The sequence below is a fragment of the Lepisosteus platostomus genome, chromosome 7, assembly GCF_059453375.1.
Source record: "Lepisosteus platostomus isolate fLepPlt1 chromosome 7, fLepPlt1.hap1, whole genome shotgun sequence".
Taxonomy (NCBI): Eukaryota; Metazoa; Chordata; class Actinopteri; order Semionotiformes; family Lepisosteidae; genus Lepisosteus; species Lepisosteus platostomus.
In genome coordinates this window covers 53,089,282-53,233,460 of record NC_142617.1, presented here as the reverse complement: position 1 = coordinate 53,233,460, position 144,179 = coordinate 53,089,282, and the positions used below count along the sequence as shown (strand labels likewise).

Genomic DNA, 144,179 nt, shown 5'->3' with positions numbered 1-144,179 from the left:
CCATTGTCTTGATTGTTTCCCACTCATTCCTTTTGGTTTGGGTAACATGTCAAAATCCCATGCCCAGAGAACTTCAACTAGAGTTCGCGGAAATGCTCAGTGGACACCCCAGGTAGGGTAAGGATCAGCATTTACACACCACTCAGAGAATTTTTATTTTCAGGGATGGATTTTTAGCCCAATTCAAGTTGAAGAAAAGTGGTTTCGTGAAAATCGCTGAATTTTTTTTTTCAGAAACTCCGGGGTGCCTGGATGTCGCGGTGCACCACGCGACAGTTGTATTCCAAAACTTAGTCACTCAGATCACACGAGTACCCAAGCATGCTTGAAACTCATTCAAATGCAAGTGCTTCTATCCGTTGTCTTGATTGTTTCCCACTCATTCCTTTTGGTTTGGGTAACATGTCAAAATCCCATGCCCAGAGAACTTCAACTAGAGTTCGCGGAAATGCTCAGTGGACACCCCAGGTAGGGTAAGGATCAGCATTTACACACCACTCAGAGAATTTTTATTTTCAGGGATGGATTTTTAGCCCAATTCAAGTTGAAGAAAAGTGGTTTCGTGAAAATCGCTGAAAATTTTTTTTCAGAAACTCCGGGGTGCCTGGATGTCGCGGTGCACCACGCGACAGTTGTATTCCAAAACTAAGTCACTCAGATCACACGAGTACCCAAGCATGCTTGAAACTCATTCAAATGCAAGTGCTTATATCCATTGTCTTGATTGTTTCCCACTCATTCCTTTTGGTTTGGATAACATGTCAAAATCCCATGCCCAGAGAACTTCAACTAGAGTTAGCGGAAATGCTCAGTGGACACCCCAGGTAGGGTAAGGATCAGCATTTACACACCACTCAGAGAATTTTTATTTTCAGGGATGGATTTTTAGCCCAATTCAAGTTGAAGAAAAGTGGTTTCGTGAAAATCGCTGAAATTTTTTTTTTCAGAAACTCCGGGGTGCCTGGATGTCGCGGTGCACCACGCGACAGTTGTATTCCAAAACTGAGTCACTCAGATCACACGAGTACCCAAGCATGATTGAAACTCATTCAAAAGCAAGTGCTTCTATCCATTGTCTTGATTGTTTCCCACTCATTCCTTTTGGTTTGGATAACATGTCAAAATCCCATGCCCAGAGAACTTCAACTAGAGTTAGCGGAAATGGTCAGTGGACACCCCAGGTAGGGTAAGGATCAGCATTTACACACCACTCAGAGAATTTTTATTTTCAGGGATGGATTTTTAGCCCAATTCAAGTTGAAGAAAAGTGGTTTCGTGAAAATCGCTGAAAATTTTTTTTCAGAAACTCCGGGGTGCCTGGATGTCGCGGTGCACCACGCGACAGTTGTATTCCAAAACTGAGTCACTCAGATCACACGAGTACCCAAGCATGCTTGAAACTCCTTCAAATGCAAGTGCTTCTATCCGTTGTCTTGATTGTTTCCCACTCATTCCTTTTGGTTTGGGTAACATGTCAAAATCCCATGCCCAGAGAACTTCAACTAGAGTTCGCGGAAATGCTCAGTGGACACCCCAGGTAGGGTAAGGATCAGCCTTTACACACCACTCAGAGAATTTTTATTTTCAGGGATGGATTTTTAGCCCAATTCAAGTTGAAGAAAAGTGGTTTCGTGAAAATCGCTGAAAATTTTTTTTCAGAAACTCCGGGGTGCCTGGATGTCGCGGTGCACCACGCGACAGTTGTATTCCAAAACTGAGTCACTCAGATCACACGAGTACCCAAGCATGCTTGAAAGTCCTTCAAATGCAAGTGCTTCTATCCGTTGTCTTGATTGTTTCCCACTCATTCCTTTTGGTTTGGGTAACATGTCAAAATCCCATGCCAAGAGAACTTCAACTAGATTTCGCGGAAATGCTCAGTGGACACCCCAGGTAGGGTAAGGATCAGCCTTTACACACCACTCAGAGAATTTTTATTTTCAGGGATGGATTTTTAGCCCAATTCAAGTTGAAGAAAAGTGGTTTCGTGAAAATCGCTGAAAATTTTTTTTCAGAAACTCCGGGGTGCCTGGATGTCGCGGTGCACCACGCGACAGTTGTATTCCAAAACTGAGTCACTCAGATCACACGAGTACCCAAGCATGCTTGAAACTCATTCAAATGCAAGTGCTTCTATCCATTGTCTTGATTGTTTCCCACTCATTCCTTTTGGTTTGGATAACATGTCAAAATCCCATGCCCAGAGAACTTCAACTAGAGTTAGCGGAAATGGTCAGTGGACACCCCAGGTAGGGTAAGGATCAGCATTTACACACCACTCAGAGAATTTTTATTTTCAGGGATGGATTTTTAGCCCAATTCAAGTTGAAGAAAAGTGGTTTCGTGAAAATCGCTGAAAATTTTTTTTCAGAAACTCCGGGGTGCCTGGATGTCGCGGTGCACCATGCGACAGTTGTATTCCAAAACTGAGTCACTCAGATCACACGAGTACCCAAGCATGCTTGAAACTCATTCAAAAGCAAGTGCTTCTATCCATTGTCTTGATTGTTTCCCACTCATTCCTTTTGGTTTGGATAACATGTCAAAATCCCATGCCCAGAGAACTTCAACTAGAGTTCGCGGAAATGCTCAGTGGACACCCCAGGTAGGGTAAGGATCAGCATTTACACACCACTCAGAGAATTTTTATTTTCAGGGATGGATTTTTAGCCCAATTCAAGTTGAAGAAAAGTGGTTTCGTGAAAATCGCTGAAAATTTTTTTTCAGAAACTCCGGGGTGCCTGGATGTCGCGGTGCACCACGCGACAGTTGTATTCCAAACCTGAGTCACTCAGATCACACGAGTACCCAAGCATGCTTGAAACTCCTTCAAATGCAAGTGCTTCTATCCGTTGTCTTGATTGTTTCCCACTCATTCCTTTTGGTTTGGGTAACATGTCAAAATCCCATGCCAAGAGAACTTCAACTAGAGTTAGCGGAAATGCTCAGTGGACACCCCAGGTAGGGTAAGGATCAGCATTTACACACCACTCAGAGAATTTTTATTTTCCGGGATGGATTTTTAGCCCAATTCAAGTTGAAGAAAAGTGGTTTCGTGAAAATCGCTGAAAATTTTTTTTCAGAATCTCCGGGGTGCCTGGATGTCGCGGTGCACCACGCGACAGTTGTATTCCAAAACTGAGTCACTCAGATCACACGAGTACCCAGGCATGCTTGAAAGTCCTTCAAATGCAAGTGCTTCTATCCGTTGTCTTGATTGTTTCCCACTCATTCCTTTTGGTTTGGGTAACATGTCAAAATCCCATGCCCAGAGAACTTCAACTAGATTTCGCGGAAATGCTCAGTGGACACCCCAGGTAGGGTAAGGATCAGCATTTACACACCACTCAGAGAATTTTTATTTTCAGGGATGGATTTTTAGCCCAATTCAAGTTGAAGAAAAGTGGTTTCGTGAAAATCGCTGAAAATTTTTTTTCAGAAACTCCGGGGTGCCTGGATGTCGCGGTGCACCACGCGACAGTTGTATTCCAAAACTGAGTCACTCAGATCACACGAGTACCCAAGCATGCTTGAAACTCATTCAAATGCAAGTGCTTCTATCCATTGTCTTGACTGTTTCCCACTCATTCCTTTTGGTTTGGATAACATGTCAAAATCCCATGCCCAGAGAACTTCAACTAGAGTTCGCGGAAATGCTCAGTGGACACCCCAGGTAGGGTAAGGATCAGCATTTACACACCACTCAGAGAATTTTTATTTTCAGGGATGGATTTTTAGCCCAATTCAAGTTGAAGAAATGTGGTTTCGTGAAAATCGCTGAAAATTTTTTTTCAGAAACTCCGGGGTGCCTGGATGTCGCGGTGCACCACGCGACAGTTGTATTCCAAAACTGAGTCACTCAGATCACACGAGTACCCAAGCATGCTTGAAAGTCCTTCAAATGCAAGTGCTTCTATCCGTTGTCTTGATTGTTTCCCACTCATTCCTTTTGGTTTGGGTAACATGTCAAAATCCCATGCCCAGAGAACTTCAACTAGAGTTCGCGGAAATGCTCAGTGGACACCCCAGGTAGGGTAAGGATCAGCATTTACACACCACTCAGAGAATTTTTATTTTCAGGGATGGATTTTTAGCCCAATTCAAGTTGAAGAAAAGTGGTTTCGTGAAAATCGCTGAAAATTTTTTTTCAGAAACTCCGGGGTGCCGGGATGTCGTGGTGCACCACGTGACAGTTGTATTCCAAAACTGAGTCACTCAGATCACACGAGTACCCAAGCATGCTTGAAACTCATTCAAATGCAAGTGCTTCTATCCGTTGTCTTGATTGTTTCCCACTCATTCCTTTTGATTTGGGTAACATGTCAAAATCCCATGCCCAGAGAACATCAACTAGAGTTCGCGGAAATGCTCAGTGGACACCCCAGTAGGGTAAGGATCAGCATTTAAACACCACTCAGAGAATTTTTATTTTCAGGGATGGATTTTTAGACCAATTCAAGTTGAAGAAAAGTGGTTTCGTGAAAATCGCTGAAAATTTTTTTTCAGAAACTCCGGGGTGCCTGGATGCCGCGGTGCACCACGCGACAGTTGTATTCCGAAACTGAGTCACTCAGATCACACGAGTACCCAAGCATGCTTGAAACTCATTCAAATGCAAGTGCTTCTATCCATTGTCTTGATTGTTTCCCACTCATTCCTTTTGGTTTGGATAACATGTCAAAATCCCATGCCCAGAGAACTTCAACTAGAGTTAGCGGAAATGCTCAGTGGACACCCCAGGTAGGGTAAGGATCAGCATTTACACACCACTCAGAGAATTTTTATTTTCAGGGATGGATTTTTAGCCCAATTCAAGTTGAAGAAAAGTGGTTTCATGAAAATCGCTGAAAATTTTTTTTCAGAAACTCCGGGGTGCCTGGATGTCGCGGTGCACCACGCGACAGTTGTATTCCAAAACTGAATCACTCAGATCACACGAGTACCCAAGCATGCTTGAAACTCATTCAAATGCAAGTGCTTCTATCCGTTGTCTTGATTGTTTCCCACTCATTCCTTTTGGTTTGGGTAACATGTCAAAATCCCATGCCCAGAGAACTTCAACTAGAGTTTGCGGAAATGCTCAGTGGACACCCCAGGTAGGGTAAGGATCAGCATTTACACACCACTCAGAGAATTTTTATTTTCAGGGATGGATTTTTAGCCCAATTCAAGTTGAAGAAAAGTGGTTTCGTGAAAATCGCTGAAAATTTTTTTTCAGAAACTCCGGGGTGCCTGGATGTCGCGGTGCACCACGCGACAGTTGTATTCCAAAACTGAGTCACTCAGATCACACGAGTACCCAAGCATGCTTGAAACTCATTCAAATGCAAGTGCTTCTATCCATTGTCTTGATTGTTTCCCACTCATTCCTTTTGGTTTGGGTAACATGTCAAAATCCCATGCCCAGAGAACTTCAACTAGAGTTCGCGGAAATGCTCAGTGGACACCCCAGGTAGGGTAAGGATCAGCATTTACACACCACTCAGAGAATTTTTATTTTCAGGGATGGATTTTTAGCCCAATTCAAGTTGAAGAAAAGTGGTTTCATGAAAATCGCTGAAAATTTTTTTTCAGAAACTCCGGGGTGCCTGGATGTCGCGGTGCACCACGCGACAGTTGTATTCCAAAACTGAATCACTCAGATCACACGAGTACCCAAGCATGCTTGAAACTCATTCAAATGCAAGTGCTTCTATCCGTTGTCTTGATTGTTTCCCACTCATTCCTTTTGGTTTGGGTAACATGTCAAAATCCCATGCCCAGAGAACTTCAACTAGAGTTTGCGGAAATGCTCAGTGGACACCCCAGGTAGGGTAAGGATCAGCATTTACACACCACTCAGAGAATTTTTATTTTCAGGGATGGATTTTTAGCCCAATTCAAGTTGAAGAAAAGTGGTTTCGTGAAAATCGCTGAAAATTTTTTTTCAGAAACTCCGGGGTGCCTGGATGTCGCGGTGCACCACGCGACAGTTGTATTCCAAAACTGAGTCACTCAGATCACACGAGTACCCAAGCATGCTTGAAACTCATTCAAATGCAAGTGCTTCTATCCATTGTCTTGATTGTTTCCCACTCATTCCTTTTGGTTTGGGTAACATGTCAAAATCCCATGCCCAGAGAACTTCAACTAGAGTTCGCGGAAATGCTCAGTGGACACCCCAGGTAGGGTAAGGATCAGCATTTACACACCACTCAGAGAATTTTTATTTTCAGGGATGAATTTTTAGCCCAATTCAAGTTGAAGAAAAGTGGTTTCGTGAAAATCGCTGAAAATTTTTTTTCAGAAACTCCGGGGTGCCTGGATGTCGCGGTGCACCACGCGACAGTTGTATTCCAAAACTAAGTCACTCAGATCACACGAGTACCCAAGCATGCTTGAAACTCATTCAAATGCAAGTGCTTATATCCATTGTCTTGATTGTTTCCCACTCATTCCTTTTGGTTTGGATAACATGTCAAAATCCCATGCCCAGAGAACTTCAACTAGAGTTAGCGGAAATGCTCAGTGGACACCCCAGGTAGGGTAAGGATCAGCATTTACACACCACTCAGAGAATTTTTATTTTCAGGGATGGATTTTTAGCCCAATTCAAGTTGAAGAAAAGTGGTTTCGTGAGAATCGCTGAAATTTTTTTTTTCAGAAACTCCGGGGTGCCTGGATGTCGCGGTGCACCACGCGACAGTTGTATTCCAAAACTGAGTCACTCAGATCACACGAGTACCCAAGCATGATTGAAACTCATTCAAAAGCAAGTGCTTCTATCCATTGTCTTGATTGTTTCCCACTCATTCCTTTTGGTTTGGATAACATGTCAAAATCCCATGCCCAGAGAACTTCAACTAGAGTTAGCGGAAATGGTCAGTGGACACCCCAGGTAGGGTAAGGATCAGCATTTACACACCACTCAGAGAATTTTTATTTTCAGGGATGGATTTTTAGCCCAATTCAAGTTGAAGAAAAGTGGTTTCGTGAAAATCGCTGAAAATTTTTTTTCAGAAACTCCGGGGTGCCTGGATGTCGCGGTGCACCACGCGACAGTTGTATTCCAAAACTGAGTCACTCAGATCACACGAGTACCCAAGCATGCTTGAAACTCCTTCAAATGCAAGTGCTTCTATCCGTTGTCTTGATTGTTTCCCACTCATTCCTTTTGGTTTGGGTAACATGTCAAAATCCCATGCCCAGAGAACTTCAACTAGAGTTCGCGGAAATGCTCAGTGGACACCCCAGGTAGGGTAAGGATCAGCATTTACACACCACTCAGAGAATTTTTATTTTCAGGGATGGATTTTTAGCCCAATTCAAGTTGAAGAAAAGTGGTTTCGTGAAAATCGCTGAAAATTTTTTTTCAGAAACTCCGGGGTGCCTGGATGTCGCGGTGCACCACGCGACAGTTGTATTCCAAAACTGAGTCACTCAGATCACACGAGTACCCAAGCATGCTTGAAAGTCCTTCAAATGCAAGTGCTTCTATCCGTTGTCTTGATTGTTTCCCACTCATTCCTTTTGGTTTGGGTAACATGTCAAAATCCCATGCCAAGAGAACTTCAACTAGATTTCGCGGAAATGCTCAGTGGACACCCCAGGTAGGGTAAGGATCAGCATTTACACACCACTCAGAGAATTTTTATTTTCAGGGATGGATTTTTAGCCCAATTCAAGTTGAAGAAAAGTGGTTTCGTGAAAATCGCTGAAAATTTTTTTTCAGAAACTCCGGGGTGCCTGGATGTCGCGGTGCACCACGCGACAGTTGTATTCCAAAACTGAGTCACTCAGATCACACGAGTACCCAAGCATGCTTGAAACTCATTCAAATGCAAGTGCTTCTATCCATTGTCTTGATTGTTTCCCACTCATTCCTTTTGGTTTGGATAACATGTCAAAATCCCATGCCCAGAGAACTTCAACTAGAGTTAGCGGAAATGGTCAGTGGACACCCCAGGTAGGGTAAGGATCAGCATTTACACACCACTCAGAGAATTTTTATTTTCAGGGATGGATTTTTAGCCCAATTCAAGTTGAAGAAAAGTGGTTTCGTGAAAATCGCTGAAAATTTTTTTTCAGAAACTCCGGGGTGCCTGGATGTCGCGGTGCACCATGCGACAGTTGTATTCCAAAACTGAGTCACTCAGATCACACGAGTACCCAAGCATGCTTGAAACTCATTCAAAAGCAAGTGCTTCTATCCATTGTCTTGATTGTTTCCCACTCATTCCTTTTGGTTTGGATAACATGTCAAAATCCCATGCCCAGAGAACTTCAACTAGAGTTCGCGGAAATGCTCAGTGGACACCCCAGGTAGGGTAAGGATCAGCATTTACACACCACTCAGAGAATTTTTATTTTCCGGGATGGATTTTTAGCCCAATTCAAGTTGAAGAAAAGTGGTTTCGTGAAAATCGCTGAAAATTTTTTTTCAGAATCTCCGGGGTGCCTGGATGTTGCGGTGCACCACGCGACAGTTGTATTCCAAAACTGAGTCACTCAGATCACACGAGTACCCAGGCATGCTTGAAAGTCCTTCAAATGCAAGTGCTTCTATCCGTTGTCTTGATTGTTTCCCACTCATTCCTTTTGGTTTGGGTAACATGTCAAAATCCCATGCCCAGAGAACTTCAACTAGATTTCGCGGAAATGCTCAGTGGACACCCCAGGTAGGGTAAGGATCAGTATTTACACACCACTCAGAGAATTTTTATTTTCAGGGATGGATTTTTAGCCCAATTCAAGTTGAAGAAAAGTGGTTTCGTGAAAATCGCTGAAAATTTTTTTTCAGAAACTCCGGGGTGCCTGGATGTCGCGGTGCACCACGCGACAGTTGTATTCCAAAACTGAGTCACTCAGATCACACGAGTACCCAAGCATGCTTGAAACTCATTCAAATGCAAGTGCTTCTATCCATTGTCTTGACTGTTTCCCACTCATTCCTTTTGGTTTGGATAACATGTCAAAATCCCATGCCCAGAGAACTTCAACTAGAGTTCGCGGAAATGCTCAGTGGACACCCCAGGTAGGGTAAGGATCAGCATTTACACACCACTCAGAGAATTTTTATTTTCAGGGATGGATTTTTAGCCCAATTCAAGTTGAAGAAAAGTGGTTTCGTGAAAATCGCTGAAAATTTTTTTTCAGAAACTCCGGGGTGCCTGGATGTCGCGGTGCACCACGTGACAGTTGTATTCCAAAACTGAGTCACTCAGATCACACGAGTACCCAAGCATGCTTGAAACTCCTTCAAATGCAAGTGCTTCTATCCGTTGTCTTGATTGTTTCCCACTCATTCCTTTTGGTTTGGGTAACATGTCAAAATCCAATGCCCAGAGAACTTCAACTAGAGTTCGCGGAAATGCTCAGTGGACACCCCAGTAGGGTAAGGATCAGCATTTACACACCACTCAGAGAATTTTTATTTTCAGGGATGGATTTTTAGCCCAATTCAAGTTGAAGAAAAGTGGTTTCGTGAAAATCGCTGAAAATTTTTTTTCAGAAACTCCGGGGTGCCTGGATGTCGCGGTGCACCACGCAACAGTTGTATTCCAAAACTGAGTCACTCAGATCACACGAGTACCCAAGCATGCTTGAAACTCCTTCAAATGCAAGTGCTTCTATCCGTTGTCTTGATTGTTTCCCACTCATTCCTTTTGGTTTGGGTAACATGTCAAAATCCCATGCCCAGAGAACTTCAACTAGAGTTCGCGGAAATGCTCAGTGGACACCCCAGGTAGGGTAAGGATCAGCATTTACACACCACTCAAAGAATTTTTATTTTCAGGGATGGATTTTTAGCCCAATTCAAGTTGAAGAAAAGTGGTTTCGTGAAAATCGCTGAAAATTTTTTTTCAGAAACTCCGGGGTGCCTGGATGTCGCGGTGCACCACGCGACAGTTGTATTCCACAACTGAGTCACTCAGATCACACGAGTACCCAAGCATGCTTGAAACCCATTCAAATGCAAGTGCTTCTATCCATTGTCTTGATTGTTTCCCACTCATTCCTTTTGGTTTGGGTAACATGTCAAAATCCCATGCCCAGAGAACTTCAACTAGAGTTCGCGGAAATGCTCAGTGGACACCCCAGGTAGGGTAAGGATCAGCATTTACACACCACTCAGAGAATTTTTATTTTCAGGGATGGATTTTTAGCCCAATTCAAGTTGAAGAAAAGTGGTTTCGTGAAAATCGCTGAAAATTTTTTTTCAGAAATCCGGGGTGCCTGGATGTCGCGGTGCACCACGCGACAGTTGTATTCCAAACCTGAGTCACTCAGATCACACGAGTACCCAAGCATGCTTGAAACTCCTTCAAATGCAAGTGCTTCTATCCGTTGTCTTGATTGTTTCCCACTCATTCCTTTTGGTTTGGGTAACATGTCAAAATCCCATGCCCAGAGAACTTCAACTAGAGTTCGCGGAAATGCTCAGTGGACACCCCAGGTAGGGTAAGGATCAGCATTTACACACCACTCAGAGAATTTTTATTTTCCGGGATGGATTTTTAGCCCAATTCAAGTTGAAGAAAAGTGGTTTCGTGAAAATCGCTGAAAATTTTTTTTCAGAATCTCCGGGGTGCCTGGATGTCGCGGTGCACCACGCGACAGTTGTATTCCAAAACTGAGTCACTCAGATCACACGAGTACCCAGGCATGCTTGAAAGTCCTTCAAATGCAAGTGCTTCTATCCGTTGTCTTGATTGTTTCCCACTCATTCCTTTTGGTTTGGGTAACATGTCAAAATCCCATGCCCAGAGAACTTCAACTAGATTTCGCGGAAATGCTCAGTGGACACCCCAGGTAGGGTAAGGATCAGCATTTACACACCACTCAGAGAATTTTTATTTTCAGGGATGGATTTTTAGCCCAATTCAAGTTGAAGAAAAGTGGTTTCGTGAAAATCGCTGAAAATTTTTTTTCAGAATCTCCGGGGTGCCTGGATGTCGTGGTGCACCACGTGACAGTTGTATTCCAAAACTGAGTCACTCAGATCACACGAGTACCCAAGCATGCTTGAAACTCATTCAAATGCAAGTGCTTCTATCCGTTGTCTTGATTGTTTCCCACTCATTCCTTTTGGTTTGGGTAACATGTCAAAATCCCATGCCCAGAGAACTTCAACTAGAGTTCGCGGAAATGCTCAGTGGACACCCCAGGTAGGGTAAGGATCAGCATTTACACACCATTCAGAGAATTTTTATTTTCCGGGATGGATTTTTAGCCCAATTCAAGTTGAAGAAAAGTGGTTTCGTGAAAATCGCTGAAAATTTTTTTTCAGAAACTCCGGGGTGCCTGGATGTCGCGGTGCACCACGTGACAGATGTATTCCAAAACTGAGTCACTCAGATCACACGAGTACCCAAGCATGCTTGAAACTCCTTCAAATGCAAGTGCTTCTATCCGTTGTCTTGACTGTTTCCCACTCATTCCTTTTGGTTTGGGTAACATGTCAAAATCCAATGCCCAGAGAACTTCAACTAGAGTTCGCGGAAATGCTCAGTGGACACCCCAGTAGGGTAAGGATCAGCATTTACACACCACTCAGAGAATTTTTATTTTCAGGGATGGATTTTTAGCCCAATTCAAGTTGAAGAAAAGTGGTTTCGTGAAAATCGCTGAAAATTTTTTTTCAGAAACTCCGGGGTGCCTGGATGTCGCGGTGCACCACGCAACAGTTGTATTCCAAAACTGAGTCACTCAGATCACACGAGTACCCAAGCATGCTTGAAACTCCTTCAAATGCAAGTGCTTCTATCCGTTGTCTTGATTGTTTCCCACTCATTCCTTTTGGTTTGGGTAACATGTCAAAATCCCATGCCCAGAGAACTTCAACTAGAGTTCGCGGAAATGCTCAGTGGACACCCCAGGTAGGGTAAGGATCAGCATTTACACACCACTCAGAGAATTTTTAATTTTCAGGGATGGATTTTTAGCCCAATTCAAGTTGAAGAAAAGTGGTTTCGTGAAAATCGCTGAAAATTTTTTTTCAGAAACTCCGGGGTGCCTGGATGTCGCGGTGCACCACGCGACAGTTGTATTCCACAACTGAGTCACTCAGATCACACGAGTACCCAAGCATGCTTGAAACCCATTCAAATGCAAGTGCTTCTATCCATTGTCTTGATTGTTTACAACTCATTCCTTTTGGTTTGGGTAACATGTCAAAATCCCATGCCCAGAGAACTTCAACTAGAGTTCGCGGAAATGCTCAGTGGACACCCCAGGTAGGGTAAGGATCAGCATTTACACACCACTCAGAGAATTTTTATTTTCAGGGATGGATTTTTAGCCCAATTCAAGTTGAAGAAAAGTGGTTTCGTGAAAATCGCTGAAATTTTTTTTTCAGAAACTCCGGGGTGCCTGGATGTCGCGGTGCACCACGCGACAGTTGTATTCCAAAACTTAGTCACTCAGATCACACGAGTACCCAAGCATGCTTGAAACTCATTCAAATGCAAGTGCTTCTATCCATTGTCTTGATTGTATCCCACTCATTCCTTTTGGTTTGGGTAACATGTCAAAATCCCATGCCCAGAGAACTTCAACTAGAGTTAGCGGAAATGCTCAGTGGACACCCCAGGTAGGGTAAGTATCAGCATTTACACACCACTCAGAGAATTTTTATTTTCAGGGATGGATTTTTAGCCCAATTCAAGTTGAAGAAAAGTGGTTTCGTGAAAATCGCTGAAAATTTTTTTTCAGAAACTCAGGGGTGCCTGGATGTCGCGGTGCACCACGCGACAGTTGTATTCCAAAACTGAGTCACTCAGATCACACGAGTACCCAAGCATGCTTGAAAGTCCTTCAAATGCAAGTGCTTCTATCCGTTGTCTTGATTGTTTCCCACTCATTCCTTTTGGTTTGGGTAACATGTCAAAATCCCAAGCCCAGAGAACTTCAACTAGAGTTCGCGGAAATGCTCAGTGGACACCCCAGGTAGGGTAAGGATCAGCATTTACACACCACTCAGAGAATTTTTATTTTCAGGGATGGATTTTTAGCCCAATTCAAGTTGAAGAAAAGTGGTTTCGTGAAAATCGCTGAAAATTTTTTTTCAGAATCTCCGGGGTGCCTGGATGTCGTGGTGCACCACGTGACAGTTGTATTCCAAAACTGAGTCACTCAGATCACACGAGTACCCAAGCATGCTTGAAACTCATTCAAATGCAAGTGCTTCTATCCGTTGTCTTGATTGTTTCCCACTCATTCCTTTTGGTTTGGGTAACATGTCAAAATCCCATGCCCAGAGAACTTCAACTAGAGTTCGCGGAAATGCTCAGTGGACACCCCAGGTAGGGTAAGGATCAGCATTTACACACCACTCAGAGAATTTTTATTTTCAGGGATGGATTTTTAGCCCAATTCAAGTTGAAGAAAAGTGGTTTCGTGAAAATCGCTGAAAATTTTTTTTCAGAATCTCCGGGGTGCCTGGATGTCGTGGTGCACCACGTGACAGTTGTATTCCAAAACTGAGTCACTCAGATCACACGAGTACCCAAGCATGCTTGAAACTCATTCAAATGCAAGTGCTTCTATCCGTTGTCTTGATTGTTTCCCACTCATTCCTTTTGGTTTGGGTAACATGTCAAAATCCCATGCCCAGAGAACTTCAACTAGAGTTCGCGGAAATGCTCAGTGGACACCCCAGGTAGGGTAAGGATCAGCATTTACACACCACTCAGAGAATTTTTATTTTCAGGGATGGATTTTTAGCCCAATTCAAGTTGAAGAAAAGTGGTTTCGTGAAAATCGCTGAAAACTTTTTTTCAGAAACTCAGGGGTGCCTGGATGTCGCGGTGCACCACGCGACAGTTGTATTCCAAAACCGAATCACTCAGATCACACGAGTACCCAAGCATGCTTGAAACTCATTTAAATGCAAGTGCTTCTATCCGTTGTCTTAATTGTTTCCCACTCATTCCTTTTGGTTTGGGTAACATGTCAAAATCCCATGCCCAGAGAACTTCAACTAGAGTTCGCGGAAATGCTCAGTGGACACCCCAGGTAAGGTAAGGATCAGCATTTACACACCACTCAGAGAATTTTTATTTTCAGGGATGGATTTTTAGCCCAATTCAAGTTGAAGAAAAGTGGTTTCGTGAAAATCGCTAAACATTTTTTTTCAGAAACTCCGGGGTGCCTGGATGTCGCGGTGCACCACGCGACAGTTGTATTCCAAAACTAAGTCACTCAGATCACACGAGTACCCAAGCATGCTTAAAACTCCTTCAACTGCAAGTGCTTCTATCCGTTGTCTTGATTGTTTCCCACTCATTCCTTTTGGTTTGGGTAACATGTCAAAATCCCATGCCCAGAGAACTTCAACTAGAGTTCGCGGAAATGCTCAGTGGACACCCCAGGTAGGGTAAGGATCAGCATTTACACACCACTCAGAGAATTTTTATTTTCAGGGATGGATTTTTAGCCCAATTCAAGTTGAAGAAAAGTGGTTTCGTGAAAATCGCTGAAAATTTTTTTTCAGAAACTCAGGGGTGGCTGGATGTCGCGGTGCACCACGCGACAGTTGTATTCCAAAACTAAGTCACTCAGATCACACGAGTACCCAAGCATGCTTAAAACTCATTCAAATGCAAGTGCTTCTATCCGTTGTCTTGATTGTTTCCCACTCATTCCTTTTGGTTTGGGTAACATGTCAAAATCCCATGCCCAGAGAACTTCAACTAGAGTTCGCGGAAATGCTCAGTGGACACCCCAGGTAGGGTAAGGATCAGCATTTACACACCACTCAGAGAATTTTTATTTTCAGGGATGGATTTTTAGCCCAATTCAAGTTGAAGAAAAGTGGTTTCGTGAAAATCGCTGAAAATTTTTTTTCAGAAACTCCGGGGTGCCTGGATGTCGCGGTGCACCACGCGACAGTTGTATTCCAAAACTGAGTCACTCAGATCACACGAGTACCCAAGCATGCTTGAAAGTCCTTCAAATGCAAGTGCTTCTATCCGTTGTCTTGATTGTTTCCCACTCATTCCTTTTGGTTTGGGTAACATGTCAAAATCCCATGCCCAGAGAACTTCAACTAGAGTTCGCGGAAATGCTCAGTGGACACCCCAGGTAGGGTAAGGATCAGCATTTACACACCACTCAGAGAATTTTTATTTTCCGGGATGGATTTTTAGCCCAATTCAAGTTGAAGAAAAGTGGTTTCGTGAAAATCGCTGAAAATTTTTTTTCAGAATCTCCGGGGTGCCTGGATGTCGCGGTGCACCACGCGACAGTTGTATTCCAAAACTGAGTCACTCAGATCACACGAGTACCCAGGCATGCTTGAAAGTCCTTCAAATGCAAGTGCTTCTATCCGTTGTCTTGATTGTTTCCCACTCATTCCTTTTGGTTTGGGTAACATGTCAAAATCCCATGCCCAGAGAACTTCAACTAGATTTCGCGGAAATGCTCAGTGGACACCCCAGGTAGGGTAAGGATCAGCATTTACACACCACTCAGAGAATTTTTATTTTCAGGGATGGATTTTTAGCCCAATTCAAGTTGAAGAAAAGTGGTTTCGTGAAAATCGCTGAAAATTTTTTTTCAGAAACTCCGGGGTGCCTGGATGTCGCGGTGCACCACGCGACAGTTGTATTCCAAAACTGAGTCACTCAGATCACACGAGTACCCAAGCATGCTTGAAACTCATTCAAATGCAAGTGCTTCTATCCATTGTCTTGATTGTTTCCCACTCATTCCTTTTGGTTTGGATAACATGTCAAAATCCCATGCCCAGAGAACTTCAACTAGAGTTCGCGGAAATGCTCAGTGGACACCCCAGGTAGGGTAAGGATCAGCATTTACACACCACTCAGAGAATTTTTATTTTCAGGGATGGATTTTTAGCCCAATTCAAGTTGAAGAAAAGTGGTTTCGTGAAAATCGCTGAAAATTTTTTTTCAGAAACTCCGGGGTGCCTGGATGTCGCGGTGCACCACGCGACAGTTGTATTCCAAAACTGAATCACTCAGATCACACGAGTACCCAAGCATGCTTGAAACTCATTCAAATGCAAGTGCTTCTATCCGTTGTCTTGATTGTTTCCCACTCATTCCTTTTGGTTTGGATAACATGTCAAAATCCCATGCCCAGAGAACTTCAACTAGAGTTCGCGGAAATGCTCAGTGGACACCCCAGGTAGGGTAAGGATCAGCATTTACACACCACTCAGAGAATTTTTATTTTCAGGGATGGATTTTTAGCCCAATTCAAGTTGAAGAAAAGTGGTTTCGTGAAAATCGCTGAAAATTTTTTTTCAGAAACTCCGGGGTGCCTGGATGTCGCGGTGCACCACAAGACAGTTGTATTCCAAAACTGAATCACTCAGATCACACGAGTACCCAAGCATGCTTGAAACTCATTCAAATGCAAGTGCTTCTATCCGTTGTCTTGATTGTTTCCCACTCATTCCTTTTGGTTTGGGTAACGTCAAAATCCCATGCCCAGAGAACTTCAACTAGAGTTCGCGGAAATGCTCAGTGGACACCCCAGGTAGGGTAAGGATCAGCATTTACACACCATTCAGAGAATTTTTATTTTCAGGGATGGATTTTTAGCCCAATTCAAGTTGAAGAAAAGTGGTTTCGTGAAAATCGCTGAAAATTTTTTTTCAGAAACTCCGGGGTGCCTGGATGTCGCGGTGCACCACGTGACAGTTGTATTCCAAAACTGAGTCACTCAGATCACACGAGTACCCAAGCATGCTTGAAACTCCTTCAAATGCAAGTGCTTCTATCCGTTGTCTTGATTGTTTCCCACTCATTCCTTTTGGTTTGGGTAACATGTCAAAATCCAATGCCCAGAGAACTTCAACTAGAGTTCGCGGAAATGCTCAGTGGACACCCCAGTAGGGTAAGGATCAGCATTTACACACCACTCAGAGAATTTTTATTTTCAGGGATGGATTTTTAGCCCAATTCAAGTTGAAGAAAAGTGGTTTCGTGAAAATCGCTGAAAATTTTTTTTCAGAAACTCCGGGGTGCCTGGATGTCGCGGTGCACCACGCAACAGTTGTATTCCAAAACTGAGTCACTCAGATCACACGAGTACCCAAGCATGCTTGAAACCCATTCAAATGCAAGTGCTTCTATCCATTGTCTTGATTGTTTCCCACTCATTCCTTTTGGTTTGGGTAACATGTCAAAATCCCATGCCCAGAGAACTTCAACTAGAGTTCGTGGAAATGCTCAGTGGACACCCCAGGTAGGGTAAGGATCAGCATTTACACACCACTCAGAGAATTTTTATTTTCAGGGATGGATTTTTAGCCCAATTCAAGTTGAAGAAAAGTGGTTTCGTGAAAATCGCTGAAATTTTTTTTTCAGAAACTCCGGGGTGCCTGGATGTCGCGGTGCACCACGCGACAGTTGTATTCCAAAACTTAGTCACTCAGATCACACGAGTACCCAAGCATGCTTGAAACTCATTCAAATGCAAGTGCTTCTATCCATTGTCTTGATTGTATCCCACTCATTCCTTTTGGTTTGGGTAACATGTCAAAATCCCATGCCCAGAGAACTTCAACTAGAGTTAGCGGAAATGCTCAGTGGACACCCCAGGTAGGGTAAGGATCAGCATTTACACACCACTCAGAGAATTTTTATTTTCAGGGATGGATTTTTAGCCCAATTCAAGTTGAAGAAAAGTGGTTTCGTGAAAATCGCTGAAAATTTTTTTTCAGAAACTCCGGGGTGCCTGGATGTCGTGGTGCACCACGTGACAGTTGTATTCCAAAACTGAGTCACTCAGATCACACGAGTACCCAAGCATGCTTGAAACTCATTCAAATGCAAGTGCTTCTATCCGTTGTCTTGATTGTTTCCCACTCATTCCTTTTGGTTTGGGTAACATGTCAAAATCCCATGCCCAGAGAACTTCAACTAGAGTTCGCGGAAATGCTCAGTGGACACCCCAGGTAGGGTAAGGATCAGCATTTAAACACCACTCAGAGAATTTTTATTTTCAGGGATGGATTTTTAGCCCAATTCAAGTTGAAGAAAAGTGGTTTCGTGAAAATCGCTGAAAATTTTTTTTCAGAAACTCAGGGGTGCCTGGATGTCGCGGTGCACCACGCGACAGTTGTATTCCAAAACTGAATCGCTCAGATCACACGAGTACCCAAGCATGCTTGAAACTCATTCAAATGCAAGTGCTTCTATCCGTTGTCTTGATTGTTTCCCACTCATTCCTTTTGGTTTGGGTAACATGTCAAAATCCCATGCCCAGAGAACTTCAACTAGAGTTCGCGGAAATGCTCAGTGGACACCCCAGGTAGGGTAAGGATCAGCATTTACAAACCACTCAGAGAATATTTATTTCAGGGATGGATTTTTAGCCCAATTCAAGTTGAAGAAAAGTGGTTTCGTGAAAATCGCTGAAAACTTTTTTTCAGAAACTCCGGGGTGCCTGGATGTCGCGGTGCACCACGCGACAGTTGTATTCCAAAACCGAATCACTCAGATCACACGAGTACCCAAGCATGCTTGAAACTCATTCAAATGCAAGTGCTTCTATCCGTTGTCTTAATTGTTTCCCACTCATTCCTTTTGGTTTGGGTAACATGTCAAAATCCCATGCCCAGAGAACTTCAACTAGAGTTCGCGGAAATGCTCAGTGGACACCCCAGGTAAGGTAAGGATCAGCATTTACACACCACTCAGAGAATTTTTATTTTCAGGGATGGATTTTTAGCCCAATTCAAGTTGAAGAAAAGTGGTTTCGTGAAAATCGCTAAACATTTTTTTTCAGAAACTCCGGGGTGCCTGGATGTCGCGGTGCACCACGCGACAGTTGTATTCCAAAACTAAGTCACTCAGATCACACGAGTACCCAAGCATGCTTAAAACTCCTTCAAATGCAAGTGCTTCTATCCGTTGTCTTGATTGTTTCCCACTCATTCCTTTTGGTTTGGGTAACATGTCAAAATCCCATGCCCAGAGAACTTCAACTAGAGTTCGCGGAAATGCTCAGTGGACACCCAGGTAGGGTAAGGATCAGCATTTACACACCACTCAGAGAATTTTTATTTTCAGGGATGGATTTTTAGCCCAATTCAAGTTGAAGAAAAGTGGTTTCGTGAAAATCGCTGAAAATTTTTTTTCAGAAACTCAGGGGTGGCTGGATGTCGCGGTGCACCACGCGACAGTTGTATTCCAAAACTAAGTCACTCAGATCACACGAGTACCCAAGCATGCTTAAAACTCATTCAAATGCAAGTGCTTCTATCCGTTGTCTTGATTGTTTCCCACTCATTCCTTTTGGTTTGGGTAACATGTCAAAATCCCATGCCCAGAGAACTTCAACTAGAGTTCGCGGAAATGCTCAGTGGACACCCCAGGTAGGGTAAGGATCAGCATTTACACACCACTCAGAGAATTTTTATTTTCAGGGATGGATTTTTAGCCCAATTCAAGTTGAAGAAAAGTGGTTTCGTGAAAATCGCTGAAAATTTTTTTTCAGAAACTCCGGGGTGCCTGGATGTCGCGGTGCACCACGCGACAGTTGTATTCCAAAACTGAGTCACTCAGATCACACGAGTACCCAAGCATGCTTGAAAGTCCTTCAAATGCAAGTGCTTCTATCCGTTGTCTTGATTGTTTCCCACTCATTCCTTTTGGTTTGGGTAACATGTCAAAATCCCATGCCCAGAGAACTTCAACTAGAGTTCGCGGAAATGCTCAGTGGACACCCCAGGTAGGGTAAGGATCAGCATTTACACACCACTCAGAGAATTTTTATTTTCAGGGATGGATTTTTAGCCCAATTCAAGTTGAAGAAAAGTGGTTTCGTGAAAATCGCTGAAAATTTTTTTTCAGAAACTCCGGGGTGCCTGGATGTCGTGGTGCACCACGTGACAGTTGTATTCCAAAACTGAGTCACTCAGATCACACGAGTACCCAAGCATGCTTGAAACTCATTCAAATGCAAGTGCTTCTATCCGTTGTCTTGATTGTTTCCCACTCATTCCTTTTGGTTTGGGTAACATGTCAAAATCCCATGCCCAGAGAACATCAACTAGAGTTCGCGGAATTGCTCAGTGGACACCCCAGTAGGGTAAGGATCAGCATTTAAACACCACTCAGAGAATTTTTATTTTCAGGGATGGATTTTTAGACCAATTCAAGTTGAAGAAAAGTGGTTTCGTGAAAATCGCTGAAAATTTTTTTTCAGAAACTCCGGGTTGCCTGGATGTCGCGGTGCACCACGCGACAGTTGTATTCTAAAACTGAGTCACTCAGATCACACGAGTACCCAAGCATGCTTGAAACTCCTTCAAATGCAAGTGCTTCTATCCGTTGTCTTGATTGTTTCCCACTCATTCCTTTTGGTTTGGGTAACATGTCAAAATCCCATGCCCAGAGAACTTCAACTAGAGTTCGCGGAAATGCTCAGTGGACACCCCAGTTAGGTTAAGGATCAGCATTTACACACCACTCAGAGAATTTTTATTTTCAGGGATGGATTTTTAGCCCAATTCAAGTTGAAGAAAAGTGGTTTCGTGAAAATCGCTGAAAATTTTTTTTCAGAAACTCCGGGGTGCCTGGATGTCGCGGTGCACCACGCGACAGTTGTATTCCAAAACTGAGTCACTCAGATCACACGAGTACCCAAGCATGCTTGAAACTCATTCAAATGCAAGTGCTTCTATCCGTTGTCTTGATTGTTTCCCACTCATTCCTTTTGGTTTGGGTAACATGTCAAAATCCCATGCCCAGAGAACTTCAACTAGAGTTCGCGGAAATGCTCAGTGGACACCCCAGGTAGGGTAAGGATCAGCATTTACACACCATTCAGAGAATTTTTATTTTCAGGGATGGATTTTTAGCCCAATTCAAGTTGAAGAAAAGTGGTTTCGTGGAAATCGCTGAAAAAATTTTTTCAGAAACTCAGGGGTGGCTGGATGTCGCGGTGCACCACGCGACAGTTGTATTCCAAAACTAAGTCACTCAGATCACACGAGTACCCAAGCATGCTTAAAACTCATTCAAATGCAAGTGCTTCTATCCGTTGTCTTGATTGTTTCCCACTCATTCCTTTTGGTTTGGGTAACATGTCAAAATCCCATGCCCAGAGAACTTCAACTAGAGTTCGCGGAAATGCTCAGTGGACACCCCAGGTAGGGTAAGGATCAGCATTTACACACCACTCAGAGAATTTTTATTTTCAGGGATGGATTTTTAGCCCAATTCAAGTTGAAGAAAAGTGGTTTCGTGAAAATCGCTGAAAATTTTTTTTCAGAAACTCAGGGGTGGCTGGATGTCGCGGTGCACCACGCAACAGTTGTATTCCAAAACTGAATCGCTCAGATCACACGAGTACCCAAGCATGCTTGAAACTCCTTCAAATGCAAGTGCTTCTATCCGTTGTCTTGATTGTTTCCCACTCATTCCTTTTGGTTTGGGTAACATGTCAAAATCCAATGCCCAGAGAACTTCAACTAGAGTTCGCGGAAATGCTCAGTGGACACCCCAGTTAGGGTAAGGATCAGCATTTACACACCACTCAGAGAATATTTATTTTCAGGGATGGATTTTTAGCCCAATTCAAGTTGAAGAAAAGTGGTTTCGTGAAAATCGCTGAAAATTTTTTTTCAGAAACTCCGGGGTGCCTGGATATCGCGGTGCACCACGCGACAGTTGTATTCCAAAACTGAGTCACTCAGATCACACGAGTACCCAAGCATGCTTGAAACTCATTCAAATGCAAGTGCTTCTGTCCGTTGTCTGGATTGTTTCCCACTCATTCCTTTTGGTTTGGGTAACATGTCAAAATCCCATGCCCAGAGAACTTCAACTAGAGTTCGCGGAAATGCTCAGTGGACACCCCAGGTAGGGTAAGGATCAGCATTTACAAACCACTCAGAGAATATTTATTTTCAGGGATGGATTTTTAGCCCAATTCAAGTTGAAGAAAAGTGGTTTCGTGAAAATCGCTGAAAATTTTTTTTCAGAAACTCCGGGGTGCCTGGATGTTGCGGTGCACCACGCGACAGTTGTATTCCAAAACTGAGTCACTCAGATCACACGAGTACCCAAGCATGCTTGAAACTCATTCAAATGCAAGTGCTTCTATCCATTGTCTTGAATGTTTCCCACTCATTCCTTTTGGTTTGGGTAACATGTCAAAATCCCATGCCCAGAGAACTTCAACTAGAGTTCGCGGAAATGCTCAGTGGACACCCCAGGTAGGGTAAGGATCAGCATTTACACACCACTCAGAGAATTTTTATTTTCAGGGATGGATTTTTAGCCCAATTCAAGTTGAAGAAAAGTGGTTTCGTGAAAATCGCTGAAAATTTTTTTTCAGAAACTCAGGGGTGGCTGGATGTCGCGGTGCACCACGCGACAGTTGTATTCCAAAACTGAATCGCTCAGATCACACGAGTACCCAAGCATGCTTGAAACTCATTCAAATGCAAGTGCTTCTATCCGTTGTCTTGATTGTTTCCCACTCATTCCTTTTGGTTTGGGTAACATGTCAAAATCCCATGCCCAGAGAACTTCAACTAGAGTTCGCGGAAATGCTCAGTAGACACCCCAGGTAGGGTAAGGATCAGCATTTACAAACCACTCAGAGAATATTTATTTCAGGGATGGATTTTTAGCCCAATTCAAGTTGAAGAAAAGTGGTTTCGTGAAAATCGCTGAAAACTTTTTTTCAGAAACTCCGGGGTGCCTGGATGTCGCGGTGCACCACGCGACAGTTGTATTCCAAAACCGAATCACTCAGATCACACGAGTACCCAAGCATGCTTGAAACTCATTCAAATGGAAGTGCTTCTATCCGTTGTCTTAATTGTTTCCCACTCATTCCTTTTGGTTTGGGTAACATGTCAAAATCCCATGCCCAGAGAACTTCAACTAGAGTTCGCGGAAATGCTCAGTGGACACCCCAGGTAGGGTAAGGATCAGCATTTACACACCACTCAGAGAATATTTATTTTCAGGGATGGATTTTTAGCCCAATTCAAGTTGAAGAAAAGTGGTTTCGTGAAAATCGCTGAAAATTTTTTTTCAGAAACTCCGGGGTGCCTGGATATCGCGGTGCACCACGCGACAGTTGTATTCCAAAACTGAGTCACTCAGATCACACGAGTACCCAAGCATGCTTGAAACTCATTCAAATGCAAGTGCTTCTATCCGTTGTCTTGATTGTTTCCCACTCATTCCTTTTGGTTTGGGTAACATGTCAAAATCCCATGCCCAGAGAACTTCAACTAGAGTTCGCGGAAATGCTCAGTGGACACCCCAGGTAGGGTATGGATCAGCATTTACAAACCACTCAGAGAATATTTATTTTCAGGGATGGATTTTTAGCCCAATTCAACTTGAAGAAAAGTGGTTTCGTGAAAATCGCTGAAAATTTTTTTTCAGAAACTCCGGGGTGCCTGGATGTCGCGGTGCACCACGCGACAGTTGTATTCCAAAACCGAATCACTCAGATCACACGAGTACCCAAGCATGCTTGAAACTCCTTCAAATGCAAGTGCTTCTATCCGTTGTCTTAATTGTTTCCCACTCATTCCTTTTGGTTTGGGTAACATGTCAAAATCCCATGCCCAGAGAACTTCAACTAGAGTTCGCGGAAATGCTCAGTGGACACCCCAGGTAAGGTAAGGATCAGCATTTACACACCACTCAGAGAATTTTTATTTTCAGGGATGGATTTTTAGCCCAATTCAAGTTGAAGAAAAGTGGTTTCGTGAAAATCGCTAAACATTTTTTTTCAGAAACTCCGGGGTGCCTGGATGTCGCGGTGCACCACGCGACAGTTGTATTCCAAAACTAAGTCACTCAGATCACACGAGTACCCAAGCATGCTTAAAACTCATTCAAATGCAAGTGCTTCTATCCGTTGTCTTGATTGTTTCCCACTCATTCCTTTTGGTTTGGGTAACATGTCAAAATCCCATGCCCAGAGAACTTCAACTAGAGTTCGCGGAAATGCTCAGTGGACACCCCAGGTAGGGTAAGGATCAGCATTTACACACCACTCAGAGAATTTTTATTTTCAGGGATGGATTTTTAGCCCAATTCAAGTTGAAGAAAAGTGGTTTCGTGAAAATCGCTGAAAATTTTTTTCAGAAACTCCGGGGTGCCTGGATGTCGCGGTGCACCACGCGACAGTTGTATTCCAAAACTGAATCACTCAGATCACACGAGTACCCAAGCATGCTTGAAACTCCTTCAAATGCAAGTGCTTCTATCCGTTGTCTTAATTGTTTCCCACTCATTCCTTTTGGTTTGGGTAACATGTCAAAATCCCATGCCCAGAGAACTTCAACTAGAGTTCACGGAAATGCTCAGTGGACACCCCAGGTAGGGTAAGGATCAGCATTTACACACCACTCAGAGAATTTTTATTTTCAGGGATGGATTTTTAGCCCAATTCAAGTTGAAGAAAAGTGGTTTCGTGAAAATCGCTGAAAATTTTTTTTCAGAAACTCCGGGGTGCCTGGATGTCGCGGTGCACCACGCGACAGTTGTATTCCAAAACTGAGTCACTCAGATCACACGAGTACCCAAGCATGCTTGAAACTCCTTCAAATGCAAGTGCTTCTATCCGTTGTCTTGATTGTTTCCCACTCATTCCTTTTGGTTTGGGTAACATGTCAAAATCCCATGCCCAGAGAACTTCAACTAGAGTTCGCGGAAATGCTCAGTGGAAACCCCATGAAGGGTAAGGATCAGCATTTACACACCACTCAGAGAATTTTTATTTTCAGGGATGGATTTTTAGCCCAATTCAAGTTGAAGAAAAGTGGTTTCGTGAAAATCGCTAAACATTTTTTTTCAGAAACTCCGGGGTGCCTGGATGTCGCGGTGCACCACGCGACAGTTGTATTCCAAAACTGAGTCACTCAGATCACACGAGTACCCAAGCATGCTTAAAACTCATTCAAATGCAAGTGCTTCTATCCGTTGTCTTGATTGTTTCCCACTCATTCCTTTTGGTTTGGGTAACATGTCAAAATCCCATGCCCAGAGAACTTCAACTAGAGTTTGCGGAAATGCTCAGTGGACACCCCAGGTAGGGTAAGGATCAGCATTTATACACCACTCAGAGAGTTTTTATTTTCAGGGATGGATTTTTTGGCCAAGTAAAGTTGAGGAATATTGGGTTCGTGATCCTAGCTGAAATTTTTTTTTTCCGATACTCCAGCGGGCATGGATGCATCGCGTGGCAGTAGTATTCAAAACTTACTACACTGTATATTTGAAGAATGGTATTTGAAAATTGAGTGAAATTGAAAATGTCAAGAAAGCCCATTGTGTAAACTCTCTCAATTTTGTCTTTTCAAATGGAACCAGAAGTTTAAATGGAGTCACAATAGGATGGTTTTTGTAACCATAACCCTAGCCTAGCCAGAAATGCATGCTCTTGAAAATACTGTACCATTTTAAGAGCATTTTTCAACTATATGAAAAATAGCCCTAAGAAGGTTCAATATTGAAGAGGATACATTTTTAAAACAGTTCTTGCATAGATTTGAATGTTTTAAACCCCATATATTGTGACTTGAGGGACATTCTCAAATCAAGTAATAGAGAGGCTCCCAGAGACAGATTTCAGAATTGCTCAGTTTAAACCTCCGCTAGGGTTAGGGTCAGGATTCCCTCAGTACTTAGACACTTTTTAGCTTCGTTGGTGTATTTTGGTTCCCAAGTGAATGCTAGGAATAAATTTCTCTTACCTGCAACTTTTATTTTTTGGATAGTCTGTCTGCTTGTTTAACACTGCACATTTGAAGAAGGGTATGCCAAAATGTAAAGAAAAACCCATTCCATTGTTCAAGCTCTCAATTTTGTCATTTTTAATGGAACCAGAAGTATAAATGGAGTCACAGTTGGTTGGTTCTTGTAACCCTAACCCAAGCCGAAAAATAAAAGTTAAAGATAGGAGAAAAGTATGACTCTTCTCAGCGTTCTTTTGGACCCCAAAATCCAGCAATGGAACTAAAAAGTGTCTAATTACTGTGGAATTCCTCACCCTAACCCTAGCTGGGGTTTAAACTGGGCAATTCTATAATCTGTCTCTAAAAGCCCCCATGTATGAGATTTGAAATTATTCATTCATTTGAAAAATGCTGTTGAAATGGTATTTACATGAGCATGCCAGAAAATATAACAATGAAGCTAAATAGTATCCACTGTTGGAAATCTAACCCTAACCCTAGCTGGGGCTGAATACTGAGCAATTCTGTAATCTGTCTCCGCAAGCCCTTTATTTATGAGATTTGTATTATTTTATTTTTTACAGATCCCGCAAGATCTCCTGAGCAATGATGTGAGGGGTGAATTAGAATATGGTCATCATAGCTTCAGTATATATCATAGCTATCACAGAATCAGCTGCTTGATTCTGTGAAGGCGCAGAAGAGCTGTACATTTCCCATGCTGTGACAGCTCAATGGTCCCGTGCTCTTCTGCTATCTCCAGGCAGATTGGGTAGGGGTAGAGCTGTGAGGCTTACTATTACTAGCACAATTCAGGACTTGCGTGCTCGATATTTTAAGAACTGTGTGGCTGCTGTTTGGAACGATGAGACATTCTGAACAGATCAGTTGATTTATTACAATTCTTGGATGTGCATTCTTGATGTGTGAAAGATAAGATCTCTCTAGAGTCTGGATTTGAAAACCAGTGCGGTGTCCCAGTTCCATTCCACTAATGTTTCTGTAAAATACATAATGCCACAGGTAAATATCTGTGTAATTTGAAATTGTGGAAAAGAAACAATAAACATACATAATACAGTACACCGTTTGGCACTAATTGGCACAAATGTAAAGGTTTACCAGGTTCAAGTCGAGGTGTCAAAAATAAGTAACAACTGGAAATTGTGAAGACAGCACCATGCATTTAAATATAAAAACCCTTCCGTCAAGAGGTACATGTCCTGCCTTCCTTCTTTCCTGTGGGAGCGAAATGTTAAACATGCTAACTAGAAGTGTAGGAGAAGAGCAATCATCCTACAGATTGGACCTATTCTCATCCATACTACACCAGCCAATAGGAAAATGAGACAGAACCTGAGCTTTCACAGCAACAAGAGCTGTTGTCTGACAAGGAAGAGCTCTAACAACATCTGCTGGATTAAAATGTGAAATAAAAAAGAGTAACAATTCAATGTATATCTTCTATTTCTCTTTATATTAGTGAGATACTTTTTACTACAAGAAGTGTTTAATATCTGACACACTCTCCATCTAGAATCTCAGGCTGTTAATTTAGCATAGCAAAAATACTCAAGGCATTTCTATTCTGAAAATTACTTCAGTAAACAAGATTAATAGACAATGTGTAGAACTATAACAGTACCAAAAGCCAATCCATCGTTTAATCTCTCTGGAGCAGTGTAACAGAAATTGTGATTCCATCCTACATGTCCTTCATAGCATTTTATGTTTAAATATGTGACTTTACACAACAGTATTAACCACTTTAATCTCAGACATGTGAAAGACAATATTTCTTTTTCCTCTTGAAGTCAATTACATTGCTACTCTAATTAGGGAATAAACAAAAAAACTCAGTGATACAGTGGGGAGAATAATTACTGTTCAAGTTACCTAGGATACATGAACATACTGTTTACATTTCTATAATGAAGTAGTACTGAAGCAATTCAAATATTTTTCTTTGGTAAACAGTTTATATGGGACAAAAATAGTTCCATTACCAGGATAAAAACTGCTTTAACCTGGGTGGTGCAGATTCCAAATTTCCTTGTTTTGTCTATGGTAAGTTTGAAAAAAATGGGTCAAAGAATTCTTTAAGTTTTTCCATCAGCTGATCAAACATATTACTACATGGGGCCACTAGGTTGTGCTGTATGCACACTTTTGGAAAGCAGAGCATTATGCTATATACTGTACATAAAGGAGCAGTGTCTACGCCCCCATCAAAAAGGCATTTCATGAATTTCCAAGAGTAACTGTTAGTATGGTTAAGAGTTCCAGGAGATTTCTGAATTTCTGATCTCCAATTGGACAAATCATGAACTGTAAACTCTGTGTAGCCAACACTTTTTAGACGCTTCTCCTCAAATCAGACATTTCCATTGCATTACATTTAGCACACTTTAAAATATTTGTACCATACTAAGAGAGCTCTTGTCAGGTGTATATCATGATGCTGTACTAGTGTTTTCAAGTTCCTCCTAAACCACACTTTTACCGCATCTCTGCTCCTGGGAACTACTGTATGCTACTGGTAGAGTTAGGATTACTGCCAACCCTCCACATTTGGCCAGGAGTCTGATTAAATTCTGGACCACTCTCACACATCCTGCTACTGCCCAGAAGGCACTTTTGTCTTTGATCCGTTCTTTTCTAAGCACAACAAGCTTTTACAAGGATGGAGGACTAAAATGCATTAGCATTTCTTCTATAATTTTCAACTCTAGATTAACAACCAAAGAAAATGAGATCAACCATGAAAAAAAAGATCAAACAAAATCAAGCATATGGAATGTTTTTTAACAAAACTTGAGAATTTCATGTGAAAAAAATACTTGTTTAATACAATACAACCAGGCTTTTCATCACTAGAAGAAAACTTGGCAGCTCTTTGCAATGATAGGTACCTAGCGCTCATCTGAGACTTCAAAAACACCACCCACTGGGTTTCTAAAATAAATCCTTGCCTGCTCATCAGTACCACATTTGCCGACATAAGGCAGCCGGAGGTCTCCATGTGGTCCCTGTTAAAAGTTTAACTCTTTGGTTTATTTTGCTTTAAAGGTTACGTGACATCCTAATTTTTAGGTGTGGGGGTTGAGAGAAGAGAGATTCAGATGCTCCGAGAATTTGAGAACACTCCTGCCTCCAGAAAGATAAACATTCCAGTGGTGAACTAGAAGCCTGACAGTCAATGGGAGGTGAGGGGTCTGACAGGGCTGATGACACAGCCTGTGTGCCTGAGAGGCTAGGCGTTGCCCAGGGTTGAGACATGGAAAATCGAAAAGGAGGAGTATAGTACTTGAATAGGCATCCCAAGAGAGCAGTTTTAGAACAGCACTAACACAACCAGAACCAAGGAATTGCATTTCCCTTATTTTCAATCAGACAGTACTCTCAGTCATTGGCTATTGAATAATATTTTTCCCCATGTCTAGTGAAGGAAATGTATTCCCTATGTTAAAAGAATGGTTTACAAATATTTTTTAGAATTTAGATATTTAAGCATTACTAGCTGGCGATTGCTTATATTGGGCTAAGGGGGACAGGTTCCTCTGGTCCTGTTTTCTGGTAACCTCCTATATTTTAATATTCTGTATTATTTGGCTTGGTACCCTTTCATTAAATCCATCTGTACTAAACAATATAGCCCAATAAGTACTTGTGTTTAGGCAGTACTGCAGTAGGGTGCTATCATACTGTTCAGTGCATTAAATGAGAAACTCAGCCCTGGAGCAACAGCAATATTTCATAATTGCAAAGATAAAACATGTATTTCAAAGCAAAAATACTCAGTTCATGGACAAATAATGCAGTGATCTTATCCAGAATAACTCTAGATTAAGCAACCTGCTTTACAAGTACACCGAGAATCTTGAGAAAGATTAAGCAGGTACAGGACTGTAAGTGAAGTCATAAATTAGGTACAATTTAGGCAGATTTTGACCTTTTGGGCGATTCAGCTGTTTGATTACTGACATCTTCAGATGTCTTTAAAACTATGTAAGGATCTGAGGTGACAACACAAACGAAGTCCATCTAGAGCCATCACTAGAAATAAAGAATGACGCATGAGAGGCAGTATATTTACAAGAAAATAATTTAATTCAAACACAACTGTAATTTTTCTTGAAATATTACATCACACACCCTTGGTTTCTGAACGAAAACACACAAGTGACCTGTAATCCATTCTGAAATGTGGCAATAACCAGAATTGTCAAATAAAATTTGAATGTCCAAAAAAATAAAAGTATACATAGATGTGTAAAGCCTTAAATGAGTAGTTATTTAGATACATTAACAAACATTGATAAAATGGAAACATCAACCCTTTTACATTCAGCCGAGAGTTACAATATGCTTTAACCCTCACAACTCATATCTGCTTCATGCAGGCCTGTCATTTCTAAGGATCACACAGAGAACTTGCTTTCTCGTCAGCAGCACTGCCTTTACATTACACATTCCCCCCCACCACTCTAGATTGGTTTCCATTAAAAAGCTGGTGTCAACAGGGCACAGGTGTCTTCTGAGTGCCTGAGCCTTTTTAAAAGATCTCAGCAAGACTCCAATATGCCTCTTTGCTCAGAGGGGAAAAAGACTGAGGAACTAATAGCTGATGTTACAATTTCCTTCCTATGACTACAGTTTCCCCTCTTCCTTTTTAAAGATAAACATATAAAGATCTGGTTCCAAAATGACAAATGCAGTTTATGCTCCTAAGCAGTCCTTTAACCTTAACTATTTGGAGAGAAATGGATATAAAGCATCTGCTTTGTGATCCCTTGCGTACATGTATAAGACCCTCCACACTCAGAATAATGTGGAGATTTTGCTCGCTGAAGTAGCAAAGGAAAACCTCTTTACCATTATATACTGATTGTAAAAAGAAAAGACTACAAGACAATGACACAACTGCTACCAATGAAGAACAACATTTTTTTAGTAATTGAAATATCTCACTAACCATGTATTGCAATAAGAAAACAAACACACCATGGGGTATACATATAGAAAAAAAAAAGACTCATTTTCCATGTACTTCAAGTTAAATGTGTCCGTTACGGGTAACATGAGAAGTACCACCAAACAAACTTGGTCCCCAGTATAAATTATACATGGTAAATATGCAAGGTTTCACTAATGTAACGATTTTGCAGTTATAAATGTGTCGTTTCTCTCCCTTTATTATATACCCAGGAGTGGTGATTACACATACAGTACACATATAAGCAAGCACACACACATCCAATCGAACATCATAATCAACCATAATTATAAAAGAAAAATTATCAAAACAGGAAAAACAGTGAAGAAAATAAATGCAGTTAAGCATCTGAAATTTTTCATGAAATAGACAAAAAAAAGGCATAACACAATAATGGAAGGAAGCTGCAGCAGAACCTTCAGCTTTTAGCTGGTGTCTTGATTGTATTCATTTTTCATCACAACCGTCCACACTCAGATTAACCCTCCGAGGTCCAGTCTTTCACACCTCATCTGAGCATTTTTAATCTCCTATTTGCTTTCTGCTTTGGATTAAAATAATGCACATTTCCGAAGTAGTTTAAATTACTTATAGAGTCCAGAAAAACCTTAAAGCTAGTTACTGTATATATTTTATATCTATCCTGTTACCTGGAGCCGACGCTTATCTGCCTTATACTCTGGTCCTAGAAATGTCAACTCTACACACAGTATGACAAGGTTTACACTCCAAATCTATAGAAGGAGCCCTTGCAATATTATGAGTGTGCAAATCTAGTTCAGCAAGGCTCAATGTGCACCTAGGCACACTATTGTAACTTAAATGTAAAGATTAAGTGGAAACTTGGCAAAGAGGAGATTTTAAGTAAAATCATATGAAACAAAGACACTTTTCTGATGGATGAGTACGTGGCTGGTACTCAAAGAGTAAGCAGATCAAGTTAGAGACAGCTTGTTATTCTCCACTACATATTAATTAACATGGTCCTTAGAACAACAGGTGTACACCAATGTTAGATTGGAGAAGGTTCCTGACTAGTTCTAGAAACAGTACTGTTTCTGTTTTCAAGATACAGTAAACTGTCTTGATAGATCCTACTTGCCAACACCTTGAGACTGTGTGGTGAGCATTAAACAAAACTAAATTTGCAAAATAAAAGTAAAAAATCCTAATTCTCTCTGTGCTGCACAGTATGCCACCACCCAGTTGAAAGACAATGCTGTTCAAATCCCTGGGGCTCTTTCTGAGATTAGATGAGCTCAGGGTATTTAGAACATTTCACTTTTATTAATCCTTACGGATTATTTTTGGTTTAACACTAAGGATTGTCAGAGTTGCTCTTCCTATACCCCAAAATAAAATTGTACATTCTATGCACCCCCTTCCCCAAACAAAATAGTAAATTCTATGCAGTATGGGTGTAAGGGTCAATGTGTCCAAAAAAAGAATCTAACCTTTTAAAGATAAAGCAAAACCTAATACCTAACCTAAGGACTTGAATGTCATCTACAGAAAGTCCACAAACCCAGATTCCGGGAATGTTATGTATAAAGTAGTAAGGGAAATAAACCAGACGGAATATCACTCTCTAGAGTGATTGGTATAAGTGATTAATTGCAGTTTCATAACATGTTCATTTCTTATACAGTAAATGCTACTTATCAGATGGAAGTATTTTTTCATATTTTATCAAGTCTGTTCTGAGTTAACATTATTGTGTGGATTGGAAGAGAAAATAATGAGAAAAGGTGACAGTACATGAAGATACCAGAGATGATCAGAACTGAAAGCAACAACAGCTGTAACAAAGTGAAAACAAATACAGAAAAAGAGCCAAAACCATGTATAGTATCTTTCACTCATCATTCGCTCAAAAAAAAACTCTCCCAAAACAGATCAGATCTCCAAGTAGTTACTCTACAGTAATTAAGTAGGAGCAGTTTTGGATTAGACTAATTCTGGGTGGGGGTTTGCCGTTAGTCCACTCACACACATTAATGCAGTATGCACACATGTCAACATTCAGGTTTCACTTTACCAACTCCCTTTTATCAACGGAGCACAACTGGAACCATGTTACCAGAAGCTACAACTAATTCCTAGACTTTCCCCACAACAAATCAGCGAAATCATTTTCAGTGTCGACACCCCATTGACTACACGAAGACAACCGCAAGCTATATGATTTGACCTTCTGTGGGCCAAAATAGACCACAGAGAAATGCCATTCGGCATCCCTTCAGGGCACTGAAGAGAGATTTCTTTTTCCCTCCAGCAGCAATTTAATTTTATTGCTATACACATGGTCCAAGCGTACTTCTTCAATAAACGTAAATTTTTAAACTTCGATTCCTTGGTGTTACGAGCCATTTTTTAAAACCGAGGATTAGACAGTATGTCGGCCTGTAGAAACAATTAACAGTGCGAGGTATCATTGTTAAACCAGCACATTACCCAATGGATATGGTTCTTAATTAATGCCCTTCAAAAACCAAATGATGATGGTTATTAACAGCCTTATTACTGATGAGTTGGTTTAACAGTACAATTGTTGGAAAAAACACAAGTTCTAACAGACCGTTAAGTGAAGTAAAATGACAAACTGTTTTTTCTAAGGTTTCATTTTAAATGTTGTTGTAATCCACTGCAATGAAACTTGGCTAAACTGGTTACCTAACAATATTGAAGCACAGAGTAAAACTGAAATACACAGCAACCATCTACTCTTACAAATCATATATACCTTTCCTGGATGTTGAGGCAGTTAGAGAGAACATTTCTTTCCCAGTGTTTGTAATTTAGCGAAGTAACAGATGGAAATTAGCAACATCTGATGTTTCTCACTTTCTCATGAGAGACTCAAGCATACTAAGTGAAAGGTAGAAGACCGAGTATAAACTTGCTCCTGATATTATTCTGTTCTAGTGTGGAGAAGAAAATTGTTCTTAAAAGTTCTTAGGACTTCTCTCCCTTGTTAAACTTCCACTACATAGAACTTGTGTTCATTTTTAGGATTTCATTAAATAAAAATTTCGGGAACCAAAACTACCAATTACAAAAAAGTAAAAGGAAAATTGTGATATAAAAATACAGGATGACTTTGCACAGAACCTCATGATGATTATCTCTATCCGATACTTAATTTGTAAAAGCGCAGACTTCCCAAGAAAATACTCAGATCAGATTTAAGGAAGTAACTCCATGGCTCTACATTACAGTGATCAACTCCAAGGTTGAAGTTGGCAAAAGTTAATGTCCGGGAAATTAAAATGAAAAGGGAGACTAAAATGTTAATGCACTAAAAAAGAAAACAATTCAACATATCCTTTGAACAAAAAAAAAAACAGCTTTCAAAACTTAATCTCAGATATTTATAAAATTTAGCTTCTCAGTGCTTTGAGTTTAATGGGGTGCAAAGTGCAAACAGGATCTACACAGTGTAAACTCAGATTATTCCTCAGCAAAACAGTCGTGGCCATCCCTTAAGTGCCTAACAATAAACAGAGATAGCTGACTGTTATGTGGAAGCTTTTGTTGTGCAAGTAATATTCCACTATGTTTTCTTACATTGGTAATATACACAAGTGCTGTGCATCAATAGTGCCTAACTAATCCCCTTATAAATGCTGACTTTTAACCATTTTAAAGAATCCTTCTAATTTTCGTTCCAGCATGTTCAAATATAGAGCTCCCTTTTCTGTGCCAAACCGTGGAGGTGTTTTTTCCAAGAAACCAAGAAAACACAATAGCAGATTTTTTACAGAAAAAATAAAAATTAACATCTGTAAGAAAGTGGGCGTGAATGTAGGAGGAGTCGGTGACGAGGGTGTGACGAGAGGGGCGAGGCTGGGATGTATCTTAAGGTTTGTCCTCTGAGCAGTCCTTCTCACTCCTTGTCCCACTTTGGCACGGTGGTTTCTGTTTCTCCCACTGGCAGATGGCATTAGCATACCCGACTATCACCTTGTCCATCCATGTGAGAGGCTGAGGGAAGAGCACGGCACCCTCAAAGAAGCCCAGGTGTCCACCATGTAGCGTGAGAGCAAATATCACGTTTTCCTTTTTTTCTGCGAGAGAGCATAATAATGATTACAAATGAGATGAGCACATTGGGCCCATCTAACCTGTTTGTTAGTAGCTAAATGATCCAAGGATCTCATGTAGCTGTTTCTTAAAGGAGGCCTGAGTATCAGCTTCAACAGCACAACTGGATAGCTTGTTCCATAAGCACACATCCCTTTGGGTAACGTTTGGTAAAGAAGCGCCCCCTGTCTTCCATTTTAAATGCAATTCTTTTAGTTTATGTTTGACTGACTGAAGGACATAGAGAGAAGAGGAGACACTTTTTGCAGTTTAGAGTCTGCACAGGGGTTTCTCTATTACCCAGGTGTGTCCCTATGTATTGGTTCGTGCTTAGCTGGAAAAACTCTAGTTTTTTTAATGGCATTGTGGTAAGCAATATAGCAGGGGAAAGAAAGAAAGATGGAGGGATAATGACTTAACAGATGCCAACAACAAAGAATAGGGGAAGAGAATAATGCCAGAAGAGTGGAATTTGTAATCGCACTATAATGGCAGTTCTAAAACATTTATAGATGGCAATAAAATATTAAATTCACTGTACAGTAATTTCCAGAGAGGCACTATTACTTGCATATTTTTTTCTACATTTGAAGCTTTGTTGTACAATACAATGATCTATAATAACGTAATGCTGTACAATAATGATCTTGAAGTCTGCAGGTTTTCAAATACTGGTTTGAACCACACAGAATTCTGTATATACAGTATACTGTAATATATTTACTGCAAGTTCTGTAGAAGCAGACACTTTCCATTTCATCATGGACACAACTCCAGAAATTACTTCATCTGTCATATTAAAAGGCCATTTCACTTTTAGCCCTCCAACAGGAATGGTCATTAGCAACAGCATGATGGAAAGTAAATGACATACTGTAGAAACCAACCAGCATCATATTTTACTGTGCTGCAATACATATAAAAGAAGATGCCCTAGATATCGGAATATTTCATCCAATAAGTGGTGAAATCAAAACCGCTGGCCCATAATTAGCTCCCCAGATGGACTTTATTTGCACTACACTGTGCTTGCTTTAAGGTGCACGAAGACAGCTGGTACATAGAAACCCATATGTATTCAGAGTCCCTGAGACCTTAGGCAACAGATGTAGCTAATGCTTTCCAGTGTGCAGTGCCAAAGAGTCAAAGGGTTTATAAAGAGAAGAATGGAATGGAAGTGTGATGTTCACCTTACAGCTGAGAGTTGAGCAGACAGGAAAGATGACGTTTTACCGCAACAGTAAATATAAAGAAGTCAGTTTATAGAAACATCAAATCTGAGTAAAAAGTACACATTTGAGGGTAATACAGTTGTCTTCATTTAACAGTGAGTGAAAGTAAAAGAAAGCAGGTCTGTATGTTGTCCACTGCTGATTTTTGCAAGATTACAGGCTTTGCTAAATACACAAGTAATGAGGGAGGTACTGTAGATTCTTTTCCTGTTCTGGGCTGCACAGTATTACCCAAACAGCCTGAATTACACAAGCTGTTTTCTCTAAAAGAGTTTTGGCCTATGGCAATATTTGACCTCAAGTTTTATGCAAGTAAGACATTTGGGAAGAGAAAGCAGGGCTAACACTTCTCTCAAGTACTAAAGAAATGAATTCCAGTGCCTAACAGGGCACAGGACGTATTGCATTGCCTTGAAAAATTTAACCTAGTTAAAAAATAGTTGAAAAATTTAACCTAGTGCCTGAGCAAACGCAAAGCCCATTCTAATTAGAAACAGGCGGTGAGAACAAGAGGCCCCTTTTCCCCTAGGAAGTGCAGAAGAGAAAGTGAAAGACTAAACCAGGAAAGTAGTAGGATAGAAAGCTGAGTACTGAAAGCAAGAGTGGAGGTATCTGGGAGGGCAGGAATTGGACATTTTCCAGACACTTCTTCATCTCTAAATGTACTGCTGCAACGTCACTCTTTCCTGTTTGTCTTACACATGCCTCCTACCAGCTATTCCAAAATGAAGCTGACATTTTATAAACAGAAACTGGAAAGAGATTTAACTTGGGGAAATATGGAAAACAGTCAGTTTATCTACAGTATGTGATGGTGGAAACTTCAGCGTGTGGGTGCAGAAAGCCAATATGCACTGGGATATTTCCAGTGTTCTGCTTCCTTGGGAAAATTATACACCCGGCATCCTGTCCATGGGTGGGCAGAGATCTTATTCATTTGTTGAAATGATAGGATGCATATAATATAATGCTATATAATTAAAGAATGTCCTATGCTTGGGCTCTGCTTTTAATTTTTCACTGTCCTGGTCTTTAAGCAACAATTTTTTAAACCCTAAAACCTTCTGCATTTCTAGTCTCAATTTTTGTAATTTCAATAACCTCAGCAAAAATCCATCTTGACCTTTACACACATCTTCCTAATACTCATCTTACCTGCGAGTGTGCGGGGGATAGTCAGCAGAGACTGGTGCACCAGTGGGTCATCTGCAGAGTTCACCAGCAGCAGTGGCACATTGACCTGGGATGATCACGAACAAGTTAACACTAGTGAGTATCAAACTGGAGAGGATAAAAAAAGCAGCTTTTAAAGAAAAGTGCTAGTTTCTTATGTTTTCTCAGGCATTTACATTCTTTACCGTTGATTCCCTCGCAGAATACTGATACTGCATTTGCTTCTTTCAGAAATCACTGACAGATCTTAAAAAGTGAAGAAGAAATGAAGAACATTTGTGAATCCAAAAACAAATTGGCAAGATGTGTATGTGAATAGCAGATAAAAAATTAAAAGCTCAAAACTGCTGGGAAATAATTACAAAAACCTCCTCTTCTATCAGATGAAAGTTTTCTTTAGCTTTCTCAAACTGTTCTATTTGTTCTTGAAAATGTGTGATCAGTGCCTCCATCTTATGTTACTTATACTGCAACGCTGCTCCAGCAGAGGTTTCAATATTTTATTTGTGTCAGTTCCTTTACTTTAGAATTTCTGCCTTCAGTTCATATATACTCGACCATGTGTGCAATCTGTAATCTCTGATTGACAAATCCCATCAAACTGCATAAACACTTTTCTAAAATTAAGCATTGAGGATGATATAACAATGGAGCAGTGTTGCTGTTTTTTTATACGTGGTAAACGGATTTGCATGCCGCCTTAGGGGTTGTGATGTTCTAGCTGTTCAACAGAATTATGCTATGGGTGGAACGCAACACGATTATCAGCAAGTGGGTTTTAGCACGGAAATGAAAAATACCTCACACAGGTTTGATAGCTAGTACCAATGTAATAGTATTGCTGCATTAATTGACACAATTTCAGTGGCAGCTGGGAAATACTGTATATACAGTACTCTAGCCAACCTGCTTATTTCCCTAATGACTGCAGTGAGAAGAAGAGGAGAATAAAGCTTATACTAATGTGCCACAAGAAAAGAAGTTAAAAGTCTACTGTTTCACTGTTGTCTTACCCCTGGATTCCTCGCTTGGTCATGAATGTGATGACTTCACAATAATGGAAAAGAATGCTCCAATTTGACTTGCAAGAATCAATCAAAAGTCAGTAACAACAGAACATTGGCCGTTGGAGCTTACTCTTCAATTGTTGGATTAAACACCCATGCTTCAACGTTGGTGGTGTTTGTGCCTGAATTTGTTCACATTCTTGTTTCAGACCATTCTGTTCCCAATCAATGAAGCACAGAACCAATTCTGAATGGTAACAACTCAAGTCGGGTTTCCGTGACCCCTTCTCCGCATAAAAGATCCATGAAACAACAATGAATTCAGAAAGCCCCAACACAACAGGCACTGTATTAACACACAAGAAAGTGGCTCCTTCTTGCAGAAGAAAAAAAGGAAATGTGAAGGGAAAACAAGTCATGTCATACTCACATTGTGGATATAATGCACGCAGCTCTCCTTCTCATAGTATTCCTTCAAGGAGTTATATCCATGGAATTTTCTACAAGACAAAATGTTGAATGCACAAAATCAATCAAATCCACTTTCCAAAATGCACGTGTAATGAATTTGCACAGCAGGCTTTTGTTTCCAATAAGGAACCCACCCAGGACTAAAGGAAACAAAACGATAAAAAAAACAACAAAGACTTCCACAGCTGTTGTTACACTCTATCATAAAAAATACAAAATAATTAAAAAAACAAAACAGCTTTAGAACTGGGTAAATTGGTGCCACTGCCACTTATGCTCTGCCAAAACCAGTACACTGCACTGGCTCTCACCTCATGATGTTGTCATCGATCTGCATGAGAGAGGTGGCAGTGTAGAGCCGGCTTAGATCAGCATCCTCCATCATTAGTGGTCTCTTGCTTGAAGTTTCCCCAAACAGCATGCTCCTGCCACACACAACAGAAAGACTTAGCAACTCAAAGTTCCCACTAAAGAGCACTGTGCTTCTTTATGAAAACACACTTCGTCACGAACATTTATATTTTTATAAACATATGTCCTAGAGTTGCACAATTAGTGCAACATTACACAGGCACTGTCTGTTTTGTCTAATTTCTAAAAGTGAATTGCGTGGTCTTATTAATTGCACAGTTAAAAACGCTTGGGTTCAATCTTTATTTAGAATAGTATTTGCATTTCCACAGATGACGATGTAGATGTATTACATACAGTGCCTTGCGAAAGTATTCGGCCCCCTTGAACTTTTCAACCTTTTGCCACATTTCAGGCTTCAAACATAAAGATATAAATTTTTTATTTTATGTGAAGAATCACCAACAAGTGGGACACAATTGTGAAGTGGAACGAAATCTATTGGATTTTTGAAACTTTTTTAACTAATAAAAAAATGAAAAGTGGGGCGTGCAAAATTATTCGGCCCCCTTGCGTTAATACTTTGTAGAGCCACCTTTTGCTGCGATTACAGCTGCAAGTCGCTTGGGGTATGTCTCTATCAGTTTTGCACATCGAGAGACTGAAATTCTTGCCCATTCTTCCTTGCAAAACAGCTCGAGCTCAGTGAGGTTGGATGGAGAGCGTTTGTGAACAGCAGTTTTCAGCTCTTTCCACAGATTCTCGATTGGATTCAGGTCTGGACTTTGACTTGGCCATTCAAACACCTGGATACGTTTATTTGTGAACCATTCCTTTGTAGATTTTGCTGTATGTTTGGGATCATTGTCTTGTTGGAAGATAAATCTCCGTCCCAGTTTCAGGTCTTTTGCAGACTCCAACAGGTTTTCATCCAGAATGGTCCTGTATTTGGCTGCATCCATCTTCCCCTCAATTTTAACCATCTTCCCTGTCCCTGCTGAAGAAAAGCAGGCCCAAACCATGATGCTGCCACCACCATGTTTGACAGTGGGGATGGTGTGTTGAGGGTGATGAGCTGTGTTGCTTTTACGCCAAACATATCGTTTTGCATTGTGGCCAAAAAGTTCGATTTTGGTTTCATCTGACCAGAGCACCTTCTTCCACATGTTTGGGGTGTCTCCCAGGTGGCTTGTGGCAAACTTTAGACGAGACTTTTTATGGATATCTTTGAGAAATGGCTTTCTTCTTGCCACTCTTCCATAAAGGCCAGATTTGTGCAGTGTAAGACTGATTGTTGTCCTATGGACAGACTCTCCCACCTCAGCTGTAGTTCTCTGCAGTTCATCCAGAGTGATCATGGGCCTCTTGGCTGCATCTCTGATCAGTCTTCTCCTTGTCTGAGCTGAAAGTTTAGAGGGACGGCCAGGTCTTGGTAGATTTGCAGTGGTCTGATACTCCTTCCATTTCAAGATGATCGCTTGCACAGTGCTCCTTGGGATGTTTGAAGCTTGGGAAATCTTTTTGTATCCAAATCCGGCTTTAAACTTCTCCACAACAGTATTACGGACCTGCCTGGTGTGTTCCTTGGTCTTCATGATGCTCTCTGCGCTTTCAACAGAACCTTGAGACTATCACAGAGCAGGTGCATTTATACAGAGACTTGATTACACACAGGTGGATTCTATTTATCACCATCAGTCATTTAGGACAACATTGGATCATTCAGAGATCCTCGCTGAACTTCTGGAGTGAGTTTGCTGCACTGAAAGTAAAGGGGCCGAATAATTTTGCACGCCCCACTTTTCATTTTTTTATTAGTTAAAAAAGTTTCAAAAATCCAATAGATTTCGTTCCACTTCACAATTGTGTCCCACTTGTTGGTGATTCTTCACATAAAATAAAAAATTTATATCTTTATGTTTGAAGCCTGAAATGTGGCAAAAGGTTGAAAAGTTCAAGGGGGCCGAATACTTTCGCAAGGCACTGTATTTCCATATAATGATGTATTTCCACAGTGATGATGTTTGAACAGCTTGTATATGATAACGGACACCAGGAGAAAAATGAACCTAGGGTCTGTCAAAATAAAAACTAAATGTATGGTGTATGCTGTTTTTTTATTGGGATTAAGTATGACAGAAATGTAAGAACTTGAGTGTTTGTGGCTTTTTTTTGGACTCATAAGTTGCTAATTGAGAAAGTACAAAGACCTGCAGTCATAGCTTTTCTTTCTTGCAGTGTTTTATATCACTGAGTGTTAAGCAAACCTGTTCTATCTCTAAAGCTTTATGCACCTGTGGGAGAGAATGATCTTCTTCATGTTATCTGCCATGAGGAAGTTGTAGAATCTTCTACACTGATCCCATTGCAGGAATGTCTCCTGGGCCCTGATTCAAAACACAAACAGGTATGAGAGGCTGTCTCCTTCAAACACTGTTAAATGGAACACAACAAGCAAAGACAAACAAGATCATGGATCGGACTCTTAGCATCTAAAATTTAACAGTGTACAAAAGGATCCACATGGTAAGCAGCGCATCTGTGGTTCTAAGCTGCATGAAGCTACACATGAAGGGGATCTGTAAATGTATGATGTAGAATTGTTAATGTCCTCTTCAAGGCAATGTAGGGAAACAAAACAATAAACTGAATGCTTGGGTACATAGAAAAAGTAAGAGATTTCAATCAAGAAAAGTTATGCTCCTGCTTTTAAATGCACTAGTAAGACTTATTTTTCTGTTCAGGTCACCATACTACAAAAAGGACATTATAGCCTTAGAAAGAGGTCAAAGATTAATTCAAAAACATGTGAACACCTTCTAAGACCCAGAATCATATGAACAGGTCACAGGCTCTAGATCCATCTAGAGCCAATAAGATTTGACCAAGCCAGGAGACTGTTTCATACTCACTTGTGAGAATATCTCACAACTCGATAACAACGGAGCTGAGAACAGGAAACATTTTCACAAAGAGTAGTGGTTGTCTGAAACAGGTTTTCCAACCAGGTGGCTGAGGTTCAAACATCCTTACAAGAAGTGGTTAGATGATATTGTAAATCCACCTAGTTACTAAACTATCCAACAGTCAAGGTGAGCCTACTGGCTTCCTGTCGTTTACAGTCTCTCGTGTTCATAAATAAGAAGACAAACAATACTCTGTGCTGTCATGCAATTTCAGATGAATCTGAAAACAAATTAATAACTACAGTTAAAATATTAGCACTTCACATGGAACTGGTTTTCTTCTACATTGGAGAAAATCCTCCCAAAATCACAATAGATGAGCTTTAAAAGTGAAAAAAAATCCCTATAAACCAACTAGAGAGCCCTCCATGCAACAACATTAAAATGATAAATCCAGACTTCTGATTATTTGCACATTATACTGTATGTCATCTCGGCTGTCCTGCCCAGGATATTACAGATGGTTTAAACAATAACAAGAACATGATCGTCTTAACTGTGCTCTATTTCCTCCTCGTAAACAGGAAATCAAAGAACCAGGAAGCTACCAGAAAAGGAGCGGTTAGGTTTCAACCCTCAGGCAGCCCAGCCCTTGTGTGCTTCAACTCTGGGAAGAGTTCCCTGAAGTCATGCCAAATGCGATTCTGGCTACTTCCACATTTACAGAAGAGCACAGAAGAGAATACCCTAACAGGCTGATTCTAGACTGTTGCTTCTCGCATAACTCTCCAAAACATTTTACTCAAGTGCATAAGTTGACCTCATATTGCTCTTCTGAGGTCTGAATATCTATAATTGTAGTACGTTTTAATAGGACTTCAATTACATTTGCATAACAATATTAAGTAAGGCATTTTTATGGTATAACTTGAAAAGGTCTAGTACTGACTGCAGCTAGGTTTCTATATAAGCTGTTTACCATACATGATTGGGATGTGTTTATATTCTTAAATATTTTGCCATATTGATTTAAATAAAAAACATGTATTATATTGTTATGAAATGTCATCTAAGAGGTTCTACAATGCATTCCCTGTACCAAATATCACTCCCTTACAGCACCAAAATTTGAACATTTTTGTAATCTCTGGCATGGCAACAGATGCTGTCTTCATATGGGGCTGGTTTTAATTAGTTTAATGCCTTGGTCATGCTGCTGGGAGTTCAAATTGGCAGACACTCCAAAACAAAACCAGGTCAATAGGGAATAAATAAGCTCACACGAAATGAAAATGAACATTGTCCCTGAATAAACTAAGCTACCATTTTAACTTCATTTTCTCCAAAGCAGTAATGTTAAGTGCATTCTCCAAAACTCGACAAAAAATAACATTTTTTTAAAGGACAGTGTGACAATTTCAAAATTACGGATTTATGTTTGTTGCTCTGACATTTTTCATCCCATTTCATCAACTGAAGAATGTGCAGAATTCAAAATATAATGTTTCCATAAATCACATAATAGATGTGAAAGCGTTACCAGCCACAAGTCTCCCAGCATAACCGGAATTACTTCAGACCAATGGAATGAGTACAATGCTTTAAGTTTTAAAAACTATTTTCTAACTCACATTTTCACAGTGCAGCAAAGAGAAAAGGAACTTAGTAAAGAAATAGCTCATTCTCACTGATTCAAGGCCCTCACAGAGATTACTTCACAAAAAAGTGCTCTTAATGTTTTATGCCACACATAATTATATGTCCTGTAACTGGCTTTAAGAGACAGAAAACGAAATAAGAATGGTTCGCTGTGCATTCTTCCTACCATCAGTAAGGGATTAGAGAATGCATGCCTGGAAAAGTTTCAGGAATTCAGATTAGGCAGGCCAGAGGATATTTCCCCATGACATTCCCCACTCCCCTGTGCTTGGAAAATTAGTCACATCAGCCAATTACTTTACTCTCCAGCAACCAAATTGTTGGCAGTATGTGGCAAATCAGAAATTAGCTCCATGATTCAGATGTTTTTACAGCATTCGTGCAAGCAGAACGTGTTAGGCAAGAGCCTTGCTTGCTGTGAATCAACAGAACAAAAAGAGATAACTCTAGTGTGATGGTAGAAAAAGAGTGTAATATAACAATTAACTGGATAAAAAGTGTCAAAGTTCAGGTTCTTGGCCAATAGGCGGTAATGAATGTGCAAAAACGACACGGCCAATTGTAAATATGTTCTTTTCCTTCTGAGCCTTGACAGTCGGCCATAGCTTTCTTCTAACTGGCCACTCACCTGAGCGCACTGTACCCCTGACACACACTGACACAGCAGAGCACCCTCTCCTGGTTGGTGCGATTTTCTCCCAGGAACTTGCAGACAATGTTGCCTCCAAGGCTGAACCCCACCACAATCAACTGTGTCTGGGGGTATGCCTTCTTGATGTAGCTAACCATGGCACTGAATTCCCAAGTACAGCCTGAGAGGGCAAACAGGGTTAATCAATATGGCTATTGCTCCAGTCTTACAAATCACGGTGGCACAAAATGCAATATTTAGTGACATCAAAAGAAAAAACCTCAATAAGTAAGGAAGAACAGTCTGAAAAATTAAGAAAATTCAAAAATAGTCAACAGGAGTTCTTTCTCAACAGCAAAATGATGCAGTGCAATGTGCTGTGCATCCTTTCAAAATCAAGTGATCACTCTGAAGACTAGAAAAAAAAAAGAGAGGTACCGCTGATTGACTAATGCTTAATGACACTTGCAGTGGTCCCACGAACCGTGCTCGGCATCAGAAAGCAAGGGGAATGGTGGTGACTTTCTTTTTAAGACATTGCATAAACGAAATTTAATGAGGCAATCCAATATTATTAGTCACAGTAATTGTCTTGCTTTGTTCACGGATAAAATCTGTAGCTGTATTGTGACAGTATCATGTAACGATCTTCAAATCAAGCTGTTATTTAGAGACATCACTGACAATCTTACAAGCCTTACCATAGGTAAACATACGGGGAGAGGTTAGCTCAATGTTTGGCAGGGCTCCCAGGTGATTCAAAACAGCACACCTGTATCCCTGCTTCTGAGCATAATCCACAAAGGTGCGGATATAATGCTTCTCGCTGTGATTTCCAATTCCTGGACATATCACCATGGTGACTTCATCTGAAGATTAAAATGGAAGCAAGCAAATAGTATGGAATATGCAGTACAAACACGTTAAACATTTTGATACCCATGACCAGAAAACAGACAGCATGGTGGTGTGGGAGGCAGCACTTCATCTTGCAGCTCTGAGCCTGGGCTGCCTTCAATGTAGAGGTTACACTTGCCTGCATTTCTGTTTCTGCATTTCTCCAGGTTTTACGGTGTCCTCCCACAGTCCAAAGATATGCTGTCCAGGTTTACTAGTGTCTCTAAGCCAGCTAAGTCTTGTCAAAGCTAGAGCATGATACTGAGCAGCATTATGAATAAAACAAAAAAGAGCTACTTGGTCATGGTTTTCAGAAAATGAAAACCGGTTTTGACATTTCACACCGTCGCAGCCAGGACAACAGAATGCAGAAGTACAAGTAGTAATTTTATGCAAGCACCGTTTGTTTACCTTTTTACACAACAAATGTAAGACACACTTCTTGAACAGCACCTTTACAATCCCATTTGGCTTCTAGAATCACTCTAGTTTTCTCACACAACGTGAGTCAATCGTAAAAACACAAGCAGTCCAGGCACTGGCACAGTAAAAAGCAAAATCCTTCTGCCTGACAATTCAGCTGGGGCATGTGGTTGCACGTTTATTTAAAAACAGCAGAGAGATGCCAGACAGATAGTGCAACTTCATATTTACCCAGAACAGGACTTGTTCCATTCGTGCCCAACTAGCACACACATTCCTCACCAAGGAGTATTGCAGTATCAGAGGAGCCACAAGGAAACAGAAATCCAGAACAGGCACGTTCTTCCCAAAAATATCCCTCTTACCTCCTGTGCAGTGGTCCCCCAAAGGCTCAAAGAGGTCAAAGGTGGCTGTGGCACCATCCTGCATTGGTAGGAACTTCCGGAGCCCATATGGATGTGGTGAGCTAACCCTGCCCATTTTGCCATATAGGGCTGTTTGCAGGTGCCCACTTTTACCCCACAGCAGGGGAGGAATGTACCTGTGTTAGGAACACAATAGTATTGTTCACCTGTTTTCTTCATTAACAGTGAGGCCAGAGTTTTCTAATAAACCTATTACAATAAAAATTTAAACAAATCAATTTAACAATCCATGGCCCAAAAAAGCTTAGTTAAAACATTGTCAATCTGTGGGAAACATTCCATGTACTGTAGTGCATTCTTAAAGAGACCACATTTTTCTATAGCAAGTGCTACTAATAATGAGACACCGTAAAGATTATGGGTTTTATGTCATAAAATAAACATGAAGACAGCTGAAAGTTCTCCTCCCTTTTGCCACAGCCTGATATACTGCCCTTCGCCCTCCAGCTGAGACACTGCACATCATTCCAGCAATTTCTGCTCATTTAGTTTGAGAGCAAGAGGCAGGAAACTGACCAACACATGAAAATCACAGACTTCAATCTGTGCTTACTGGTTTAATGCACTGGCAGCACTAGGAACAGTTGATTCAACGAAGGAGGCAGATGGTGAAGCTGGGAAATCTAAAGGGTTTTTACAGTAAGTATACCTAAGCCACAATCCAGGCTGCAGCTGTTGAGTCAACATCAGGCTGTCTCCAACCTTACAGCCTTGGCTATTTACCAGAACAAACCTGACTAAAAAAATAAAATCAAAAGACCATATCAGAGTTTTACTGTGTTTTATATGTACACTAAAGCCTTGGCTAACACACTCTTCGTAGCCAAAGACATAGGACTAGGACTTGTTAATGGTGAATTTCCTGGTAAATAATGCATTTCCTCACACATTTTTTAACTAGAAAGCATATACAGATGTGATTTGCATAATCTGATAATTGAATTAACTTATCACTTTAGTACATTTTCAATACACTCTTCAACTCTTCTCTTTATATGCTATAGTTTAACACGACTTTTCATTTGATAGCTATGAGATAGGCTCACTATGATTATTAGGAAAAACTGGGTGGCTCACATGAATACAGGGAAAGCTTTCAGCATCCCATAATGAACCTGCTTAAGATGGGTTGGCAGTATGCTCTACAATAATATTTAAACAAAACGACAAACAACAACCAAGTAGTTGGTTAGTGGTATCCGAACTGTAACCCAACTGTTAATGTTAAGGTCATCTATCGCTTTGCAAACATTTACAGTCCTTTCACTGAAATCAGATCACCTGTGTTATTTTTCTTGAAGCTCTTACATAAGCAATCATCTCCTCTTAATCCAAATGTCTACTGCATATTATCCATTATTCCACCCTTGCAAATCTAAATTGAGATGTTTTGGGATTTAAGATAAACCGTTATGTGCACCACTTTAAAAGGGAACTACTGTCCCAATTTCCTAGGCTATTAAATCTCTGGAACAAAATAAATTCATTAACAGTACTGATAGATTTTACAAATTGAACACAAAATAGTGAACCTTGTGAAAGTACTGTAAGTCACCATGCTATCACAAACCTCTAACCTCACCAGAGGCAAGAGCAAGAACTGTGATGTGGTGTGGCCCTTCCTGCTCAGCAGTCACTGCAATAACTAATGTAACGTGATGTACGAGCGAATAAGTATATAGGTTGTACAGCAGACATTTCACAATAGAAATGTTCCAACGTGATCTGCATGCACAGTTAAGTAGTATTTGTTGGCAAAACCACCTCAAAATCGAAAAGCAATATTTCTATTGAATTAAAAGAGATGCATTCATAAGCCTGCTTGTTTACAATCACGTCACCTAAAGTTTTGTTGCCTCATTTTGAATCAAAGAAAATTGTGCTGCGCATACCTGGAAATTTCATCTATTTTGTAATGTAAATTTGAAGGTTTACATGTTACTGTGTACATTTTTCTTTTATTGTCTTTTGAAATGCACTGATCAATGTTGATTCTTTCAAACCCTGAAATATAAAAATAGTGTTACAGTTCCCCTTTAAATGTCAGCCACTAATTTTCCCCACTTTAGGAAACACAATGTAGGCCTACTGCACTTTGAGGTTAAAGTGTACTGTAGTGCTGTGGTGACACTGGTTAGCACAGTCCTCTCAAAGCAGGTACACAGTAATAACCTTTCATAAAATGTAAAGAGGGCAAACCACCTGATTTGCGTAAGCAACAGTTTAGATGGAAACAACCTAGGTAAAAGCACTACAGTAAATGTTATTTCCTGTATTTAAACCCAGATTATTCAATTCCAGATAATTTTAAAGCAAAAAAAATAAATGAGCTGTTACTGAAAAGAAAAAAAAACTTTTATAGTACAACACAACTTTTCCACTTCTCTTAATATTTATGTTTTTACTTTACAAACACTGTTTGTAACAGAAGCTGTAAATGAAGGTTTGCTGCAGTAATTGCAGTAATTTTAGTGCTGGTAGAAAAAATACCTGGTCTGACAGGTATCAACTGTGGTTTGAAATACCCCTGTCAATGTCCATTATACATCCGTTCCTAGGAATAGTGGCTTGAGCCAAAGTCAGAATTACATAATCACAGCTAGACCGGCATATATAAAAGAAGAAAACCGATTAGACCTAATAGCTCTAATAAGTCATGTTAGGTAGCAAGCAAGATGAGAAGCAACCAGAACACAGGCACTGAGTAATGACAGCATAATTAGATTTTCTCTACATAAACCTCATAGATCCAATTATTGACAGTGAAGCCTAGATCTCACTCAGCAGTCTTAGTCAGAATATTGCAACTGAAGATTAATAGTAGAGAAGGATGTTTCTTGACCTGAATTACTGAAATTGCTGCATGAGTTTAAAATCAACATCTACTGCACTATGATTTCTATGGAAAGGTTCTTCAAAAAGCAAACAAGTCACAAAAAAGGAAATAACAGTATCTATTGCATATTAGATCTCAACTAGTTGATACATCTTAAATAATTCTCAGTGCAAACTTCAAGCATAGCTGTGAACAATGTGATGCATTTTTCAACAAAGGAATGATACAAATTCAAGGACTGACTGCTTCATTTTAAATTTAGAATCTACAGTGACTTCATGCTTCTAGAATTCCTTTCTATAAGATCATCATTTACTGTCTAAGAACAAGCACAGAAGACAAGTTTAAAAGTTTCAAGGGGCAAGGTGCTAAAATCTGTTACACCACACACTTCTGATAAGAAGTCTCGTCTTTAGACTGTTGACCGAGCTTCTCTGTCGTGTCCTTCTGAAACTGCAGTGTGTACACTTTTAGCCCTTAGTAAGGTGTACTAACCATAATGGAAATGATGACATTATGTAACAGCGTGGTCTGTCACGTTTAATAAAAAGGGAAAGCTGGTTATGTGAACCCTGACAGTACTGTATTTGTAAGGAGATTTAAACAACCTCTTGAAAGCAAATGAATAGAAGTACTCATGAAAATTCTGACTTCCCGCTAAGGAACAACTTCAAATGCTTAATAACATGCAGAACAGCCCATTCACGGTTTCAAATATCAATATACTGTAAGAGAGTTGAGACTACTCTGTAACGCAATACGGAGTGTTACAATGTTACTCTACAGAAACCTCAACAGGACTCAGTTATTCACTATGGGCAGGTCAATTTGCGCTTTATTCCGATTCTGTGTCCGCTGTGAGGTAGTAGAATTAAGGGCTGAAAGTTGGCTGAAACCCAACTGCCTTGCCTGAAGTTACTGTGCTCCCCATTTTTATAGCTAACAGAGTAAAAGGAAAGTGAGGAATCTCACATCACCATCTTCAAAGATGAAAAATCAGTTTTGCCATATTATGAAGGTTTAGCGATAGAGGAAAGACATGGAAGTGTTCGGACGGGGGGGGGGGGGGTGGAGACACCTGCGGAGGAGGAGACTGGCAATACTCACTCTTTGGTCAGCAGGGGACAGGATTTCAGCACGAAGCGGTTGAGCGGAGTGGCCTGGTATGTGAGTTCAGGAGGAGCAGTGGGGCTCTTGAGGTTTAGGCAGCGCACGATGATGTAGAGCACAGCCGCCACAGCTGCCAGCTTCATCCCGTCAAACATCGCTGGCATCTCGGGGGCAATGGTGTGGACTTCAGCCTCGTTATTCATGGTGGATCTGAGGCAAACCAACAGCAATGCAGGGCGTGCGAGTTAAAATGCATTGGAAATCAATTCATCATGGACTATACCAAAAACATTCTCTCTCCAAATATAAATAAGGGAATATGTGATGTGATTAAAGAATGAAATTCTGTAATCACAGGGGCAGAGGGTAATCTATAAGGAAAAAAGACATACTTGTTGCACCCTTTATAAGATGAGATATGATAAATTGAGATTGCTTTACAATTTGTCAGGTTTTTAAACTGTATTTTGTACTATAAATGCCGCATAAATCAGTATACACAACAGAAGTGTCTACAAAAATAACCATAAGAGTAACTGTCAAACTGTACTTTGCTTACCACGCTGGCTTCTTTTCCTGTATATAAATGTATTATCTTTCTTATTCACAGTCTTCCTGACTGTGCAAAATGTTCTGCGTCACAGTGTTCCGGTCAGATCTGCAATTAACAAAGACAAGGATGATTGCCCTGTTCGTACTGTAAAGATAACACAATCTGCTGTCAAGCAACATGTACAGTTGAGAGGACAAGAGTCAACAGTGCTACCATTCTAGAAGGTGAGCGTTCAGATTCCCCAGATTGGAAATGCTATGTATAGACTAAAACAAGATTTAGTAAAGTAACAATAGTGTTAACAGGGTTGCTTCAGGCCTTGGATAAAGAGATTGAGCTGCATTTTTTTACATCTCAGAAGCAAAATAAATTGTAATCAGCCCTGTCCTCAACTGCTCTCGTGTAGACATGACAACTACAATCTTCACCATTAAAATGTTGAAAAAAAATGTGTGAAATTTCGATTTATTTACAGATCATAAAAAGCTTCATTCAACAAAAAGATGTTTTTATTTTTCTGCTGAACCTATACTGCTATTCTTCAATGTAAAGCAAAATTTTTGCTTTCTTTTCATGATCAAGGCCTCAATACAACAATACCCAGGCTCATCTGTAAACCACACCTGAAAGTTTTGCTGCAGTCAGGCATCTTGTTACTGCACTACCTTTCATGTGAAATCTCCCATGTTTTCAGTGTTTAATTTACAATGTACACTTTAAACAGCAATTAGTCACTGCATTCTCAATAGATCCCAATTTAACAAAATTACACCCTCTGGGTTTACTTTTTTCATGCTCCTTTAATTTTACTGTAGTTGTGAGCATCATACACTACTTTTCCATTTGATAACTTGTTCTGTTGTTGTATACTGAATGGATCAACTGCTAAACTACTGCACTGAAATGTAGTTAAACAAGCTTTGCAGTCAGTAATCAGAGTCACCTGTAAACAGTGCTTGAGGCAGAGGTATTGAAGAGGCAAAACATGTTATGGCTGAGATGTAAAGTGAAAAGCAGCTCCTGCTTTATACTGTAAGGAACAGATTTTGAGTGTTTTTAACCTGGAAAGAGATCTGGTGATGCTAAGTTTATTATTTCACGTGACATACTCTTTAAACACTGACAACACAGAACACTAAAAACAACACGGCATGCATATGTTCATTTCTACTGCAAAGTTATATTTCACAGAAACAGAAACCATTTCAAATCACATGCATTGGACAGAAAGCCTTTTGAGACTATGGCCATTTCCATTGACAACTCTACTTCAGCAGTTGCCAAACTGTCAAGCTCTGAATTCTCTCTCCCCAATTATGTTCTACCCTAACCTCCAAGAACCATGGTGATGTTTTACACTAGCCTATGAGACCTGTAAAGAATATTTATTTTAAAAAAAACACATCAGGTGATAGCAGTCACAACAGTAGTGTTTTCCAAACTAACTATAAACTATATAAACTCTGTAACTATAAAGCACGACTATTCAACCTATGGCCCTTCTGATCTTCTCCACTGCAGAAATTCAATACAGCCCAATAGAGCCAGATTCCTAATTGTTACATTGGTGTAGCCAATTATCAATTAAAATATTAAAGCAACTGGTTGCAAGAAAAGTCTGTGACTAAGTAGACTGGTATGACCAAAGATTGAGAAGCCCTGAGGCAACCGACAGCAAACTGGGCCAAGAGGCCTGCTAACCACTGCAAGCTTTCTTACTGTTGGGCACTGGATCTGATGGAAGGATTCTGTAGAAATGAGTGAGGAGTTGAGAATAAAGGTCATTTAGAACAAAGATGCACTTTTAATACCAAAGGTTTTCCATGACTCCTTGTCATCTGGGTAAAGCATTAAATAGACCCAGTGAAAGTTAACCTGGTCCAGTCTACCCTGTCTCCACAGACTTAACCTGCTGATCATTTTAAAAAGGCACAGACAACCCGAAAGGGAACCCGTGTTTTAAATCACTCTTAGATTCACTCTGATGGCACATAAAAAAGCTTGGATTCTCTTGGTCATCTCTCAGATGCGTAAAAGATGTGAGGGATTAATTTTCCACAGTTTCACAGTCAATGCAATTGTACCTTAGAGTTTCATTATGTGTTATAAATTAACATTTGATCGCCTTATGGGTATGTTAATGCAGGTGAAGCACATGAATAACACAAAGCACAGAATGGATTAAAAACACTATGTAGTAGTTACGACAGATTAGGCTATAGGCTACCATGCCCATTATAACCCAATACAGTTGTCCCTTTTAATGCCACTGCCTGTTATAATGCCAGCCTCAAATATCCCCAATCCCAATTCCAGCCTGTGGCGTGGTGGCACACAGAGGCAGAGCTGAAGATGTGATGTGATAATATAACAGAACAGTGCAATGAACAGAACAGTGAAGCAACGAAACTTACATCCACCATGATTTAAACTTCTATATTATCTTTCTCACACGTAAAATATTCTTAAGTCTCTCAAGTCTTATTAAGACTTAATGAAGTTGCCACAATCAATTAGTGGCAACATTCACTTCCATTTATAAAACCATTTCATTATCCACATGACTAAAATACAATTAAGATTAAAAAATATGTACTGAAGAATAGGAACTTATGATTAACAATTTAAAAAGAAAAAGAAACTTGCACTCGCACACTGCTTAGTCATGGTGCTCAGAGACCTGGAACGGCTCTTGGTGACAAAGAATTTCCAGCTCAGTGATTTCACTTGACAGAACCATCTAGATTAGAATATTATCACTGGTGGGACGATAAGCAAAGCCTGATTATGGATAGTCTAAAACTGAACTGGTTTATACAATATAGCAAACTTATTAGGTCCATAAGATATGCATCTTTCTTCCTCACAAAACTGGCCATGTTTTTTCATATTTTAAATAAGGTCTAAGCAAAGGCAGTAAGATGTCAGGAAGCAGAACAGGCAATAGATCTCAGTGGAATTCTACAGCCCTAACGAGAGTGTTTGGATGTTTGCTGTGATAAAAGAAAAACGTTTTTTTTTTTTACCCCAAATGATAGACATGTTAAGCTCAGCAAAATGTGCTCCTCCCTGTTATGTGCAGCCCTGAGGATACAGAAGTAGCCTGGGAAAATCATGAGTCACAAAATACACAACCTGTCAGCTGTGGGAGAGGCTACATTTCTTCTGAGACTTCTTCTCCAAGCAGCAAGGTTAACAACAGATCAGTGAATCAGTGGAGTGAGTTTTAAATCCACTCATTAGATGGACCTACAAAGATACTTACTATTCCTTCTACTCTTATTGTTCTCATGAGCTTACTGAATCTTACCAAACAATAGACAAGAAGAGTGAATAAATAAATTATATAGGAACAAGGAATCAGATATGTATTGTACAAACTACATAGATTCTTAAAGACGTCAGCATATACTGTAGATAAGAGGTCTGGCTGTGGATTAACCCTAAAAATCTATTTCACATCTTGTTCCCGATACTGAAAAGGAATCTGGATGCTCAGTTTTAAAATTGCCTTTACTGATGGTTGCTCTTGAATGTACATGGCTGACTATAACCTTGGGGAAAGGAGATAAATCACTGCACAATGAAGTGGATTCCTTTTCCTGGGCTAACCGGATCCCTCATCCTGTAATTCCAACCTTTCAAAAGCTTCTGAAAACTTTAAAAACCCAAGTGAATGCGTGAAACTACTAGACATACAGCCAAGTAAATAGAACTACAACTTTTTTTTTTAAGAAAACAAATAATAGTTATTGTAATTATAACATTTAATCCTACTCAACCTATGACTTTAGCTCCTGTAACTGTCCAAGGCGAAAGTAAACTCAGTTTATAAAAGTAATTCATCTAAATGCAGTCGTCCTTCGGAAGGAGAAAGGATTCAAAACATTATGATCTCAACACTACCAATTACCAATATGTAACAATAAGACTCTCCACTGGCATTTCCAGTCATAACAAAGGTTATGAAGAGACCCAGAAATATTCCCACCTTTTGCGAAGCTCAAGGTTGAATATATTTGCATTAAAAAAAAGATATGCCCCTACAACGTAAATACAATAAGATGTGGAAAACGTCTAAATTAGCATTTGAGATATGCTTCTTCCTTTACTGTATTTCACTGGATTCATAAAATACAGCAGCTTAAATTTTGTGTTTTGGTCATTTAACCCAAATGCCTAACAATTTCCTTGCAGGAAGAAATTTAACATACTGAATACCTGTTTTAAAACACAAAACGACTGCTACATACCCAGCAATGCACCCTATTCAATGTCTGTTTTTGTCACCCAGCTGTTTCAGTTTGGATTGGCTAAATCACTATGTTAATGTTTTCAGAATAATTTAAGGCATCAGATGGCCATTTCACAGATTGGCCATATTGAACATAATATTTGAGGCCATGTTATATGAGATTGTGCCAAATGGAATGAAATGCTAGACCATTCTATATCTGTAGCACACAGATCACCCAGATTGAGAAAAATCAACCACTCTGAGTGTGATCTGTTTTTGTTATGCCCTAATCTCTCTGGAACACAAATATTATACATCAGCCCCATTCCAACTGCTGTGACTACTCTATAAGTACCTGGGGGGATGGGGATGCTGACCTCTGCTTTTTAATGTCTATATTCAATAATCTTCCTTCAGTCTCCGTCTTGGATGCTTACAGATATTTTAAAAGGCACATGTGCCCAGGAAATTATTTTACCTTCCTACTTACATGTAACAATGGGTTAACTATACTCTTGCGCTGATCTCCTTGGTGAAGATGCTTCTTTTGACAACACCCATTGATCATCCATGCATGGATGTTCAGGTTTAGAGTTTTAAAGCAGTGGTGTGCTAAGAAATTTCAAAAGACAAGCTGTGGAATACAGCTGCCCCTCCAACCCCAAAATCCCTTCTTTCTTGTCTCTCTTTTCTATATACCAATGGCCTATTTTCTCTCCAAATGAACAAACACAGCTGCACTATATGGCACGTTCACCTCATCCAGTGTGTGATGTAAAAGAAGAAATTGATAGAAAAAAAAATAAAAGCAAACAGCACAGTATGATGGGATGAGAAGATCTGCATCAATACACTACACACATGTCCCGTTAGCCCCCCTGACCCCTGTCTGCCTTCTGTACTGTACCATACCGTTTTGCATTGAAATGCTCTCTGAGAGGACCAGCCACAGGAAGGAGGATCCTTAAAACCCATAACCCAGCAACGATATAGAACATCGCCATCCCAGAAATTGTAGCATTGGAGACACTTCGACTGCATGGACCCCATGTGACCGCCCAAACAGCCCTGGTGATCTGGATAGACCTTCCTGGGGGAAGTAGAATCAAGTCAGCCAAAGACAGATTGAGCGGATGAAATGGGTTCTGTATACGTGAAATGGCTCTTTACAAATACACAATAGCTAAGTAAGACAATAGGATACATATTCCAATGTACATCTGAACAGATCTAGAGACTCGCAGGACATTGACAGGCATTAACTGACTCTAAAACATTTTTGGTTCTGAATTTTTCTTTTAGTAATCCTCCAAATATAGTACTATGCATTTTCTTTACCCGAAAAATAACTTAATCATAATCATATAATAAAAAAGCTACAAAGAAACTCATCTGTCTGAATTCTTTTCAAGAAAAACCTGAATCTCATGGGTAAGATGTAACAAACATTTTACTGTCTTCTGATATTTATTATTTTGACACAGATTTTTGCAAATGTTATGGTTCCGTTTTAACACAACAGTGATGCATCTCCTGTAAAAGTTTGTATGGTTTATTAAAATAAACCAACATTTCTTCAGGTATGATGATTCACTTTCTGCCAAATAAAAGATCAAAAATCATTCCTAATGTATAATGCATTTTCCCACTAGAGAATTCTGTGGGTTTAAAGAACAGTTTGCAGCACAGAAAGAAGACAGTTGTACAATTATAATAATGAAATAATACATTAAAAAATAACCTCAATTCCATGCTTTTAACATACTTTTACACAGCATGCAAAACACATTATTATCGTGCAAAATAAAACCCCTCACATTTGATATCATTCCTCATACATTCTTACTAACATCAATACTATAAATAAAACTATTCACTTTATCATTTATTAGAGTTTTGTTTTTGGACAGGCTGCCCAGCAGTGGGAGACCACACTCATTCAACTGTACTGCTTTTCAGGGTTCCTCCATCATCAAGATAAGTACAAACGTATATTCAATGCTCAACCTCACCAGTTCAATGATGACATTTTATATTTTTAAACAAAACTATCCATTCATTATTTTCTTCATATCTTCTCATTAAAAAAAATCATGCATTGTCTCTCTTTTTTAACATTAATATAGCACTTTTCTAAAGTGATTTACATATAGGAGGGTACCTACTTCATCCAGCACTGAGGTAAGCACCCAACAGGGTTACATAAGACAGTCATTATGCACCAAAAGCCCCAAAATGCCACACAGCAGTTAGAGAAAATAGGAATTCACCATTTCAGTGGAACGTTTATGGTACCAGCACCTCATAATGCACAGGCTTCCCTAGAGAAAGCCTCCCTATTATTAGAAACGATGTTATGGGATCATTAATAGAGGATTGCATCTTCAACAGCACAGTGCCCCCATATTGGCACAATGGTACCAAATGGTACCATCTAATGGTCCAGAAACACCACTCAGCCTACAGCTGTAGTCTGGTATTCACTGGAGGTCTCCTATCCCAGCCTTGCTTAAGATTTTGAGATGTCACAAGAGCTAAAAGGTGGGAACTCTGCTGTCGCAGACTTGATTCTCATCATTACTCTCATTAAGCAACACCTAAATTATCCCACTGGCACCGAATATCTGAATGGAAAGGAGCGCACAAATAATGTGCACAGTAACTAACAGCTCAAAAACTACCTGGGGTCACACAAAAGACACAATAATAACAAAAATACCAACAAAAGCTTAGGAAAAGTGTCCTCTTCTTGAAACATAAAACTTTCATTAGACCTACAGTACATCAATCCCAATATTAAAAAGTAATGTCCACCATAAAGACAGGGAACAGAGGGGACACTACAGTAAATCTGACCAGCTCAAAGGTCAAAATTCAAAAGAGCAGCTTTAAAACTGATAGTTGTGTTTACTGTATGTTAAAAGAGCATGAATGTACTGCTGGAGAGGGTACAGATAAGCAAACAAATGTAACTGTTGATAGAAGGGGAGGCAGTGAATTTCAATGCAGAAGGCTAACACTGGAGAATCACTCAGGTGCAGAGAAGACAATCTATTCTAAAGGCATCGAGAGGCGGATTGTTCATTTATAGATGCAGGCCCATTGATACAACTCATTAACCCTTAGCTCCCTAGCCCTACACACCCACAGGTTTAAAATAATCCCGTGGATACTTAGCTTTAAAATTCAGAATTCCACTATGCTATAGAATAAAGGTCATTAGAATATGTCCTTTGAGAATTTCGTCATATCGCCTAAAATGTCTTCATAACATTGCAATCACGGTTTGACGTTTAACAATAATTACAAAAAAAAAATTAATTCAGACGGGAATCATTACCCACAGAATACCCGAAATAATAAGAAGACCTACAGTACAGTATATAATCCCCAGTATATCTGTTCGAACACTTAGAAACAAATTCACATTGCTTCTATACACTTAAACATCCATTTTGTCCACGTCTGGGATTAAACTACAAAATAACAAGATGCAGACATCGCGATGGAGGATAGAAAATGCGTCATGCACGCAAAAGATCATACAGTATATTTAATACCTGGCCACCGCAGTAATCCACGCCAGAAGGGATGTGCAAGTCTGGAATACAGACCGAGCTGTCCCAGGCCCAAAACAAACAACTGCTTCTGTGGTTAGGGTGTCTCGGCGGAACCGCCTCTTGATGACTTAGTATAAGTCAGCTGGTGCTGTCGTGAGTTGTTTTGTTTTTGCCTTATTTGATGGAGATTAAAACCAGGAAGAATACTCTGTTTTTAAACACTACCTCAAAAGCTGAGACTGCTCTTGCACAGACGTCCATTTCAACAAAACGAATTAGAAGAAGCAGCTTTTCCCCCCCTGTTACAGTATGATGAGATAAAGCACGTTTACTAAACCGCAATTACTTCCTTTTTGTGCTAAAAATACGTCGCATCCCAATTCAAAATATTTGAAGGAATGACATATTCTAAGTTGAAAGCTATGCTTTTCATTTAGTATTTAGTTCTGAAAAGATACTGTAGGTTTAACATTTTCATGGAGACTGTTTACAAAATGAAACCATTTCATAGTTTATCTTCGAAAAATTGTCATCTAACTGTTTTTAAGAGCAACAGTTCAAATGACATTACAGCGGTGCCTCTTTGAAGAAAAAAAATCACACTTAAGTGTTTTTGTGTTATTAAAATCGAAACACAAAAGCCACAGGTTTCCACGAAACACTGTTAAACCTAGGAATTTAATAAAAACGTTGCAAGACGTTAAAAGAGTGATGTCTTGCAATAACGACTGCCGGGTTCTAGAAGCCTTCTATCACGATACTGACGGCAGATACCGACTGTCAAAGAGCAGAACTGCGTTCGTGTCTGTCCAAGGCCCTCTCCGCTACCCAGCGCCTTCGCCGATACAGCTTCATTTCCAAAACAACATTTAACGAGTACACTTTAAAAAGCGTTTTAAAGCAGCGATACAGTCAGCGTGCACAAGCTTCACTGGGAACGTGAAGCCAACTATTAACGAGATTAAAGCGCACCCCAGCAAAAGATCAGACACCAGCTGCACCGACAACGATTAAAAGGAGACGTCCAACAGAAAACATACTGTGACTCTTCACGGTTCTCCGTTTCCGCGTCTTCCCTTCCACACCCCTTACTTTCCATGCAGTTTCTTTCTCGGAGGTGTTTATCGTTGCATTATATACTGATGCTGCATCCACTTTCTGGTCTTTTCCTCCCAGCCCTCAGAGACATTAAGGTAACTACCGATACCTGGCAGTGGCAGATCTCACTTCCTACTGTAGAAGCTCATTAGCATGTCTTCCCTTGTGTTGGGCCTCACACTGCTGTCCGTCACTCCTCGGGCGCCGCTCAGTGGCTTCCAGCCCTGTCAATCACCCGCCCTTCACCCCGGCTTCTCCTCGGGATTGGGTTAAAAGATCCGGTAGACCCGCCCACCCCCATTTAGTTCGTACAGCGTGCTGGTGCTTGAAAAACGTGACCAGGCGCGGTTGATTGGTCAATCCATCACGACAATTGCAGGTTATACAAGTTATTTTTTTTACGTTGCGTAGCTCTGCCCTTTTCAAAAGGAAAGACGAAGGCTTGAGAGGATTGTTTATCAGGGACTTCGCTGGAAATAACAAACGGCCTGCTCGTTGATCTTTCCGTCTGTTCTTGGATATACAGTGTACCGTTATATGTCAACTAAAATTTAACCGCACTTCTTGAAATACCCAGTAATCCTGATTTAAATCTGTAATTTTAATGGCATCCTGGGAGATTTTGGGGTTACTGTTATTGTTGACACTATTGCATTAGCACTGATACAAGGATGAAGATTTTACATCAAATTAAATATTTACAATTCATTGCATTGATATAGTATTGTAACGCAACGGGGGCTCAGACGGGTGCCCTTGCCGCATTAGGTCGGCCCCCCACCGTCGGGGGCTCGAACCCGGGACTCCCGCGTCGCTCTGCAGGGACCTAGCCCGGTGAGCTAAAGAGAGATCTCTCTACAGCCCAGTAGCTCTAGTCCTGCTATCACAGGGAAGGGCGGCGACGTCACCTCTCTGGTAAGCCGGCTCTTACATACAGGTAGTGCCTGTCGGCCGTAAGCGTTACAGTATACAGTAGGTTCCGCCCTTTACTGTTCCTGACTTTCAACGCCTAAATAATCTGGCTCCTACATACTGTACATCTCTGACCTCCTCCATGTTTACACTCCCTCCCGTAGTCTCCGTTGACCCGAGGCAGGTCCTTTGCTCACTGTACTAAATCTCGTTCGTTCGGAGACCACGCCTTCTCTGTCGCTACTAGTGTTATGGAATGCCCTTCCTCAGACTGCGAGGTACAAATCCTTTGACTCTCTTCAAATCCAAATTCAAAACTCACCTTTTTTACTCCAGCCAATGTCTTCTTGCCCTACATCTGTATTAATTAACATGTACTGTATACTCTAATTTATTTTACTTTTTATCGTACCTTCCACATCCATAACCCACCAGGTTACATAGAGCAGCCAGGAGCGGAAGGAAACAGCATCACTACATGATTCAGTGTGGAACTTTGAGGACGGAAATATTGGAACTAGTATCATGGGTTCTTTAATGAGCAAATGGTCCGAACCTCAACTTAACATTTCATCCAAAGGACAGCGCCTCCTGTACCGCAGAATCTATTGTCATCTTTCTGGGAATTTCTCTCCAGAGGGAAAGCTGCATCCTGGTTTCCTCCTTGAGACCTCTTACACCTTTACTGACCAGAGCCAGCCTTGAATTGGCTCTCAGATCCGAAAAAAGTCATAATGCTTGTTGAGAGGCACTCCTCCATCATCATAAGATGTACAGTATGCTGTCCTCTGCTCGCCTTTTTCAAAATGTGAAGTGGCATGTTCAAGTCTTGTGTTTATGTTTTTCACTTTTACTGTGCCACCTCTAAACTGGTATTAAATGCGCGTGGCATTTCAAAAACTACTATCAACCGAATGCACAATTCAAGATGAAATAATATCAGATAAAAACATCACACAAGGGAATGAGTTAGTTATAAACAAATGACCAATGCTGAAACAAAAATGGCCAGAAATGCTTTTCTGTTAAGAAAACCTTTTCATCGGTTTTCAATGCTGGCAAATGACACAATGCCTCAGTGGTGGGCAACCTTAGGTGCACACAGTGTGTGTGGCCCCAGCATTAAATTCAAAAGAAATTGTAAAACCAAGAGTGCCTGTACATTATTTCAGTATTTCTTTGGGGTAAACCTATTGACAACATCTTTACGGTTACTGAAACATGCTTTGTAATACTGTTAGAATCCCTTTGGGGGTCATAGACAAGGGCTGTAGCTAGTCTAAGGGACACACGTGCCTCACTGCTGTTACAGGTAATGACACTGCAGGAACACCTGTCTGCTGCTGTTTACCCAATTATGGCTGACTAGCTGCTAGCTCCTAAATTCTAAATTCGAGGGTGGGATATATGCCTGACAACCATTACATATAAACTAATGCATGCTCTCCTCATGGTTCTCAGCATTGCTGAGTGATATTGTCATGTCATTTGCCAAAGCACTTCATACCATACGGTGTTGCAGGAAGCCGGAGCCTACCCAGCAAGCAACGAGTACAAAGCAGGGTTCACCCTGGAAGCGGGCACCAGTCCATTGCAGGGCAAGTGCAAGCCAATCATACATGGGGACAATTTGGAGGCCACGGGAAAGGCTGAGGGGGGAAATTGGGCCCAGGCACCGGGATAACTCCTTACTCTTATTGAGAAATGCCCGGGGATCTTTAATGACCATTGGTCAGTACCTGGATGGGAGACCTCCTGCGAAAAACTAAGGTTGCTGCTGGAAGGGGTGTTAGTGGGGCCAGCAGGGGGCGCTCACCCTGCGGTCCCTGTGGGTCCTAATGCCCCAGTATAGTGACTGGGACACTATACTGTAAACAGACGCCGTCCTTCGGATGAGACGTAAAACCGAGGTCCTGTCTCTCTGTGGTCATTAAAAATCACAGGGCTTTTTAGGAAAAGAGTAGGGGTGTAACCCTGGCGTCCTGGCCAAATTTCCCATTGGCCCTTTCCAATCATGGCCTCCTTATAATCCCCATCTATGAATTGGCTACATTACTCTGCTCTCCTCCCCACTGATAGCTGATGTGTGGTGAGCGTTCTGGCGCACTATGGCTGCCGTCCCATCATCCAGGTGGATGCTGCACATTGGTGGTGGTGGAGGGGAGTCCCAATTACCTGTAAAGCGCTTTGAGTGGAGTGTCCAGAAAAGCTATATATAAGTGTAAGCAATTATTATTATTATTATTATTATTATTATTATTATTATTATTATTATTATTGAGAGTCAGGACCTCGGTTTAACGTCTCATCTGAAAGACCTGAGTATTACTAATACATAATCATACTCTTCAAAACCCAGCCAAGAAAACTTGAATTTGCATGAATTGAATAGAAAGGTTGTGTTTCATTCTTAATCCTAAACAAAACTATATAATTTTAAAATATGTAATTGTCATTTTATTTTATTTTTATTTTTCCTGTCAAGGAATCTGCAACTGGTTTCTGCAACACAAACACCTGACAACTGAGGTTATGTCAAAACCTTCAGGTTTTGAACATTTAGGTTTTGAAGTTCCTCCCAGACAGGAAGTGTTAAATTATAGTGATTGCAACAAGAAACCTTGAAAGTTAAATGCTTCCTCTGAGACTCATTTCACGGCCTGCAGGTACAGCGCAGGGGATTAAAGCTATTTAACTTAACGCAGCCACTAGAGGGCGACATACTTTGATTAGTGTTGTTCACTCTAGAAAAATCTAATGTACAGAAAATCAGATCCCTGGTTCTTAGAATAGGATTAAGTGCTGTTATAAAATTAAATTAGCAAAATTCGTGATCACATTTGTCATTCTTAAAAAACACATGTATTTGTTTTCAAAACATAATAATGCTCTAATTGTAGACCTTAATATAAGATAGTGAAACAGGACTTTTAACAACATACTGTATGTTTTCTGTTTTCAGAAGTAGACACAAGGTGGAGACTAAGGTGTAAAAAGATGGTCAAGTGACAAAACATTGCAAAATGAGCAGCATGGAAAAGCAGGTTGTAGTTACATTTACTTCTATTATAATGCCTTATTCCACTTCACCAGCAAATACAATGATGCTTTAAAATAACATTGACATGCCTGGAATTCCTTCTAAATCCACACCCAGCCTGAATCATGCAATCTTGTCACTCTCATTTTTCATCATGACACAGAGAACACCGTAAACAGTAACCCTTTGGTATTTTCATATCCAAGTCACTTTGGAGTGTATCCTGGTTTCAGTGGCCTTAAACAAAAGAGAGAGCCAGGCCATCATAGAGATTGCCCTCTGCAGTGCTGGTCCCCATTGATATACTGTAGCTGGGTGGACTGGAGTAATTGGGGTAAACTACCTCACTCAGGGGTACAGCAGCAAGCCCGTGGGGGAAGCTAAACCCACAATCTAGACCAGAGGCTTGCTCCCTTCCCCCATATCAGTTCAGAAACTTTAAAACAACTTTTATTTTTCCTACCAAAAACAGATACTGTACATTTTTAAAATATTTAACTATACAGAGGGAACAGACTCACGATCTCCTACACCAATATAAATAGCTATCCATTTCTGTAAGTGCTATCTTCTCTATCAAGTGGAAAGTGTGTATTATCTTGTTCTCATGCTGAAATTATTGCCTTTTTAATAACAATCGTTACCCGCTAGAAACACGCAAAATCTTGAAGGGCAGCAATTTTCGGTCGGCTACTAGAGATTTGTCAAGAGGATGTCAAAGGAGGTCAGAAGCATACTCAGCAATACACTGTATCTGGACTTGGTAGTGTATACCAGGCACGTATTAATATTAGAGTTTATAGAAACTGCTGTGGGTCCTCCTTCAGATTGGTTTGAGAAAGTCACAATGTATAAAAATGAATGCTTATGTTTTCAAAACCCTTTGCAGCCTAACATTTTTTTTTCAAAAGCAACTTTCTTTTAAAGAAATAAATAAACAACAACAGAGAGGTCAAAGCCCTGGAGCAACAGTGGAAAATTCAGTCACTCCAATAAGAACTCAAAAGCATGTGACAGCAGGAATTGTATATAAAGCAATTGTGTTTAAGGTCAGCTGACAGCACAGTCCCCATCCTCCCTTGCCAAAAGAACCAGTTCTCTCTGTCACACTGACGGTTCCCATATTTATCTCCCTTAGTGCAGTTTTCTGGAAACTCTGCCAGATGTGGATCAGACCCCAGGGCCTGAGCAGTGGCCCAGACATCATTGCAAGGTGCTCCTGTTTGGAGGCACTACTAAAACACCACTCTTTGAATATTTAAATAAAGATCAGCAGTTAGAAGAGGTTAGCAGGCAGTCTTGCAAATCATTGGTAAAATCCTTTCCTGGAGTAAATCTGTACACCCCAGTCAAGCCCATTTCACATCTTTGTAAAAATACATCTACAGGTATGTCTGAAAACAGTTAATGATTGCATAGCACAGCCCTGAATAAACCTCTACTGTAATATACTGCGGTATATACTGTGCAACATGAATTATAGTACAGTGAATGTCATAGCACATTAAAACATCCAGGTTTAATCAAGCATGAAACAAATAATGGGAAACCAGGATAAAGATAAAAAATGGTATAGCCATTGTAAAACTGCACACTTGTGCAAAATGTCTCTGGCAAACTTTCATTAGCATGTTTATTATCTTCTAGCTGATCTTGCCAGGTCTCCCAAGCTACTGTAGGTAAGGTTGGGCCTGGTATCATCTACCTTCAAGGAAAACCAGGTTGGTGCTGTAAGTGCTTCCTTCTGGGCCAGAACTTTGAAACAAATGTTGTTATATATACACCCACATGTACAGCATACTGTCAAAACATCTTTTTTTCACCTTAGAAATATCGCAAGACTACGCCCTATGCTATCATTAACTGTGGCTGAAAAGCTGATCAACATATTTGTATTCTCTCTAATTGACTACTGCAATGCTCTACTCCCTGGGGTATCTAAATCTACTCTGAACAAGCTGCAGTATGTCCAAAATTCAGCAGCCAGAATCCTGACCAGGTCTAGTGCAAGTGTTCACATTACTCCTATCCTGGAGTCCTTGCACTGGCTTCCGGTCAAATTCCGCGTAGACTTTAAAATCCTCATGCTCACCTATAAGGCTTTACATGGCTTGGCACCTCAATACCTGTCTGAACTTTTATCACCCTACTCCCCACCTCGCAACCTCCGCTCTTCAAATTCTGCCCTCCTTACTGTCCCCCAAGCCCGTCTACATTGTATGGGCGACAGGGCTTTCTCCTGCTATGCCCCCAAGCTCTGGAACTCTTTGCCCAAGGATATTAGAGAGTCATCTTCTCTAAACTCCTTCAAATCTAGACTCAAAACCTTCTTCTTCAGAAAAGCCTTTACTTAACTGGTTCCATTCTTCACCCCTCTGCTCTTCTTAATACCACCTTCCACGGTCTCCTCTATTGTTATTGTTGTATTGTTGTAATTATAATTGTGTCCTGTCTTGTGAAATCTTCTTATTTATTGTTGTAGTCTTCTTATTTATTGTTATTGTCATCCTGTAAAGCGCTTTGAGAAGCCACCTTTAAAGGTGCTATATAAAATAAAGTTTATTATTATTATTATATAGTACCCAGGCCTTTGGAAAAGACATCAAAGGACTCCAGGAGGATAATCAAGAAAACCTTTTTTCAGTTTCCCTTTCCACAGCAATAACAACTCTGCTGAATTGACCTGAGGTGATCAGGTACTGTAGTTATACAAGATTGTTTCTGCTGCTGACATTAAAAAAAGGAAAAAGATGCTGAAGATTTCAGAGGGTGTTACAAAGGTTCTTAAATTATAAGTAAAAAAAAAATTGGTACTCTCAGCTCCTCCGGTGCAGTGCCTGATAAATACTCAATGACTAATAAACAAGCAAAATATATCCACCAAAATCCTTTACTATAACCTACAGTACAGTATAACCTTTTCTGGATCCAAAACAACAAATCTCAATATAGGAAACGTGTACAATGAAAGTACAAACCTTAATGCTCATTAGAAGTGAGTGTGCAGTGCAATAAGTAATACACTTTTTCACTTCATTCACAAGAAAAGATAATAACATATGTTATTTTTTCCTGGCAGTTGCCCCTGAAAAGGAGTATGTGGTGTACAGTTTGTCTTTTAACTTTGCTTGGTGCTGTTTATTTTGCTTTATTGTTCCACTAAACAGATGGATCATGCTTTCCTGTATCATCTTACCTTCTTTTTCCTCCTCTCCCCTCATCCCCATTTTCCATAGGCTCACACCCACTTCCTGCAAAGCTGACTCTTTTCTGACTCAGACTTCTTGAGGTCAGGCAGTGTTTAAGTCCCCGCAAAATTGCTATTTGTTTTCGAGCACAAACACAACCCCTGGAGTCGAACGCAACGCCTAGTTCTGGCAAGTGACAAAAGAGGCTGCAGACATCTGAGAGGAGACAAAGTATCAGTGTCAGTGACAGTTTGCTCACCACAGACATGTCTTGTTTGACCGCTGGTTGCATTACCTGACTTGACATAAGTTTTTCATGTTTACTTCTTTAGTCAAAGACACAAGTAAAGAAACAATATTGGAATGTTTAGAACATGAAATACTTCACCTAGGATTGTTAGAGCTCAGAAAATGTGTCAAAGAGATTGCACTGCAGGTTAATCCCTCTCCAAACCCAAGAGAAGTTGTTTTTTCAACCAATGGCTTTTGGTAAAGACCACAAAATTAAGCATAGAGCAAACTGAAGTATAAATATTATTACTTACCCTGTCTGGAATTATAAATCATAAAGCACAACTGCATAATGACTGATCCACCATAAGCTTTGTGAGGTCAGGTCGAATAGTGGCACAAAATGGCCGAATGTGGAAAAGTTTCTATTGTAAAGGAACAAGTAAAGGTTTATTCCATTCTGAAAAGAAAAGAGAGACAGCGTTTCTGCTGTGGACCCTTCTTTAGGTGTCACCTGAAGGAGCTTCCACAGCAGCTAAAACATTGCATCTCTTTCTTTTCCGAATGGAATGAACCTACTGTATACTTGTTGCTCTGCATGCTGACACAGCTACCTACTTGAGTTGCTATTGTTAACTACTACTGTAGTTTTAAATTGAGGTTTTTTTTAGATTTGTTTCCTAGGAGCCATCAGAAATCCCCAGATCTGACCTGGCTGAGAAGCATTAGTATAGGCACTTGAAGGTACTTTGTCATCTTTCTACTCTAAAAATGTTCTTGACTACATCATAACAAATGCTTACCTATCTTACCTACAGTATCTGACCATGTACAGTAATAAATTACATTTTATTACCTGTATTTTTGTCTGACAAACATAATCTGGTCTTCTGTGACTTGCCAATTGTTGAATTAACACTTTCATTTCATTGTCTGTGTCATTTTTTAATTCACGTATGTTTTCCCCCAGTAATGTTCAGGAAAGAAATTACACTTGGTCAGGATATTCCTTCTTTTAGCAATTACGTTTAGGGGGATCTTTGTTCCCAGGAGAACAGTGTGTTTCTTGTTTGTATCTTTGCTTTAGTTTTATCCGCAGCCTTGACAGAGAAGTCTGTGTTTCATGTCACACTCTTTGTCTTTAAAAAAATCAGGTTATAATTACAGCACGCAAAGGAGTTATATGAAAATAAATACCATTTAACTAAGGGAAATAACCCCTTCCCTTCTAATTCAGAAAAATATAAATTACAGATTTTATCAATGTTAACCAAGATGTATGCATACAATAGTGAAACATGAACCAGAAGTACAGGTGGAAAGGACATGGAAGTCCATTTAAAACTCAAAACAGGAGACACTTCTTTACTCAAAGGATTGTGGGAATGTGGAGGAAGCTGCCCAGGCATGGTGTTGATGTCAGTGACCCAGCTTCTTTCAGGAAGCAGCTGAATGAGATCTTCATTAATCCTCAATGAAGTACTAACTTCTTGTTCATAACATTTCTTATGTTCTTATATACAGTATATATATGAATAAAAGACACTTACTGTAACTGTGCTCTTTTGCTTTCTATCTTGCCATTTGTAGTAGTTCACTTCCACTGCCAGAGCTAATGGATCAGCTGTGTTCCAGATGCTCCTAACTGCCTGCAGTGCAAAACCTTTAAGGAATGTTGGGAAAATGGTTTAAAAGAATCATGGAGTGCTGAAATGTATAATACAATAATTTACAGATGTACAGTACAAGCAATTAGGTGGAAATGTTATTAAAACAGCATGTAACTCGTAAATTCACTGGAAACAAAGAGAAAGGAGAAAGGTAAACAGACCTCAATTATCATAATATGAACCCTTCTCTTCACAATGTGTATCCAGCAAACTCAGATATCCCCAAATAAATTGATAATTACAGTAATTGGTGAAAAGAACAGTATAATAGCTAAATTCCTAATAGAAATTGACCATCGCCTAGTGGGAACTGATCATATGGACAACCATTTTATGATTGTGGTCACACCGCCTATTTCAATATTTACGTATTTATTCATAAAAGGAAGTTCTGATCAACACAGCTCTTCACGTTTTATTAGCCTTGTGTTAACTACTCAAATTCTAGACCTTGGGACGATCGTTTTGACGTCTTGAACAGGTGATCAGTTAATTTACTGTAAGTTGTTGAGAGTTCATATAAAATTAAACTTCCAGCACCACGTATCTCAATGATTTTGGTCATTCCCTGCTAAAGTAATTAAAACTTTATCATGGCTCTTTAAAACCAGTGTTAGGCATCGCCTGCAAAATACTTTTTTCTGGCTAATCGGAGGCTAAAAAAAAGTTAAACAGAACTGCTGTATGATTGCATAAACACAATCCCCAAATTAAAGCCTAGACCTACAGTATAATGTAGTTGCACGAAAAATACAGCCGAAAATTATCGTCCTGAAAATGCCGTTTTTCAGCAAAGATACCCTAACAAGAGGGCAACGTAACAAACCAATCACCTCTTCCCCTTAATAAAAATGAAGCACCGAGGACATCCTGTTAGCAATCTACGGGATGTGGACCCTCTTAGTACTGCGATACTGGGTTATAAGAGGGATAGACTTGTTTTGCTTTATACTAGATTGCCAATTGAACCCCAGTGTGCAGGCAGAAAAACATCGTAGTACATTTTTCCTGTTAACACAAAATGCTCACGAAGATATATCAAATAGGCTTCATAATGCTTTACGAACATATTTTCCTAGTTAGTTACGCTACTGCTCCACATTAAAGGATTCCGCTCGGTCCCCTATCTCACTGTGTACTGTAGTTGCTGACGGTAGTGACGATGCGCTGCGCCACAGCCTTTTTCTGCGTCCCTAGGCAGGGTTTATTATCCTAAGAGGATCTAATTGGATAGAGGCAGAGACACACGTGTTGCTGCTAATCCGCAAACTCAGCTATTGTGACACCCCCCATGCCAGAAGGAGACCAAACACAGATCTGTATCCACAAAGAAAGCACACAAACTTGCTTCTGGAGTCGCGCAAAGAAAACAAGACAGGAATTTCCACAATATGAGAACTCATAGCTTCATGCTGTGCCCTCCTCTTCTGTTAGCCGCCAGTTTATTTCTCTGTACTGTTGGCTCAGTGAGTGGTAAGTCTGATTTTTTTTTCTTGTTAGTTATTGGGCACCGAACTGTCCTGAAATAGTGATGACTGGTGCCGCGGTGCGTCATAAATTTAGGAACATCGAGGTATTGCTATTGTTATTGTTGCAGCATTGTTCAAATGGCTTTTCTTCGGTATTTCCCCCATTTTTGACATTTCTATTTATTTAAAAAGTTTTCCCATTTATTATATTAATTTTATCAATAAAACGGCAACATCGCTGGTGAAGTTATATATAAGAAGCATGAAGAGTTGTTTGTTTTCATGCAGGTATCAGTACGATGTTTCGCGTGAGTTTCAAAGGTGTCATTTAAATGACGAAATTTGTTAGACTGACATTTTATGACTGCCTTTCTCTTCGCGTCCTTCTCATCTCGCATCTGTATCTGAAAAGGATAAAAGCTTTTACTCTTGAACTATATGGGTGGTGATCTATCCCTCTCGTATCCGAGTGTTTTCAATTCCCTTGTCTCGGTGCTGGATCGCACTGCGATCCCACTTGATTAATGTACTTTGCCTTAAGAATGGACAGATGTTGGTCCGTGGGAACAGACCATACTTACTGTATATCGACATGTACTGTATACATTTAGGGGCATTCTTTCAGAGGTAATAAACAGGCTAATGTACTTGTTCACGTGATAGAGACAGAAAAAATGCACACTCGAAAATTCTTCTGGATATCCGAATGAATGAGATGCTCGTGTCCATCTTTCCGTTTTGGTTGCTGCACTTCAGTCACGCACCCATCTCTCAGTAAAGGCCAAACTGATCTCAACGGGCTGGAGCGTATTACGAAGCTCTCTTTGGGCACATGCCATCACTGATTTATTGCTTTGGGCAGTCGGTAAAGTCATCGCCTTGTTCCCGCATTACATGTTTCTGTGGGAATTTATATATAACGAAAAATAAAAAAGCCAGACATTACTCAAATTGTTCCCTTCACCCAAAAAAAGGCAAAAAATGTACAAAACAGTACTGCTCTCTCTCGTAAACGGAGCTCAAAAGTAGAAACAAGCCGTGTTGATCTAGTCTGACCGCATCTTGATTATTTCATGCCTGTCTGATTTAACTTTTTGTACTTGCCTTTTTTTTCTTCTGACACCCTTAAGTCTACGTGTCCACAGGAGAAGGGAGAAGTGCTCTTTTTTTTGAGGTGTCCCACAGGTCGGCTGCGGGGACTGAAACGTGAATTTCACAGCAGGCTGAGATTTTCTGTTCTGCTTTCCATTCTTATAAAACGCAAGTCAGTGCGTGTGGAAGAGATGGGACAGGGTTCTTCTGGGCTTGCTAGCAACTAAATAAGCAAAAACAGCCTAATGACTGCTTCCTCCATGTAAACTCTTTCTTAAGATGGTCTTCCCCCACACCACTGTAAACCTAAAAAGGCATCTACACTTTTCTTAAAACCCCCGTAGGTTTAAACACACGTATCCACACATTTCTTTGCTGCTGAATACGACAAAAGAAATGTTTTTTTTCCAGCTTTTTAAGTATTGATTCTTTTGTTGAAAATAAAACAACATGCTGTTAATTTCACTTTTGTAACTGTCTGGTAGCTGTCTTTCTAGAAGGTCATAAAATGTTGTCAGTCACCATTGGGTGCAGGGCTTTTCAGATAAGCTGTATGTAACCTTGCGAAGGCTGTCTGTGACCTGAAGTTCGACTGTCTGCCACAAAAAGGACTTTTAATACATTTTCCTTTTTGGTCATTGATCAAAAAGACCTGTTTCGAAGTGTGCCAAGTTTTTTACTCTTCGTGAAATTATCACACGGCATGTCTCCAACATTAAGATGTTTGCTAGAACTCAGTTAGGATGTCATTAGGGATGGGAAAATGGTATCCAAAAGAGGAAAGAAAAAAGTGCTTGACTCTTTAAACACCGGAAGGAAATGCCAGTTAGGCTTTTAAGGGAATGGAAGATTTTCAAAATGATAAAACACTGTTCTTAAAGAAGAACTCTTTTGAAGGATCTGAAAGGGTGAACATTAGTCATATTGAGCTGCTTGATAACAATACATCCTCTGGAGAGTAGTTTAATGATGTTGAGTTGTACTGTACAGTAAATGTTATTATGCAGTGTTTTCAGTTAAATTGAAAGCCTTAAACTGCATGAATACAAGGTCAGACAAGATATTGATGCAGTTCTTTGTGCTTCTGTACATCTGGAGGCCGGAAAAGGACTTGGATATCTTAGAATAAATGGACAGTTAGGCAGCAGAGGCTAATTACAGCACAACCATTAACACACACTTTATGAGTATGGTTTTCCATGGGTTACATGCTGTCTCATTACTTGTTACAGTTACCATCTGGCGGCTGTGCTCTGCACTTTGTCTGTACTTTATGGAGACTGTGTGCTTATTTCTAAACGCTAAAGTGACTGTGCTTATCCTGATTTAAGGTTGCTAAGCACTTTTTTTCTGCTTTTTCATTCCTTGGGTCTTTCCTGTAACACTAGACACTGCATTAAGGTATTTTGTGTCGGCCATAGCATTTAGTTTTGTTTCTGTAAGCTGTTTCTAATATAAGGGTGTTTCCCATCCAGCTTTCCATAGCAAAATGTTTTTTTTCACTCCTGTGCAGAAGTGATCTTCTCCCTTTCTAAAGCTGTCTGTCTCTTTTGGCATCATTGATGGTTGTTGCCATATCTATTCCTTTCACACAACTGTACTGCTAGTTATAGTTTGGGTACTTTTAATGTGATTTTGACACTGAATCCTATTGAAATTGTAGGTTGCTGTTCAAGACATGTCCTGTGATTCAGCATCTTTGCAGATATCAAATTTATCTCCTAGGGCAAATGCATGAACTCCTGATTTATTGGAAAGTTTGGATAATGTTAGGCATAAACCTTTTACTCAATGTATTTTGGCATTGGCCTCTTGATTTTATTGTTTGCAAAGAGGTTTTCACAAAGCATTACATGCATATACTGTATCTTGCCACAGCTTTTCCATGGGGCTGCCAATCTTTGTCTGCAGCTCAAGAATTATTAAGTTGGCAGCACAACACATTAATGTGTAATTTCTTTAGCAGTGCATCAGTTGTGTACTAAATTACCTGTAAAACAATATCTAGATTAACAGTAATTATAGGCTCCATAACTTTAAAGGAAAGCTATAATTTTACAAAACATCCTTACTTGTCATGTATACTTTTTAATCCTGCATGCCATTAAAATTTCTTTTGTAATGCAGCTCTGATTAATTCTAAGACTGTTTTCTGGGTTTATTTTTAGCTGCAAATAGCTGTGCTGTTCTGGAGTTCTGCCTGAAGATTATTGAAAGCCTGCCTCGAGCTCTTCCTGTACCCAATCCATAGGTTGGCCTGTCCCTTTAAAAGATTATCAGACTGGTTACATTTGTGCTTTTGGAAGGTTGAGTCATGTTGCTGCCATGTGACAGCGACAACAGAACTACAGGTACCCACTTCACTGGCACTCGGGCTATAGCTCTAATGAGTTCCCCTGACTCTCTTTAATCAGCTTGATGAAAAGCCTCCCTACAGTACCTATTGATGTCCTCATCCTACAACACTTTGATGCCAATTCTGTACTTGGGAATTGAAAAACAAATGACATAAATTAAGTCCCACGTTCAAAAGTTCCTCATTCAGATTCCCGGTCTAGAAAATAAGTTTTCAAAGCCATTTCAATGTCTGTGTTAATGCCTCAGTATTTCAATAAACCATAAGCTCATTCTGAAAATCTTTCTTGTGCAAGCTTCATTCTAGGTCCCTGAAAATGGTTTGCAGTTCACAAACCCCGGTTAGCTGAGCATGGCTTCTGTAACTTCTTGATCATTGGTCCATCCTTCAGATAGGGACCTCATTGAAATAGTTAATAAAATAATTAAACTAAATTATTTATTAGCTGTGAACCAGTGGAATAAATAATTTAAAAATCTTTATAAAGGAGGAAGATTCCAGTGTAAAACTTAAGATATTACACCAATGGAAAAATCTTTAGACATGGGAAGTAAAACAGTATTGATAGTGGGGGACAAAGAACATTAAATCTTCTGAGTTTATTTTGCAAATCATTTTAATTCAATTATTAATGCAATTTTAACACACAATTTAACTTAGATTGGTCTTGGCCTGACCTGACTGTTCCATAAAATGACAGATATTTAAAATATAAAAAATGAGTCACGAATCATTAGGTTTTGGGCATTTCTTATAGAAAATCACTGTTCCTTCCTCCAAAGGAAGACTCCTGGGATATGTTTCTGTTGTCTGGAGACACTTACAGTAGGTGGCATTTCTGTAATGAGTTCTGATACAGGAAAAATGTTGATTATAGGACATGCATCCCCACAGATCCAGTGTGCTCAACTGCCATAATTGAAAACTCCTCCTTATTTGATTATGGTCTAAGTAGCTGTTCAACAATTCAGTGAATTCAGCTATTTAATTTAATGTAGTTCAAATTAAAGCCCATGGGAAACAAACTGGTGTTTGTCCAATCCAGAATCAGCATTAACATTTTTGTTTTGTCCCTGCAGTATTATTACTAATGGCTGATGAAGATGCTGGATTTTGATATTTGACAACCATTTATGAGCTGAATTTCAATATTTGACATTTTGAGCTCTTGTCCTAGCTTGTTTAATTGTATTTCTGTGTACGTCCGCTACGCTTTTTCTTGTTAAACAGAAGTGAATCTCACAGGATCATGGCCTTGAAAGCCATATGACTTCCCTCAGCAAAAAGCATTTTTTCAAGAATGTACAGATTCTGCATTGTAGCCCTCAGCAACTCTAATCTGCTTATTCTGCCTCCCACTCCTTCGTGTTCTAGAAAAGAAAACACTTTACGTCAGTAAAAGATCTTGCTTCACTCCTTGACCTTTTAGAATTGGTTCGTTGCCTTTTTCACGTGAGTGGGGAAGTGTGACATGCTGGGACACGTGAACCCTCTCACTTGTTACTTTAGACCCAGAACTGCAGTCCATTTAACACTGGAAGGTGGTTTAACAAAATAATAAAATAGTGGATAGTAATAAAAGCCCTGCTGCTGGGTGAAAAGGAGAAGTGAGAAGGTGAGATTGTCTGACAGCATAATTTCAGTTCAAATATGATATCCGGTCTAGATGTTAAAAAAAAAAAAACTTGCAAGAATGACAAAAGCAACAATGAGTTTCTGGGGATGAAGGGGCCTTAACCCTTGAAGAGTGAAGTGAGACGGAATACCTGTCTAAACGGTGGCGAACAGCTTGCTGAGGCTACTGTAATTGCAGATATTTTGTAAATGGCTTGATTATCTAGCTTGGGTTTCTCTGAAAGACAGATTTACATTCTAAGGTTTGCTGCTTAACTGCCTCAAAAATGTGAAAAAGTAATTAGATTTAACATGGGACGCAAGAAGACGTGTCCGTCTTTAAAAAGCTGTTCACACAAAATATGGAACTCTTTGTCCAAACAAAACCCATGTTTGGTTTGCTTGTTAAATTGGATATGGAGTTTTGCGTTAAATAATTGGTTTAGACAGGCACAATCTACTGCTTTTTAAACAACAGTGACCTTGGCCTTCAGAAGTTTTGTTTTGCTAAATAAGGTATCTATCTGTCTTGATGTAATTGAGTAGGGAAAGTTCCTGTAAAACAAACAATCTAAAATTCCACAAGATAAGCAGATATTTGGTGCCGCCAAGTTTAGATGATGACGGTGCAGAACAGTTTAGATTCTGAATGTACTTGTCTTTGTGATAACATTTCATTGGCAGCAGATAGGGAAATAGTGAAAAAATCAAGCCCATGTCATTTATTGAAGGAAACAAGACGTCACCATTCAAATTGCATAGCTTTATTTTGGGGATTGTTTTGGCATTAGGTCAACAGTGCATGTTTCCCTGAGAATGGGAGCTTTCCATTCTCTCAGGTGGGGAGAAACTGAAGTCATGATGGATAACGCTATGGAATTTGATGTTTTAACCTGTAATTTTCACTTAGAATTATTAGTAGCATTAGGCACACTTTGTATCGGCTCAGCTCACTGGGTTTCAGTGACCTTTTTGTAGTAAACACTTGTTTCTGGGAGACGGGCCTTCTGGCAATCGGTGAGGATGGATGAGAATGACAACACTGAGCTGTGTGTTGCTTCAGCTGGCTAGTGTACATGTGTTAACAGCTGCCACTAAGTTAGCCTCGCTCCAGTTATTAGGCTAAGGAGCCTGAAGTGGACTCCTGAGGCATGAATCTTTCTGCCATGAGTGTTTCTCTGTGCTGAGAGGAACACCCTGTTCCAGGGGTGTGATCTATGGTGAGCAGGGTTGGCCTTATGGGTGGCTAATCTGGGCAACCATCCAGAGATCCAGTGAGGGCCTTGGTCAAAAGGGTGTGAAATGAAAAAATCCAGGAAAAAAGAATTAAAATGCATAAAACATGCATTATTAATAAGTGATATTTAAGAGGAGGGCAAGAAAAAAATGCTTGGGAAATGCTTGACTTTGGAGAGTCTGATGTTACATTTCTTCTCCCCAATTGAGATGTAGGGATACCAAATGTGAGGTTTGCAAGTTCATACTAGGTGCTTTTTTTACAAAAGGGCAGCACTGATAGGTAGGTGCTAATTTAGATTAAAGAGGTGAAGTCAGGGAAAGAAAAACATGTTTCTATAGCTCACTTTTTTTTTCCAGCCTGACAATTTCAGAACTTCCTGTAGTCAATTGCTTTATTCTTCAAGGGTGGGGCAGATGTTAAGTAATTACCATTTGGCCCTATTACTTTTTTTTCAAGTGTGTGAATGTTGAACTGTTTTACCTTGCAGATTCCTTTGACAAAATGAAATAGTTTTACCATTAGAATTTTAAAAGCTTGATGAGCTATGGTGAGTTTTTAGATGAAGCCAGAGCATCTGTTTAATCAATTGTCATGATTTAGACTCACGGTTTCCCAGAATTACATTTGGATACCTTATAGATTACTGTCTCAATGTGGAAATGACATCACAGAATTTAGATTTCACAAGGAGTGTAGCTTTTTTTTCCAGCTAACAATACACAGATCTGACAGAAATATCTGGGCTGAGTTATTTGCCCATTGTCCATCGATAGCTGCTTCAGCAGGTTAGGCAACAATTACAGGTGCCCTGCATTTCAACAGTGCAGCCTTTGCTAGCCTGTTCAGCATGGAGTGCACATGGACAGACAGCTGCAGTCCTTTCCCTTTCCTGAGCCATTGTGCTGCACAGCTGTACTGGGTGATGTTAAGGCTAAGGCAGCATCGCTGATAGTTTTCTGTGTTTTACTTGCCAGGTTTATGATTTAAAAACTCAGGAAGTGGCACTGACCATTTACACAGCTTCCTTTAATCCCTCTGGAGCAGGTTAAAAAAGCTTTATCTCCTCCATACTGGAGGATTGCAGGCCCGCACTGGTGTCTTCTCTTGTCACCAGTGCTCTTCACCTGTCCAACTCAATGTAATGCAGGTGCTGTGAATATACAGTACAGTCAGTAACGGATGGAGAAGGCACAGTGGCTTCCACACGCTAACAGCTTTCTCTGTTCTGTTTTCTTTTGTTTTGACTTCTTTTCAGGCGATTACTGTGAGGTGAACTACTGTTTAAATGGAGGGACCTGTGTGACAAAGGTCGGCGATGCCCCCTTCATCTGTATCTGTGCCGATGGCTTCACTGGAGAAGTGTGCAATGAGACTGAGAGCGGTAATTCTGCACTGTTCTGTGGCCCGGGAGGGAGGGGATGAGAAAGTGGGAGGGGGGAGCTATTAGAGGTTTGTGTTCGGCTGTTTGACATACTAGAGCAGAAAACTTGTCTAGAAAAGGAACTAAAGCAGAAAAACAACTGGTACAAGATGGTGAACTGAGATAAATGCTTTTGCTGGCATAACACAATTGCGGAGTGCATATAATTTCCCTACGGGATTAATAAAGTATTATCTATCTATCTTATGTTTCGTATTATGTTCTCTCTTTCTGACCTGCAAAAATCTAACATTCCTGTTGACGGATGTTGGGGGTGGAGGGGGAAGTACAGATTTCAAAATTAAAAAAACTGATTTTTCCATACCTCTTGGAAATGTTTTTTCCAATATCTGTTCTTAATGTCTGGTGCTGCTCCACATAAGCAGGCCCTGATACCAGAATGCATGCTTGCCCCACAGGTCCGTGCCACCCTAACCCCTGCCACAACGATGCCATCTGTGAAGTCATCACCCATTCCCGGCGTGGGGACATGTTCAGCGAGTACATCTGCAAGTGTCCCCCGGGCTACAGCGGAGTTCACTGCCAGAACAGTAAGGATCTTCTTTATCTCTGTGCAAGAGATGTGGCCTTTCACTTTTAGAAAGATTTTAACCGTATATGTTTTCATTGCTTCCCCAAATGGTCTAGGTCCAGGACATGGTGCATTTGTTCCTGGTTGTTATTTCAGAGCTTAGTGACTTAACTGAACCAATAAGTGGGTAAGAAAGCTGTAATTTCCAAGTTTGAAACTGAAAGATCCCTCTAAAATCTTTAGGTGCTCAGCTCTTTAGGACCAGAGTTGCCCAACCCTGTTTTGAAAGATGTACAGTTAACAGTAATTTCTGAAATAGACATAATGGAGTGTTATTAGAACAGTTTTACTTTTTATAGGATCGGGCTACATTAATCCTCTCCAAATATGTAAAAGTAGTTCTAAAAATAGGAATCGTAATAGAAATACCATGTCCTCAGTATATCAAAACAGCTTATTTCCAAATAGCTTTTTCATGTCCCCTCCTGAGTCTAAAGTAGTTTCATAATGGATGTTTCAGTTCTAGCATAACATCTATTGCTCTTGTTCTGTGAGCCCCTGGCAAGTTTGATCAAGTGATATCAAATGTATCAAATCTCCAGCTTCATAGTTTATAACAGCCTTTGTTGGAACCGATGTGGGTATGTGTGTAGAATAACATTTTCTGCAGAATTCTGGGTGTGCCCTGTACCTCCTCTAGTATACCCCAGGAAGTGAGGCAGCAGGCTTCTGGAGTGTGGTGTACCAAGTGTCTCAAGGGCTGGGGTGTTGCAGAGTGTGTGAGTCGGCGACAGGGCTGCCTGTGGTACACACTGACTCACCGCTGACAGCTCAGCCAGTCCCCATACACCACAGACTTCGCTATAGTACATCCAACAAGCAGGAAATCCACAACTCGGCATACCGCACATGCTGCCACTGATGTTATCACTCAAGTATGCACGACAGCTTCCCAGAGAAGTTCGTGTGAACATCCAGTACACGGCATTGTCAGAAAACCATGGGTTTACCACATTCACCTTACTACTCAAGACTGCTGTTCTTTCTGCAGTGCTGAATTTGCGATCTTGTGGAGAGATCCAGACTATGCCCTGTTCACTTAGTCAAATGTATAGGATGGAGGTTTCCAATCCTAATCCCGGAGAGCCACATGCCTGTCGGCTGTTACTTCAGCCAAGCTGTCAGTTGCACCATTGAGTTTGTGACTGTTTTCAGATTTTTAACCAACTGGAGTTAGCATTTTGCACTGTTGCTTTTCATAATTTACATCGAGCTCTTAAATTGAATTGAAATGCCAAGCTCTTGAATTGGAAAGAAATACTTGCAAATGTTACAAGCAGCTTACTAATAAGATGCTTCACTAATAGTTACTAATAATAGTTAATTACTTACTAATAGTTTAAGCTTCACTTAGGTAATTAAGCAGAGCTGGAATGAAAACCAGCAGGTGTGTGGAACTCCAGGACCAGGGTTTGTAACCCCTGGTGCAGGACTTCCATCCTGTGCACAATGCAGTAATGACTGTGTTCTGCACTGGCATTATAAGAATGCTGTTGGAATGCTCTATGGAAGAGTAGAACCTGAGTTGCATTTTTACCCTGGCACAAAGAATACTTCCGCATGCCCACGTATTAATGCATTCAGCCTGGATATTACTGTTTTGTTGAATTAAAGACTGGTGCCTGATGTGTACCAAACGTATATCAAGTTTTTCTTTCAGCTCTGGAATTCTTCACATTTTTAGTCTCACCCAATATAATCTGTTGTTTGTTTGCCGATTACAAAACCGCATCTTCTTAATTTTGCTCAATTAATCTTGGATATTACATAATCTGGTTCTGTTGCCTTTTGTGGTTTCTAATCTTCTTGAGTTAGATTGAACTGCAAAGCTTAAGTCCTAGTATTTTTATCGCCACGTTGGTTACATCACAGATTGCAAATTGTTTACCCAAGATTGTTTTGAAAGATAAATTAGCCCAAATCAGGAACAATGCTGAATAGGAGGCATGTGGCTCTTGAGGAGCATCATTGCTCCGATCAAACACAATGGCTGGTCTTTGTTCCTTGTGATAAACCCAGATCCTTCATACAGAGTGGGGCTTTTATTGAACCTACAGCCTGGGGTGCTGGCATGGACTGAGTAATGTCAGGGCCTCCACCCCCTTTGCCTCACCAGTTTTCATTGGTAACATGCACACAGAAACATGCTGCAAGGCTCTTCCCCAAGTCTGGAAATGATGGCTCTTAACAGTATGGACTGTATTGTATGATATTACAGTGTGGGACTGCTCTTTGTGTCAAGTCTATTTCTTTTTCATGTAAAAGCCTTACATAAAGTCAACACAGGCTTTGCAGTTGGATTTACAGGATGCATTCTCTCATGCTGACAGGTCATCTCTTTCACTGCTCCGTATTATTCTCAGATTTGTAACAAGGTGATTTTTAATTTCTTCATCCTCATGTTGCTGCATATTGATTTCAGCCATACACATCCTTTTGATCCAGCTGGCATTAAACGAGCAAAAATTCCATTGGTCTGATGCACAATGCATAATCACAATTGCAGACCTTGCTTCTAATATGCTATAACATATTAATGAGGGAGGCACAAGAGGACATAATATTTGTGTTGGAGAAGTAATACGATCACATAGGTTGCTGGATCCATTGTCCGAGTGTACTTTGTTTGCATCCATCTGCCCGGGAGCCATTTCCCCATTTTGGAAAATAAATGGGAGTGTCATCCATAATATAGGCATCTTTTCGAGGTCAGGTCATTGCTGGAGTCACTGTAAAACTGGGGATAGATGCATGGTTTTATGTTTGAGCCTCTTGACAGGATAAGGAAGGAAATACAGCTGGCAAAAGGCAGAAGCTTCCCTGGAGTATTGAGCACCTGCAGTGGGGGAGGCTAGCCCCAGTGGGTGTGCTGGGTTAATCGCCTTCTGTTGCCTCTGCCTCTGGTGCAGACAGTGCTGGAATATATCCCGCCTGGTGTGTTCGGAGAACAGCTGTAGTTCTCATGGGTTTTACTGCTGCTCTTCATTTTTTTTAACAAATACATTGCCTGTCTCGTTCAGTAGAACTCGCACATTGAGTCTCTCCTCTTTTCACACTGTTGTGGGTTCTTTCAGCTCCTCGCTCACACTGACTCTTGAGTATAATCGCTCTCCTTTTGTCCCCAGGCACGGGGCTCTGAATTCTCCCCTGAGTCTGCCTCACAGGACCATTTATTTCTGTGATCAACCCAGAAGGCCCTGGGAGACATAAACACTTCAGTATTGGAAGGACCTGCACGCAAACAAGCGGCTCTGACCTCAATTAAAGCCTAAATATCTCAAGCAGTATGGCATTTGTGGATGACTGAGTGGGTGGGAGTAGACTGTAGAAAGACCAATCCTCTTAATGGTAAACAGAATGCAAAGAAAACAACAGCAGCAGGCACCGGAGCTCATGCACAATGTTAGTCTTTTAGATTAGTGTACACAAACATCTCGGGGAATACTGATGTTGAAGAGGTGTTTAGAGTAGCCCTGGTTGAGCTCTAAATATATATTTTACTTCATAGATGCCAGCAATGCAAATTTCTGTGTGCTTACACATAAGAGAAACTATTCATTGTAAATCACCCAGGATAAGGGCATCTTTAATGAATCTGTCTCTGTCCAAAATGAATTTTAGAAGGTCATTTATTTGCACTTAAGATATAAACAAGTATATCAGGAGGAGAGTGTTAAAGTGTCATTTTATATTAATAATACTTAACTGTATGTTAATACTAAACAAAATATGTAAATAGTGCAGCCAGAGTTATCCAGAATGGATTTGTGGTTAAGTGTCTCATGGGATATAGGCCAGTTATTTAATTATACACGGAATTAATTATCATTATGTAGTTGATCGTTACCCTAAGGCCCAGTTTTTGCTATTGACACTTGACTGTATGAATTTACTGTATAGAGTTCAGCTTGATGCATTTTCGAGCTGCACAGTTCAGTATCTTGTGTTGGGAATTCCAAGTAGAGGGCAGCAGTGCCCCTTAGTGGACATTGAAGAAACTACATCAAGTAACATTTGATTTTAAATGTGCTAAAAGGTTGTACAATTTAATGCTTTAACTGGGTCTTTGAGGAAAGTTTGCACAATTAAATATAAAATGTATTTTTGTTGCACATTCTTTATAGTATATTTGTTTTTTAGTATAAGGCAGGATTTCGTTATACGAGGTATCATGCTAATAAACAAAGCTGTTAAAGAACTCTGAATTGAAAGTACAATTATGTGTTTGTTTATAAAAACCATCAGTGTAGAGGCCCTGCTATATGGCTATATGGCCTCTCTGCTTCATCTTGGAATGGGAGCAATTTGTAATGAGGGGCAGTAGAGCTCACCCTCATGGCCTCCTCCCATGGTGGTAGAAGACAGCTGTGGTTTTGGTTTGGGGAGGCATGGGAGAGGCCAGCTGGGGTCAGTACTGCACCAGAGCTTGCTCTGTGAGCTCCACCATGAAAGGGTTCTTCAACGTGTCTCTGGGGATGTAATGACTGGTTTGCTGGTGCAGGCACCTAGTCCATTTCTGTCTGTGGGTGAGACAGCTTGCAGCTGCACCTTGTGTAGCAGAACTAAGCAAAGGAAGCAGCGACAGAAAAACTTGAGAGTGATGGAAATAAAAATCAGATCTTGACGGCTTATTTTTAACAAGATTACAAGTGACAGGAGGCATACTGTACATGTACTGTAGGAAACATACATGTGGTATACTTAAACTTTTTTAAACTTTATATTAGGTTTCATTTTCTTGCACCTCACACTTGATTTAATGTTTTTTCTTCAATTTTTTCCCCCCATTTTGAAATCCTAAATACCTTCATTTAGCCTGACACTGGCTCTTGCGTTTGGAATTAGCGTGACATCGCCACCCTACCTTCTACTCAAACTCGAAAAGGATAACAGGCTGTCTTTATCTGCGGTTTGCCAAGGTGTTGGTGTGCCACCTGCACACCTGGCTGCTTTCAAAAATAGGAGGAATTAGGGTTGATAACGAGAGGCAATGTCTAGGCCCTCAGGTGTCGGGTTGTTGCCTGGCAACATGTAACTGAGATTCCCTGGGGCTGCTGTTTGCATTCCTCCTAGAACCTGGAGAACATCACAGGGACTCCACAGAGATCTGCAGCCCGTAAACACAATGGCACACAACGACCGAACATCTATAGCTTCACTGTTTAAGAATTTGACAATGGGTGGTAACAGCAATGAGGTCTTCTCAAGCTGTTTGGTACAGCAGATGTTTTCCTTCTGCATACTGTATGTGTGTATAGCAGGTACACCTACTCATTAAATGAATTCACAAAGCCTTGCTTTTCTGTGTCTCCGCATTCCAAATAAATTTTTACAAATGCAAGCATGACTTTTAATTTAAAATATTTTTTATACGGTATGATGCACTTTGTGGAAACTTCCCAAGCTGTAGTAAATTTTGGTCTAATTTAGTTAACGACTGTTAGCATGCATTAGCTGTGTTTGTTTTTTTCCGTAACGGTCTGTTTTTGGATTCCAGAGTAGTCTGAAAAAAGTATTTTCATTTCCACCACCCAGCAGCCAGTTCCCACTTCCAGTGCATGTTGACCTTGGCTGGGGTTGAATCTGTTGCTTCACAGGGTGCTGTTAGGCTCTGTGACTCTGTGGAACTCATAAGGGACTGCCAGCACACAGACTCCCCTCTGTCCCCCTCTCGGCAAGCCCCCTGTCATCACCTCTGTTAGTTCGGGAAGGCACCTGCAGCAGGCAGGAGGTGGACAGGAATGGATACAGTCACAGTATTGTGAGTCTCTGGACTTCAATCACTCCGCTAATTAGCCAGTAAGCCCGGCCAGGGATTTAATTTGTACGGCTTTCATGCTGCCCTCATGCCTACCGATAGACTGCCCAGGCCCTCCAGATCTACAATTGTGAGTGGCCAGGAAGCCCGAGACTGCAAACCACTACTGAGGTGCTTTTTTAAGGGGTAATTATCCCATGTGATGTCTAAAGGTGAGATTTAAAGTAGAATTCCAAACCCACGCAAATATCTCAACTTGGGAGAGAGGCAAATTCAGGACAGTAGGAGGGATATATCTTCCCACTGATGTTTAGGCATGTGGAACACATTTTCAAGATCTTGCGCTCTTTTCCAGAGCAGCTGAGCCTCTGCTTCTTACTCCCACAAATTTTTCCTGTTCCCACCCATTTTGTAAGACCTCTTCTGACCTTTTGTGGACTTAAAAGCGGCTATAGAATTAGAAAGAAATATAGAGAAAATGAATTGCTGTTTGTGATAGGCTTTTTCAAATTGCATTACATCTATAACCCATCTTGTTTGTGGTGTGACATTTTTTTGCCATTGCGTAGTAATATATTTAATAATATGACCCCCTAAAAATAAAATAAAAAAATCTTGTGATAAGTGACTTGGATTCGAGCAATAAGCTTGACTCTGAACCTCTGTGAACATGAAGTTGTCTTTTTCCCCCAGATGTGAATGAGTGTTCCAGCCAGCCCTGCAAGAATGGAGGTACTTGCCAAGACCTGGATGGTGATTATTCGTGCAAGTGCCCCTCGCCTTACGTTGGGAAGTACTGTCAGCTACGTGAGTAAAAACCACTTTGAAGGTCCTGGAGAGGATCCTTTTGCTCTAATTTGCTGACCTCCTGATGTTGCTTTAGGCTGAAAACATTATTTGTGGGGCATGTCAAAGTAATTTCAAGTAATGTCTCTCCATATTGATCCGATTGCTTTACATATTATAAAGAACTTTCTAATGCAAATGCTTTATTCTTTGTGTGGTTCAATATGGCTCTTCCCAGTCTGACTGCTGTCTGCATTACCTCTGCGTGGTCTACAGGCTGCATCTCCATGCTTGGGATGGAAGGGGGGGGTATCGCAGAGTCTCAGATCATGGCCTCCTCTGTGCATTACGGGTTCCTGGGACTGCAGCGCTGGGGCCCGGAGCTATCCCGTCTCAATAACAAGGGTCTGGTCAATGCTTGGACCTCTGCTACCCATGACAAGAACCCCTGGATTCAGGTGAGAGAACTGCGCCTGGGAGGGGGCTAGTTTGGTTGATTTTATTTTTAAAAAAAAGTGAAGTGGTTGGTAAACTAGTGCGTTTTGCAAATGCTTGAAGTCTGTTAATAGGAGGCATGGGTAGGAAAACACTACATTTTCTCTGTGCCAAGAATGGAGAAATAAGGAATTAAGAATCTCTGAAGTCTGGTAAAATTTGGGTATGGAAAATAACCTGAAGTGCAGCCTGCAGCAGCAGGTAAGATGTGCCTTCATTGGTTTACTGGTCCGACCAATTATCTTCTTTCTTTGTGAACTTGTGTTGTTGTTTGCCATCGCTATGTCCAGGTCAACCTAGAGAGGAAGATGCGTCTCACTGCGATTATCACACAGGGTGCCAGTCGCATGGGCACTGCAGAATACATCAAGTCCTTCAAGGTGGCATATAGCTACGATGGCAAGGCCTTCACAGTATACAAAGGAGAGGGGCAAAGGAAAGACAAGGTGAGAAAATTCATTAAGTTCAGGACCACCTTGGATTCATCCAGCGGAAGGTGAACACAAGTGGAATTGTGTTGGTAGTGCTGTCCTCAGTGTTTGCTTCTGGAACAGTAAAAGACAGGATTTATTAACTGGATAAACGAAATGTGTAGAAGTTATGTGATTTATTGCGTTCATTTGTTAAACACTCGAAGAAAGGTGAAAGGTTTTGTCAGGAGTAAGCAGCTTTCTGATGATGGATGGTTTTTGAAAGTGTTCGAGATGCATTGCTCCAGGATACAATTTGCCCTTCATCCAATCTGCCTCCGTTTCAGAAATGTACAGAACAGTGGGAGGTTGGTTGGGAGACTAATCCTATCAATCTTTTGGCTTTGCCAGGTGTTTATTGGAAACACGGATAATGATACCACCAAGACCAACCTGTTTGACCCGCCGATCGTGGCGCAGTACATCCGCGTCATCCCCGTGGTGTGCCGCCAGGCCTGCACCTTGCGCATGGAGTTCGTGGGCTGTGAGATAAACGGTAAAAACCAGTCGCGGGCAGTTGGGGTTTCCTCACACGGCCAGCCCTCCCAGCAAACAGCACTTTAAATGGAGCTTTCAGAAAATGTCAATTAACAGATATTGGAAGAAAATGTCAGTCGGGAGCAGGGGCCTCCAGTTCATTTTCTGGAGGGCTGTTCTATCTTAAGGTTTTCTTCCCAAATCATGACAGAATTATATGTATGGATTATATAGCACATTCTCCCACTCACCAAGGGATTTAGAGTCAGTGATAAATTGACTGGATAGTAAAATAGGCTGATACATTTTAAAAGCACCATTTGAGGAAATTGGAACTTCCGTTATGGCCTTCCAACAAACCCCAGGCAACTGGACAGGCAGTGTGAAAATTAATGCCACCTGTAAGACGGTATCACAGTGAGTGATTTTCTTTCTCTTTATTGAGTCCTCTGTGGAAGATGAGCTGAGGTCTGTCAGATTGAACAGAGCACCCTTTGAAAAGATGAGAATTGCCCAGTTCACCAAGAATACGTCCATATCTGCAGCATTAATACCACATAGAAAACCTGTATGACTCTCATTGTAAAGCAGCGTGATCCATTTTACGTTTGCCAAGTTGTAAGGTCTTAAATAAACCAGAACTAGGTGTTGCATGTTTCACTAAATTTGCAGACGGATGTGGGGCTTGGGTAATGTTATCTCTATTACATTCGTATTTCATTAGTAGAAACAGCACAAGAACCCATGACTTGTAAATCCTGAAATAGCTCAGGAAAACTCGTCTAGAGAGACGTTTTTCTGATTAGTTGACATGAAAACTACAGAGTTCTGTGCTATATGGTATATACCATAGTGGTAGTGCTCTTGAAAAGCTTGTCAAATCATGCTATTGTTTGATTCATTGATAAAACGTTTGCCCTTTCACAGCTGATCCTTTGTGAATGACCACTCTACATTTAAATGTTTGTTTGTTCACTAATCAAATGAATGAGTCCATGCAAACAATAACTAATCATATGCAGCATAGTGTCATGGTCAGCCTTCTGTTTTGTAAGCTAATATCTTTAATTTTCCATTTGAGTTCACACGTCTAGACATAATTTATCAAAATATGGCCCATCTCGACTAAACCTGGCTACACTGTTTTAATCTACAGGTAGTTGAAATGATTTGCTCATCATTAACATAGAGTGTGAATGTTCGCTTTTTATTGATTTGATAAAAGCCTAGGAATAACTGGATCCAAAGTGTTGTGTAGTAAGTTCAGGCGAAATCAAATGGCCAACTTGTTTAGACGGGTGGGGGGTGCTAGTACCTTTGGTTTAAATAGGTGGCAGATAACAGATAAGGCTGCAACAGAATATTGTATCGGGCAAAGGGGGCCACAGTATTGCACATTTTGATACAGACAGTTCCTCTTAATTGTAGGAAGACTCCAGACACTGTGCTCCAGGCACATGGCTGATTTCTGCCAAGGCATGCTTCACTGTGCACAACGCTGCCTGTCTCATGTCGCTCCACCCACTGGACTGATGGCCACACCGCATGCCCACAGTGCTAGTTTCTTCACTGTTGTTTTTGCTTGTGTTAGCTTGTGCTTGTGCTCGTGCTCCCTATGTGTCTATCACTCTCTCTTACTGTCTTGTTCACAGTGTATTTAAACACGGCAGGTTGCTCTGAGCCCCTGGGCATGAAGTCCCGTCTGATCTCAGACAGGCAGATCACGGCCTCCAGTGCTTTCCGCACGTGGGGAATTGATGCCTTCACTTGGCTCCCCCACTATGCCCGCCTTGACAAACAAGGCAAAACCAATGCCTGGACTGCACTCAACAACAATCGCTCCGAGTGGCTGCAGGTAACTCTCTCTCTCTCTCAACAGAGTGAAGCAGCTTTCCTTTCTACTTCATTAATGAGTTATCTTAAATCTTAAATTGTTATAATTAATGAATCAGTAATGTTTGTATTTTGGAAATTTATAAAAGTATGTGTATGGGAAAAGTTTGTCCAAGCCACAGCTTCCTCTCTCTCTCTTTCATTTTCCGTCTCTTCTTCCTCCATGTTATAGGTGGACTTGGAAACACCTAAACGAATCACAGGGATAATTACCCAGGGAGCCAAGGATTTTGGGAATGTCCAGTTTGTGTCATCCTTTAAAGTGGCCTATAGTGATGATGGGCAATCCTGGACCATTTACAAGGATGAAAAGACGAGGAAGGATAAGGTTAGTGCAAAATCAACTAAGTGGGAACTTCCTAATCCCATTAAGATGTTGCTTAGGACATTGTTGAATGATATATATACAAAACGTCCATGTCTTGCCAGTTTTGCCATTCAGATTATTTAGATTTAACCACACCATGTGATTTTTACACTCGTGTTCCTGCTACTATACAGTCTGCTTGTTGGAAACATAATGTAACCTCAATGTTTTAAATTGCGAAGACGTTATGGCTCATTGAAGAAACCATGGGAAGGCTCCTGGTTTATTAAAACACCCATACTTATCTGTCAGTCTCTGACCTCCTTGAAACCTAATCTTAAAAGCTAAACAAGCCTCTGCCTGGACCTTACTGGAATTGGAGACCTCACTGCTGCTGTAAGGGGTCTGGAGGTAGCAGTAAGTGGTGCTCTTGCCTCTGGTTCAAAGACCCAGTATGATGATAGCTGATAGGTGTTTTCTTTCAAACAAGCTATTAAAGTCAGGGCCTGACTACTTGGATATTAAAGATCCCATAGCATTCTTGGGAATGTGTATTAACTTGGTTGTCCTAGCTACAGCTCCCTTAAATCCATCCAGATGAGTGCTGCATTTCTTAATGAAGTGGGTCCCTTGTGTATGGGATGCACTTTTAAATACTTTGGGATTATATTTTTTATAAAAATGTAAGCAGTTATTATATTTTTTTTCAGTTTATATGCAGTTCTTGAACATTTACAATGTTAAATCTGTTGCAGTGCTGTAGCCCAGAGATTGGTAGTACAGTAGATGATCTCCTGTGTTTCTGACAACATTCTGGGTTCCTGAAGTCAGCTCCGCTTTCCCATGAGATTTTTCTATCTGTCCACCTGTCAAGCCTGAGTCATCTCGTATTTGCTGATCTGCACTGTTTAGTTTTCTGCCTGCCTGCTCAGTAAAGCTGATGAAAGGAGTCGCTTCATAGGGCAAGAGATCCTCTTATCTCCTGGACAGAAACCAGCTTGAGTTGTGGTTCAAGAGTTCCCAAGGAAGGGAGGATGAGACACTGTTTATTCAGGTTTGATATAGACCTCCTCCCCCCTAGTGCCCAGATTCACAGATTAGCTACAAGAGAGAAGCAGCAGGCTCCAGTTACTGGGGTTTTGACGTTGACCTTTAACCCTAGTCTGTCCTGCACTCATTATCATCCCAGACTGTCCTGTGGCTCATCAGCTTCCAGGTGTGATGAAAGAGACAGAGTTCAGATATGTTTGTCTGCTCAGCAGTCAGATGAGCCTCTGGTCAAACCACACACAGGAAATGGTAGTCTGATTCAGACGTGCTCCGTGCATTTGGGCATTGTTAATACGTGCAGAATTGGAAGATCAACTTGTGAGGTAAAGTAATATAATATAATTGGATCAGTGCTAAATTCCATAGAGCTGTAAAGTAGGTAATGGAACAAGCCAGCTTGCCAGTGTTGTAGGTTTTTGTTTTAGATTTTCGTTTGTAGTTTCATTGCTTCATCTCCACTCTGTTATAGTTACACCTTCTTCATTCTCTCCCCCATCCTTCTTCACTGCTTATGGTCTTTCCCAGGTGTTCCAGGGCAACATCGACAACAATGTCCACATGAAGAATATATTTGAGCCAAGTATCTTTGCCAGGTTCTTCCGTGTCCTCCCCTGGACATGGCAAGAGCGCATCACCTTGCGCATGGAGCTCCTGGGCTGTGAAGATTAGAGCCCACTCTCGCTGCCACACCCTTCCAAGCACCACACCCACCAGACCTGTCGCCTCAGCTGCCTGCACTGCACTTCCTCCACAACTAGAGGGCAGAATTGCGCCTTGCTCGCTACCTGGTTTTAGGCTATGTGAGCTAAAAAAACGTTAATCGCTTGACCTTAAACCCTTGTCCTCTGTACAACCCAAAAAACACATTTCTATATCTGTAACGTATAATCTTATGCTGGACATGCAATGAATTTGGTTATCATTTAGCTTTCATTATGTATATATGGATTTTTATGGATATCCATAAGTGGGGGATCGCCATCCACTGCATTGCAATTACAGATTTTCAGAATTGCATTTTGAGAAAATGAGCTTTCACAGACTGATAGATTGTGATGATTTAAGATTTATTTTTTTTACTTTACTCAATTCTTCAGTGTGCGTGACTGGGGACATTGTGAAAAGTGCAGTATAACAAATTCAGAGGATAAGGGGTATATGGTCTTCATGCGCTGGCATATGATAAACAAATTAAACAGTAACAAAGTATTGACGCTACAATGCAAGATGATTGTACTCAGGGTATCCAGTTCCACGGACATGCAGAGACGAGGTCTGTACAATCCCCCCAAAATATGGTTATTCTGGTAACTGATACTTTTGTTATTAGTGATATTTTCTTTATGTAATGGCTGTTTTTTAACTATATGTTGATAAGGTGTAACATGGAATGAGTTCAGAAATTGACTGCATGAAACTTATGAATCTGGGGGAATGATGTATTGTTCTGAGACTGGCAGAGCTGTGTAGTTATTCTTTCTTTGATAAATTACTTTTTTTAACCGTACCTGTGAAAATAATGTACATTTTTGCTGTTTGATGTGTTCCAAGACTTGGTTGGAGAAGCTTTTCAAAACATAACATGGCTGGACACCAGAGTGCTGGCCACAACTGGGCCTGTTTTCAGTGTGTTACAAATATAACTCCAGGCCTGCGTCCAGAAGAATATATATCTTTTAGCAGCTTGTGGTCTCAAGACAACTAGGCGGAAGCTCACAGGGACAGTTCTGAAGTTTCAGATATGTCAAAGTGCATTTCTTTTTAACTGAAATGAGGTTGGCTTTTGATAGAAAAATAAGGATGGTGCTCTTTTGTTTTGATAATACTTTTTGTTTCCTCATCCCCATGTGATCAAAAAAAATTTGCTTTACTTAGCTAGGTGTTCAGGTGCAAAAAAAATGTAAAGAAAAAATGTGCTGTGCTGTCTGTGTGCATATTGGAGTGTTAGTGACGTATTTCATTTTGCAGCAATGGAATTGTATTACAGGGGCTCATTGAAAATAATATAATGTTGCAAAGAAAGTAGTAGGTAATTTCACTCACTTATTCCCACACGAATTATGAAGGCTCCATAGCTGTAACATTGTTTTTCTTTCTTTCTGCTTCCCAGCGTGCACACAATTCTCTGCTCTAACCTTATATTGCTGGGTTTTTTGGCTTTTTGGGGGCAGGACTGGGGGCAGATTGGTTAAGGATATCTTAGTGAGTAATTAACTTTTAAAACCCACCTGGCTGACTGTGCCACATAACTTTGTGTTTATTCTCTCCTGCATTCTTGGTTTTTAGTGTCACTTTTAATTTGCATGTGAGCTACCAGTTGTAACAAGTTCAAAGCTTTGAAATCCTAGCACGTTATCAGACACTACCAGCACATCACTTGACCCCCCTGTGCCTCTGCTTTTTCTCGACTGTGAACATTTGTCATATTAACCCTAACTTTTAACTCATTAGGACCCCTGCGTATTTATGTCCAGAACCTCAAATGGCAGAAGCTGCCTTCAGTCTAGTTGCAGCTCTTCTAGCACAGTTACAGTAACCCTCTGCCATGATCTGTGCTGGTCTGAGAACCTTTGCCACTTCAGGGAATTTTCTTCAGCTCAATTGCTGACATGTCTGGTTTTTCCAGACTTTTTTTCAGCTGAAACCTAACCTCCAAATATAGTATAAAATTGCACTGAAACCCCTGATTTTTTTTTAACCTTCGTTCAAAAATTTCCCATGGTGAACTATAGAATAAGGGCTTGTGCAATAAACTGTGAGTTAAAAACGGAGAAGCGCTGAAAAATTTAAAAGTGCAGAATAAAAAAGCAGAAGAGATTCTATACCAAATAGCAGCTGACAGAAGGTTAGGCACAAATATTTTGGAATTGATGTAAAATATTTATAATGGTGTACAGATTGAGTTTCCTTTAGGGTTTAATTGCATTATTGTACCAAGGGGGTATGTACTGTATACTACAATCTCTGTAACACTTGTTTGCAAACTGTACTAACCTTGAAGTGCTCATTTCATACAGAGGCTTTTTTTATTCATCTGACCCTTAGCTCTTACAGACTTAATCTTTCATTTTCCAGCTTTTTTTTGTATGTTTAATAACAAAAAATATTTTCATGTCAATGGATTGGATTTCAGTGTAACATTACATATGTTTCTGCTAGTTTAAGCTTTGCTTTTTGGTTTTTGAAAATAGATCCAGTACCATACTGTATCTTTGACATTTAAATCTTTAAAATAAAGAGATCATGTAACCATGTTTTGAGGTTGTACTGCTGAGTTAAAGATCCATTGTGGAACTGAATATGCTTTTTTAGAAACTATAAAACTGAGGATCTTATAAATATCAAGTTTAAGTTAATATAGAGTAGACATTGTATTCACAAAATGATAGTACTCTGTGAAAAAGAACATTAAGGGCAATATAGAAAATGCCTGTGTAAAACAGGAGCTTTCAGCTAAAGTAACTGATTTTATTTTAGGGGGGAAACACAAGTTATTTCCTGTCTTAAATCCCCAAAAGAATTAGAAGCAAAAATAGTTGGAAAGGACCCTTGATTCGAACAGCACTTCTGCAGGCAATTATACTAATTTACTTCTGTTTTTGATACTGAACTCCTATGCTCATGTAGAGCTAGCAGGGAGCCACCATGCACATCAGTTCTAAAGTTTTAGAAACTCTTTTGTAGCCTTTGAGTTTCCTTGGTTGTGATAAAAGGACAATTTCATGTTACTTTTCCATGCTAATTATTATTTTTTTAGAGTGATGTTTTTTTTTAATGAGGCCATATCACAAATTTTCTGTATTAGCAGGAGCTTAATTTTCACAGCTGCATCCTAGACATCTTAGATAAACATACATGGGGAGCATAGAAACTGAGAGTTTTTACAAGTGCTAAGTTTACAAGAATGCTTCATCTGATGGGAACAATACCTTCTCTTGCCTCAAGCTCAGTCACACTGGCTAATTGACCAGGTTCGCAGCATAACATTTAGCAGTTAGAAGACTGCCTTCAAGCAGTGTTTTAATAAGGCTACCAAAGAATGAGGGGAAATGGCTTTTTGTGATTTAACTTTTTTACCTGACATTGTGCCTTACTTATTATTCAGTTGTGAGTTAGACTAATAACACCTGGTACTATTTAAGGGAGTATTCTGCTATGAGGCTTGCCTACCACTTTTAAAAGTAGTCTTTTATAGGTTATTTGTGTCTTTGTACTTTGCAAACACTGGACCTGTCAGTTCAAATGAAGTACCAATTAGTACCATCGGTAAAATCAACACATGGTTGCTGCAGGATAGTGAGCAAAACTTGTCTATTGCTGCTAAATGCTTTCACTGTTTGTTTATGAGGTTACCTCAAAAAAGATAATGAAATTAATTTGTGATTTCCCTTTTTTTCATCCATCATTGTGCTCAATATGTGGCATTACAGGTATCAGCTTTTTGTGCTTGTTTATATAAATGCATTCTTAATATATGCACATAATGTCTTGGATATCTTTGAAAAAATCAATAAAATTTGTGTATTATAACAGTTTTGCTACTAATACACCTTTCATTCAGCAATTTAATTCACGTTGATCAGAATCTCTGAAAGGTGTACATACTGTAAGCAGCCAGTGTGAATTGCTGTAGTATGCACTATATTTCATCACACTTCTCAAACTGAACATGTGAAGTGGAACCCATCCTTGATCTTTATCCTCTTCATGCTTCATTAAGCTAAAAGGTTACTTTATCTGCTACATGATACATATCGGTCAGAATAAACTCTCTTCTACATTCAGTAAAAGATCGCCATACTGTAGAATTGTTTCTGCATTCAGCGGGAAAAGCATTGGGTGAGAAGAGTACCATGATGCAAGGCGTCTTAACAGCTTTGTGCTTAAGGTTTCCATCCATAATCAAAAGACTCCTATTCCTGGTAAGGACTGCAACAGCCCGAAGCCCACCATGCATCACTGTGTAGGGGACACCAGTCTATCGCAGAGCGGACACTCATGAAATTGAGTTTATAACGAAAGTTCGGGAGGGATGACAACAGCCAAGTTCAGTCAGCCTCGGCTGTCAGTAATTAGCAATCACTCCTGATATCATTTCCTCTCACTAAAAATACTGTATTTGATCGCCTTCTCTCTCTCGCCTATGTCTTTTTGCATCCCACCTCCACCTCCTTTCCACCTTTACAGCTGCCCCTTGGTCACTCCTCCCTTTGCATGGGGGTCCCAGCCTCCTCATCCTGTGGCCAGGAGGTCAGCCCTCAGCCAAGTGGGTAGGCCACATTTTAGCACAACACTCTATAATCCTTTTAGTACACTTAATTCTAGGGTGGTGTTATTTTTAGTGAATTATTTTATTAATTCTTTAATAAAAAACAACTTAAATTTGCTCGTTAAACCAGCCACCATATATTTATGAGGTTGGATGAAAATGGACCACCCACATTGACATAGGGAGAATATACTGCCCCCCAAAAGAAAAAACCTGAGGACCCACGTACTGTGCTAACTGCCACACCACTATACTGCCTATACAGTATATACAGAATTCTACACAATACTATCTTGGCTTGTGCACCTACTGTATTTCATGACCTTAATCTCTAAATTACTGGTCTGTTCTTTAAATGCTTTGAAAGATATTGAGCACATTGGCCAATATGATGAAATCACTCGATGACTGATAATCTGGGTAGCAAGGCAGGATGCTGATAGACCGAAATCCGCATACTCTTGATTCCTTGATTAGCAGAACAAACAGCCTGGAGGAAGCTCTTGTTCAGGGGCCGTTCTGTGCTGAAGGGGGCAGTGCACAGCACAGGTCAGCGAGCAGCAGGCTGTCAGTCAGCACCGGGCAACACTGATGTCTTGTCTGTCAGTGTGTCTGGCACAGATGGGAACGAGCAGGAAAGCACGGAGAGAGAGGAGTGAAGGCTTGAAGAATAGGAGGAAAACACAGGCAGGCACAGGGAGGCTCAGGAAGGAAGGATTCTCTCCTGAAAAACAAGGCTATTTCTGAACAGGTATGTGCCACTTAAGCATTCCTTTTTTTACCAAAGAACGGAAATCGGAAATATTTCCAAACACATTCAGAATTACTGCCAAACCTATGAGCTCTCTGACTCCTTCTTTCCACACTAAAAGTTAAAAAACATAGGTGTCACTGTCTGATAAACATTCTGAACTGTACAAATAGCAAATTTACATAACCGATTAACAATCGTTGCATCATTCCTTCTGACTCCTCATTTTTAAATCACACTAAATGTGTAGTCTTTATGCTCAAACAATAATAGAAGAGGGGCTAAAATATAAATGCCTCTGAAAGAGGAAATGGTTTCCAAGATTAGGGTTTGTGGAAGAAAAAAGGATATCCTGCCATAATGTTATCTAATCTTAGACGTTAAATTGCTGTAAGGTCTCCCCTGTTCCCCTAAACAATGTCTGTAGTGATACGAATAATGATACTGCAAAGGACAATGTTGTCAGAGGACAACAGTTCTCAATAACTTATCATCTTATCAATACCATCATCTTTGACAGAAAGGTTTTTCTCTCAGCCTGTTGATCCTAATAGGCTTTATGTTTATATTTGTGAGGTATATCACATTAATCAAATACACACTGAATATAAAAATGTACAGTATCAATTCAGAACATCACTGACCACATGAAGATATCCTTAAAATGTGGTGAACTGTTGGTCCAATTTACTAGTACTTCAACAGTGCCTCAGGGATGGCACTACCACTACACAACAGGATCAGTGGATCATACCTGATTTTCTGACAGTATAGATGATTAGGTCAGTTACTAAAAAGGTGCAAAAGATGGTGCCTAACTTTCTTGGTAATGTACGATACACACACAAAACAAAAGCACTCTGGTCTTAGTCTATTCCACTTTCAGATCTCCAAACCTTACCGCCTTCCCAACACTGCTACGAAACAGACTCCTAAAACAGAGAGCTAAAATTGTTTCTCATGCAATAAAATCATATCACTGTGGCTTAGTGCCCTCTTTCAGACTCCTGAAACTCCACCATGCTCTTGCTTCATAGAAGAACAAATGCCAGCAGTTGAGTACCTTACAATTATGAAAGCTAATCATACAGTACATTTGTTCATTTGTGTGTCAAAACTTCATTCTACCATTCACATCATCACTGCTGTCTACCACCTAAACACAAATTCAAGGCAAAACACTCTTCTGCCTGTACTTTATTGTACAAATTATACCCTCCTCCACTTCTCCGCTATTCACATAGCCCTGGTATGTCTAGCCCTGGGCAAACGCTTTTATCTTTGCTTTCTGACAGTGTACTTCAAACACATCTGCAACAGCCATGTGTGTCTCCATAAGGAGCTGACACACAGCATCCAGAAACAACATCCATCGCTGGAGGTATCCACGGGCCTTTGTCTCCTCAGTGACAAACTCTACAACCATCCCGGAACAGAGGATGGGTCGAGAGATCAGAGGCAATATCCTGCTTTCTCGAAAGGCCACATATCAGCTTTTTCCTCCTTCTCTAGGTGACAAATGAACTCATTTATTATCATTATTAATTCAATAAAAGAATAATAATAATGGTAACGAAACACCTGCAGGGAGGAAATGGCTTCTGAATTACCAAAGGAATGGGGGTCAGAGCGAAAGCTAACTTGCTGTCCTGTGCATGGTCTGGCCAAGGGTGGTGACTCCGAAAGCACTTCAGTAGGGTAGTGTTACTTAGTCCTGTGGGGAACATATGATTTAGATAGCATAACAGCTCATCTGCAGAGCTAGCAACATTTTTTCAAGTTTTATTTATGGTGAAAAATTAACAGCTTTCCAAGTCCCCAGAGAGCAATGGAATTGTCTTTTTTTGTTGTTTTTTTTGGCAATACCACTACACAGTGTCTTTCAATGGAATGAAAATACAAGTATTTTTAAGCTAAGCGAGAAGGAAAGATGTGAATCCTGGAGCTAAAGTTGGATATTGCCATACAGTACATGACTGAGCTAAAAATACTAGTCTGCTTTTCCCACCATGTAATACAAAATAGGTGACTTTCATAGCTGTACATTTTAATTAACCCAGTGCAGGCCAGAGGAGGATAGGCTTTTGAGCCTTGGTTCCTCTCAAGGTTTCTCCCTACTTCAATCTGAGGGAGTTTTTCATTGCCACTGTCGCCGTAGGCTTGCTCACTGGGGGGTTCAGACCCCGAAATCTGTAAAGCTGCTTTGTGACCATGTCCATTGTAAAAAGTGCTGTACAAATAAAACTGAATTGAAATTGAATTGAATCAGTTTTGCAATGAAGATACAACCAGCCACTAGGTGACCCTTTCTGCTCTTTTATTTTGACAAGTTCCTAATTCTTCCTTTTTAGCACATTCTTCTGAAGCACACAGGGCCTGCCCATTGAATATCCCACTGATACAAATCATTGGTTAATTCAGCATAAGAAACAGGTTTTCTTTTTTAAAGCTGGAATTAGTTGCCGTGTGTCCAATCTCCTAAGAAGCACAGCTGGAGTGCTTTTAAAATGGTGACGATTGTATTCTACTGGGAAGGGGACTACTGGCTATTGTTTTTGCACATGACAACTTGGTTGAGTATAACAACATGTTTAAAACTGCAGGCAACGTTCACACTCAAAAGTCAAAGCATAAAGTAAATTACGCAAACGCTTTTCTTTTTACTTCTCCTTATACATTTAGCCTATAATTTATTTCATACATAAAAATGAGCTAAGCAGTTCCAAGAAATTCCTTCTCTTGCTTTGCATGTTTAAAATAGAACAGTGCCTCTTTGAAATACTTTAAAAATGTTTTCATTACATGCCACACATAAGTACCGTAGTGCCATCGGTATAAATTGGCCAATCTCCCTTCTTTAAAAAGCCATGTTACTTTAATAGCGGGCGGGCAGATCGCAAGTTGGGGTCTGCCTCTCTTCTTAGCTCAGTGGTGACGTCAAGTCTCCTATTTTAGTCCAGAAGATCAATTAAAAGAAGGAGTACAGTAACTTTTTTCTGTTTTACTACGAAAGTGCTTGCTTACAGGCAGTGTGAAACGGGAGGACAGAGACTAATACAAGCGACAAAGAAGTACCGTCTGCAGCCGTGAGTTGAAACCTGATAACTTATCTTTAAAATGTGCATTTTTATTTGTGTTATTATTTTAAAAAATGACACATGCATTTATTCCAGAATAGTTTAGCTTCAAGATTAATATAATGTTTTATGTATGTTGATATTTAAAGATATCTAAAGCAGCATACAGAAAATATTAAAACTGCACATTTTAAGTGTAATTTAAGACACGGATAAACGTTGTGTTAAGCTTGAAGATAATGTTTTTAAAAGTCGTGTTTCGAAAACAGTATAATTTTATACACTGGACTTGTAGTAATATTCCAGACTAAAACTTTTTTTAATGAGCCACCTCATTAGGTTCTCTACAAATATAACATGAACAAGCCAAAATGTGCTGTAAATACGGGTGGGTTTGATTGATGGGTCTATTATTTTTCAATTCAATGTTCCAAAAAAACGCTAAGACTCATTTCAATTATTACAATGATAAAATACAAATTTCTTTCTTCGTATGAAGCAAGTAATTGCACCACCTATCGTTTGAATGTACACTCTAGCAACATTTTAACAAACCGGTAAAAGTTTTCAATTTTGAGGCGAAAATGCAAAAGACTCCTTTGGCGATCCTGTAAATCTTTTTGTCGTGCAACCTTGCAACATTTTTTCTGGTATCATTACCGAGGAGCTAGAATGGTGACTTTATGCAATTCCGGGTGGTCAGTTACAATTTCTTAATTACTTTTTATTGTGCCTTCATCGTATTGTTGTCTGGTGGATTTTTATGAATCAATAACTTGTCTTCCTTTGGCTTCATCGCGCATTGAGTGTGTGTATTTTGTCCCTGGTAATAATCTTCAAAGATCTTTTCCACAACATGGGAAAAAAACTCTTATGCTGTATATAAGAGCACCCTTTTCATTTATCAATAGCATGGGATTTAAGCCGCCTTCCTAGCAAATGACAGTGATCCTACTGTATATATTGAAGAACTTCATTCAATTGTTCCTGCAAAGGAACCGTGAAGCCTATTCCTCCTGTTGCTTTTGCAAACAGTATCATTACCTAAAGACAGCTTTAATAAGCTTTGTTGAACAGGAATGTCACAGTCAGTAAATAAATTGCCGTATTTCATTTAACAGGATATAGATACCCTGCAAAGATTTAGCAAAACTGTATGTTTCAGTCAAGATGTTTCATGTTCAAGATGAACATATTAATTAATCTTTAGTTCTATACTTTTAATCATAATTACTGTACAGTGGGTGGTTCAAATTTTACAACTAGCTCCAAATGTTTGAAAAATCGTTCATTTTCTATTGCCTTCAAGAAGCAAAATTGAACATGAACTAATACATTAACAGCCTTCGAAACAGACAAGTCACATTCCTCAAATTAATTCCCAGCCCCCCTCCCCCTTCCACCCACATTTCTCCCTGATCACCCCACTCGTTCCCACTACCACCCTGAAAACCTCCTCATCCTCTCCCCAACTCCCGAAGCGAAAGCAAAAACAAACCTTTAATCCTGATAAGAACATTAGAACAGACGAATAATAGACACAAACCTTACACATAAAGAGAAGAGTCCCAGCCACATGAAAGACAGCTCTCACGTAGCCTTTAGTGTCATATTGTCAGGAAAGTTACATGTTAACATCATATTGTGAAGCAAAGGCTGCCACATCCTATTGAATTTATTAACTGATCTACTAAGAGTATCCCAGAGTTTCTCAAGTTTAAGAAATTGTAACAGCTCTAAACCAATGACATGAGAAAGTGTGGATGCCAGCTTCCAGTTCATTAATGTAAAGCACAGAGCCAGATGCCTTTTAAATAAGCACCAGACTAATACTTAAGAGAATCTAATTGAAAGTCATTAACACAAGACACTTAATTATTATGTTGTGTTCATGCAGGCACCACTAGCCCACATTAAGTGAGCAGGCTAAATGCCATCTGATTCTTTTTATGTAGTTGTCTAGCTGTTCTACAACACAGTTTATTAGGGAGCAGTGATCATGTACTGTATATAAAAACAAATCTTAAAAAAATAAGTACGGTAGCAGACTTATCTATTAAAGATAATCTAGAGGTGGTTTTATTTTATGCTGCATAGAAGCCACGTGGTGTTGCAAGAGTGATATATTTTAATTTAAAAAAACAACAAATTAGTTTATTCTTTAATCACCTTTAAAGCTGAGTGTATACATAACTTTGAGTGTAATAGATTTTTAAAAAATCCAAACTGGAATGTAAAGGGTACCCTTTCTATCTTCTTTTCATCGGAGTGCTCAGTTGTGTTAATCTTAAACCTTAATTTTTTAAGACCTTTCTTAAAAGGACTTACAAGTTGGGAAAGTTGGGATTACTGTAGCTGTATACTTCTCAAATAAATCTGTATTATAGTGACTGAAAATTACACTCTATTATCTACTTGGATGAGCAAAAGATATGATAATAATACCATTGGCCTGGTCCTTGGGTAACTCTAATGCAGAAAATGTGGATAATATTGGAATACTATTACACTACTCCCAGGACCAGAGCCTTGGTTAAGAATGGGGTAAGTGCAACTTAAGGGGAGTTGTGATTTTGCTTTTGAGGGGCAGGTACCATTTCAGTAGGTCTCTGGGAAGCTAAGGATCAATATTGCTCTAAAAGCTTCCAAGCCAAAAAAGGTTACACAACAATTATCCACTATCCACAATCTGACATTACTTATACTGTTTTGTGCCAAACTTGCTGTTTAAACACAGGCATCATGTTGATCTCAGTTGAACTATGGTTCACTTCAGTTCATTCAGTTGCATTGGAGTCTGTTATTTAGGTAAGAAAGGGCACCCAGGCCATAAAGCACTGCAAACCATAAAGACCACCCCCTACCCTGTCCTGTGGGAACACCAGTGTGTTGGGCTTAATTACTGACCATCAAGCTGATTATACAGTGAGCTTAACCCCCCAGGTCACAATGTCATGTCAATAAAATGTAGTCCTGTCTAACCAAGGTTGTTCAACTGCAGCAAAACGAGCTATGCAAACAGCAGGAATGTACAGTAAGTGAAGCACTTCTCCTATCAATATCCTGAGGATCGAAAGATTAGTTAAGAAGACTGTAAATGAGTTTATCAAAGACCTTCAACGTAATGGAGGAATATATTAAAAATATTAAAAGAGACATACAGTGGATTGAGGAAAATAATATGAGAAGGGTAGAGACACTCTGTATAAAACTTCCCCATACATATCCTACATAGTGGTCTTAAAATGGCAAGTTCTAAATGATAATTAATGGAAATACAGTACAAGCGAACCTTTAATTCTTTGATTCTGTGTGGAAGATCAATGCATGTTACATTTTCAAAGTGATCCTCCCCCTTCCTGTCTTTCCAGACCTAAAAAAAGTCTTGTACAATATTTAGTTGTGAACAGTAGTAATTCTTAATTCTGTACTTTATTTAGTACAGTACAGCCAAATGGATGTTTGGAAAGTCCTGCCCTCACCAGAGAGGAACGATGAACGGCACAGAGGAATTGTCTGAAAGCATTCATTTTCTGGATGCTGAAAAGCATCCCCTTGTATGTAAGGAATGGAATATTTTCATCAGCAAAATTCATTGGGTCAGGGCCCCTTCTGCGTGCTGCAGACTGGCCACATTCATTGCCTGAGTGGTGTGTTACTGCCCTCTTGTGGGAGGTGAGCAGTGTTCAGAGAGCAAATGCCAGTTCCTCGAGTTGGTGGAGTCAAGCAGGATAATGAGAAAGGCCCATTAAAATGAACAAACTTTCCATTTTTTTATGCCTTCTGAATATTAATGTTAACAATTACATTAATCTTAATGTTTTCTTAATATCCATTTATATAACTTGTTAGTACCAAACTGGTTCAAGAAAAACAAAACATTCTAGATAATAATTATGCATAATACATACTGTAATAATAACTACTTCTTCACCATAATAAGGAAATATTTTTGTGTGTTTATTGTCATTAAGATAATATTATCTCCTATAGGTACATACATTTGTCCCAGGACTGCTCTCCAGGCCCTCGTTGCTCTATAGACAGACATACAGAGGGACGCAGACGGACGTGGCCATTATCAACATGCTGCCCCTGTTGCCAATGTTTCTACAGCTGCTCTGCACCTGTTGGGCTGCCCCCTACTCCAATGGCTTCTCCTACCATGACGTCATGAATGGCAATGGGAATGGAGAAAGTAAGGAGCATTTTACTTCTGCTCACTGAGCAGGACACTGTATAAAATGTTGGTTTACATGCACAGCAATTCCCAACACTCCTGCCTGTGTCATGAGACAATATAGGATCTGTGTGCTGGACTAGCAAACCAGTGAGTACTGGACATCTTACAGCTGTGCCCTCTTAGAAGTTATGCAACCTTTGTTGCCATAAATTTTTACAGACAATTGTAACTGACAGGAATCTAATATATTTATATAGATAACACGTCAGAAGATAAGAGAGGTTACAAACTAGAGGAGGCCATTCAGCTCATCTAATCTGTTTGGTAGTTAGTAGTTAATTAATCCAAGGATCTCATCGAGCCTTTTCTTGAAAGAATTCAGGGCACTGGCCTCAAGAGCCAAGCTGGGTAGCTTGTTCTATATTCTTACAAGGCATTTACTTTATATAAATTTAGAATGTAAACTGAGAGGCATTACAGATGCAGCAAATGGTTTCAGTTCCAACATTTAGCAACAAATGATAACTGACAACAACAGTTCTGATCCTTGTCTGTCTACTTTCCATTTTGAATGAAGTGGATATTGCATTAGGACAATGTGTCTTTTTTTAGGACAATAAATTATTAATTTATAACAAAATAATTAATCACAAATAATTAATATCTAATTTATAAATCACTTATTGTTCAGGTTGTTTATCCTCCCAGTTTGTAATCACTGAACATTTGAGAAAGATGTGACTAGATTGGCAGATCTGTTTCCGTCAGACGTTTTGCAGGCACCAGCGCTGTACAGTAGACAGTGCAGGTTGAAGGAGTCAGACATCCTGGCATCACTGCAAGCTTGCCTGCTCCCAGCAAATACAGGAGTTGCTGTTTCACTGAAAAGCAAGAGTGCCATGGCTAACTAATACCCACTGTACATCAGTGGGGCCCAGGAATCCAAGCTGGTGTTGTCTAGTGACATGACCCAGGCTTGAAGTGGTGCTGTCTGCAGTATAGAACTCAAAATGCATTCAGAGCAATTGGAGAATTTATCCACTGAGCATCTTGGGATGCATTTGAATATTAAGAATGTCACGATGGAGAACAATCATACCTCACACCCAGGTGATCTACAGCCTGAAGGTGTACTTGACTACCCTAAAATAAGGGAATGTATTTGGGTAGATGAGCATTAGAAGCATCTTAATTGTGCTATGTTAAGATTGATTGGGTTACTTGTTCATTGTGGCGAAGAGCTATAGTAAATACTATTGAACATGGTTGCCAACACTACCTTAGCAAAGCTGATCTGAACATTGAAGTTCATTTGCACTGTACTTGTCTGCCTGTCACTGTACATGGTCTTTGTGCCTTTTTCCCTAGTTTATTTCAATGGGGTGCGCCTTCGTGTGGAGACTCCCGATACGCCAGTCTTTGCAGTGCGTGGGAGTAACGTGACACTGCCCTGCCGCTATTTCTATGAGCCACAACTGGAGACCACCCGCAGGACACGCGTGAAGTGGTCCCACCAGCCTTCCAACGGGGGACGCGAGATCGACGTGCTGGTGGCCATCGGACTGCGCCACCGTAGCTTCGGAGAGTTCAAGGGCCGCGTGCACCTGCAGCAGGGCAGCCCAGGGGAGGTGTCCCTGGTCATCACAGGTCTCCACTTCAACGACACTGGTCGCTTCCGTTGTGAGGTCATTGATGGGCTGGAGGACGAGAGTGCCACTGTGGAGCTGGAGCTGCGAGGTAAACGTGTCTGGCCCTGTCCACTGTAATCCTCGTCATTATCTCATGGGGGAATGGAAAGTGTTAACGTGCAGTACAGTATGTACATAATCCCTGTTTGCCTAATTAGATGGGCTTTGCCCCCTAACAAGAAAATTATAGGAATAAAAAAACTGAAAACTACAACTTCAGTGTTTTAGCAGGAGTTTCCAGTCCTGGTCCTGAAGGGCTAGTGTATAACTTCACTCAGCCCTGTGGGTTCTGGTATAGAGAACTCTAGAAAACCTCCAGGACCAGGCCTGGAGATTCTTGCTTTGAAGGCACTTTTGAACTTTTCCTTTTATGCTCCCCTTAGGTGTGGTGTTTCCATACCAACCTGTAATGGGACGCTACCAGCTGAATTTCGTGGCAGCAGAGCGTGCCTGCGAGGGGCAGGACGCCTCCTTGGCCACATTCGAGCAGCTATTCTCGGCCTGGGAGGAAGGGCTGGACTGGTGCAATGCAGGCTGGCTGGCTGATGGGACAGTGCAGTACCCCATCACCTTGTCCCGGGAGCCCTGTGGGGGCTTGGATATGGCCCCAGGGGTCCGCAGCTATGGGGCCCGGCACCGGCACCTGCACCGCTACGATGCCTTCTGCTTCTCATCCTCACTGCACGGTAAGGGGCTGTCGGCTGCTCTTACTCTGCTGTGTCTGTAATGTTCTGCAATGCTCCCGACCAACTGCTGGGGCCAGGAGCCTACTAATTACAGACCACTGTAATGTTAAAATCAGCACCACTAAACACAATAGAATTATCCAGTTTTCCCACCACATGTCCTGACTTCTATTGTAAGAAATAACAATGTCTTTCAAGAGAGTCTGTGTCAAACCCTGGAAAATACAGAATTTAAAGTCACTCCAGGCAGCATTATGTTTCTTCCTACTATGCTTTGCTTTTAGTGTTTCAGGCACCATATTATCTCCATGCCAGTCCATCACATATTAAAAGGGCAGGACTCTGTAAAGCTTCACATGTATTTAGCTAAAGTTGTACTGTATTTGTTGAGTGTCAAGTATCTTTCAGCAGCTTTCCTTCTCAGTTTTGACATACTGTATAGACTGACAGTAGCAGTATTTGCAAACAGCTTGTTTTCTACCTTATTTCGATTGGAAAATCATCTTTTTTAAGAGAAGAAACTTATACTTAGGTATAGAAATGTTTTAACATTTGGGACACAAAGTGGGACACTGTAGAAAATAGATGAATTGAACTGCGCCCTAGTTGTGAGCTCTGTAGCCCAGCGAGTGCGTGACGTGCCTGCTGTGCCCACTGTCTCTGCCCCAGGCAAGGTCTACTTCCTGCAGCATCCTCGCAAGCTCAACTTCTCGGAGGCGCTGGAGGCCTGCGAAGAGGATGGGGGCCAGATCGCCAAGGTGGGGCAGCTCTACGCCGCCTGGAAGTTCATGGGGCTCGACCGCTGTGATGCGGGCTGGCTGGCTGACGGGAGCCTGCGCTACCCCATAAACGTCCCCCGCCCCAACTGCGGCCCTCAGGACCCTGGAGTCAGGAGCTTTGGCTTCCCTGCACGGCACCAGAAACACGGCGTCTACTGCTACAGCACACAATAAATCTCATCACCCAGCTTGTTGAGGTCCACCCATTATGCAACCCCTGTTCCCTCTCTCTGTCTGCCTCTGTTTCTCCCCTCAGGTTCCCTTCAACTCTTGTCAACATACCCCTGTCTTGTTTTCAGCCCTGTGCAATATCTCTCTCTTTCTCCTCTTGCAGCTATTCCCTGTGTTTTCCTTTATCTTGCCGCTCTTGCCTTCCCCCATCCCGTCTCATTTTTTGCCCTGCTTTCCTCTTTGTGCCCTCGACAGTCTCACGCTGCTCATTCGATTTGGGCGGCCTGACATTTTTTCTTGCGTTTCTGCTCCCGCAGAGCGCACGGCGCCTGAGAGATGTTGCGCCCTTAGCTGTGCTAAGAGGAGCTGCAGAGCAGCCAGGCTGTATTGACTTTCCCTCTGTGTTTGTCAATTATCAGATGAGTGGCAAAACACAAGATGTGGCTAGTATCAAGGGTATGTTTGTTTTTAGTAAAGAGGAACTTTTAAAAATACTTTGGCAATGGACTTTATTATTACTGCCATTATGACTTTCATTTTTATTATACTTGTTAATTGTGTCGTTCTTTATGCTAGAATATTTTTATAAAGTCTAGTTATTACACAGTGGATGAACTGGAACTTAAACTCAAGGACTCTGCAACACTGTGGACTTTTAGCAACAGCTATTCTTATAATCCGTCTGCCCACTTCACACTTTGTGTGCAAAAGTTGTTTTTTTTAAAATGACAAGTTAAAAATGTTTTAAAATTATTATAATTGCATCTCAATAAAGACACTCTTGAGTCATGTCAACCATTTTACTAGGCAGTGCGCTGTTCCAGACCAGTCTTCTGAAAAGTCACAAAATTCTTCCCAGCTGCCTGTGATATTATAAGCTGACAATGTTTTACAGGCTTTTTGTTTTGGTTTGTTGTGAGCCCTCATTAGAGAATCTGAGCCCAGAAGATAGACAATTTGAACAAAAAAGGACAAGAACAGGTAAACTAAATAAATAGTAAATACTATTTAGTTTGAAAGCTGATCTAGAGATGATTTTATATTCAATATAAAAAACAGAATTTTAAATCGAAATATTTAGTTTAGTTTTTTTTGTTTTAAACTGTCTTGGAGTGCTTATTGTACAATGGCTGTACAAAAGCCCCTGAAGTGATATCAGTGCCTTAAAGATTTTGAATGAGCTAAACTATACCAAATACTTTTTTGATAGGCAGCTTTGGGAAATGTCAGAATAGGAGAGCCATAGGGTCAGCACTGCGGATACAGGTTCATGCAGTGCACAGTAGATGAATTAGAGCTACAAACTGGTGTTCAATGTGATTGCAAACATCTTAAGAAAGTGTGTTCAGCTTTCTCGGTCAGATTTGTGTAAAGAAAACTTTTATTTTTAGTTGTCATAAGTAATTTATGTACTTAGCCATATGTTTCATCTGTAGAAATGCAATATCTCTCTGTGCATTAGAGAACATACACAAATGACCTAATACAGCCTTGACATTCATTTTTGGAAGACTCCCATAATTGGTTGTCTTACTGATTTTAATTTGTTTCCTGTCATACTACTGCTATTTACTACATACTACCATTCAGAGAATCATTTTTCATTTTTAATTGATTATAGATATTGCTCCTAATTGAGAAATCCTTATTAACTTGCTTGTGTTAATCTTCTCCACATTTTTCTGGGTTTAAGATTAATCCTGAAATTTCTCTAACTGCCATTTTATCACCTGTTCTAAGCTGTTGCTACCTTCACAATCCCACGCCGTGCTGATGCAAAGTCCACATTGTGCTGACAAATGTACTGTATGCAATGTAAAATGTAGCATGTCTTTTTCAGGGGTGGGATAGGCTCAGCTGTGCTGTTAGTTTCTGCTGTGGAAGAAAATGTGTTAAAGCTTCAGTACCGTTTAAGTGAAGAATTGACAAGGTGAAGTCTCAATCCCTGTTCTCACTGGGGCACAGTTGCTTTCACTCATTTGTTTGGGCTTCACTGTTTGAACTATGTAGGTGCCCTCTAGTCTTGGGGTATCAGCTCTACCGTCCTCATCAGTGTAAATATGTACAAAAATAAAGTCCTAATATTTTACTGATGAGGTACAAAGTTCTCATGTTGCATTATTTAATTTCCCACCCCTGTCGTCACTCACTTCAGGCCCTGTAATGTATAGCCTAATTTCTGTATTCCTTTTGAAGAAATAAACTATTTTTACATTTTTATAAAACTGAAATTGAGAAAATGTTTTCCCTTCTTTTGTTGATCTTGAATGTGTGCGGTTGTGATATTATCTTTAACCTGTGGAAACTACAGAAATGTACTTCTCGTGTACTTCTGCAATGCTTGTGGTAGTGTGTTTTTCCCAGGGCATACACCACTTTAATTTCCCCACAATTCAGTTTAATGCAAAACAAGATTTTGAATCAACTAATACCAGTTCTATACAAAAAATACACATACTGCCATGGCATTACATCTTTATATCTTTAAAGGCCCCTATGCACACTACTTTGGTACAAGTCACGCATATACAGTATTCTGTAGATTATTTGGGGATAGAGAATAGTACATACTCTCGAAACTGCCTTTGAAATTGTAATATATTACATGTTTTGTATCTGTTTTTTTGTGTCTGTTTACACTGGACAAAGGTATATGCTAAATTAACTTATTACTGTATAGCCTTAATTACTGTTCCTGATAACAATACTATTACAGTTACTGCCACTGCTAAACAAAGTACTACAGAAAAAGTCAACGTTCAGGCTCTTTGGCACATTATTATTTTTCTAAAGAAACTCAGTTGTTTGTCCTTCAGGCATTAATTTTAAATCCTACCTATAACCAATTTTTATCTTTGGATTTCCATTAATCCATTGACACATCTATTCAAAAGCATATTGAAAGGTTAAAATTTTGACAGAAAAATTCAAGAGCAAGAAATGGAGAAATATATGCATACCCATAAATAGTTTTGACATATTTATATTTTCAATTAAAATTTCAGCTGAATTTTATCAGAAGCAGAATCAATTGTTCAAACAGCAATCGCATCAGATGTAGACGAATGCACACATTTTCAAAAATGAACAAAACCAGATTGAATAGGTGCCTTTCAATTATTTAGAACAGAATGCATACAGAAAATAATGTGCGCCAGAAAAAAAGTACGTTTTCACATTCCCTTGTGGGTTTCATGTCACTATGGTACAGATGGAAAAAAAAACATTTAAAAATCTGAACATACAGTATAAAGCAAATTTGTGTCCTTTTGATTTATTGCTTTTTTAAAATATGTAAGAAGTTTATTCTTTATAAGCTACTAGGAAAGTCACTGGGTACATTTCTGAGGAATAGGAATTAATATTGATTAACCCACACATTGTCAAGCTAGGTCAAGCAGCTGATGACCACTGTGTCCGCCAGGGATCACAGTGACTGGTTTAAGTGGTATTGGTGCAGTTTGTGTTTTCGCCAGCAGAGGGCGATGAACCAGGAATCAGAGAGAGCACAGCAACGAGGAGCTCTGGGCTAGAGAGGTGAAACGGCTCAAGTTGAGCACACAGAGAAACAGTGTGTCAGGACATCACACCCACCTCTCCCAAAAAGAGCTCCATTGAGTGCAGGGAAGTGAGTTTTGTCCTCCCCCCTTCATGAAGAGCAAATAAAATGTCCTGCAATGTTATTATTCCTTGAAGAAATATCCTGTTATTTACACTAGCCTGCTTCACTAAAACACTTTCTGAACTCAGCATCAACACAAAGGTACTTCTGTTTTGCTCCCTTGCTACTTGTACATATTTTGTCAATGTGGCAAACAGCACATACGCATGCACATGGGTGCCTGAAGTACGTTTCTCCAATTTCTAAGAAATCACTCAAAAGATGAGATGGATTTTTCAATACCAAGCAGAAAAAATGAATGAAAATACCAACAGTCATGCCATTCTTTCCTTTCATTCTTGATGTGAATTTGCTAAAGTGTGCATGTCTTTGCTGTTAAACGTCTGTGACTGATGCTGCCGAGCTGTCTGCAAGTGCTAAATAAAGATGTAAAGTGTGTAGAACTTACATTTTACCAGGGAAAGAGGACATTAGCATCATAGGCAACGTCAGTTCTAAGCCTTTATTTTTTCTATTCTTAACTGTATTTAGAATGAGAGGTTGAACCTGTATCACAGAGATCCATATTTGTTTGGCCTTTTGATGTCTGATGTGAATGATTTTTGTATGTTTGTGGCTATATAACCCTTTGCACTGGCAAGACCTACGGAATAACAGCCTCAAGTCTCCTTCCCAAAAGTTAATTGTATTTACACACTTACTGGAAAAATATTGTTTAAAGATATATGTATAAATATACCTTCATATATTAATAAAATCCTGTTAAAATTAAGAGAACCAGAAAATAAGGTTATTTTTTAATATTATATTATTTTTTATTTTTTATGTTCACTTAGATATTCATGTGTATTTTAATGTAGTCTGCTTATATATATTTTCAACATGTTTTTTGTTATCAACAGGATCTGGCTTGCAACAGAATGCAACCATAAATTCACACTCAAACTGCACAATCAAACAAGTTTACACAACCATTCAGTGACACACAAAATCACACAAACTGCTGGGTATATGCTGCACACAGGAATCTAAAGTCCTACTAGGAATAAAATACATAATTTTTATTTAGCATCCTTCATGATGTCTGAGCAAACCAGAATACAAATGTTTTAAAAACAGACATTTTCTTTCTGGGGATACATCCATGTGCTGTAGACACAGTCACTGTGCTACAGGCTACACACATAAATGGCGTAACTTACACTTTTATTACAGCAACTGTTTCCTGGCTTCAGACAGTTATGTGTTAAAAAATAGAAATGTAGGTTAGAAAATGAATTAGGATTATATGAAACAACATGTGAATGCTGGTATAGCTGCATATTTATGATTGTGCAATGCCAATTAAAACTAAAAAGAAGACAGAAAGATGGGAAATACTAGGCAGGGATGCTTTATAAAACCCCTTTGTCAAGAACATTTATTGCTCTCAAGCACCTCTACAAGCGGCATTGATTCTGAGCCTGCTTTTGTGGTTTTTAAAATCTAGAATACAGTATATAACCCCAGATTGTATTCAAGAGCTGCTCTAGCTGTGTGTTCCCATGCAGAACAATTCTCATGTCATTCACTAGGTACACAAACCTACATCCTCATCACAGCTAAAACAAACCTGCAAAAACAAAGTAATCAGATTTCAAATGATAACGAGTTGCAAAACAAAATTCCCTACTAATGTTTTATGATCACAGTGGAGTTTAACTTGATCACTTTTGAGAAAGACAGATAGGAATGCATTTGACATGTTACATGTTTCCCAATAAGCCCACTGCTCAATTTTTACTTTTGCGTAACCTGCATGGAACTGATCAGCATCTTTCTTTGTTTGGGTACAGCTTTATACCAAATCATTGATTCCAGTGAGAGTTTTACTGATTCAGAAAACATAAAACATTCTACTCAAATGGTGAGAGCTGCCACTTTTAGCATGCATTACCAATTTCTTGATAGCTGATACCTCACTGTTGACTTGATGGCTTGGTCCCAACTGATAATTGCATACCACCCTAAACATACTGTAGATCTCTCAAAATGTTCATATTTTTTCTGACACTTAATGATTGGGACCTAAACCCTGTTTGGACTTTTAGCTTTAGTTAATGTCACATGAAATACATTGGTTCACACCAGAACACTCTTCTCAGATTAGTTCTGTTTGGCAGTTTTGCTTGAGTAGGCCAGGATTTAAAGGTACATGATGTCCATTTAAACATCATGGGACATTTGCTTAGTAACAAGCAAGCACTCACACAGCTTTATTAATAACTTTGTCTACCACCGTCTACAGGCACTAACCTCAAGAGTTTTTAAACAAATATTTTTGGTGTTTTATACAGTATTTTGTAAATACACACGTACTCCTCACATTTATGCAGTTTTATTGCCAACAGTTTCACCAGTTTCACTAGAATGTTTTTCTTATTTCTTCTATCAGATTTTTTTTTATTAAGGGCATTAATCTCTTTAAAGTTCCTGCAAAAGACCTTGATAGACTACACCTCTCCAGTTCTATTCCTCCTGACTCTGAGATGAAAAATGATTTGTTTTTAAAGGATCAAAGAGTATACCAACATGCTGGTTGCTAATGTGTCCAATAGATTCTCCGCACTTAACGAGTATCTATTACTCCCAGAACCTGGTCCCACTCCACATTTCTTATGATTCTTTCATTTCTTTAAAGTTCTTGTCTTGCTGTTTCATGAATCTATAAAAAGAGAGCATGGTACATTTAACAAGCAGCAGACTATTGATTAATGTGCCAGCTTCTACAGACAGTAATCATGGTGGCCTCTTTTCTAAATTCTATATATTAAATATAATATAATACATGGAGAAAAATAAATGCAAGAGAACAGTTGCTGTAAGTCCATTTCTGCCTGTCGTACCAGTCCCACAGAAACACTGTGCACTGCAAGGCTCTGAGGGAGAGACACCCCAACAGGTCGTATGTGGAGAGATCAGGAAGAATGATATTTCACTTAATCAAAACATCAAACTAAAAATAAAGAACACGAAAACTACGGTCATGCTGTTGCCATAAATATTCTGTGTTTTGTCGTCCTAATATTGATGGGCAGCGACTTGCTATGTCACTTCCCCCCTAGAGGAGTGTGCTAGGCTCAGCGGTTTGCAGGATGCTTTGCCAGTCCATGTGCCAGTCAAGTCCTGGCGCTATGAAGGATCAATAAATAATACTATATTCACATTTTGTAGACCTACCTTTCCTGCAGAAATACCAAGATTAGTCAGTAGGATGTAAACCCCTGTGCTCTTTGATTTGAATTAGCTGGCTCTCCATGGCTGTGTTTGAATGTATCGGATCTAAGATCCCTCTGTAGTCTGACCAGAGTTCAACCAAGTTGTTCTTGATCTAGATATCATCAATTGATGGGTTGGGTTCAAATTTATTTAAATTCACAAGCCCATCGGTACTCAGTTACTATACTGGGCTAAATAATATGGTTAATCAGTGACTCCTACACTGAGTTCTCTATGTTAAGTTAGTCAACATTAAAGTCATAACCATTGAAATCCCTGTGTTTCACAAACTGCACTGGCCCTCTACTCACTTTAACTGTAAACTCTATGTTAATAATACAAACACTTGCAAGGCCTGAAAATAGCTCAATGCATTTCATGTGAAGGTATTCTAAATACTAGCAGCACTGTACTATACTCATTTATTTTAACTCCTCTTTTCTATTATCTGTAAGGAATTGAGCTTAGATGATGGACTCAGTGGCACAGCTTTGGTGTAGTTTGTAGCTGGGTGCTGTAAATCATACCAACTGATCTAGACATAGGTCTCAATTGAATATTTACAACAGATGTTGAGTAAAAGCTATCTTGCCAGAAAGGATCTGGAATGACTGGTTTCATCCAGCTGTCCAGGACATGCTCCAATGAGATGGTGAAGAGACCTGTAAGTACCTTGGAAAACTGCCTGAAAATAGGGTGATTCTTCCAAATAACAGATGTTAATAAAATCCTTACATGCATTATGGTTGGTCTGATGTACTTAAAATAAAAAACAGTGATTAAAATAATATTAACAATAAATGAATTATTAAAATATTACAGTGTGTTTGGCACAAGAACAACAACAACCAAATAAACTCTTTGCTTTTTTATCCCCTGAAAAAAGGCACAGAGTGAAACTCAGTAACCAATACATCAGCCAGGTGGACTACAGAATTAAGTCTAACTTGCTTTGGTGTTTGTACTGTATATACAAGATGGGCACTCTTACTTTATAAACTCTTTTTTCAGACAGAACAAAATTACTCTTTTTATATAAATGTTCTTTAAAATAATAATCTTTTTTATTCTTTCTTCTTTTATAAATCCCCTCTTCCCTTTTTAGCGGAGTTTTCCCCAAGATGTGCTGTCTTGTTTTGATCGACTTCTGATGGATCTCTTGCGCAGTCTGCGATTGGAGTGGGCTGCTGGACAGAGAAATGCAGGCAGGGATTGTGTTATTATTAAGAATAAAATTATAATACCGGTCACTTTCAGTGTTATTTTAATGATACTTTTCATCAGAGTTCATTGACAATGAACACATTCACATGCAGGTAAATGTAATGCTCAATTTAGATTGCAATGGTGCTGTACAGTACATCTTATCCTCATCCTCAGCATTTGTACATCCAGACCAGTGAGATTTTGGCTCACTTGTCACTTGTGAAATCTTACCTATCGAACTGTTAATTCAGACAACCAAATATTAATGCAACCAATTTTGCATACATGAATCTACTGTATTTATTGTGCCCTTTGTTTCAAACCTGCTAATGTAGTTTCAACACTTTTAAGCTGAACCCAATTTAGCTATATTTAATTTTTCATGGGTATCAGACTGCCAGGCTCATCTCTCACTAGCCTTAATGATCCTTCTGCTGGAGATGTTTAGCTAATTCTCTTGAGTCTTCCAGGCTGAAGGTAGTTTGGGTATAGAGTGGTTGGGACTTGGTTTAGAAGAGTTTAGAAGTAGACTACATAATAATAATAATAATTGCTTACACTTATATAGCGCTTTTCTGGACACTCCACTCAAAGCGCTTTACAGGTAATGGGGACTCCCCTCAACCACCACCAATGTGCAGAATCCACCTGGATGATGCAATGGCAGCCATAGTGCGCCAGAACGCTCACTACACATCAGCTATTAGTGGGGAGGAGAGCAGAGTAATGAAGCCAATGGGGACAGGCCATGAATGATAAGGGCCAATGGGGAATTCTGGCCAGGACGCCGGGGTTACACCCCTACTCTTTACGAGAAACGCCCTGGGATTTTTAATGACCACAGAGAGTCAGGACCTCGGTTTTACGTCTCATCCGAAGGACGGCGCCTGTTTACAGTATAGTGTCCCCGTCACCATACTGGGGCATTAGGACCCATACAGACTGCAGGGTGAGCGCCTCCTGCTGGCCCCACTAACACCGCTTCCAGCAGCAACCTTAGTTTTTCTCAGGAGGTCTCCCATCCAGGTACTGACCAGGCTCACACCTGCTTAGCTTCAGTGGGCTGCCAGTTGTGAGTTGCAGAGTGATATGGCTGCTGGCTAGATCTTTTACCATTATAAGGTAAAACAAAAAAGGAAAACATGAAAAACATCTACCACAGCTGGAAAGATTTTTTTTCTACCACAGAAATCATACATGATTGAGGTTAATGTTTTTAAAACTAGCTTTTTATGAACCGATTCTAAACTACAGTATGTCTCATCTTTGACCAAACAAGGAAGACTCACAATCTATGCACTCCACGTGTGGCTGCTCCCACTGGCCATCTGACAGGCATCGGACTACAGGAAGGTGGCGCTGTGTGAACCCAGGGTTACACTGATACCGTATAATGGAGTTCACCTCATAACGATCCCTCCTCTTCCCAAAAAGCCTTGCATTTTCCACCTCCGGAGGAGACCCACAAGAAACTGAGAGCAAAGACAACACAACAGCAGTGACCAAAATGAACTACGTTCCTGTAATGAGGACATGACTAAGATAAGTACCAAGAGGTGTCACCCCACCCTGCATTTAACTTCCTAACTTGATTAACTTGACAAAAACAAGAAAAAAAACATTTTAAATCATGTCAGAGAATGGTATTTACTGGCGACTTCCAAGCCTTTTTGTTCATTAGTAAGTTGACCAGTCTCCTCTAATACTACATATATTTGACTGATATAAATCTGAAGCTAAGGGGAAAAATATTTCTTCTAAAATACACTGTGTCCTGCTTAATTTTGGATGTCTTGATATTTATTTATGTTGTGCTAAAGGCCCTCGACCCTCCAGCAAGGAGGAAAAGACAGTTCTTTAACACTCCATTAACTCCATGTACCCACGGGGGGGGTGCACACTCCACTGTAAGATGTGTAGACATTGCTAGTTCAGATTGGTGTGTGTGTGTGTGTGTGTGTGTGTGTGTGTGTGTGTGTGTGTGTGTGTGTGTGTGTGTGTGTGTGTGTGTGTGTGTGTGTGTGTGTGTGTGTGTGTGTGTGTGTCTTGATTTCACATCAGTGCACCAAGGTCTTGTTTCAACACAGCACCTCAGGCTCCTTTGCTTACTTGTCCCTTTCTTGCAGGTGAAGGGCAGGTGGTAGTTGCAGGGTACATCATTCCATTGGCCTTTCTCGTGCCAGATCATCACCACGCAATCCTCCTCTGTGATGAAGTAGTTATCTGGCTGGTTTGGCCTCCAATTCTCATATTGCTAGGTTCAGTAAAATCAGACAAGCATTAGAGTGAAGTTTAATTGTAGGCCTTTTCACGCTTGGCAAGAACGTCACCCAACTTTAAACCTCTTGCAGTATCAGACCTTTGGGACTTTGCACACTGGCTGAGTTCATTTTGTTTTGCATTACCCAGACAAATTCAGATGAAGCCTGCTCCTTAAAACATTAACACACCCTGTTGCGCTTTTCAGGTATTAACTAGATGAGTTTGAACATTCTGCCCAAAGACAAAGAACATTTGATTTAAGGGAACTAAAAAAAGATCGTTCACATGCAAGTTTCTTTTCTTTAAAAAAATGGTTGTTTCCTTGTCTTTTATCTTTTGTTGAAAGCAATGAGAGGCTGACTATTCCTCTCATAGCAGGGGGTTTGCTCACTACAGTGGTAATAACTGGGGAAACGTAAAGTGTTCAATAGGTTTGTTCATCTCTTATTAATTAGTCAGCAGGACATTGTGCAGAAGAAAAGCGCTTGGCAAGAACTGACCAGGGGGTGTCCATCAGACCAGTGGAAGTCATTTTCCAGTGTCCTGTCATTCAGGCCAATCCACTGGTAGTCCTGTGCATTGTCTGTGAGGGAGGAAAGTAGTGTAAGACTTAGTACGCAACCCAAAAACATTCAGGGACTTTTACTGTAGACAAGGCTTAAAGGTGAGGATAATATTCCTCGACAGGATAATATTCACTGGATGCCATTCTGGTAAGGGCCAAATGGAAGAAGGGCACTGGGTTAGAAACAATTCTCAAAACCTGCACATGGGGACTCATTTCAGTCTGATGCATCCCTGTGTTGTGATCTGTGACCAGGTCCCGGGACTCACAGTTGACGAATTCCTGCTCTTCCGGTGTGATGATGCTGACCAGGTGAGAGCCGAGGCTTCGGCAGTGTCGCTCCGCATCCACCCACGTCTCCCGCTGGGGAATGTGTCTGTAACAGTTTCCCTGGAACTTCTGCCAGCCCGATTCACAGCTCTGCAGGTCTGCAGCGACAGCAGGGGCAAAATCACACCATATCCCCAGCGGGGCACGGGGCATGTGGGTTATTTCAGCAGGGGTGTGCCGAGACAATCCTGGGGAAAAGAGCTTTGGGAATCATCATGATTATGCATACTTACATCAACTCACAAACTCTTACATGAATGAATGTGAATTTTCCCTGATTCACACCATGTTCACATTTCATTCTGGAAGAACATGTATTTCTGATGAACAAGCTTTATCAGCTTTAATTCAGTTGTTTGTATGCCAGTACAGACACCACAGAATACCTTCAAATCAACACTATAATATATCACACTGGGTATTTATATATGTATGTATATCATACATAAAAAATATAACCAAATATGACATGTTTTAAACACCTGCGGACTTTGACAGTCGGAACTATACCCATTCTGTATCAGAGCGATCATGTGTATTTTAGGTCCTTGCTGCAGGAACTGTAAAACTTGCGACAGCAGAACCATGTCATGACAATTCATAGCCAGTCTGAATTTATCCTTCTGTCCTACAAGGTGAAGGGGAGTTAGGACTCTGTAAATAAAAGCACATTATCCTCTGCCTGGATAATATCTATGCCATTGAGCAGTTCATATGGAGCTCATGAACTGTGCATGTCATTAAGTGCTTTATTTACATCAAGTCTTTAATTTGTTAAAAAGGTGGTTTCTATAACATAAATACAAAGTACAAAAGAGTTTACCTGATTCTGTTAAATGGAACCCAATACTCTCCAATTATTAGTGGGCAAAGTGGATCATTTGGAATCATGTAGATTTTTCTACATGACTCAAGGATGTCTATTCATTCCGTCACCACACTCAAACACATCACTGCTTCATGCACTGACAACCTTTAGTGACATGGAAGCAACAGTAAAAAAAACAGACCTTGGAAAGACCGCCAGGAGATAAAAGTACATTTGCTGTAAAAAAATACAAATAAATACAACTTTCCATGGCTGAAACCGGAAACCACAGACACCTGCCAGACCAGTGACCGAAGAAGCGACACGAGCGTTTAATTAATGCTTAACGGCAGGGGAGGGGTATGAGAGGCAGTTAGTAAAATTAGCTCAAGCCATCGTCGTACCCATCTCACAATGGTCCCCTCCATAGCTGGGAAGGCATAAGCATTTGTAAGAGTCGATGCCATCGATGCAGGTAGCTCCATTGACGCAGGGGCTTGAGTAGCACTCATCGATGTCTGCAAAAAATGAAGGGTCCGCTGTTAGGATTCCTGCTGGGGGGTACGACCCAGAGCAGGTGCTTGTGGGAGAGGCCAAGAGGGGGCTGGAGGGGAGATGGAGCTTCTATTGGAAATGTGCTGCTGGAGCTCAACAGTTGTGCTGCAACAGTTGCTATCCGTATACTAAGTAACGCTAAATGGTTTCAGACCAGCATCTGAAATTCTGTGCATTGTCAATAGCAATTGGGAAAAGAAAACATAAAATGAGAACAAAATCTGTATTTATTGAAACTTACAATGTGCTTTATTTACCTACATTGATTAAAGAAACACAGTATTGCTTAGCAATAGATTATTATTTAAAACCAGAGGAATTGTGTGTATTTTAGGTTTTCTTTGAATTTGTCACCTCATGGACGAAGTATTGAAATAGGCAACAGGATGATGCTTCTTTGACAGAAGCCAAAATTGTGATTGTCTCAAACTTATTTAATTTGTCATCATGGCCCTACTGGAACTGTAAATGATCAATTTTAAATGATGGCATAGGGATTAACAACTTATTAGGCAGCAACAAAAGTGTACAGACACAAAATAGAAGCTGAGAAAAATAGTATGACAGAGATGGGCGCAGGCCATTTAAGCATGCAGGAGGACTGGAAGGGAAGGTGCGAGTTAGGCTTGACTAAAGCAAAGGCTGTGCAGGCACAAAATGGCTACAAAGAATGAAAGACAGAAAGTCTCCCATTCTACAGAGACAATTCCTCACAGACATGCCACAAAACCTGAAATACACAGAACACATAGGCAGTGATCACATATCACAAACAAAGGACAAAACATACAACAATCATTGAGACAAAAAAAGAAGAAATAACAACATCCAAAGGCTGAATGCTCCAAATATTCAGAGTAATCTCTAAATCACACTCAAAGCATTTAGCACATGAAAAGCATGTGGAGAGAGAGCTGCCGATTGTTGACTAATCTAAGGACAGTCACATATATTTTGCTAACGTTTTCAAAATCTAGGATTTGGAACAAAGGCAGTAGTATTTGAAAAAAAAGTATGAACTGATAACCTGCTTAAGGCATAGTAACAAGCCAGTGTAAGGGAGTGAATCTTCTAAGACATATTTCAGATGTTTTTCAACCCACCTTAAGAACATTGCAACAATATTTCATCAGAACGTAACCTTGGAAAATAATGATTCAATTTGACACAGTAAACATTAGAAAACCAGAGGAGTCAGGGGTTCTGACAGGGCAAATCAAACCATTCATTTGTCCTTGACACATTAAATGAAAAAAGCATTAGTCCCTGACAAGCTTTTTAATATGGTCACACAGTAATACTTATCAAACGACCAAAAGAGAAAGTAAAGGATTTAGCACAATGGAAACATGTCCTTGGACTTCATTGGACTTCAGGACTATTTCTGTATAATAGTTCTTCAGAAATCTGTGGAGAAACTAACAATTAAAATTCTTTTTCCGTTTTAAATTCCCTCCACCACCACCCCTCCCATCTTTGGATGACAATTTTATTTATACAGTATGATGTTTTTCTCTCTTTTTTGATATCCTCTCAAAGTGCCGTTAGTGCCTTTCACATAAGCCTCTAATAGGCTTTATACTGTACATGTTTAAGTTAATTCATTTCCCTGTCCTAGCTTTACACTATCTTTTCATATTTCATTTGTAACACAGCTTCATTAATCCATTCTGTGTGTGATGGTCCTATAATATTCACCCAGTTTCACAGAATTAATTCTAAGCAATAATACACAGACTCAAAAATCTAAAATATTTTTATGCTGAGTTGATGCTTTAACCCCTGACAAATTACCCAGGATACAGGAGATAGGAGTGAAACTGAAATAATTAAGTACTGTAAGTGTCCTGTCTACCATGGTGTCCAAAAAGCCTGAACATGCTGGCAATCCCTTAGTAAATGTATTAATAATCCTTTAGATTTATTACATTTTACATCACAACCCCGTTCATTTTCTCCTATTTTTCAGGAGTATAATATAGTCTGTTTAAAATCTTATACTGAACTAAGATATTGGAGTAATATATGATGGATAATTGACATTATTCTAGGCTATATCCCTGTTTCTTTCATCCGACCCCATAGAGAGATCAGCTATCCAATGGGAGCCACAGCTGTCAAATGCCCTATCTGACTACGCATTGAGCAGATTATAAAATATCCAAGTCTTCGCCTGTATATTAGTCTGTATTAATTCATCACTGTGCTCGTCTTTTTGCTGATGCAGGTCACTAAGAATAAAAGTGATAGACAATAGGATTTTAAGCTTTACAAAATTCAGAAATTCTTTTTCAGGGAGAAATGTTCAATACACTAATTCTGAGAATGATATAAGGTTGTTATCACTAATTACATAACCTAACTTGCTAATATCTGCCTAAATTCATACTGGTTAGTTAACTGCCTGTTAAACTACTGCATGCTCTTTGATTAATAGAAAGTAATTCATCCTCTGTGCAGACAGACTACAGAAATCTGACGCATCGGGGGAATTTGTCCCAGGTCTATGGTCTCAATGGAACCCATTGGCGAGAACAGAAAGTAGCATTGCTGATGTGCTTCGCTTCACCTTGTATTGGTTTGGTTTTGAGACCTCAATGAGGTTATCGTTCAGAAACACCACACTTATCGGACACTCACAGTAAGATGAACAGAAATGCTTCTGACTGACATGCGTACTTAGAAGACCCTGGACAGCGGTTTTGACTTGAAATACAGTCCTTCTTCAAAGACAGTCTTAACTGAATCAAAATGGAATGCCATCATCAACAGGATATCCGAATGAATGAGAACCCAGCACTTGGAACTCACCCAGCTGGCACTCATCTCCACTAGCGCCAGGTGGGCACTCGCAGTGTCCGATCCCATCACGCACAGAGCATGAGCCTGCACCACATGGGTTGGGATTGCATGGGTCATGGGATTCTGAGAACAAAGCAGAGAGTCAGTGTGCTAACATCTACAGATGATAAGGAGCAGCCTGCACATCTATTATTAAATCCAAAATTAATTCCTTTTTACACATTGTCCAAATTATTTAGACCTCTGGCTTGTTCACTTCTTCATTGTAGATTAGTGCCAGTTCTCAACTCCTAAGTCAACAGCAACAGGTAGTATTTTTTTTAAAGCAGAATGCTTCTTGCTGAATGTATTTTTTGAGAAATTGAATACTCAATAAAGGATCATGTTTACAGCATGTTGTGTAGTGTACATATTAGTTGTAATATATATAGTGTATATGTTATTTATGTTACATTCAGCACTGTCATTAACTTCAATTAATCTCCTCAGGTGATAGTAAAAAATCTATTCATTTAAAATTTGAAATTGTAGCTGTCTTATCTGTATGTAAAGGAGCACAGATATTGTAGAAGGTGATTAAAATATCTAGATTGTGTGCTGACATACCATCCACTAAGACAGGTTCTTCTATTACTGACGGTGTCTGCAGAGAAATGGCAGAAGCAGTAGTCACAGTGACCGGAACAGCAGGAGTGACAAAAAGTTCTGGTTCAGAAAGGGCCTCTTCTGGCCCCACTGTGCTGCTTAGAATTTCATGATCTGCGGAGCCGGAGGACAGGATTACAGAAGCCGAATCACCAGAAAGTATCCCTGATGTCTCTCCACTGCCAGACTGCTCCCAGCTCGCAGAGGGTAAGCCAGACCCTTCTCCACTAAACTCCACGGTTCCTCGGCCCAGTTCCTGGGTTAGCACTGGCTTGGTGGAAACTTCTACCATCTCTTCTTGGGTTATGAATGTGATGTCCCCACTTTCACCTGATATCTCTCCTGAAGTTAAACCAGATTCCCCACTGATGTACGGAAGACCAGATGCACTAGCGGGATATCCACTTGTCTCACCAGATCCCGATACAAAATATCCTGAGGGACCTCCTCCCACTTCCTGCTGGTCCATTGGTCTTAGTGTCAGTTCAGTATAGTTCGGCTGGACAAAAATCACTTCTGAGAGTCCTGATTCAATTCCACTGAAGTCCTGGATTCCAGACGCAGATCCACTTGGGGCAGATCCGCTCTCAAACCCACTCACCCCAGATGTTAGTCCAGAGATGTCATCAAACCCAGAAAAATCCCCACTTATGCCTGAGATCCCAGATGGCAGCCCTGAGAAGTCCCCACTTTCTGGAATTCCAGAGGAGCTAAAGATGTCAGGAGTCGACCCACTTTCAACTAACATTCCACTACAAAACATCCCACACAGCCCACTTGAATCTCCTGATTCCATCCCAGAAGGCAATGTAATAATTCCGGAAGGCCCTTCTCCAGCTTCTTCAGGTAGCCCAGATGTAGATCCCTCTCCAGATGGCACCATTCCACTTGAGAGCAAAGTCACTGAGATATCTGCACTACCGTCAATGATCCCTGATGCGCTCCCAGACACTCCAGAAATGTCTGGAATTCCACTGGGAATTTCCGCACTGCCACTTGCTGAGCCATCAGCTGAAAATATGGGGCCTGAAGGTAACTCAGCAGAGCCAGAGCCAGAACTAGTGACCTCCACAAAGATAGGAGGTGCAATCGAGGGGCTCACTAGAGAAAGAAAGAGACGGAGAGAGAGAATCAGCAGGTCTGTGGCTTAGATACTGTATGGTGAAATAAAATAATTTACACATTATACCCTTTAGAAAAAAATAAACAGAGCTTTCTAGTAAAAAAACAATTTCACTGACGCACAATATAATAAACTGTGTGTTTTTAATGGCATAATGGGTTCATTTACCATCAACATTTTGATGGTACAGTATATTAACCCATTACCATCAATGATAATACCATCAACCAGAGAATGAGTTTTCCAATATCCCTGTAAGATTTATATCCCTACAACAAGAAGCAGGGATATAAATATTTAATACTGTATCTTTAATGTTCAGTCTCATAAGTCATACACTGTTCAAAGAGATTTATTACCAGGCCTTAGCAGTCCCATTAGCGATGTTGCATTTATCAGATCTTCAAAGTCTGTGATATTCAGTCCAGTTGCGTTAAGATCAGCTAGAAAGAAGAAAAGGCATTCTTAGTTATTCAGTTCTTGCATTCTCTGGATCTGCTGTATAAAAGAAGCATACAATTAAACCATATTTGTATTGAAATACTGCTTCATGCAATGTGGGAAAACTAACTACAATGGCTATTCACTATTCACAAATGTATTCACTACAGTTGGATTTTTCCATTTTATTGTGTTAATATATGGAATCATAAAATATTTAGTGGGACTTTTTTGCTAGTAATCAACAATAAATAAGGCATAGTGTCAAAGTGAAAACAAACTTCTACATATTCTCCTAAATTAATTAATTATGTATACTTTAAAATCTAAAAAGTGTATATATCTAATTATCAGTATAAATAGAATTTAAAGAGATGAAAAAATGCACATTCATGATTATCCCAGGAAAAAGATCCCAGTTGCATTGCTTGATTACAAATGGCACTCACCCCGGAAGCAGTAAGCATCGTATTTGGAGGACAGGTTAGGGTAGCCTGTTTGGTTGGGTGAGAGATAAACGGTATGGACAGCAGCTTTGCCACCACCACACTGTGGCCTGGGGTTGGTGATGGGGTACCGGACACTGCCATCAGCCAGCCAGCCAGCTCGACATTTGTCAAATCCCTGTTTCCATGCAGCATATAACTCCGCAGTAGAGGCCAGAGTGGCATTCTGCTCAACGCAGGAGGACATGGCTTCATCATATGTGAAGCCCCCCAGTGAACTAACATGGAAAACTTCACCTAAAAGACAGAAAAGTGCACTTTTTCACTGCTGTAACTCTTCAAAAACAGCGTTACCTAATCGTAGTTCTATTAAATTGCAGTTCATTCAGAAAGAAAGCTTTGAAACTTTGAAGCTTTGAAAGCTTTGAAACGTTTGCACACAATTTTAAAGAAGTTTGCTTTGCACATAAAAGCTTGACACTGAGCAGCTCTTGAGTGTAGGAGACTGCTAACCCCCGAATAGCTTTATGTGTTATTGTAGATGCTTCAAAATCAATTGCTTACATAACTTGTAGCCAGGGCATGGACCTGAGGAATGAAGTAATGTTTTCAGAGACAATACAATTGGTAAGCAATCAGGTGTCATAGACGCAGGTTGCTTCTTAGTTTTTTTATAAAAGTTCTAATTCACAGAGTGCTGGTGCTCTTACCCCTTAGTCCATCAATGTAGCAGTAAACATCGTACCGCTCGTCTGCAGGACGCACGCCATAGTTCCGCACTCCTGGGAGACCATTCATATCGCCATAGCAATTGTCTCGTGGAGAGACAATTGGATACCTTTACATTAGATAGACCAAGATATGTCAATATAATCACACAATGTAATATGCGATGAAATCACATTGCATCCTAATGAACAACATGTGGTCTTTTCAAATTGCGATAAGCTGTTGGCATGGGAAAGTGAGAGGAAAAGTAGCTAACAGTGATTGGCAAACCCTTTATGACTGGCGGTTAGGAATGAATGCGTTACCTGACGGACTGGTCAAGAAGCCAGCCTGCATCGCACTGATGATAACCACTTTCGTAGGCAGCTTGGAGCTGTTCTGGGCTGGCAATTATTGCGCCAATCTTCTGACAGGCCAGCTGGGCCTCAATGAAGGTCAGGGAGTAGCGACTGGAGATCGGCCGGTAATGGAAGACAATGCCTAGTGAAACAGCCACTTAGCCCGTCAGTGATGAGAGCCATCTCGAAGCATTTTGTTCTCTAAGTCACGTTAATGTACAGTGAAAAAGGACAGGTACAATTCACAACAGACAAACCAAGAATCAAATTTAAAACAAACACTAAAACAAAAATACCAAATAGATCAATAAATACATAACATAGCCTCTCCACATTATACAAGGCATTGCATTTTAAAAGTATTACTAAAATGCATTAACTACAGCCTATAGGTCACTATACACATCTACTCAGGTAATTCAGTTTTAAAAGACCACTAGTGGTATAATCCTAAATATAATCAAATACAGTCCTCCTTAACAGTCGGAATTTCACGATCCCTGATGTTTACACATGGAAACACACAGTACTTGACAGACTATGCTTCCATTGCAGCGGGTACTGGGGGAGCTCACCTGTGGGCGATAGCACAGCCTCAGGCTCTTCTGTGGGAGGGATGCTGGGTTCATAAAACTCTGTGGCATTCTCAGCAACAGGCTCAAGGCCTGTCTCAGGAGCAGCTGTGACCATGATGATTTCTTCTACCACCTCAGTGAAGTTTGCTGTGACCACCTCTTCAGTGACCTCGGGAGGTGGAGACAGGGGCAGATCTGTGACATTGTCCACTGGGTAGAAGAAGTCTGTGGTGACATTGTAGGGGAAGTCAGTGCTGGTGAAATTCATGGGCTCCTGCGTCACCAACTCTCCACGGGCCTCACTCTCCGTGGTGGCATTTCTGAAGAAGACCTCAGGGCCCTCAGTGAAGGTCCCTACAGTCACCAAGCCACTGCCCAGCTCTGTGGTCCCTGTCTGAAGTTCCGGTTGCTGGTATTCAATGGTGGTCACAGCAGAACCTTCTTCATCCTCTGAAAGAACAGGACCAAAAAATATGGCGATTTACCCACGTGGGAAAATAAAGTCCCGATACAGCAAGGTACATTGCGGCCATTCTAAATAAGTTAATTAAGACTGCACAAAGAACTGCACGTGGAGCCACTTTCATATAATACATGCTGCCATGCTAGGTTTCAGAATGCTAATAAGAAAACAATGCCTAGCAGTTTAGCAGGGTATGTAGTGGTATCTAAATACAATATGAACATGACACCCAAAGCAGACATAATACATATCCATAGTACCTGGAGAACATCCAAACTTTTGAATTTGACTGGAGTCCTCAGAAGATAATTGGAGGCCACATTAACTGGACTGCCTTTTATATTGGAGAAAAACTGACGCCAGCATACTGAGGCATAGCTCACCTTGGTAGCAAATAGCATCATAGCGGGAGTCTGGGTAGGGGTAACCAGTCTGGTTCACGTAGAGGTAGACAGTGCGGACACCCACAAGGTTCCCTCCGCAGTTGGGCCGGGCGATTGAGATGGGGTAGCGGACACTCAGGTCTGCCAGCCAGCCCGCACTGCACACATCCATGCCCTTCTGCCAGGCCAGGTACAGTTGCCCAGTGGTGGCAAGCATGGCACCCAGTTTCATGCATTGCTCCTCTGCTTCAGCAAAGGAGAACTTTTCCAGAGAGGTGGAATAGAAAACCCTGCCTGCAACAGAAGATAAGAAACTTACTGTATAATAATCACAATTTCCTTTAAAGATGGACTATGCTAAAGAAAATGAATACAGAGGACCTGGGCCTTTCTCATCACTGTAGGTTTGTTTTAATGGCAATGGAAATGTAGAAAATATTCAATTAGATCAGCTCTTTCATCTAGATATTGAAATGTACACATTAAACTGTTTTTAAGGATTAATAAAGGTCCCATATAGTACTTAAGAACTAAATATTTCCTTTAAAAACACCATTATTTATCTGAAGAAATAAAGGAATCATGACAATAAATACAAATTCCCTACAGCAATAGAAAAGGTTTGTCTGTGTCAGATGTTCATCAATAAGAATACAGGTGTATATTTTGTGCAAAAACAAATGATCATCTTTCTTGCTTATTTCATTTTCCAAGTACTCAAACTTTTGTCCATGACTGTAATTTTGTCTCTTTAACTTTTTGCTGAGCCCTGTTACATTGTCTACTACAATCAATGAAAAAACACATAAGATATATACAGTACCTTTCATCTGCTGTGCGAAACAGTACACATCATATGTCTCATTCACGTCTCTTACTCCATAGGTACGCACACCTGGGAACTCATCCTTGTCCCCATAGCAGCCTTCCCGCGGACTGTGAATAGGGTACCTGGGGAGGAGAACACATGCCACTCAAAGCACATGATCAACAAGCCAGAGAGGAGCTACCCATTTATCGATTATATACTGTACAGACCAGGAAGGCTACAGAAGAAAGATTATTCTAATATGATTTACCTGCTGAGAAAACAAACTAAGAATAATAAAACCAAAAGAAAATTCATCTTTAACTGAACAGAGATACTGGGCCATCTAAAAACACTTCGGTGACCCAAACCTTCTATCTGGTCACCGAATCATAAGGGCTCCAACTGCATTAGACTGAATAAGCTGACTTGGCCAACCTTTTACATGTGCAGATTGTTTCTTCGCACTTGCTTTCCCTGTGTCCACTTAAATCTTTGTATTCTTCAGGATATGCTTAGTGTTCAATAACCTTTGGAGGTAGCCTTAACCGCTTTCATTTAAATAAAGCAAAACACTTCATTTACGTACACACACTGCTTCTTAAAACCCACGGCCGCTTCTCAGGGTTTGTGCTTTTGTGAGAAAATCTAGCAGCACTGTTGTATGACATGCTATCTACCACATCATTGCAGGAATTCTTTAGAAAGCAGAATAAAAACCAGCAGCTAAGACATCTGAGAAAAGTAAACATTTTCTCAGTATTTCATGGTGGGGCTGGGGAAAAGAAAAGAAAAGGCTGCTTTGTGCAAGATGGAAGTAGCAGGCGCGGAAGTACTGAGTTTAGTCTGTTTTCTAAATCTTTCTTAACAAAGCACAGAATGAAAGGACTTTCTGTCCCTTTTTTGTAAGGCAGCCTAATTTGCATAGTCAAATCTGCTTATTTAAATATTTATTAGAATTGTTTGAATCCCAAGTACACAATAACACTGCTCATGGAAAAAAAAATCTTTGTGAAAGAGACATTTTGATTTTTTAATCTCAAAGAAACAAATCACAAGGTGTGAACACTGCCCTTTTACAACAACATTACAGAGGCACAGTGTTGCATCGCACCAGTGATTGGTGACTTCTGCAGGATTGCTGCTGTAAGGCCATACAGCATGTCGCTTGTTCCATTCTTTAACAAGGGAAGCCGGAGCTCACCTGACTGTTTGATCTGCCAGCCAGCCGGCGTCACACTGATGGAAGCCGTCATCATAGGCAGCCTGCAGCTGCTCTGGGGTGGCAATGACTGCACTGTTCTGGATACAAGCAGCCTTGGCCTTCTCGAAGGTTAGAGTGTAGCGTGTGGTGATAGCACGGTAGTGGAACACAATACCTGTGTTGTAAGGTGGTGGAGAGAAATGGACAGAAAAAATCATAACAAAGAGCACCCACCTTCACTGCATTTCTATAGATCTGCCATAGTTCTAAGCATGGCACCCTTAGGTTTATAGGACTGGTGACCTGAGAAAAACCACCAACTATTTAAGACAAAAAAGCTTCAGATTTCCTACAATATCACATCGGGAATTATTCATGCGAAACAAACTCCACCATTTTTTAAATACTTCAATTGGACAAGATAAAGGAGATCGCACATGGGTTCACGGTGATTCAGTAATGCAAAACTTCGTGAGTTTGTGCGTTGGCAACTGAGTGCTGCACATACCTTGGACTTGAACCTCAACAGTGTCTTCACTGTCCTCAATGCCATGCATGACCTCACAGCGGTAGATGCCAGAATCGCTGGAACGGAGCTCGGTGATCTCAATGGTGGCATCGGTGGGCACCATTGGGTAGTTGACCATGGTTACTCTGTCCATGTACTCGGAGGTTACACGCACTTTGCCTCCTGTGGCCACCAAGATGACTGACTCGCCGTCCTTGGTGACGTGGCTCCATTTGATGCGGGGAGCCAGAGGGGCAACTGTGGGGGCACCAGGGTCATGGAGGGTGCTGTCCAGGAAGTAGCAGGGCATGACCAGTGAGCCGCCCAGCAGGGGAAGTAGCGGGGACTCTGCAGGGACACTGACGCTCAGTGCATTCTCAGGGTCTGCAAAGGACAAGAGGTGGTGAGGAGACAGAAAGCCACACCAGCTATCTGTGTTAGATTACTTTCCACTTCAAAGAGTAAGAACACTACAGTATCTAAACCTACAGCACTGACACCTCACAGTTCTAGTATCATATCTGTGATTCTAGTTGGGGGTTTCTGTTTGTGAGGAGTTTGCATTTTCTTCATGTGTCCTCAAAGTTTTTGTCTGAAAGTTCCACATTTCTACCACATCCTAAAGATATAAAGGTTCGGACTGATTGTCTGCTCTAAATTTTCAGTTTCTGTAGAGGGTTCCAGGGAGATCTCATAGATTCAGAGGTTAATCCCTAGTACGAAAAGTACTGGGTATGGGACTAGGGAGAAGTAGAACAGAATGAGCACAATAGACCAAATGGCCTCTTCTCATCTGTGGTCCTTCTGAAGTTCTAAATACAAAAACACCAGATCTGACAGGTAGAATATGCGGCAATGCTGGAGCGAAAAAGATATTGAGTTCTCTTGCAGGAAGCTGAAGAGCCACTCGACATTCTTAAAGTGTACCTTCTTGTCTTAAACAACACATGAATTCCTGAAGGAAAAGCCAGATAAAAAATTCAATATGATATACAGTAGAATATAGATAGAGAGAATACAATAAAACTGGATCATGAGATCACTCACCTGATAGTTCGACGGAAATTGATGCTGCGATGACACGCAAGCACACAAATACTAATAGTAAAGTGGTCATAGTTTACCTGTAAGACACAGAGAAACAGTTTCAGATAACATGCTGAAATATTAATCAAACTGTACTGATACTGAAGGAACAAAATGACCTGAAACAAGCAGTCCGTAACTTTCAAAGGTTTATGCTAATATTTTTTAAACAGACATAGTAATTGTGATTAAAACAGAAATACAGGATATTATTTATTTTTTAACTTTTTAATATTACTTTCACTGTTGCCAAGTCAAGGTAAGGCTGAAAATATGGGTCTTCAAAACCAGCTGTGATATTTGCTAATAAGTAAGACATATACAACTGAAAGAAACATGCTGAATGAGACAACTGAATGACTACTACACTAAATGCACTAAAACTGTATAAAGGCCAAATGTATAGAGGAAAGGTATTTCGAGAAAGAACACTATGCTGTTGTGTCTGAAACGTTTCAGCATTTATTGTACATGCGTGCAGTCTTTGCTTCCAATATCAGGAAGAAATTAGAAATGCCAAAGAAATACATTTTCAAGATTTGTAGGTGAAATCTACTTCCAGGAAAAGATAGAAAATTTTGCATTCATCTCAAAGAAAAAAATTGAGGTTCCAACTCTAACACATCTGGGTGGGAAACAGTCTCATCACCTCTGGAAGAGAGGAACTACAGTAGATCATTCTTTAGATCATCCAGTATCTGCAGCTGTATGGTCTTCATGCTTTGGAGTGATATACTGTAACATTTTTTCACATCTTATGATTCACTTTAGGCTGCTGAAGATGATGCCTCATTCTTGATGCAATTACAGCAGCCAAGCTTGGGGGATAGTGGTCTTCCTATACTGACTTTTAAAGGTTTGCTGATTGTGACCGATTTAAACTTGATTTCCAAGGTTTCAAACAAATTAATGCAATTATAAGTGTCATCGTTGGCAGCACGTTTAGTACACCTCAGTTTAATATTTGAGAAACCTGATGTGAACAAACCCCACCCCATTTCCATTCTTTTTACAGGAATGCTGCCAATTACAGTAAGTATTCATTAAGGACTTAACTGCAAAGATACATTTTGTCCACTTAAGGGCTATTTAAACCTTGAAGACCCCATTACAATTGCTTAGTACATCACGTACCACTTCCAAAGCATTTGCGACAGGTTTCTGACTCTTAACACAGGTGAAATCCTTCAGCACATATGTTCCTAAATGTTTTTAAAGCATATACCTTCAGTATTGCCATTTCCTTTGCTAATGTACTGTACTGTACGTCTCCCCTGTTCTTATTTTAAGTGTCAGTGTTGTGTCTAATATGACATTCAACGCTGGCATGTTGCCACAACATCATAAGCAGTAAGAACACAATTAAACAGCTCACGTTTTGATGAGTACAGTTCTCATTCACAACTGAATTCACACATGAGTTAACTGTTCCACAGTGAAATAAATGGTTTCTGTTCAAAACACGGGAACAAATTGTACATTAATGGGGATTAATACACTCATCTCCTTTCCTTAATGTTTCTTTAACTGCATACAAGTGGAAATATTCCATTATTACTTTTTTCCAAGTGGTCTTCAAACCTGGCCCTTCCTTACAAATGTATACTGAGAAGGTCTTGCTAGACTCATGTGCCCTGCCCTGGCACTTGATTAATTTGCAAACTAGAATACAATGGATATACTGTTGTAACCATATTTTTTGCCATAATGTACTTTTTATAGTACATTTAGAGTTTTTTATTGTGCTTCATCAAATAGACCTAATCTTATTCTAGTTCTTTATAAGTACATTGAAGAATATTTAATCAAAGCAGTGAAGAGAACCCCGGAATACCCCCTTTTCTTTATTGTAATATGTAGAATTTAATTTTTAGTTTGAGTAATGTTTTCACTTTCAGTCTACAGTATGTAACGTAATAAAAACAGATTAAAAAAAAGTTTAAGAAAACTACCTCATATTATGACCATGGTTCTCAGCTCTGGTGCTAACAAAATGAAAATGCTTCAAAAGCATAAGCATGGGAGGTAGACATATTACTTCCCTTGACTGATAAGACATGATTTATGGCACAATATACAGCTTGTGCTTAGAAACAGAATAGACACATAAGATAGACAGTTTTGATGGGGAAAAAGGAGTGCCAAACAGTATTTTGGTGAGACAGAGCTGACATCATTTATAGATATCTCTCAGGGACCTTTAAGGCATTTCATGTTGTTTGAAGTTACTGTACAGAATGGGTATTTTAAACTATTATTAACTACTTTTATTAAACTAGTATTAACTGCTTATATTTATAAATCATATGTTAATCAACAATTGCACTGCCACAATCTTTTTACATAATGTATGGCTCTGTAATTATTGCAAAAGTATTCTTCTTTCTTTGTACTTTTTATGTAAAATATAGTCAAATTGCCTTTTTTAAAGTTATCTGATCATGCAGTCCTCACAAAACTGTAATCTTTTGATGGTACAGCTTTCTCTTGCATGAATTTGAGAATAATTCCACTGCATTGCTATGGCAAAAATCTTAAAGTGTCTGCTGTGCGTTGCTGTGTTATCTGTACACACATGTACTGTAGCTCAGAATAACAATGAAACATTGTTATTCATTGGCTTAGAAGCTCCCATCTGATCATATTTAAGTAACTGAATACACAAAGACCTCCATTTTATCAGAGCCTAAATCACTGTAGATGAAATCTCTAAATGCTTACTTTTCCCAGCCAATTTAATGTTCAATGTTACTGTATAAAGCTTATTTTCCTGTCAAGGGAACCCCCACAGTCCCTCCTGGAGTTTTTCCATTCTTACAATACAAGGAAAAAGACTTTAATTGCTGTTTACATTATGCAAGGCAAGGAGCAGTTTAGGGGCTGGTTTCTAGTTATGAGTTTGTCCAGTATGTTAAAATGACCATCTTTGGATTTTTCAATAATAAAACACAAATGCATCAATAATGAAATCAGGTCAGCAATTGCACCCCTGTAATTACTGCCCCTAGAAGTCCTAGTTGAACCAAAATCCTAGCTACACATTATGTAAGAATTGGTGAATGAGAGCTCAAGATACTGGATCTCATTTAGAGACTCTATATTCTTAAAAAAAGAACTGATTGTGATACATTTTTACTCATCCCTCTGTCTCTATAAATTGTACACTTGTGAGCTTATAAAAACCTTCCATACAGTGTATACACTTCAGTTTTCTCACATGATACAGTACAAGCTTCAAGCTTGTCTGTACAAAGTGCAATAAAGTTCCCTTAATGCCACTCTCTCTCTGCTCTTTGGCCACTTCCAAGAACTGTAAGTGATTTTAGGAATGGCGTGAAAACTTGTTTGGCCAATTTACTGTGATGTATCTTTGACTTGTCCAAACAGATTAATTTTTATATATAAATGTGATCCAATGTAAAATTAATGTAAACAACTTGCTGCAACAAACTGGACAATTTTGACAAAAAGGATTTTAAGAAGGGTTTTTCTGCACATTTCTCTTTGATTTTAAAGTTATAAAACCTATTGTCTACCAGATTTGAGTAGTTAACAGTAAATGCCTTCTGTAATACAAAATTCTAATCTCCTCTGTGAATTTTATTTCTCAAATTCTAAATGTTCAGTGCAGAATTTTTTTTTAATAATACCATCATATGGTTCAGCAGATTTATGGATAAGTCAGGATAGCTCATTGGCAATGGTGCAGTGAGAGGGTTAAAACAAGTCAGGATTAGTCATTTCTGATGTCAAAGTGTGAATCAAACAGTGATTCATTCTCTAAATAACAAATCAAACATCAGTCCTGTTGTATACCTCTGTCAATTTATATGAGTAATTATTCTGACAGCCCAGGAAATCCACTGCTCGATTACTCCAATACACCTACATAGTAATCAATTAGATGCAAACCTCACTAGGAAAAATCAGGGAATGACCATAGGGAAGGTAAGGACAAAAGTTATAAGTAGGTTTATATCTATAAATCTAAAATACAGCACATTCTCAATTTAGAATTTGCAGTTGATTCTGAATTTTTGCTAAATTTTCTACAAATTTCTAGATAATCTATACATGACAGCACAGGATAAGACGTGGTCTTAAAGAATATGGACATTCATGTTACAAATATTGCAATAGTTGTTTCGTCAGAAAATATTTATATTCCCTACCTATGTGTGATCTTCAGGACTTTATTGGACTGCTTTATTGAAATAAAAGATTATACAATTTGGTCAATCACTAACCTAGGAATTAGAATAGAAAACACTGATATTCATGCTGTAATTCTGCCATCATTTGAAGTCTCAGATTTAATAAACTTGTCCAACCACACAGCAGGATTTGGATATCGGGTAACTAATATACAGTACATGTGAGTTAAAGCACAAAAATGAAATACAAATATTGAGCTGTAATTTTTCCATTGACTTTTCCTCACGTTTTAAATCCTGAAGGAAGAAATCTATAATTAACATTCCCGGTCTTACAGTTCAACAAGACCATTACTTCTTGTTTCTATTCACAGTGCCTACAACATTCTGGAACTGACCACTGAAGCAATTAACCCAAGATGGCCTGAAAGAACTTCATTCAAACTGCAGATGTACAGCAGTGATAAAATTGCCATTCTTCAGCAAGGTTAATGGCTCATGGCCTTGGGATACAATACACCTTGTAGATGCAGCCTACAGTGGGAAAAGCATCTACCCCATTGATATAAGTAAACCTTTGAGAGCGAGGTTTTGACAACAGAAGCAGAAAAGCTTGAAGCCATCACTATTACCTACTGTATCTGAAAGCTTTATTATTAAGGGTGAAAGGCATCTAGTATAGTATGACCTGACACAAAAAAAGGGCAAGAGAGAAAAAGACATGCAAAGCAACAAGCAGTGAAGACAGGCGCAGTTTCAATAATTAGGAAGAATGGGTAACAAAACTGGGAGATAACATAGCTCAGGATGACCTGTGCTTTGGAACATAAAGAGACAAACTAAGGATGATACCCGAGGTTAGTGTCTGTTATACTAAAGATGTGAATCTTGAAGTCATGTCATTGCAGTGACATACTGTACAGAGGAAAAAACTAACACCAGATGCCAATATTAAAGTATTGTTTCCTAGCTAGGTACACAGGTATGCAAACACTTAAAGCAGCCATTCTGGAATAAAGTACTCTTTTATGGTACCTAAAAACAATAGATTTCACTTACACATTTTGTACATAAGTGTGGACATTTTGTAGCTCAATTATAGTTTGTCAGACCTGTTTGACAATTGCCTGTGCTACAGAGCCATACTGTGGGACATATACTGTACATATCAGAAGAATGAGCAGTGAAACGTGAGTCAGGCTTCTGCACCCTGATCCAAAGGGCGGAGGAAACAATGTGGCCACAGCATCAGAACATTTATAAGGCCATTAGAATTGTTATTCTCTTAAATATGTATCACAGCCACAGAGCCAGAGAAGCTGATGTCTGACAGGAGGAAAGATTAAGGGAAAGCGGCGAGAGAGTATGAGAGAGAAGAAGCCATACACTCACATCTCACATACAAACTGCCAGTTCTGTACCATTAACAAGGACCCACTCAGTATTTTTTTCTTAAGTAAATTTTAAGGTTTCCGTCATTGCTTTGGATCCTGACTTCGTTATTTTTTAGTAACAACCCTCCTCCACTTACAAAAAAAGTTTAGTTTTTCCTTGACTCTCTTGGGACAGTGGGAGAGAGCTGGCACATTCAAGCACGTTGCCCAGTGCAGCCCTGAAGACCTCTTTTGTTGGCAAAAAGAAGGGGGAGATATGGCTCCATCTTGTGGTTCTTAGTGGACCATCATAAGCTTGATACAAATCCAGCACCTCTAGCAAAGAGGACATTACTACAGGTGAGTGGTTCATTGCAGTCAAGTAAGATCTGCCCTTAGATCCTACAGCCTTTCTTTGTTCTCTTTAATAAACTTTTTTAGTTAGGTGGAGGCAAAGTAAATTTGAAAAATTGACAATAGCAAGTCAAAGTGAGCCCTCTGATTTGCCATACTGATACTGTAAGTAGTCTGTGACTGTCACTGATGAATCAAACATTTTGCTTCCATTTATTTATGAAGATATTTTAATCATTTAAGAGATTAATGTGTATTTATATAACATTTTTATATTACTGAGCATGCAAACACAGAAAAGATCGATATTTGTATCCTAAACCTAAAAGTTATTTTTAAAAAAATTAAATAGAAAGTCCTTCTATTTATGATTAGATAGTACCTACTTTTTATGTTTGTAAAAATTAAACTGGTTTTGTAGACAAGGTGTGTTACTGCTTAACAGCAGTCAGTTTGGTAGCAGCTTTAACCTTAAGGAAGCATTGAGCAGTAAAACTAAACTAAACTTCTATTGCTGCTAAATAATACATGAATTAGTAAAAAAGACCTTTTTTCAAAGAGATTAAAGCTTTAAAACTTTATTAATTCCTAAGTTTTTCAGAGAAGAAGGAAACTGACATCTAACTTACAGTTCTTCCAAAATCTGACGTTAGCAGAACTTCTCAGCACCACTCATTTAGTATACAGTAATTAATTGCATACAGTATGTACAAGAAACCATTATGTTCAATGCAAAGGTGGGACACCTATTTATCTACTTAGGATTCTTTAGGAACAAAATATACTACAAATCAGAAACAACATCCCATATTACCCTTGATTAAACTCAAACATATAAAACCCCTTTTAAAGTACAGTATGTTAGGCTCTTTTACTATATAATGAAGCAGTGGTCAAACGATCAGTAAAATTTATCAGAAAAATGTCATACTCTACATAAATACTGTATTGCTGAGTCTTATAAATGATTAATCCACTAACTACTGCAATACTTTACAACTACTGAAAGATTATAGATTTAGAAATTGATTTAAAAAAGGATTCTTACAAACCAGTGTGTCAAGCAGGTAGTTCTAAATAATAGTTTCACGGTAGGAATCTCTTCCTTCTGGGTAGGCCACAAAATTTTCTCCCACAGTATTTCTTTTGTTGTAAGATAAAAACAAGTTTCAACAATCTCAGTAGTTAGAAGCTGTGTAAGTGTTGAACATTAACCTAAAGTTACTAAAAACTCATCATAACTGGACTGAGAACCCTTGTGGTATGCTTTAGGCATTTTCCAGAAACTATGTTAGGTTGTTTTTTACAACTACTGTATATCAACAGTCAAAGTCACAGGTAGCCGTTAGACATTTGCTATTTTTCTGTATCCCATTTAATAGTTTAGCTTTCGAACTAACTGTTTCTCAGGATTACAGTGACCACAAAATATATTCAGTGTGATCAAATGGGTTTGACAATACGGTCATGTATCTCATTGTGTTTGATTGTGCCTATTATAATTTGCTTGTGGACCTGTCCATTGTTAATATCTTTTTTTTGGTCTATTTTCCTTTAAAGAGCAACACAGGGCTGAGCTGTTCCTTGCCTCAGCAGAATGCTGTTGAGCGACAGCTGTTTTTGGCACATCTGGCCTAACCCATGTACATGCAAGAGAACCACACAAACAAGACCAGTTCATGAAGAATTCATGCATTGTCCCAGTTCTGCCCTCTGCTCATCTACGTAAGTGCCCTCAGATCTCACAGACTCCAATATTTGCACATCTGTCTCAGCTCAGACCTCAGTTAGGGCTGAAGAGCAAACATGCCCCAGGCCCAGGACTCCAGGAGTCATAACTGGCACAAATACGCCAGATCTGGAAGGGCTTGACTGGCTGAGAACGGGAGTTTACTGTTGTTTTCACTCTGGCCCCTGACATGTTCCTTGTTCTCCTTTCTAACTGAACACTCTGCATCAACAGAGAAATAATGTCTGTGCATCACATTGAATCATATTTAATTACAGTAGGGGGCTAATATTAATTTAGAAGTGTTGCTTTTTCCTTAAATCATTTCTTCTTCACATGATATTTTAATGCTTAAAGTTGCAAGACTGGTGCCATCTGCCCTGCAATGAGGCTAACCGATGTTTTTTTGTTAATGAGAAGTCTGCAAATAAGCCATGAAAGTAAACACCCCATGCTTCTTGAACAGCGAGTTATTGTGCCACCGGATGGTTACGCCCGCTTAAAGGGAAAAAAAAACTCCAAATACTTGGCCGTGATACTTTTACAAACACAAACATCATTACAGGAGTCACGTCTTACATTTGTTAAACCAAAAAGGCAAAGCAACCATCCACTTCAGTGTTCCACATGTTTCATAACATTAAAAATGTGAAACACAGCCCCCAAGAGACTGACTACCTGTTGAGAGTGATGAACTATACAAAATGAAGTTTGCAGTAACCTGTAAGAATAAGAAAGGTTATAAAAACATATACTAGTTCTGTGACAAAAAGGCTATACACATTGACATTCATTTATAAGAAAGGACATATCATTTAAAACTGGAACCATACACTTAACACAAAGAGCAATTTCAAAACCAGGCACTAAGAAGTTCTAGCTGGCGTGCAAAATAAAAGTTTCTAATTTGACAATCTAGATTGCTTGTTAATACATTTTTCCAAATGTAGAAACTTATGCTATTGACATTTTTTCTTTGAAAAACCAAAACCTGGAGTGTGCTTTTTGTAATTTTGGAAAATAAACTACACTTATCCATAATTTAATAACTCAAATGAACATAAGGAGAACATGCAAACTCCAAACAGTATCAAAACCAATACAAGGCAACACTAATTAATACAGCATATTTTGACTCAGGAGGATTCTGTTTATCATTTCAGACTTTGTCAACTATCAACTTAAATAATTATGAGATTCTCAAGAAGATTATTATCTCTGTGTGGAAATTGATGGTTATGTGTCCCAAACAGACCTTGTTCATGACAACTCTAAGTAAAAAATAAACAGTGAAATATAGTGATCCTCATAAAAGAGATGCTTTCTGCAGTGTGTTCTGAGCAGCTGCAGAAAGCAGCAGATGTGGGTGACAGTGCATCATACTGCTACAGTACATATTGAGAGACCACGTATAATCAAAATGTATTATGAAAGTGCCCAGATACTCAAATACCCCTGTCAAGCCTGTGGTAACATGACATGGTTTTCAGATACTTTACACCATGAATTATGTAAAAGACTCTTAAATTATAATGATCATGAAAAAAAACTCTTCCAATATTTACCAAGTGTCAAGAAAGGTGGGCATCACAGAGGAATACAAGAACCATTTAATTCAAAAGGCAATAGAAACCAAATTGCCTTGTGAATCCTATACTGTGGACTGTTAATTAAAACCTCATCTGAAATAGATTAGTTTAAATTAGTTTGATTTTTAGATTTTATATATATATATATTTAAAGATAAATTATTGCTTATTTAAATGTTAAATAAAAAAATAAAATAGTGCGTAGACACTGAATGTAATTTTGTGGCAGGAGCTGAAAATGGCAGCTCGGGATAGAATTCTAGTACGCTCTGGCATTGATGATAGTTAACAGTTTACAGTGATTCATTGGTATATGAGTCATAATATACACACTGTATACTGTATACACATACACAGTCATGTGATGATTTTAATCAGTCAGAGGTGCAACTTTGCCAGGGTGTTGTGGGCACTAATGTATTATTCAAGGAATTAGTTTAAGAATTTATACATTGCTATACAGCATCAGTAAGGACATCTCTCATAGAGGTTATTTGCAGTGCCTCCAATTGCCATGTGAATGTACAATTTGTGCATGGAGGCACTCTATAGGGACACCAGAGAAAAATAGAAAACCAGAAAATGCAGCTTTTTACAATGAAATTATACCCAATACAATTTGTCTTTTTACCTTGAATAGCAACTTCTATTTATGTAAAATGGCAATAGTAAATTGTGTGAAGACAACCACTTTATTATGGAGTGTTTAAAACTACCATTTTTCTTTAAACTAGTTCATCAGGTATTCCATTATTGTAGGGTTGTCTTGCAGGAGTGCTCTACAGTGTTCCCATTCAGCACCAGCTGCAAGTTCTATTCCACTTGAGGTCCAAGCCAATAAGAAAAACTCTGTTCCCACTGAAGTCAGTATTATAAAACCCTCTAACTGCATTAAGGCCAATGTAAATAAAACACTCTAACCCAGATGAGGCCCATGCCATTCAACTGAAGGCTGATTCTATAAGAACACTATCCACATTCAGGTAGAAGCCAGCAGAAAACACTGTATGTACAGTAATTGGGTTCTTGCCTATATACTGTAACAGTCTATTCTAATTGATGTCTGTGCCAACAGAATGCTCTCTCTGCCTTCAGGGTTATACCATTTGAACATTCTATATGTATGTATCCATATTACTGCCCAAAAGAAAATTCATATCACAATAATACTGTGCACTGAAACTTGGGTGAGAAACATAGACACAATTAATGCCATCACTAGGATAAATAATTAGGATGCATAATTTAAATGTTACATTCATGTCTAGTAAGCACATAACACACTTCATACATTTTTACAAATGTAGTCATTATAGAAAGCAAGTGCCTAAGAAGAATGTTCACAGCATGAGCAATCAATGCAAGGCACAATTCAGCCACCTCTCCTCAAATACTGTATGTACTGTACATAATAAGATCCCCAGTTGCACTGCAGAGGAGTTTTCAAGATTATTAACCACTGTGATATGAGTGCAATATTTCCTGATGTACTCCTCATGAGCAGTAACCCTTTGCTAAGAATACACGATGCAACTCACGTGAACATACAGTAATTGCACATGCAGACAAAACATTTCATTGAAAAAGGGATAAGAAAAGTTAGAAATGAGAGGAGGCCAGTCGCCCATCTAGGTTCTTTGGTGTTTAGTGGTGTAATTATTCCAAGGATCTCTTCCTGCCATTTCTTGAAAGAAGTCAGGGTCTTGGCTTCAACAACAAGGTTGGCTAGCTTGTTCTACAGTATACTCCCACAATGTTGTGCAAAGAAGTGTCTTCCATTCTAAGTTTTAAATATGCCTCCCTTAAGTGTCTTTTTATGCCCTCTGGTTTACGTTTTACTGGTGATTTTGAAGAGGTCCATTGAATTAATTTTGTAGTGACCGGTCTTAATCGCGTATACATTATTAATCAGCAAACACTTGTACACATTGGCAGAAGACGCAGTTATCAATGCTATTACAATAATACCTTAATAGATTAAGGTAAAACTAAGGAAAGGGAGTTATTTTTAACAGACAGAGATCAAAACCAGTTTTAAAACCGAATAAGAAAAATAGGATGGAGAGCACAGGTGACTTGTGGCTTCCAGTTTGACACTGGGTGTTTTGAAGCCAGATTACCAAAAACTGTTAAAGTAATAATTCTGTAATGGCAACCTAGTATTATTTCAAACCTCCTTAAGATCATTGCTTGTCACTTCAATCAATACTAAGCAAAGTGTTAGGTTTGCTGCTACCCATTAATCTTCTAAATCCAATGTCTTTAATTGTGGTAGAACACGTGCACCAGCAAGATGGAACATAATACGGTATTACAGTATGTTTGCTTTAGTAGTGACAAAATTGTGTTATTTTTATCTATAAGAACGTATTTAAGCCAGTATCGCAAGACTGAGCGCCTTTATAAGCCTGTCCAGGTACTGGAGTATGTCCATTCCTTTTTTTGTGGGAAATAACAATACTGCCTTGCTGTTCTGTGGAGAGAAATTGGTGCCAAAGAAAAACATTGAAATTGGTCCACGTCTGGCAGCATGCTTAAGAATCAACAGTATAAGCCAAGCATTTTAATGGCCAAACAATGTCACCCTTTAAAATCCTGAATCCACGTCAGTAATCAAAAGGCACATGCAAGTCTTATTGTAAGTTTCTTAGAAATACATATCTAAATATACCAGACACATGCAGTACATAATATACAGTACAAATACAGACTTGTGCACACGTTATCTAAGCACTATATATTCAATCTATGTACATTCATAGATGTACATACTGTATAGATACTGTATACAGAAATCTATGACTCAACAACTAACCAGGATATTAAAAATGTTATGTCTATGACACTATCCATAGTTATTTTGTGTAGGATCTCATCAGGATAAAGACACCAAGTGTACTTGATGGGTACTAGACTAAAATTAGGATCTATTATACAATGCAATAAATTGTTTAAATAAATATAGTCAACCTAATAGTGATGGAGTACGGTATTCAGGCATGATAAATTGCATATTATTTAGGCATGTCTTTATACTTTTGGCACTTGATATTTGGTTTATAACATGAAACAAAATGAGAGCTTAATATAAAAAAAAATCTGAAAATTAAGAAAAGTATTAAAAATCAACCAATCGCCCTGTCAATCAAATATAAGTGTGGTCATACTATTAATATAATATACTATTAATAATCAGGCAATGATGTGCTTGATTGTAGTGTAACACAAAACTGATTAACTACAGTCAAAAGACTGAGTGCTAAGAAAACCAGGATATACACACTGCTAACATCTGATTGGCTCAGGGGTAAATGCAATTTTAATAATAACCGAAAAAACTTAAAATAAGAAAAAAAATTGTATTGATAGTTCAGCACAGCATATTTTATGACTGAGTCTGCACTACATTTATAGTGGATTTATTAGTTTGTGTCTTTATTTTGTTAAGGCGTTTTAAAATACTGTACTTATGAGCCAAAAGTGGGCTTTTGCTCCTTTCGGGACTTTGTATAGAATGATGCCATAAAGACATCCAAGATACTGATTGTGTTAAAAAGTATTAGAATTAGCACAAATTCTGTATGATGGGTTTTAGAACAATAAAACACAACACAATATCTGTCCAGCGACTTCAGACAAAACAGGGAAGGTACCTTTTGAAACCACAAGAGCATCACTTTGAATCGTAACTAACACAAACCTCAGGAATTAAGCATGAAATGTCCTTTTGGTGTATACAACACCAACAACCGCGCATATAGGCTCTTACAGAAACACCTGTTACCTGTTTAGCTAGGTTCATTAATATTAATATCAGTCAGATTTCCATTCTACCACGCGTTAGACTATATTTCTGCATAATCTACTTTTTTCTGCTTTGCGATGGACGAGAAAAGGTGAAAAACGATCTACAGTACCTCTATTTTTCGCATGCGTTAAAGTAGCCTATAGCAAAAGCTTTATCAGTCAGAATAAGAAGTACCGTTTTCTCCCTCTCTGGTCCATCAAAGTTACCAGTATGCATTACTCCACTACTTGCTCTGAAATAAACAGGTGAAGTTCTCTCTGCTGTGAAAGAATACATTTACCTTCAGCTATTCAGTGGAGAATCCCAGCAATCTTAAGTTCCATACACCTGGCAAAAAAGTAAAAATTGTACGGTGATTTTTGTTCTTCGTGGGGAATAAAACGAAATATCTTCGATTTTTTTAGTCGGCTCTTTCTTCTGCCTTATTTTCTTCTCGGAAACTTTACTTATGTGTTTATAACATATCACTGGCTGAATATTGGCTGCTGTATAATTTCCCCGCTGTTAAAGATCCTTGTCTGCCCTGACAGCTCACGGGCCCCGGTGGAGAGAGTTGCTCCGCGTGTGTGTGTTAAGAGCAGAAAGAATCTTTTTTCAAAAAGTGAACGCGTTTAGCTCGCTGTCAAAGATTAGGAAGAGGGGGGCAAGGAAGAAAAAGAGAGGGGAGTTTTTTTTTTAAAACGACGAAGACTCCTCCTGCCAATGGTAAAAGAGGTGGGTGCCTATGGTAAAAGAGGTAGGTGTCTTCTAAACACCTAAAATAATGTCTAATAATATTGACTCGTATTCTTATTATAACGGAAGAGGCGATAGGATGTGGAGTTTATTGAACACGACACCTGAAATCTGTAAATAAAGCCATAAATGTGCAAGTTTGCCTTTTCTTTAAATGCCTAACAGAGTCGTTTAAAGTAAAAAAAAATCTTAATTCCATACAGTATTACTGATTTGTTGTTTCGGATAAATACTATAATTATCATCATCATCATTCTAGCTCTGCATGTTAACAGCTTAAAACGTTAAGGGCTGGAGAG

The 144,179-nt window shown here is 39.9% G+C and overlaps 4 protein-coding genes across 16 annotated transcripts; 2 read left to right on the top strand and 2 right to left on the bottom strand.

The window, feature by feature from the left end:
* Positions 1 to 29,758: 29,758 nt before the first annotated feature.
* On the bottom strand, positions 29,759 to 59,468 carry LOC148659229 (monoacylglycerol lipase ABHD2). Of its 7 annotated transcripts, none has more exons than XM_088641241.1 (12): positions 59,260 to 59,468; positions 55,572 to 55,749; positions 50,429 to 50,527; positions 49,867 to 50,079; positions 45,864 to 46,039; positions 44,880 to 45,047; positions 44,176 to 44,359; positions 41,277 to 41,369; positions 38,943 to 39,056; positions 38,591 to 38,660; positions 37,136 to 37,220; positions 29,759 to 34,732 (listed from the first exon to the last, which is right to left on the bottom strand). In XM_088641241.1, the coding sequence occupies exons 4-12, from the start codon at positions 50,070 to 50,072 to the stop codon at positions 34,524 to 34,526; spliced, it is 1,305 nt and encodes a 434-aa protein (XP_088497367.1). In that variant the 5' UTR covers positions 50,073 to 50,079; positions 50,429 to 50,527; positions 55,572 to 55,749; positions 59,260 to 59,468; the 3' UTR covers positions 29,759 to 34,523. The 7 variants fall into 7 exon arrangements, with proteins under 7 accessions (XP_088497367.1, XP_088497369.1, XP_088497366.1 ...); XM_088641243.1 differs by lacking the exon at positions 59,260 to 59,468 and adding an exon at positions 58,220 to 58,640; XM_088641240.1 differs by lacking the exon at positions 55,572 to 55,749.
* Positions 59,469 to 69,595: 10,127 nt separating this feature from the next.
* On the top strand, positions 69,596 to 93,909 carry mfge8b (milk fat globule EGF and factor V/VIII domain containing b). 2 transcript variants are annotated; one of them, XM_088641237.1, is made up of 10 exons: positions 69,596 to 69,831; positions 77,385 to 77,510; positions 77,969 to 78,100; positions 84,593 to 84,706; positions 84,962 to 85,143; positions 85,471 to 85,626; positions 86,002 to 86,146; positions 87,798 to 87,982; positions 88,193 to 88,348; positions 89,903 to 93,909. In XM_088641237.1, the coding sequence occupies exons 1-10, from the start codon at positions 69,750 to 69,752 to the stop codon at positions 90,044 to 90,046; spliced, it is 1,422 nt and encodes a 473-aa protein (XP_088497363.1). In that variant the 5' UTR covers positions 69,596 to 69,749; the 3' UTR covers positions 90,047 to 93,909. The 2 variants fall into 2 exon arrangements, with proteins under 2 accessions (XP_088497363.1, XP_088497362.1); XM_088641236.1 differs by having other exon boundaries at positions 87,780 to 87,982.
* A 1,115-nt stretch (positions 93,910 to 95,024) lies between these two features.
* Positions 95,025 to 108,212, top strand: hapln3 (hyaluronan and proteoglycan link protein 3). Of its 2 annotated transcripts, none has more exons than XM_088641239.1 (5): positions 95,025 to 95,397; positions 102,468 to 102,672; positions 104,026 to 104,394; positions 104,729 to 105,031; positions 105,701 to 108,212. In XM_088641239.1, the coding sequence occupies exons 2-5, from the start codon at positions 102,561 to 102,563 to the stop codon at positions 105,982 to 105,984; spliced, it is 1,068 nt and encodes a 355-aa protein (XP_088497365.1). In that variant the 5' UTR covers positions 95,025 to 95,397; positions 102,468 to 102,560; the 3' UTR covers positions 105,985 to 108,212. The 2 variants fall into 2 exon arrangements, with proteins under 2 accessions (XP_088497365.1, XP_088497364.1); XM_088641238.1 differs by lacking the exon at positions 95,025 to 95,397 and adding an exon at positions 98,338 to 98,483.
* Positions 108,213 to 110,643: 2,431 nt separating this feature from the next.
* On the bottom strand, positions 110,644 to 143,770 carry LOC148659226 (aggrecan core protein-like). Of its 5 annotated transcripts, none has more exons than XM_088641231.1 (19): positions 143,426 to 143,770; positions 130,100 to 130,176; positions 129,053 to 129,436; positions 128,545 to 128,719; positions 127,356 to 127,483; positions 126,533 to 126,826; positions 125,687 to 126,136; positions 125,079 to 125,253; positions 124,755 to 124,882; positions 124,048 to 124,341; positions 123,517 to 123,600; positions 121,996 to 123,135; positions 121,399 to 121,512; positions 118,437 to 118,550; positions 117,164 to 117,322; positions 116,830 to 116,912; positions 116,177 to 116,321; positions 115,357 to 115,539; positions 110,644 to 114,048 (listed from the first exon to the last, which is right to left on the bottom strand). In XM_088641231.1, exons 2-19 carry the CDS (start codon positions 130,167 to 130,169, stop codon positions 113,963 to 113,965), a joined length of 4,206 nt encoding a protein of 1,401 aa, XP_088497357.1. In that variant the 5' UTR covers positions 130,170 to 130,176; positions 143,426 to 143,770; the 3' UTR covers positions 110,644 to 113,962. The 5 variants fall into 5 exon arrangements, with proteins under 5 accessions (XP_088497357.1, XP_088497360.1, XP_088497358.1 ...); XM_088641234.1 differs by having other exon boundaries at positions 110,644 to 114,045; XM_088641232.1 differs by lacking the exon at positions 143,426 to 143,770 and adding an exon at positions 137,072 to 137,154.
* Between the last annotated feature and the right edge of the window lie 409 nt (positions 143,771 to 144,179).

What these genes read in the sequence shown, in the direction of transcription:
- hapln3 (XM_088641239.1), top strand. Translation starts at nt 102,561, where the DNA reads ATGCTGCCCCTGTTGCCAATGTTTCTACAGCTGCTCTGCACCTGTTGG. An exon ending in TGGCAATGGGAATGGAGAAA is followed by an intron (nt 102,673 to 104,025) that starts GTAAGGAGCATT and finishes CTTTTTCCCTAG; the next exon opens with TTTATTTCAATGGGGTGCGC. An exon ending in TGTGGAGCTGGAGCTGCGAG is followed by an intron (nt 104,395 to 104,728) that starts GTAAACGTGTCT and finishes TGCTCCCCTTAG; the next exon opens with GTGTGGTGTTTCCATACCAA.
- mfge8b (XM_088641236.1), top strand. Translation starts at nt 69,750, where the DNA reads ATGAGAACTCATAGCTTCATGCTGTGCCCTCCTCTTCTGTTAGCCGCC. An exon ending in TACTGTTGGCTCAGTGAGTG is followed by an intron (nt 69,832 to 77,384) that starts GTAAGTCTGATT and finishes ACTTCTTTTCAG; the next exon opens with GCGATTACTGTGAGGTGAAC. An exon ending in AGGGGCAAAGGAAAGACAAG is followed by an intron (nt 85,627 to 86,001) that starts GTGAGAAAATTC and finishes TGGCTTTGCCAG; the next exon opens with GTGTTTATTGGAAACACGGA.
- LOC148659229 (XM_088641241.1), bottom strand. Translation starts at nt 50,072, where the DNA reads ATGAATAACGAGGCTGAAGTCCACACCATTGCCCCCGAGATGCCAGCG. An exon ending in CAGGGGTACAGTGCGCTCAG is followed by an intron (nt 41,370 to 44,175) that starts GTGAGTGGCCAG and finishes GTTTTGAATCAG; the next exon opens with GGCCCAGGAGACATTCCTGC. An exon ending in TATCCCCCGCACACTCGCAG is followed by an intron (nt 34,733 to 37,135) that starts GTAAGATGAGTA and finishes GCTCTCTCGCAG; the next exon opens with AAAAAAAGGAAAACGTGATA.
- LOC148659226 (XM_088641231.1), bottom strand. Translation starts at nt 130,169, where the DNA reads ATGACCACTTTACTATTAGTATTTGTGTGCTTGCGTGTCATCGCAGCA. An exon ending in CGATGCTTACTGCTTCCGGG is followed by an intron (nt 123,601 to 124,047) that starts GTGAGTGCCATT and finishes TCTTCTTTCTAG; the next exon opens with CTGATCTTAACGCAACTGGA. An exon ending in AGGGGACCATTGTGAGATGG is followed by an intron (nt 117,323 to 118,436) that starts GTACGACGATGG and finishes CTGTCGCTGCAG; the next exon opens with ACCTGCAGAGCTGTGAATCG.